Below are 144,179 nucleotides of genomic sequence, written 5' to 3'. Positions count from 1 at the left end.
TGAGCTCTGTTGGTTGAACATGATGACTAGACAGTGTTTTGTTATTGCCTTTGCCGAATATTGCAAAATAAAGGTTTAACTGTTTTTGCAGTTTGTCTATTCTTTGTTCTACTCTCTAAGGTTTAATTATTATTCAACTTTTTTTTTTTCTAGGAAAAACTATAGGCCCACTCACTTTTTCACTGGCCCGCCCAAAATACAATATCTGCCTATGCCACTGGTCAGGAATGGATGAATGAAAATATATGAGACTGTCTGTCTGTCTGTCACGTCGAGGTAGTAAGATTGTATATCTTGGATTTGCCATTAAATGTCCAAAAGGTAATTGCAAACTCCTTTGCAGATATTTGAAGTTTGAATCTTTATCCCAAATCAAACATATTTGGGAATAAATAGTGTTTACATGATCTCAAACAAGATAACCGATCTTATATTGGTTGTCTTGTAATGTAACGAATCTATGAAGGTTAGATAGTTTAAAATGGTTTCCGCCAGTAGAGGCGCTCGAGCAACCGAAGCAATGACACACATCCGAGTCTAGGAGAAGAAGAGAAGTGAGCGAGGGAAGGGAACATAAACAGGAGAAGTGTAACAGCCGTTCATTCTGCTCAAAATCTGCTATTTTTAAGACTGTAAGTACATTCATTTTATCATTTAATAGGAGAAATCGAAATTTAAACCACTAAACGAGTCTGTTATTTAGTGAATCACTCAGAAATTAATCGAAATGAACCGACTGATGTTTTTCATACACTCGTGAAACGTAAACTCATTACTGACTGTTTTTCACATTATAATTAATGAAGTTTTTGAGTTGTGTTTTCATTTTATATAGGGAAAAAAAATAAACCTGGTAAAACAGTTTTTAATGTAGGGGTGGGGAGGGATGTAGGGAACTATCGCGGGCTAAAACACATGCTAGCAAATAAACTTTGTGTATTTATTAGTTGCCATATCAACACTGTCAGTGTTTAGAGAAGAAAATGCGCCAAAATGTAAAAATCTTTGTAACATATCACTGAACATTTATTTAACCATAGCAAAAGTAAATTTCTTTCAAGTTAATTTTTCATCTATGTCTTTTGTGTTTATTTAAAATTAGACAAATCTGATATTATTTTAATCTCCAATCTGTTATTTAACAAATTAGTTATTTAATGCTGATCTCGCCGGGTTTAAGTCTCAGTTGTGCGGCTGGGAAATGTTATAACACTGCGTTACAGTGTGCCCCTATTAGAGTTATGATACTCTATTCAATATTTTTATGAATTTTATTAAGAAACCATGAGGACAAAGCCGAATAAAGACTTGAGAGCCAATGTTCAGAATTTATTATTTATTATTATGTTTTGAATTATGCTGCATAGCTATGTTTTGTGGTGTGTTGTAAAAGAAAATCAAACAATGAGAGTTTAAATGCTGGGAAATATTCCCATCTTCCCACAGGAGAAGAAGCAAGCGGGAGGAATTACTCCAGGGGAAACTACTTACATACTATTGTAAAGATGGAGATTAAGGAAGAACCCTGCAGAATAAAAGATGAAGATACAGAGGAACAAATAGGTTGGTGTTTTCCTTCATTCTCTTTAATGACTGATGAGGAACATTAAGATGAAAGCTCACAGTTCCTCCTGAGACCCAGGCATACACTTTATCCTCTGTAGAGGACATTATATTTGAGCGAATTTCTCTGAGATCATTCATGTCACAGTCCTGTAAAGAGCATATTCAGGGCTTTTCAGAGATACCAAATGTTTGGAGGTTTTACCATTACAACTTCAACTCCTTGTTTTTTAAAAAAATGACTGATATTGACTGAATGATCAAATTTAGCACTCTTATGGAAATATTATAATATTTTGTGTGTCTGAGTTCCCTTATGAGAACGGTTCTCTCGTATTGCATTGCAAACGCTATGTGAAACTCCTTTCTCGAGAATATTGAAGCCTTTATTTTAAAACGCATTGCAGCTGCACAGCAAGAGAGCATCATAGCTTGAGTGCCTCGAGCTGATTGGCTGTGCTGCAGCAACTGCACAAACCTATTGCGAGTCGCCAGAGGCGAGTGGTCCAATCGGAGCCCCTGACACCTTGCCAGCCTCGAGAGCGCCAAAATAGCCGTAGCTGAAGAGTATAAATTCAGAGAAAACTCGCCATATGACAGATTTAATCTCCTTCAGCTCAAGCTCTGTTTCTCACCTCATTTCGCTGACCTCTCCGGATAAGAAGCCTTCTCGCCGTCGAGCAGCCCTTCAGCGGAACAGCTTCAGCGCCCGGCATTTCTCACCCAAGCTGGCGCCCATCAAGCTCTGTTAAGGAAGAAGTGGCGCGAGCAGAGGATCCACGAGCACAGTGATTTGAGCACCTGCACACCGGGTCCCTCCCCACGTGCCTCTCCTACACCTTCTGACACTTCTCCTGTGTTATTCGCAAAGACTGACCAACACCCCTCTCTCGAAGTGGCTGCACTCGTCTCTTTCAGCGGATCTGCAGAGGACCTGAATGATGCAGTTTCTGTGGCGGCGTCTGAGTGTGAGGATTGGTTGGGCTCCATGGACCCTGCCCCTCCTTCTCAGACTGAAAGAATCGACACCAGAGCGAGTATTGACGCCGAGCGTCTCCGCGTTGTCACTCGCGCTGTCGACCAACTGGGACTCGACTGGCTTTCCCCAGAAGAGCCCGCTAGAAGCCGCCTTGATGAATGGTTCCTGCCGAGGTGCCAACAGGCTCCTCACCAGCGTGCCGCTCCATTTTTCCCAGAGGTCCACAACAAGCTCACTAAATCCTGGTGCACGCCCTTTTCAGTTCAGTTGGAGTAGTGTTAAATGCAGAACATGGGCCCATCATTTGTCAGGCACCCCTGCACCCAAACGCTGTTTTAACAGCGACCCACACAAGGCACAAATTGAGCAAATTTCCTCACATAAACCTCTGTCAGGTCGAGCCCCTGAGTCTGGGCGCTTCGCCTTCAGATATGATCCAACCACTGGCTTATCGGGCTCTGGCTTGGCAGGCCATTCCTGAAATGTCAGATTGGGTGATGAACATCATAATGAACGGTTACTCGCTTCAATTCGCCCGCAGACCTCCGCGCTTTCGCGCTATGACTTACAATTTGGTAGGGAGAACTATGGCTCATGTCTTCTGTTCCGAAGTATCGAATCTGCTGGCAAAAGGAGCTTTTGAGATCACAAAGCGAGTCGGGCTTCTACAGCCGTTACTTTTTCGTGCCCTCATGGTACAGCCATTGTAGATTGCTTACTTTCACATCCAAGTGAACCCCCATCACAGGCCATTCTTGAGATTCGCCTTCGAGGGGCAGACATATCAATATACAGTCCTACCATTTGGACTGGCTCTAGCGCCTCGTACATTCACGAAGTGCATGGATGAGTCTCTCTCCCCCCGAGACAGCGGGCAATGCGTATTCTGAACTACATCGACGACTGGCTCATACTGACTCAGTTAGAGGCGGAGTCGCATACTCACAGAACCTGGCTCCTTGGCCATCTTGAAAGCCTCTGGCTCAGGGTAAACTTTGCTAAGAGTGTGTTGTCCCCCAGCCAACGGATTACGTTCCTGGGAACAGTTCTCGACTCCATTCACATGAGAGCATGGCCCACGCCGGGCCGGACTCTGTCAATTCAGCGGCTCGCCGCGTCGTTCAAAGTGGGCTCCTGTGTACCCCTCAGAACGTTTCAAAGGGTTTTGGGACTTACGGCTTCAGCATCGTCAGTACTCCAGCTAGGCCTACTGCATATGCGCCCCCTTCAGCTGTGGCTAATGCCTCAAATTCCTGCCCATGCATGGCATCCGGCCCTTGTAAATATCAGGGTAAACCAGCGCGGTACCAGAGCTCTGGCCCCCTAGAAGGACACCAGCTGGTATCAGCAGGGTGTCAATATGGGTCTGGTTTCAGAGAGGAGGGTTAGCTCAACAGACGATTCCAACCTCGGTTTGGGAGCCCTGTACGAGGGCAGGCCTGCCTCTGGCCTCTGGTCGAGCTCGGAGAAATACCTACACATCAACTGCCTTGAAAATGAGAGCAGTTTTTCTTGCCCTGAAATCCTTCCTCCCATATCTGGCGGGACACCACGTCTTGGTCCGTACGGGCAACATGGTGGTGGTACCCTACATAAATCGCCAGGGCGGTCTCGGGTCTCGCAGCCTGTTCACAATAGCCAAACAGCTACTGGTCTCTCCACCCCCGGACGGTTCTTTTGTTATGGGAAGACTTCGGCAAGGCAGAGGTAGACCTCTTTGCCTCAGAAGACAACTCTCATTGCCCAACCTTCTTTTCGAAGAAAAGGGACTTGCTGGCCCACGAGTGGCCCAGCCTCCCCCTTTATGCGTTCCCTCTGGTCTCGATGCTCCCTCAGGTCATCGAACGGATCAGGAACACTGAGTGCGCAGTCCTTCTTGTAGCCCTCCTCTGGCGAACCCAGATTTGGTTCCCAGAGTTGATGCAGCTGTCCACAACAGCTCCGTGGCTGATCCCGCTGAGGAGCGACCTCCTCACGCAGGCAAACAGGACGATCTGGCACCCCCGTCCCGACTTGTGTGCCCTTCATGCATGGCCCCTCAACGGGTACCCCAGGACCTCCCAGAAGGTGTCCTGAATGGAGGCTAGAGCTCTGTCCACTAGGCGCCTCTACCACCACAAATGGTCAGTGTTCTTCAGCTGGTGTCTAGCTCTGAACCTCGACCCGCATAGTTGTGAAGTACCAATGGTGCTTACATTTCTCCAAGAGCTGTTGGACGCAGGACGCTCCCCCTCCACGCTCAAAGTGTATGTGGCAGCTATTGCAGCTTTTCACTTGCATAGTTTGTCTTATTTCCTGTTTTCGGTCGAAGTCCACAGTAGTCAATTGTCGAGTTCACGCGCGTGATCATAGGTAACTAACTAACTAACTAACTGCGTGAACTTGACAATCGACTACTGTGGACTTCGACACAGGCAGGCAAGGTACCAGGCGCTCCGATTGGACCGCTCGCCTCTGCCGACTCGCCATAGGTTCATGCAGTTGCTGCAGCACAGTCAATCAGCTCGCTAGCACTCGAGCTATGATGCTCTAGCTGTGCAGCTGCAATGCGTTTTAAAATAAAGGCTTCAATAATTATCGAGAAAGGAGTTTCCCATAGCGTTTGCAACGCAGTACTCGTTCCCTTATCTCTAAGGGAACTGAGGTTACGTAAGTAACCAAGTATGTTTATTTATACCCGAGTAATTTTCCAATTGTTTGTCATAAATAAACATCTCAACATTATGATGTTTTCAATCAGAATATGAACGAAATATTCTGAATATATTCAGAATATTATGAAACAGGGCACTGATTTCATACATGTCCTCTGTAGAGACACCAGGACATACATCATGTTTATCAGGCATTTTGGGGAGACGCAACGTGAAAAGGGAAATAAATTTTAAATCAGTATTCCTATGAAGTATGAGATATTCTTATGAAACTGTTTTTAAGTTATTACTCCCATTTTTTTTTTTTCATTACATGTTGCCACAAGAACATTCATATTCAAATTAAATAAGTTGTTTAGAATGGGACTACACATTTATGGCAATTCTACACATATTGCATAAAGTAAAATAAACTGACATAAACTAAATTTACAAAGGAATCTCTTATATTTCTGGTTCTCGGGAGTATATAACAATACATCTAGAACTAGATACTAGTAGACTCCGTAGTAAACTAGATTTGTGCTACATTAAAACTTAATATTTGATTTCTTCATTTCTCATTTTCCTTCTTTAATTGAATTTGGGGAATTTATTATTTAATATGTTGATTTTAGACCCGATGGAAGTGAATAAAGACAAATGGCATCATTTCACTAATGAAGATGGAGAACTGACATATAAAAATGAAGACAAACATCTGTTTGAAAAACCTCATCATTTCAAAAATGAAGATGGAAATGCAGTCGTTTCACAGACTGAAGTGAATTTCACACAAAAACAAGCTGAAAAATCTGGAGACAAAGAATTTTTCACCTGTTCTGAGTGTGGACTCTTTTACGTGCACAAATCAGATCTTAATAAACACATGAAATCTCACACTGGACAAAATCTGTTCATATGCTCTCAATGTGGAAAGAGTTTCACACGTAAATCAACCCTTAACAGACACACGAAAGAACACACTGGAGAAAAACCATTCACCTGCTCTCAGTGTGGAAAGAGTTTCTGTCGCAAAGGGGACGTTAAAGTGCACATGAGGATTCACACGGGAGAAAAACTGTTCAAATGCTGTCAGTGTGGAAAGAGTTTCACACGTAAATCAACCCTTAACAGACACACAAGAGAACACACTGGAGAAAAACCATTCACCTGCTCTCAGTGTGGAAAGAGTTTCACTCATAAAGGAAGCCTTAAAGTGCACATGAGAATTCACACAGGAGAGAGGCCTTATACATGCTCTCAGTGTGGAAATAGTTTCACATCCCAAAGCGTTCTCACCACTCATCTGCACCGTCACTCTGGAGTGAGATCATTAAGCTGTGATCAGTGTGATAAAACATTTGTTTTGGCATCAAACTTAAAAACACACCTTAAAACTCATGCTGCTGTGAAGCCTCACTTTTGTTCTTTTTGTGGAAAGGGTTTTTCACGACTGCAGAATTTAAAACAGCATGAGAGTGTTCATACTGGTGTGAGACCTCATTGTTGCTCTGACTGTGGGAAGACTTTCACTACATCGGGCAACTTAAAAACACACCAGAGAATTCATACTGGAGAGAAGCCGCACCAGTGCTCTTCATGTGGGTAGAGTTTCACCCAATTATCTACTCTACTGAAACATGAGAAAAACCGTTGCCCGACATTTTCTAATTAGCAAATGTTCATGTTCAGATCCATCACTTACAAGTAAATAATTTAGATGAATAAAAAGCTGGGTAATTTGCTAAAATTTGTAGTTAAGTTTGATTGTTTGACAAGGGGAACCTTTGGGCAAGGTCATAATAATGAATATATGAGGGATTTGGGTAAAACTGGCAACAATAGTCCATTAAATCATAATCTATATTTCAAATAACTTGTTTTAGACGTATAGACATGATGCGTTAAGATATGAAAGACTTTTTTGGATTGAAAAAGATTTTAATAAAATTGCAGACAAACAGCAAATGCTTAACAGCTTTAACAGTCATATTATTTCATTAGGGTCTACATTCAAAATAAATAATTTTGCCAACTTAAATTTGTAATTTCTTGATGCAGAACGGCATCTATGGACTGGAGAGTTCGCTTTTGAACATGTTCTGTTCTGATGTCTCTAAAAGTGTCACTCCTGTTAGCTGGAGTGCCGATAGCCATCAAAGGGTTGCCTGCATTCATTATGCTCGATTACTTCCAACTGTGCATCATTATCCTGTAAAGCTCTACCGATAGAGGATATGCACATGAGTCTTGTTAGTGTCACACTGCATTTCTGAGAGCCCTCCCTCTGGTTATCTGTGTTTTGGTTTTCATTTTCTGCCTGGTTTCTCGGATTTCGTTGTTTGATTGTTTTTCTGCTCTGTTGTCTCTTTGTATTATCTGTCCTGTATTTTTGACCTGTTGCCTGTTTTATGGATTATGATTTCGAATTTCTGTAATAAACGACTGCAGTTGGATCCTCAACCAGTTTCAGAGTATTTTGTGACAAAAGATCTAGATGTGAATAAATCGTTGGGTCCAGACCATATTGCTTCTCTTCTCTGTTTAATCTGTCCTTCAACCCAAAAATGAAAATTCTTCTCGTATTCCTTAACTCCAGGAATATCAATAATAGGGAAGCATCTAAACTTCAGGCTCAGGTCAGTTTAGTTCTGGGCCCGTATTCATAAAGATTCTAAGAATCCTCTCAGAAAACTCTTAATTTAGCTTAAAAACTTTTACGTAGGAGTCTTAGCTTATGAGCAATTCGGGACCGATCTGAGAGCAACTCTGAGTAAGGAAAAGACAAAAACATTTATCTTAGTAAGGAGGCGGGGTTGACCCCGTTGCTATGTATGACACTATCTTTTGACGACTGTGATTGGTTGGTTGACCAAGAAGGAAAAAAATAGTGATTTTAAGTATAGGGTCTATTCTAAGCCTTCACTTTGAAATTACATGCGTAATTTTTCCTATTTGACCGTTCACACACACACACACATTATATATGTGTATATAAATCCTTTTTTTTTTTTTTTACCATGTTAATTTCCTATAAGGTATTTGATTGGCTTAGAATGATAAAAATTGTTCCACTCTTTCCAATTACACTGATTACTGGCATGTCTATTTAAGTGGTGGTTTGAATGTTGGTTTTAATGTATCAAACATGGAATTTTCCCAGTTGTCAAATATCGTAATGTAGTGATTACTTTCATTTCTGGCACTATGGCATTTCTGCGCTGTGTCGGAGATGTTAGCGTGTCTCTAATAAGATCAGTCACAAACATGATCCCTGCACGATCTAATATATAGCTTCTTATTAACTCACTGTCATCCATTGTCTGCAACACATTTCTTCTCCTTCTTCGTCTCTCTGTCATTTTCTCCTCTGCTAAAGAAACTCTTAAGCCTCTTAAAAGTCCTCATCCGTGCTCCTAACAATTTTGAACTTAAGACCTCTTTTAAGGGTTAAGATGCTTTCTGAATTACTTTTTTCTTTACTAGGATTTTTTCTTCAATTTTAAGAGTAAACGCCCACATTTCTAAGAATTTTCTTAGAATTTTGTCACTAGGAGCTACTCTTTGCATTAAGATTCTTTATGAATACGGGCCCTGGTTATCAACAGCCCTATAAGCTTGTTTTAAAATCATCAGCATCTCATTGAATTTTCTTACTCATTGGTGGTTATTTTAAGTTTAAATATAGTCATAACCAAAAATTATCTTATTGTAAATCAACTGTCCTCAATAAATGTTATTTCTAAAATAATATTTTAATGTTTTATTATAATATATATTATCCCAAATCAAACGCATGTGGCCACTTCGCGCCCTGGCGCGTCAGAGCCCGCCAGAATGGGTGTGGCTTATAGCTATATAAGCCCCCATTTCTACCATAGAATCAGATTAATCTCCTTCAGCGAACTCTCCACTTCACTGAACTCTGGATTGAGAAACCTCCTTCGCCGCTGCCGAAAAGCCTTCAGCGGAACAAGCCATCTGCTAAGCGGTTCTGAGGATGCTGGCTTCCTGGTTTCAACTGGATGCCACCTTCAGCCCGCTGTTCTGCTGTGCCATCCGGCGCGCTATGTCCTTTTCTAAAAGAGCAATTTCAGGTGTTGTTTCAAATGCCTCTGGTCACCTGTGCTTCGTGCAGAGGCCCTCTCTTCGGCGGAGACCGTCACATCCTTTGTGCTTCCTGTTTGGGCCGTTACCACACGGAAGCTGCACTCTCTAAGGGCGGCTGCCCGGAGTGCGATGAGATGGTGCTCTCCACCCTGGCCAGCTTCTGGCCGATGATGACCAGCGGGCCTACCGCGGGACTCCCGCTCTCCCCTTTCCTTTCCTCAAGCCGTGCAAGAAAAAGCTTTGCGCTCAAAGGATGCCAGAGTGGACGAATATGAGTGAGCACATGCCAGCCCAGTCCCTGCGTACTTCGCTCTCAAACCTCCTCGCTAGTCCTGTTCTCTAGCACCCCGTACGAAGTGCATGGGTGCAGCTCTCACCCCCCTGAGACAACAGGGAGTGTGAGTGTTAAACTACCTCAAAGATTGGCTGATTATAGCCCAATCGGAGACGCAGTAAATGATTCACAGATCCTGGCTCCTCAGCCAATGCCTAGGTCTCAGGATCAATACTGTCTCCCAGTCAGAGTTTTTCCTTCCTGGGAACAGTCATAAACTATACAAATGAGAGTGCGGCTTACGTCAGTGCCAGGCATTCTGAACCAGGGTGCGAATATGCTATCAAGAGACAATGTTCCCCCAGGGGAATGGTCGCTTCACCTGCGAACGGTTCAGCTCATAGGGAGCATCTTCATCGAGGCAGAGGTCAACCTCTTCGCCTCGGAAGACAACACTTGTTGCCAGGCATTTTTCTCCATAGACAGGGATGCACTAGCCCACGATTGGCTAAGCCACCCGCTGAATGCATTCCCTCCGGTCACGATGCTACCTCAGGTCATCTAACGGATCAGGGAGAGCAAGTGTGCAATGCTTTTGGTAGCTCCTCTCTGGAAGAACCAGCTATGGTTGACTCACCTGCTGGAAACAGCCCCATGGCCGATTGAGAGATCTCCTCACACAGGGGAGCGGGACGATCTGGCACCCCCGTCCTGACTTGGGGGCCCTCCATGTATGGCCCCTCAACGGGTATCCGGGTTTCTCCCAGGAGGAGTGCTGAAAACCATCACTGAAGCAAGAGCGCCCTCGACCAGGCGTCTTTACGCTCCAAAATGGTCCGTGTTCTCTGGCTGGTGTACAGCATGGAGCCTAGACCCCTACTCATGTGAAGTGCCAATGGTGCTCTCCTTTTTACAAGAGCTTTTGGACGCGGGTCGTTCCCCCTCCACACTCAAAGTATATGTAGCGGCCATAGCAGCATCTCACGCTCATGTGGCCGGGCAATCACTGGGAAGAAATGACCTGGTTGTGCACTTCTTCAAACCCCCCTCTGTACCTATCTGGGACCTCTCTACGGTCCTGGAGGCCATGAAAGGGGCCCCATTTGAGCCGCTTCAGTCTGCTGACCTGAAGCCTCTTTCGCTCAAAACTGCTCTCTTGCTGCCACTGGCATCAGTTAAGCTTAGGCAGTTTGTAAGTGCTTTCAGTAAGTGCTTCCTGCCTTGAATATGGGCCCAACGACTCCAGAGGCGTCCTCAAGCCAAGGCATTGGTATGTTCCTAAAGTGCTCCCCGTTCAGAGTGCAGGTCATTTCGCTATCAGCCCTTCCCTTGCCAGAGGACAAAAGAGACACGAATCTACTCTGCCCTGTCAGGGCTCTCAGAGTCTATTTGGAGTGTTCTGCCCCTTTCAGGCAGTCAGAACAGCTCTTCGTATGCTTTGGCGGCCGCACCAAAGGGCACAAAGCAAAGATTATCGCACTGGACAGTGGACGCTATCGTGCTGACTTATGAGTCTAAGGGCCTTCATTGTCCCATAGGCATCAGGGCTCATTCCATAAAAATCCACTCACTCCTTTTTTTTTAATCCCCATAAATCATAAGCAGTCTCTCCAAACGATCTGTTTTCAGAATGTGGCTTTAATGACATCACTAAAGCCACAGGCCCCGCCCACGAGTGTTGACTGACACTGCCGTTATAACTTAGACCCACCCTGATCGAGTTCACTGCAAGTTGTAGCCTACACATCAGCCATTGCTGCAGCAATGCACTCACGAGAAGCGTCGAAGCATCTCCCAAGCGTTGAAGGTGTTGTAGCTGGATGTATTCATTCACATAGCTCTCTCTATTTACTCTTGAAATCTGCCAGCCACTGATGACGAGGTGGATTCATTTTGTTTTCAAAAAAAAATGCTCCCTCAACTCTACAGAAATGTATGTAAGTTACTTATGCACTTCTTATACTGTTTACTCAGCTCTAACAGTGATTTTCTGAAGAAAAACCGATGCTTCATCTTTTGTGTGACATACAGTAAACTTTATTAAACTCATCACAGTATATTTTGTGTCATCATTCAGACAATTCAGATCGTCAGACGGAGTCCTACAGCAGGCTTGCATTAATAGTGTATACAAGCAATGCCAAATAGGTTATAATCGTAATTAAACTAAACTATACCTGTTCCAACTCCATACAGCATATATTCTCTGACTCTGCAGGCATTTTTATGGTCGAAATGAACACCATTACTGTGACTGTCTGTTTTATTATTATCATCCTCCCTGTTCTGGCTCTGATCGCGGCTGCTTAGGCTCCGCCCCCTGTGCCGTGAACCAGCAGCTCATTAGCATTAAAGGAGAAGCACTAAAACAGTGCGTTTTTCACAGACCCAAAAAATTATTTAAACGTGCTGTAAATAAAATTCTGTTTGGTATTTTGAGCTAAAACTTCACATACACACTCTGGGGACATCAGAGACTTATTTTACATCTTGTGAAAAGGGGCATAATAGGTCCCCTTTAAGTTCCCCTCTGTTAAACCACAACCCTCCACCGTCCCCCATTAGATTAGCCAGCTATTATGTAAAACTAATCATGCTATTGGAATATTAAAATTCTATGCATGTGATAACTAACAAACTATAAATAACAGGAACTGACCAATCAGATCTCAATATTGTAATGGTTCAAGCACATTACTTGACGTTCTTTTAAAAGAAGTGGGCAGACGTTATGATATTTCTTTGATTAGTGTTCAAGGACATTTCCCTTACATAACATTAAAACCAATAACGAACCGCTAAAGTGTGTTGATTCAGTAAGGGATCGTTGTCTTGCTTTGAGTTTTTGAAAGTGAATGCAATCACAAAGGTGATAATGCACACATATGGTTGTAAATTTAAATAAAAGGTAACCATAGGGCCTAGGCCTGTATTTTAAATACTTTCGAAATAAAGATGTTATAATAAAATCATATATACATATACATATATATATATATATATATATATATATATATATATATATATATATATATATAAAAATTATGATAAATGTGTAGGTTATTTAAAATAGCATGAATACAATATATAAAATAATGGTAAAACTTTACAATAAGGTTTCATTTGTTAACATTAATTGATGTATTAACCTGAACTAACCATGAGAAATACATTTATTACTGAAGGACTATAGCCTGGGTGCCAGCCCGAACCCCGCCCACAACATTTTTTGGTCGGGAAGTTCGGTCTGGACTCGATCCGTTGAGGAGTAATTATGCTCAGCTCCCAGAAGGCCGAGCCAATCAAATTGCCGGCAGGGCGGACTTTAATCGATGATGAGCAACGGTAACGTAATCATCCACGTCATCAAAGAGCGCTTGGGTTGAATTCGTTTACAACAAAGATGCATAGACAGTAAAAGAAAAGATGACTACCTCTGGAGAATTTAGATTTCACACTTATAAATAAGTCAGATAGAATAAATGCATATTTTGGGTGCTGTCCGAGGAGAGGGCGGGCTCGGTATTCGGCCCGAACCCAGGGTAGCCTACTCCCCCCATATTCCAGGCTGTGGAAGAACAAGCCGAGTGTGATTGGGGGGATGCTGAAAACTGTCAAGGAATGTTGAGTAAGTTGACAGAGTGAATATAATGCTTCTTCTCATGCTGATAAGGTAGACATGGTAATCGTTTGATGACAAGTTGATTGGATTGATTATTTGAACGTGCTCCTCCCGAACTTTGTTTATGAAACATCATGTGTAGATTCCGCCATCGCGTCTGTTATAGAAGATATCGACAGCGCATTCATTTTAAAAGAGGAACAGAGAACCGCTATCAAGGCATTTGTCGATCGGAAACATAAATGAAAAACATACGTCACTTACTCCATTGCTCTGATTGGTTGTAGGTCTATCCAATTGAGTGCATTTTCTTTCCTGGTTCGGTTGAAACGCGCCCCATAATCGAAGCTCAATGGAGCAGTATCAGACTCACATTCTGACTAGAATCTGAGTATGACGACGTCAGGCTAGAAGGACTATTTATCAATCTTTGTTAAGGTTAGTTAATAAAAAATACAACTGTTTGTTGCTTGTTCATGTTAGTGTAGCAAATTAGGCAGATATATGAAGTTTGAATCTTTATTCCAATCAAACATATTTGAGGAGATAAATAGTGTTTGTATAATCCCTGGGTTGTTTTGTATCGAATCTATGAAGGTTATATAGTTTAAAATGGTTTCCGCCAGTGGAGGCGCTCGAGCAACCGAAGCAATGACACGCATCCGAGTCTAGAAGAAGAGAAGTGAGCGAGGGAAGGGAACATAAACAGGAGAAGTGGAACACAGCCGTTCATTCTGCTCAAAATCTGCTGTTTTTCATACTGTGAGTACATTCATTTAATCATTTAATAGGAGAAATCGAAATTTAAACGACTAAACGAGTCTGTTCATTTAGTGAATCACTCAGAAATTAATCGAAATGAACCGACTGATGTTGTTCATACGCTCGTGAAACGTAAATTCGTTACTGACTGTTTTTCACATTATAATTTGTGAAGATTATGAGTTGTGTTTTCATTTATGTAATGAACAAATTAAACCTGGTAAACAGTTTTTAATGTAGGGGTGGGGAGGGATGTAGGTAACTATCGCGGGGTAAAACACATGCTAGCAAATAAACTTTGTGTATTTACTAGTTGCCATATCAACACTGTCACTGTTTAGAGAAGAAAATGCGCCAAAATGTAAAAATCTTTGTAACATATTACTGAACATTTATTTAACCATAGAAAAAGTAAATTTCTTCCGAGTTAATTTTTCATCTCTGTCTTTTGTGTTTATTTAAAATTAGACAAATCTGATATTATTTTAATTTCTAATCTGTTATTTAACAAATTAGATAGTCCTTTAATGCTGATCTCTGTAAACTGGCAGTTATAAAACCACTCATTAAGAAACCACAATTTGACCCACATAATCTAGCAAATTATAGACCCATTTCAAATCTTCCATTTATGTCTAAAATATTAGAAAAAGTGGTGTCCGCTCAACTGGGCTCTTTCTTGCAAGAAAATGACATCTATGAAAAGTTTCAGTCTGGATTCAGGCCGCACCATAGCACTGAAACTGCGCTCGTTAAAATCACAAATGATTTACTTTTAGCTTCTGACCAAGGCTGTATCTCAATACTAGTTTTACTTGATCTTAGTGCTGTGTTTGATACTATAGATCACACAATACTCTTAGATCGACTACAAAATTATACCGGTGTTCAAGGACAAGCATTAAAGGGATACTTCACCTCTGGAAAGATGAATGTGTATTTAAAATAGGTCATTTATGTAGAAGAAATGTGAAGAAATTTTTGAATTTTGAGCTTTCTAGACTGAGAAAAGCCAGAAAATGTATTTTTGGCTTATGTGGATGAAAGACAACAACTCCCAGAATGCACTTGCTTCGCTGCCCTAGGAGGCCACTCCCAAGCCACGCCTACCGGTTAGAGAGCACAGTTGAAAACAACAAGGCTAGGCTACTATTGAGACTCCGTGATGAGTTTGCCAGGGATTTCGAGATCGCCCAAAATGTCCGGGATTCGGCTTTTGCGTTCTACAGTCGCCATTCATTATGTTTACTGTGGCGAGCAGGACGAGGCTGAGGGGCGCGGGAAAACGGCGCGAGGCCGGTGGCGTGATTACTGAGACGCGCCGGTCTCGCATCTCTCACAGAGGAGCGGGAATTTTCTTAGCAATGGCATCAACCGATCACTTGTTTAGCGTTCATGTAAACACTAACGTTACATTCAGATTCACCAATCGGAATGAATTCAGTTAGATTGAAACAAAAGGTGTGCATGTAAACAATGAATGGCGACCGCAGAAAGCAAAAGCCGAATCCCGGACATTTTGAACGATCTCGCCCGCCGGACAAGTCCGGGAAAAGGAGGATGGTAACTCCTACTAGTCAGCTTTCTCCTACTACTCAGCTTTCTCCACAGAACAAGAGCCTGCTAGCTTAGCTTCCAAAGAAAGACGGCTGACACTATGTGTACATTCTGTAAGTGAGATCCCACCCTCTATGGGCGGGTTGAACACATGCGGAACAGCTCCTCCTACTGGCTGTAGTCTTTAGCCTCTGGCCAGAAAATCTTCCGATGACGCAAAATGACGATTTTTGCGTCATCTGAGGATTTTTTCCAGACAAAAAATACATAAATCTCTTGTCTCAGGGGGATATGAGGGTGGAAAGCACGGTAATTCGAACATACTACAGGTTTTCTACTAATACAAAGCTTAATGCTAAATCCTGAAGTATCCCTTTAAGCTGGTTCAGATCATAGACTGTAAAAAATATGGACAAAGCGTCTGTGACGTCACCCATAGACTTTCTGAAGAACGATTTTGAAGCCGTTTATGGGGGGTATGGGCGGCGCCATCTTGGAAAATCTTGGGAAATCCTAACCCCGCCCACCTTCTGACGCAGCACGCGTCACTCAGCTCGCTCTGCTACTCCGGTTAACTCTGTGTATATTTTAGGCAACGAAATGTTATAAAACACCATACTAACTCTTTTCGTTTTCATTTAAAGAAATCTTAAACATTATAGCCACACAAATGTGGTTCAGGAAACGCGTATTGATTATATTCACTGCACATAACGTTTGCCTATTTATAAAAAAACAAATAAAACACAAACCTGCCTCTTTTCGTTTTAAATATAATATAAAAATTCATTTCATTCATTTTTCATTCATTCATTTACTTTTATTTATAAAGCACAATTAAAACAACGTGATGTTGACCAATGTGTACAGTCACACAATAAAATTACATAATAAAATGTTTCTTTTTCAGACAGAACAATAACTAACAAACATCTGAAAAGAGCCTCTTACTAGTTAACCTACTGAACCAAACGCTACAATATTAAAATATTAAACATTTTAATATGGTCCAGGCAATATGTGCATTGGTACTAAACAACAGATTTTGCAGTAAACATTACAGATCATCTTCATTGTATTAAAATTTAAAATGACAAAACTCAAACCTGTCTCTTTTTGTTAAATTTCAGTTTAATCAATATTAGCCATTATAAAAGTATAAGTAAAAGGTATAAGAAGCTATACAAATAAAGCAAACAATTCAGTCAAACATACAAAGTCAGCACTCTAGTCTAACCATACAACGGTAAAGTTAAATAGCTTATAAAGTTATGAAACTTCCCCTCAGCCAAAACGATTGCCCAGGGAACAAATTATAGATTCACGAGACCAAAAATCGCCCGTTAGATATAGACAAGACGAATTATATCTCATGTTTAACCACTACAGAGACGCCAGAGTCCGCGGCAAACGCCAGAACGACTAGCCGAGGAAAGGCTGTTCCAGGCGGGGTACATGAGCGCCAAGCGCCCGGTCATCGCTGGATCTCACAACTGGATAAAATTTTCATAAATCTTTAAATAAACCACAGATTTGAGCTTTAAACAACTACATTCTCGCCTGAAAAACTCTTAAAACTATGTTTCATGATACAGAAACAGTAGTATTATATTTCAACTGTGTAAAAAAATGGCGCTTCTTATGTTGTCATTCTCCTTGGCGCAGCCTAAGCTGTCAATCAAGCTGTCAATCAAAGTTAACCACGCCCTTATTTGTCATACATTTTATATCTAAATACGATCTAAACTAACGAGTTAGAAATAAATTCACCCCCCTCACAGTTGTCAGGCACTCGGAAGCTATCGAAAAATACAATAAAAGTCCATGGGACCAACCTGTAAAAACATGAATTTATGCTGTGAAAACGGACATTTTAACATGGGGTCTATGGACATTTGCTCCCTTTTGGGACCTCCCTCTAGCGGATTTTCGATGTATTGCAGTTTTTCGCACTTCCGGGTAGGCTTCATTTTTCAGATTAGAATGTTGCCGCTTGGTTCAGATCATATTTATCTGACCGCTACCATTTTGTCTATTTAAATGGAGAAAAATCAAAGATAACGTCAGTAAACTATGGAGTGCCGCAGGGATCTGTGTTAGGCCCTCTATTATTCTCAATATATATGATGCCACTTGGAAATATTATAAGGAAACATGGAAATAGTTTCCATTGTTATGCTGATGACACTCAAATATATATTTCATCACGGCCGGATGAAAATGCTAAATTGTCCAAATTGACAGAGTGTGTTAAAGATATAAAAGATTGGATGACGCGTAATTTTCTTTTATTAAATCCAGACAAGACAGAGGTATTACTTATCAGTTCAAAAAACCACCCACAAAACCTCTCACAATACAACTTTAACATAGTAGGATGTCCTGTTACTTTATCCTCTACAGTAAAAGACCTGGGTGTTATACTAGACTGCAACCTGTCTTTTGAAAATCATATTTCATATGTTACAAAAACAACCTTTTTCCACCTTAGAAACATTGCTAAGCTACGTAATATGCTATCAGTTTCTGATGCGGAAAAATTAGTTCATGCATTCATGACCTCGAGACTAGATTACTGTAATGCTTTATTATCTGGTTGTCCCGCATCCTCAATAAACAAGCTACAGTTAGTCCAAAATGCAGCCGCTAGAGTTCTTACTAGATCAAGAAAATATGATCATATAACACTGATTTTATCATCACTACATTGGTTACCTGTAAAGTTCTGTATTAATACAAGGTATTGCTACTGACTTATAAAGCCCTAAACGGCTTAGCTCCAGTCTATTTAACGGATCTTCTATCGCCCTATAATCCATCGCGCTCTTTAAGATCACTAAATTCTAGGCTTTTGGTCATATCTAGGATATCCAGATCCACCAAAGGAGGGAGAGCATTTTCACATTTAGCTCCAAAACTCTGGAATAGCCTTCCTGATACTGTTCGTTGCTCAGACTCGCTCTCCCAGTTTAAAACTAGATTAAAGACGCATCTCTTCAGCCAGGCATTAATATAATATTTTTAATCTTACAGTTAAATCCGGCTTCTAGTTCATAAACGCCAGAGGAGAACTGGCCCCCGACTGAGCCTGGGTTCTGCCAAGGTTTTTTTTTTCTCCATTAGGTCACTTGATGGATTTTTTTTCGGTTCCTTGCCACTGTTGCCTTTGGCTTGCTCAGTTGGGGATATTTAATTTAATTTAATCAATCATTAATACTATTGATCAGCCTTACCAAACGTGGACGTGTTTCCACTAGAAACAAACCTTGTTGTGTTATTTTGTTTTAATAATGTGAAGCTGCTTTGATACATTCTGTATTGTGAAAAGCGCTATACAAATATACTTGACTTGACTTGACTTGATCTCGCCGGGTTTAAGTCTCAGTTGTGCGGGTGGGAAATGTTATAACACTGCGTTAAAGTGTGCCCCTATTAGAGCTTTGATACTCTATTCAATATTTTTTATGAATTTTATTAAGAAACCATGAGAACAAAGCCGAATAAAGACTGAGAGCCAATGTTCAGATTTTGTTAATTATACATTATTATGTTTTGAATTATGCTGCATAGCGTTGTTTGCGGTGTGTTTGTTGTAAAAAATAAAATCAAAAATCTAAATGTTTCTAAACAATGAGAGTTTAAATATTCCCATCTTCCCACAGGAGAAGCAGCGAGCAGGAGGAATTACTCCAGGAGAAACTACTGACATACTATTGTAAAGATGGAAATTAAGGAAGAACCCTGCAGAATAAAAGATGAAGATACAGAGGAACCAATAGGTTGGTGTTTTCCTTCATTCTCTTTAATGACTGATGAGGAACATTAAGATGAAAACTCACAAATCCTCCTGAGACCCAGGCATAGACTTTATCCTCTGTAGAGACATTATATTTTAGCGAATTTCTCTGAGATCTTCATACATGTCATAGTCCTGTAAAGAGCACATTCAGGGCTTTTCAGAGATACCAAATGTTTGGAGGTTTTACCATTACAACTTCAACTCCTTGGTCTTTAAAAAGGACTGATATTGACTGAATGATCAAATTTAGCACTCTTATGGAAATATGATCATATTTTGTGTGTCTGAGTTTATTTATACCCGAGTAATTTTCCAATTGTTTGTCATAAATAAACATCTCAATGTTATGGGATTTCCAATCAGAATATGAACGAAATATTCTGAATATATTCTGAATATTATGAAACAGGGCACTGATTTCATACATGTCCTCTATAGAGACAGCAGGACTTACAGTATGTTTATCAGGCATTTTGGGGAGACACAACAAGTGAAAAGGGAAAGAAATTTTAAGTTATTACTCCCATTTTATTTATTTTTTTCATTACATGTTGCCACAAGAACACATTCATATTTAAATTAAATAAGTTGTATAGAATGGGACTACCCATTTATGGCAATTCTACACATATTGCATAAAGTAAAATAAACTGACATAAACTAAATTCACAAAGAAATCTCTTATATTTCTGGTTCTCGGGAGTATATAACAATACATCTAGAACTAGATACTAGTAGACTCAGTAGTAAACTAGATTTGTGCTACATTAAAAATGAATTCTTGATTTCTTTGTTTCTTATTTTCCTTCTCTGATTGAATTTGGGGAATTTATTATTTAATATGTTGATTATAGACCCGATGGAAGTGAAACAAGACAAATGGCATCATTTAACTAATGAAGATGGAGAACTGACGTATACAAATGAAGACAAACATCTGTTTGAAAAACATCATCTCAAAAGTGAAGATGGAAATGCAGTCGTTTCACAGAAGGAAGAGAATTTCACACAAAAACAAGCTGAAAAATCTGGAGACAAAGAATTTTTCACCTGTTCTGAGTGTGGACTGTTTTACGTGCACAAATCAGACCTTAATAAACACATGAAATCTCACACTGGAGAAAATCTGTTCACCTGCTCTCAGTGTGGAAAGAGTTTCACAAGTAAATCAAACCTTAACAGACACACGAGAAAACACACTGGAGAAAAACCATTCACCTGCTCTGAGTGTGGAAAGAGTTTCGCTCATAAAGGGGACGTTAAAGTGCACATGAGGACTCACACTAGAGAGAGGCCTTATACGTGCTCTCGGTGTGGAAATAGTTTCAAATGCCAAAGCGTTCTCACCACTCATTTGCGCCGTCACTCCGGAGTGAGATCATTCAGCTGTGATCAGTGTGATAAAACATTTGTTTTGGCATCAAGCTTAAAAACACACCTTAAAACTCATGCTGGTGTGAAGCCTCACTTTTGTTCTTTTTGTGGAAAGGGTTTTTCACAACTGCAGAATTTAAAACAGCATGAGAGTGTTCATACTGGTGTGAGACCTCATCTGTGCTCTGACTGTGGGAAGACCTTCACTACATCCTACAACTTAAAAACACACCAGAGAGTTCATACTGGAGAGAAGCCGCACCAGTGCTCTTCATGTGGGAAGAGTTATACCCAATTATCTGGTCTACAGAAACATGAGAAAAAACGTTGCCCGACCTTTTCTAATTAGCAAATGTTCATATCCATCACTTATAAGTAAATAATTTTTACATTTAGATGAATAAAAAGCTGGATAATTTGCTAAATTTTGTAGTGAAGTTTGATTGTTTGACAAGGGGAACCTTTGGGGAAGGTCATAATAATAAATATATGAGGGATTTGGGTAAAACTGGCAACAATAGTCCATTAAATCATAATCTATATTTCAAATAACTTGTTTTAGACGTATAGACATGATGCGTTAAGATATTAAAGACTTTTTTTGCATTGAAAAAGATTTGAATGAAAGTGCAGACAAACAGCAAATGCTTTAACAGCTTTAACAGTCATATTATTTCATTAGGGTCTACATTCAAAATAAATAATTTTACCAACTTAAATTTGTAATTTCTTGATGCAGAATGCCGTCTATGGACTGGAGAGTTCGCTTTTGAACATGTTCTGTTCTGATGTCTCTAAAAGTGTCACTCCTGTTAGCTGGAGTGCCGATAGCCATCAAAGGGCACTCCTGTTTCCTTGATCATGTCATGAACTATATTTCCCATAACACATTGCCTGTCAAGTCAAGTCATCTTCATTTATATAGCGCTTTTAACAATCTAGGTTGTTTCAAAGCAGCTTTACAGAGATAAACGTATACTGTATTTTCCGGACTATAAGTCACTCCGGAGTATAAGTCGCAACAGTCAAAAAATGCGTCATGAAGAGGAAAAAAACATATATAAGTCGCACTGGACTATAAGTCGCATTTATTTAGAAATTTATTTCACAAAATCCAAGACCAAGAACAGACATTTAATCTGGAAAGGCAAGTTATTTAACTACACAGTAGCACACAGAACAACAGGCTGAGTAGGTGTCCGGTGTGTTAACGCAACACATTAACAGTTCTTCAGCTACACAATAGCATAAAGAACATATACCTGGGAGGCTGATTAGGCTCAATTAACATAAGTCAGCGAGTCCAACAAGCAAGTTACCAGTAAACAAGTTTACTAAGCCCCCGCGATCTCATTCCACATCACTGAATCCATTGAATTTTCTTCATCCGTGTCACTTCTGAACAACTCACCAAACTAGAGCGCCCTCTCACGGCTGTAGACGGTAATATTTTCTCTTGGTTCATCTCAGTCTGAATTAATTTTGATATATAAGTCGCACCTGATTATAAGTCGCAGGACCAGCCAAACTATGAAAAAAAGTGTGACTTATAGTCCGGAAAATACGGTAATAGGGGTTATGCGGAACGCCCAACGTTCGAACCGGAAAACAGGTATAAACATTTCCGGTTTGCACTACCGTACGCATCTGCAGCGGTAGGTGATCTCTGAGGTAACTTATTTTGCGCTTTTTTTAGAATACAGTTCTTATTTCTGTTTTAATTAAAATGTCACGAATGCTTAAGTATCAGAATTTTTTTTTTTATAAAAAAATAAAATGCAGTCTTCATTTGATTGTTTTAATCGTCTGCAAGCAAATATAAAAGGTTAAACTACTATAGCATACAAGTCTAAACTAACTTACTAATAGTTAGCTAACTCTACATCGGGTGCCATTAGCAAAAGCTACATATACTAACTTACATACCTTCATAATCATGAATAAATGAGGAGGCGTAAAAACTTAAATCCTTTATCTAGCGGAGTACTCGGGGCTCTGGAAGTCCGTTTGGCAATACGATGTACATCTGAAATGGATAGAATGGGTAGCTCCTGTAAACACCGGCTATAAAAGGTCGCCATTCCTACGCTGTGTTTACCTCAGTAGCTGACGACCGGAAGTAGTTATATCTGTTTTGTAGAACCCGGAAGTATGTTGTGCATAACCCCTATTTAAGGTAACAGAGATTGTTTGGGCTTTATAGCGGTTCTTTAATAAAGTTATTTTCCACTTCGGGGTAGGTACGCAAAACGAATTTCCCGACAACGCTTTATCTGGAGTGGTAAAGGGATCCTCCATAGGAAGAGACTAGTTGGCACTTCAGCACTGCGTTGACATCGATCGGCCTATCTCTAGCACCCCGTACATTTACGAAGTGCATGGGTGTAGCTCTCACCAACCAGAGACAACAGGGAGTGTGAGTGTTAAACTACCTCGATGATTGGGTGGTTATAGCCCAATCGAAGGCGCAGTTTATGGTTCTCCGAGTTGACTCACCTGCTGGAAACAGCCCCATGGCCGATTGAGAGATCTCCTCACACAGGGGAGCGGGACGATCTGGCACCCCCGTCCTGACTTGTGGGCCCTCCATGTATGGCCCCTCAACAGGTATCCGGGTTTCTCCCAGAAGGAGTGCTGAAAACTATCACTGAAGCAAGAGCCCTCGACCAGGCGCCTTTACGCTCCAAAATGGTCCGTGTTCTCCGGCTGGTGTACAGCATGGAGCCTAGACCCCTACTCATGCGAAGTGCCAATGGTGCTCTCCTTTTTACAAGAGCTTTTGGACACGGGTTGTTCCCCCTCCACACTCAAAGTATATGTAGCGGCCATAGCAGCATCTCATGCCTATTGGGCGAGCAGTCACTGGGAGGAAATGACCTGGTTGTGCACTTCTTCAAGGGGGCCAGAAGGCTAAACCCGCCTCGACCCCCCTCTGTACCTATCTGGGACCTCTCTACGGTCCTGGAGGCCATGAAAGGGGCCCCATTTGAGCCGCTTCAGTCCGTTGACCTGAAGCCTCTTTTGCTCAAAATTGCTCTCTTGCTGTCACTGGCATCAGTTAAGCGAGTAGGCAATTTGTAAGCGCTTCCTGCCTTGAATACGGGCCCAACGACTCCAGAGTCGTCCTTAAGCCAAGGCATTGGTATGTTCCTAAAGTGCTCCCCGTTCAGAGTGCAGGTCATTTCGCTATCAGCCCTTCCCTTGCCAGAGGACGAAAGAGACACGAATCTACTCTGCCCTGTCAGGGCTCTCAGAGTCTATTTGGAGTGTTCTGCCCCGTTCAGGCAGTCAGAACAGCTCTTTGTATGCTTTGGCGGCCGCACCAAAGGGCACAAAGCAAAGATTATCGCACTGGACAGTGGACGCTATCGTGCTGGCTTATGAGTCTAACTGTGTGTTCACACCAAACGCGAATAGCGCGTCAAATTCGCATCTACCACATGTAGTTGGACGCTTGAACATTTTGAATCCATTCGCGTGTCCAGAGCGAAATTGACGCGCACAAAATTCAAAAGTTTGAAGGGAAATTTACGCACGTCTGAGGCAAAATAAGCTTCTTGTGGGCAGGGCAAGTGCTAGGCGGTTGTCTGTTTGTGTTGTAAATGGCTGATGTTGATCGAGCATTCCTCGAGAGAGAGTTACCGCTCTGTATTTGCTTTGGAAAGCCGAACAGCGGCATAGGGGTCATCATCATCTTACTTGGGTCCACCGAGACTTTGCTCCAGGAGCTGCTCCTGGATGACGGCCGCTATCAGCGGTGCTTCCGCCTGTCCCGCGCCCAGTTTAATGACCTGTTGTCCCGCATCGGAACAATCACCCTCGCCCTCACCCACATAATCTGTAATTCATTTTTGTATTGATGATAAATGGAGCCAGCCTCCAAAAGTAATTGACCTGTCCTGTGATTTTTTTTTTCTTCTTTCTCTCACAACACTGTCCAGACACGAACTATGTTCTTATATACTAAAATATATTGGTTGTCTTTACATTAGAATAATAATGTTTCATATAATCTGGATTTAGATATGGAATAAATAGCATTCAATACAAAATGAATATGTCTCATATATTGAAATCAAGTTTTTATGTGATAAAATATTTACTTCACCACGTGACAGCAGCAAGCAGGCTCCTCATTGGTTAACGCGGCGCGACCTGATGCCAAAGTTCAGATTTTTCAATTTGGGCGTTAGACGCGAATTCGCGTCAAACGCGTGAATGCACAAAATGCACGCGTCCGCCGCACTAAACGCCTCATTCGCACCGCAGGACCTCCAGACGTGCGTAAACGCATATTTGCATTGACTTAACATTGAAATCACTCGCACCTGACGCTCTATTCGTGTTTGGTGTGAACGCACCTTTAGGGCCTTTATTGTCCAATAGGCGTCAGGGCTCATTCCACGAGAGGCATGGCCGCGTCATAGGCATGGTCGAGTGGAATAAATGAGATGCTTTCCACCCTCATATCCCCCTGAGACGAGAGATTTATGTATTTTTTCTCTGGAAAAAATCCTTTTGTTTTCTGCGCAGTAAAAAGTCATGCTTGAAAAATCCTCTCCCTCTCACTTCTGTCATTAGAACCAACCGCCATACATTATAGTTATCCTTTTTACACACTTAGAAAAGCGCCACGTTTTATTTTGTGTCACCATACTTAGTCGTGTAACTACTCATGTAACTGTATTTAAATAGGGAAAACATGAAGGTGTTTGGTCTCTTCTAACTTCATCTCTGTCTGGTCCCTAATGAATGAACTGGGCTAAGCTAAGTGCTATAAAAGTGTTACCGCGCGCCAGAGCGATTGAGTGCACGCACTGCACATAAGTGGTGCGCAGGTGCGCATGCGCTACCCAATTAAACAATGCGTACCAGATGAATTGCCGCAACCCTCATTTGCGTACCTAAGATTTGGGGATAGATAGGTGCGCAATCTGTGGTGTTGGATAGGCCTCAGAACTAGAGATGCACGGATGGGCTATTTCATCCGCAACCGCATCGCAAAACTCATCATCCGTCCGCCATCCATCCGCACCAACGTTTTTGACCAATTTTCAAAACCGCAACCGCCCGCCATCCACTGATTGGGCAATGCAAGGCGCTGCTGATGACAGCCGCGAGACTAGAAAACTCTCTTACCTCAGAATATCAGCAGTGAACTCTGTCTCCAATCGGCGCACATGGACAAAAATAAATAAATAATTTAAATAAATAAATAGCCTAAATTAAACGAACTTCGGCAAACCTGACCGTACAATATTTTCATTGTAGCCTAATAGAAAACGCATTTTGGCACATCATTTAGGATTTTTCGTTGGTGCGCCATCAGCTAGCCTATGCCTACAAAAGACAGATGAAATTTAATATTAATAATTGATCCATGTCGGTATACACAGCCTAATATTTTACACTTAGGCTATAATAAAAAAATAGCCTAAACAATCAAGATAGCCTATTTACTTTTTTTATTTATTAAAACCAGGAATTTGGTTAATGAAACATGGATTTAAAATTAAGATACAATTAATACAAAACGAAATTCGCTTTAAAGAAAGGCTTTGTGCTTTCTGTTTGAGGTCTCTGTGAAAGTTTGAAAGTCTTTTAGTGCCGCGGCGCTTTCAGAGTCGCGTCCGTAATGGAGAACTGTCACTCACGTAAGATTGTTTTTTCCTCATAAATGACAAAATACTTTAAAAAAAAGAGACAAACCATCAATTTAAATATATATATATATATATATATATATATATATATATATATATATATATATATATATAAAGGATGGATTTATTGCGTTTTGGGGGAAAAAAATGGATGGATGACCTTCTATTGCCTTTGTTTTTAATTCTCCTTTTTTGAGTTTGTCACGTAAAGTTACCTTCTTCGCCGGCGTTGCCATCTCTGATAATAACAAGCAGTCTGCATAGACTCGACTAGGCCATATTAGCCTAGCCTGATAAAAATGTGACTATTTTAAAGTGTGCTCGAAAAAATTTTTTTTTTGGATGTAGGTATAGTCAGATAATAACAATATTTAACAATGGGCTATATTATGCATCCCTCTAATTTGTTCCTCCCGTGAGGTGGGTTAAGGAAAAAATGTGTTTGAAAATGTGAGGACCAAGCAACATCCCAGGTTCTCCCCTGAGAACAAGACCAAAAATGTTATGTGCACCCCTGGGTATGTATCAGCTCGTCTTAGTTAAGGGAATACCATAGTTTAATATGAAAAAATTGTGATGTATCCCTTTACATACACATTCATCTTTCCAGAGGTGAAGTCTCCCTTTAAGTGAATCACTCAGAAATTAATCGACTGATGTTGTTCATTACGCTCGTGAAACGTGAACTCGCTACTGACTGGTTTTACACATTACAATTTGTGAAGATTATGATTTGTGTTTTTATTTGATTTGATGAGAAAATGAAACGTTAAACATTTTTAATGCATGCAAATCATATCTAATGTAAGCAGGGTTCTAATGACAAGTTCCCCTCTGTTAAACCACAACCCCCACCGCCCCCCATTAGATTAACCAGCTATTATGTAAAACTAATAATGCAATTGGAATATTCAAATTCTATGCATATGATAATTAACGAACTATAAATAATAGGAATTGTCCAATCAGAACTCAATATTGTAATGGTTCAAGCATGTCACTTGGCGCTCTTTTAAAAGAAGAGGACAGACGTTATGATATTTCTTTGATTAGTGTTTAAGGACATTCCCCTTACATAACATTAAAACCAATAACGAACCGCTAAAGTGTGTTGATTCAGTAAGGGATCGTTGTCTTGCTTTGAGTTTTTGAAAGTGAATGCAATCAAGGTGATAATGCACACATATGGTTGTAAGTTTAAATAAAAGGTAACCATAGGGCCTAGGCCTGTATTTTAAATACTTTTGAAATAAAAATGTTATAATAAAATCATATTAATATATATATATATATATATATATATATATATATATATATATATATATATATATATATATAAAATAAATAAATGTATAAATATATATTTATTTATTTATATTTAAGTTCAGTAATTTCACATATATAAACTCAGCAAAAAAAGAAACGTCCCTTTTTCAGGACTGTGTATTTCAACAATAATGTTGTAAAAATCCAAATAACTTTACAGATCTTCATTGTAAAGGGTTTAAACAATGTTTTCCATGCATGTTCAATTAACCATAATCAATTAATTAACATGCACCTGTGGAATGGTCGTTAAGACCTTAACAGCTTACAGAGAGTAGGCATTTAAGGTCACAGTTCTAAAAACGCAGGACACTAAAGAGACTTGTCTACCGACTGTGAAAAACACCCAAAGAAAGATGCCCAGGGTCCCTGCTCATCTGCGTGAACGTGCATTAGGCATGCTGCAGGGAGGCATGAGGACTGCTGATGTGGCTAGGGCAATAAATTGCCATGTCCGCACTGTGAGACGCCTAAGACAGCGCTACAGGGAGACAGGAAGGACAGCTGATCATCCTCGCAGTGGAAGACCACGTGTAACAACACCTGCACAGGATCGGTACATCCGAATATCACACCTGCGTGACAGGTACAGGATGGCCACAACAACTGCCCGAGTCACACCAGGAACACACAATCCCTCCATCAGTGCTCAGACTGTCCGCAATAGGCTGAGAGAGGCTGGACTGAGGGTTTGTAGGCCTGATGTAAGGCAGGTCCTTACCAGACATCACCAGCAACAACGCCGCCTATGGGCACAAACCCACCTTCGCTGGACCAGACAGGAGTGGCAAAAAGTGCTCTTCACTGATGAGTCACGGTTTTGTCTCACCAGGGGTGATGGACGGATTCGTGTTTATTGTCGAAGGAATGAGCGTTACACCGAGGCCTGTACCCTGGAGCGGGATCGATCTGGAGGTGGGGGGTCCGTCATGGTCTGGGGCGGTATATCACATCACCATCGGACTGAGCTTGTTGTCATTGCAGGCAATCTCAATGCCTTGCGGTACAGGGAAGACATCCTCCTCCCTCATGTGGTACCCTTTATGCATGCTCATCCGGACATGATCCTCCAGCAGGACAATGCCGCCAGCCATACTGCTCGTTCTGTGCGTGAGTTTCTGCATGATAGCAATGTCAGTGTTCGGCCATGGCCAGCGAAGAGCCTGGATCTCAATCCCATTGAGCACGTCTGGGACCTGTTGGATCGCAGGGTGAGGGCTAGGGCCATTCCCCCCAGAAATGTCCAGGAACGTGCAAGTGCCTTGGTGGAAGAGTGGGGTAACATCTCACAGCAAGAACTGACAAATCTGGTCCAGTCCATGAGGAGGAGATGCACTGCAGTACTTCAAGCAGCTGGTGGCCACACCAGATACTGACTGGTACTTTTAATTTTGAGCCTCCCTTTATTCAGGGACACATTATTCTATTTCTGTTAGTCACATGTCTGTGAAACATTTTTAGTTTATGTCTTATGGTGTTGACTCTTTTAGTGTTCATACAAATATTTACACACATTAAGTTTACTGAAAGTAAAAACAGTTGAAAGTCAGAGGACGTTTCTTTTTTTGCTGAGTTTATATGTATACATACATGTATAAGTACATATATATATATACTCTAAATATATAAATATATATGAAGAGTTCAGATGCAAAAGCCTTTAAGTGCCATCTGAAATTTTCTTCTAGAATGATCACTTTTATCAAGCTCGTATATTATATAACTTAAATATACAAGCAAGGTTGATAATTATTCTAGAAGAAAATTTCAGATGGCACTTAGAGGCTTTTGCATCTGAACTCTTCATATATATTTATATATTTAGAGTATATATATATATGTACTTATACATGTATGTATACATATATATATGTGAAATTACTGAACTTAAATATAAATAAATAAATATATATATATATATATATATATATATATATATATATATATATATATATATATATATATATATATATATGATTTTATTTATTTTATAATTATGATAAAATTATGTGTAGGTTATTAAAATAGCATAAATACAATATATAAAATAATGGTAAAACTTTACAAAAAGGCTTCATTTGTGAACATTTATTGATGTATTAACCTGAACTAACCATGAGCAATACATTTATTACTGAAGGACTAATTATCAATCTTTGTTAAGGTTAGTTAATAAAAAATACAACTGTTTGTTGTTTGTTCATTCATGTTAGTGTAGCAAATTAGCCAGATATTTGAAGTTTGAATCTTTATTGCAATCAAACATATTTGAGGAGATAAATAGTGTTTGTATAATCCCTGGGTTGTTTTGTAGCGAATCTATGGAGGTTTCCGCCAGTGGAGGCACTCGAGCAACCGAAGCAATGACACACATCCGAGTCTAGGAGAAGAAGAGAAGTGAGCGAGGGAAGGGGACATAAACAGGAGAAGTGGAACACAGTCGTTCATTCTGCTCTAAATCTGCTGTTTTTCATACTGTGTGTACATTCATTTTCCATTTAATAGGATAAATAGAAATTTAAACGAGTCTGTTCATTTAGTGAATCACTCAGAAATGAATCGAAATGAACCGACAAATGTTGTTCATTCGCTCGTGAAACGTAAACTCGTTACTGACTGTTTTTTCACATTATAATTTGTGAAGATTATGAGTTGTTTTCATTTTATTTAATGAACCAATTAAACCTGGTAAAACAGTTTTTAATGTAGGGGTGGGGATGTAGGGAACTATCGCGGGGTAAAAACACATGCTAGCAAATAAACTTTGTGTATAGTTGCCATATCAACACTGTCACTGTTTAGAGAAGAAAATGCGCCAAAATGTAAAAATCTTCGTAACATATCACTGAACATTTATTTAACCATAGCAAAAGTAAATTTCTTCCAAGTAAAATTTTCATCTCTGTCTTTTGTGTTTATTTAAAATTAAACAAATCTGATGTTAATCTCCAATCTGTTATTTAAGAAATTGGATAGTTCTTTAATGCTGATCTCGCCTGGTTTAAGTCTCAGTTGTGCGGTTGGGAAATGTTATAACACTGTGTTACAGTGTACGTGCCCCTATTAGAGCTATTCAATATTTTTATTAATTCTATTTAGAAACCAAGAGAACAAAGCCGAATTAAGACTGAGAGCCAATGTTCAGATTTTATTATTTATTATTATGTTTTGAATTATGCTGCATAGCTGTATTTTGCGGCGTGTTTGTTGTAAAAAAAAAAAAAAAAAAAATCAAAATGTTTCTAAACAATGAGAGTTTAAATGCTGGGAAATATTCCCATCTTCCCACAGGAGAAGAAAAAGCAAGCAGGAGGAATTACTCCAGGAGAAACAAACTACTGATATACTATTGAAAAGATGGAAATTAAGGAAGAACCCTGCAGAATAAAATATGAAGATACAGAGGAACAAATAGGTTGGTGTTTTCCTTCATTCTCTTTAATAAATGATGAGGAACATTAAAGCTGCCGTCGGCAACATTTTTTTGATCAAATTCAGTGAAATTGACACTATAATCCGACAGAACAACATAAATAAGGTGGTTTTAGAAAAAAACCCGAGCTTCTAACTCCACCTGGAGCGTGTTATTTGTTTTGCAAAAATCCACCGCTCCCGTCTCATCGGGTCCAATCAGCGCAGGGGGGTGTGAGATCTGACTGTCAATCACAGTTCGTGCACACGCCACAGATCCCCCCTCCCTCGCGCAGACGCGCACATTACAATATCACATGCACACGACACGCCTGAAGTTCGCCTGAAGATTGTACGAAGCGTGATGGCGGAGAGAAAATCTACTAACAAGCTTCCAATTCCTCGGTTATTGCTATCTATGGATAGATTAGCCAGGGCAGCCTACCTCCGAGTCCATGGTGTTGATCGATGCTGAAGAGACGGACGCGTTCACAGAAAATCAGGTACACAAGCACTGACGATGGGCGGGTGCTCGTTGGTAGTGGGGGAGGGGCATGAGAGTTGTAAACATTCAAAATTTTGGCTAAGTCCACTCAATCTGCCAGACTTGCAGACTGCAGCTTTAAGATGAAAACACACAAATCCTCCTGACTGAGACCCAGGCATAGACTTTATCCTCTGTAGAGGACATATTTTAGCGAATTTCTCTGAGATCATTCATGTCACAGTCCTGTAAAGAGCACATTCAGGGTTTTTCAGAGATACGAAATGTTTGGAGGTTTTACTATTACAACTTCAACTCCTTGGTCTTTAAAAATGACTGATATTGACTGAATGATCAAATTTAGCACTCTTATGGAAATATGATAATATTTTGTGTCTGAGTTCCCTTATGAGAACCGTTCTCTCGTACTGCGTTGCAAATGCTATGGGAAACTCCTTTCTCGAGAAATATTGAAGCCTTTATTTTAAAACGCATTGCAGCTGCACTTACCGCTCCTCAAGCGCCAAGGTCCTCGTCCAAAGCTCACACTGGACCACGAGCCTAAGAAGCCGTCCTAGCCGGGGGAAAAAGGGGTTCATGTCCCGCTGCGGCCGGACCACCCCCGAAGATCGCTCGAGTGTCTCTCACAGCCCCCTCTTCAGTTCAGGCGGTTGGAGTAGTGTTAAATGCAGAACATGGGCCCGTCATTTGTCACGGGCCCGTCATTTGACACGCACCCCTGCACCCAAACGCTGTTTTAACAGCGACCCACACAAAGCACAAATCGAGCAAATTTCCTCACATAAACCTCTGTCAGGTCGAGCCCCCGAGTCTGGGCGCTTCGCCTTCAGATATGATCCAACCACTGGCTTATCGGGCTCTGGCTTGGCAGGCCATTCCTGAAGTGTCAGATTGGGTGATGAATATCATAATGAACGGTTACTCGCTTCACTTCGCTCACAGATCTCCGCACTTTCACGCTATAACTTATACTTCGGTAGGGAGCACTATGGCTCATGTCCTTCGCTACGAAGTATCGAATCTGCTGGCAAAAGCGGCTATTGAGATAGTTCCCGCATCACAAAGCGAGTCGGGCTTCTACAGCCGTTACTTTCTCGTTCTGAAGAAAGACGGCGGCCTGAGACCCATTTTAGACACCTGAACAGGGCCCTCATGGTACGGCCATTCAGGATGCTTACGACCAGACACATCCTGGCACAGATCCACCCAGGAGACTGGTTCTTCTCAGTAGATCTAAAAGACGCTTACTTTCACATCCAAGTGAACCCCCATCACAGGCCATTCTTGAGATTCGCCTTCGAGGGGCAGACATATCAATATACAGTCCTACCATTTGGACTGGCTCTAGCGCCTCGTACATTCACAAAGTGCATGGATGCGGTGCTCTCCCCCCTGAGACAGCGGGGAATGCGTATTCTGAACTACATTGACGACTGGCTCGTACTGACTCGGTCAGAGGCGGAGTCCCATACTCACAGAGCCTGGCTTCTTGGCCATCTCAAAAGCCTCAGGCTCAGGGTAAACTTTGCCTGAGTGTGCTGTTCCCCAGCCAACGGATCACGTTCCTGGGAACATTTCTCGACTCCATTCACATGAGAACATGGCCCACGACGGGCTCTGTCAATTCAGCGGCTCATCCCGTCGTTCAAACTTGGCCTTATGGCTTCAGCATCGTCAGACCTGCCAACCTGTGCATTTTGCGTAGCGGATACGCATTTTGACTTCAAAGTATGTTGGTACGGTTTGTCACTCTAAACTACGCAAAAACCTGGTGACGCCTCTGTGCATGCGCTGTCCTCAAATCAAGCTACAGCAAAAGAAGAAAGAGTTCGACCAATCAAAAGAGTTCGACCAATCATAGCGCTGGGTTCATTCCCCAAATAGCAAGCGGGGATGATTGACAGATGCATAAGGCCTATCATTAAAAATAGGCTGAAAATCGACACCAATAAATTCCGATTTCTGATGAAATAGAATGGTTAAAGCTGTAGTCTACGATGTTGAAAATCGGTCGAGAAAGCCTGAGACGGATGGGAAGTTTTAAAAAACTCATCCGGCCCCTCCACACACACACCCCTCCCCTCTGTGCTACCTGATCCCTCCCACCGGGAAACGACCTGAACAACGTCACTCAGTCAAGCTGTGATCACCGGTAGTAAACAGCGCATCTTGTTCAAATTCCGATCGGCTCGAACAGAAACCCGCTAGGCCTACTGAAATATATTCAAGCACTTCAAGAAATATAATTACTTTGACCCGTGATAGGCGAAGCTTAACGGCTAACATTCCAATGCCGACCGGCAGCATGAGCATGTTGTCAGACTGATAAAAAGCTATTTATGTAACACCTCACACCATAAAAGTATAAATAAATGCTTACCTGCTCAACAAAAAGTCAGCCGTGTCAGCGTCGGTTTTCAGTCCCAAATCTCCACTGCTGAGCTGATGCTACTTTGCTAGCTACCATAGACTGTCAGCTGCTTGCCCGCGAAATTTCATGTCGCAGGAGGGGGGCGGGGTGGGGTGCGGTGGGGTGGAGACGCGAGCGCCACGTGGAGTGCACAGAACAATCCTTCCTAAGACGCATTAAACTTTCATTTACAAAGACGTGAAACTCACCGAGTGGTCAGGGGTGTTCACTGATATGCTACCACAAAAAACGAAAATTCTCGGGCCAGCAGCATTTGTCCAAATTTCAATCTTAACCGTTCTATTTCATCAGAAACGATCTGAAAACAGGGCTTTAAGTGTAAAATACCGAACTTGTCCTTTAAGGGACCTCCCTTCGAGCCACTTCAGTCGGCTGATCTAAGATCCCTCTCTCTTAAAACCACTCTGCTGTTAGCACTAGCATCAGTTAAAAGAGTTGGGGACTTGCAAGCACTCTCCATGAGCGCTTCCTGTCTTGAGTTTGGGCCCAATGACTCCAAAGTTGTCCTTAAACCAAGACACGGATATGTACCAAAGGTGCTCTCAACTGGAGTGCCGATCGAAGACATTTGTGCGGTGGCCGGCTTGTCCGCTCCATCCACATTTGCAAGATTCTATAATCTAGAGGTAATAATCTATAATCTTGCAGGCACAAGTTCTCTCTATTTAAGTCTCTGGCTAGTCTAACCCAGACCTATGTATGAACCAGGTCCCCTCCCGCGGTGGCCTTCATACCCTTTTATGTGGTGAATATCATTCTAAGGGCCTGACATTCTGGTCCATTATGATTTAGACTACTCTGTTATTAGTCTCGGGTCTCCCCGGACACCTTCAGAGTAGTCACTGGCGAATAGAACAGCATTTTAAAATGGGTTCCCATAGCGTTTGCAACACAGTACGAGAGAACCATTCTCGTGAGGGAACGTACTTGGTTACTTGCGTAACCTCGGTTCCCTTAGAGATAAGGGAACGAATACTGCATTGCCTGCCGTGCTATTTCGCTTATATCAGGTGTTTCGCTTAAGTCGATTTAAATCTGTGGTGAGTTTTCTCTGAATTTATACTCTTCAGCCACGCCTATTTTGCCGCGCTCTAGGCTGGCAAGGTGCCCGGCGCTCCGATTGGACCGCTCTTCTCTGCCGACTCACCATAGGTTCGTGCAGTTGCGGCAGCACAGCCAATCAGCTCGAGGCACTCAAGCTATGATGCTCTAGCTGTGCAGCTGCAATGCATTTTAAAATAAAGGCTTCAATAATTCTCGAGAAAGGAGTTTCCCATAGCGTTTGCAACGCAGTACTCGTTCCCTTATCTCTAAGGGAACCAAGGTTACGCAAGAAACCAAGTACGTTTATTTATACCCGAGTAATTTTCCAATTGTTTGTCATAAATAAACATCTCAACGTTATGGGATTTCCAATCAGACTATGAACAAAATATTCTGAATATATTCAGAATATTATGAAACAGGGCACTGATTTCATACATGTCCTCTGTAGAGACACCAGGACATACAGCATGTTTATCAGGCATGTTGGGGAGACACAACAAGTGAAAAGGGACAGAAATTTTAAATCAGTATTCCTATGAAATATGAGATATTCTTATGAAACTGTTTTTAAGTTATTACTCCCATTTTTTTCTTGTTTTCATATGTTGCCACAAGATCACACTCCCGAGAACCAGAAATATAAGAGATTCCTTTGGGAATTTAGTTTATGTCAGTTTATTTTACTTTATGCAATATGTGTAGAATTGCCATAAATGTATAGTCCCATTCTATACAACTTATTTAATTTGAACATGAATGTATAACAATACATCTAGAACTAGATACTAGATACTATACTAGTAGAAACTAGATTTGTGCTACATTAAAAATTAATTTTTAATTTCTTTTCTTTGATTGAATTTGGGGAATTTATTATTTAATATGTTGATTTTAGACCCGATGGAAGTGAATAAAGACAAATGGCATCATTTCACTAATGAAGATGGAGAACTGACATGTACAAATGAAGACGAACATCTGTTTGAAAAACCTCATCATTTCAAAAGTGAAGATGGAAATGCAGTCGTTTCACAGACTGAAGAAAATTTCACACAAAAACAAGCTGAAAAATCTGGAGACAATGAATTTTTCACCTGTTTTGAGTGTGGACTGTTTTACGTGCACAAATCAGACCTTAATAAACACATGAAATCTCACACTGGAGAAAATATGTTCATGTGCTGTCAGTGTGGAAAGAGTTTCACACGTAAATCAACCCTTAACAGACACACGAGAGAACACACTGGAGAAAAACCATTCACCTGCTCTCAGTGTGGAAAGAGTTTCAGCCGCAAAGGGGATGTTAAAGTGCACATGAGGATTCACACTGGAGAAAAACTGTTCAAATGCTCTCAGTGTGGAAAGAGTTTCACACGTAAATCAACCCTTAACAGACACACGAGAGAACACGCTGGAGAAAAAACATTCACCTGCTCTCAGTGTGGAAAGAGTTTCAGTCGCAAATCAAACCTTAACAGACACACGAGAGAACACACTGGAGAGAGGCCTTATACATGCTCTCAGTGTGGAAATAGTTTCACAACCCAAAGCGTTCTCACCACTCATCTGCGCCGTCACTCTGGAGTGAGATCATTCAGCTGTGATCAGTGTGATAAAACATTTGTTTTGGCATCAAACTTAAAAACACACCTTAAAACTCATGCTGGTGTGAAGCCTCACTTTTGTTCTTTTTGTGGAAAGGGTTTTTCACGACTACAGAATTTAAAATGGCACAAGAGTGTTCATACTGGTGTGAGACCTCATTGTTGCTCTGACTGTGGGAAGACCTTCACTACATCCAACAATTTAAAAACACACCAGAGAATTCATACTGGAGAGAAGCCGCACCAGTGCTCTTCATGTGGGAAGAGTTTCACCCAATTATCTACTCTACAGAAACATGAGAAAAACCGTTGCCCGACATTTTCTAATTAGCAAATGTTCATGTTCAGATCCATCACTTATAAGTAAATAATTTGACATTTAGATTAATCAAAAGCTGGATAATTTGTAGTTTGATTGTTTGACAAGGGGAACCTTTGGGGAAGGTCAAAGTAATAGTTAGAATATATGAGGGATTTGGGTAAAACTGGCAACAATAGTCCATTAAATCAATCTATTTTTCAAATACCGTATTTTTCGGACTATAAGTCGCACTTTTTTTCATAGTTTGGCTGGTCCTGCGACTTATAGTCAGGTGCGACTTATATATCAAAATTAATTCAGACTGAGATGAAAACATTACCGTCTACAGCCGCGAGAGGGCGCTCTATGGCGGAGTTGTTCAGAAGCCACACCCAAGGATGAAGAAAATTCAATGGATTCAGTGATGTGGAATGAGATCGCGGGAGCTTGGTGAACTTGTTTACTGGTAACTTGCTTGATGGACTCGCTGGCTTATGTTAATTTAGCCTATTCAGCCTCCCAGGTATATGTTCTTTATGCTATTGTGTAGCTGAATAACTGTTAATGTGTTGCGTTAACATACCGGACACCTACTCAGCCTGTTGTTCTGTGTGCTACTGTGTAGTTGAATAACTTGCCTTTCCATATTAAATGTCTGTTCTTGGTCTTGGATTTTGTGAAATAAATTTCTAAATAAATGCGACTTATAGTCCAGTGCGACTTATATATGTTTTTTTCCTCTTCATGACGCATTTTTTGACTGATGCGACTTATACTCCGGAGCGACTTATAGTCCGAAAAATACGGTAACTTGTTTTATATGTATAGACATAAAGATATTAAATACTTTTTTTGCATTACAGCTTTAAGAGCTTAGCAGCTCTTTTGCCACTCAGTCCTGTGCATACCCTCTATGTAAGCGCTGTGTTTTCACTGACTCTTTGCAAAGTCTTGTTAGTGTCACACTGCATTTCTGAGAGCCCTCCCTCTGGTTATCCGTGTTTTGGTTTTCATTTTCTGCCTGGTTTCTCGGATTTCCTCGTTTGATTGTTTTTCTGCTCTGTTGTCTCTTTGTATTATCTGTCCTGTATTTTTTACCTGTTGCCTGTTTTATGGATTATGATTCAGAATTTCTGTAATAAACGACTGCGTTTGGATCCTCAACCAGTTTCAGAGTATTTTGTGACCAAAAAGATCTAGATGTGAATAAATCGCTGGGTCCAGACCATATTGCTTCTCTTCTCTGTTTAATCTGTCCTTCAACCCAAAAATTGAAGTATAGCTAAATCAAATGCTACGTCATACGCCGGAAGCCAGTTATTTTCTGCTATAAAGTTTTAAATATGTATATTTTTATGACAAAACCGCACGGATTACCCTCAGAAGGCCTTCGTTTATCCCCCTGGAGCCGGATGGATTACTTTTGTGAAGGATGCATGCACATTTTTGGGACTTGAAGGAGGTGGACCCCATAACTTCAAATTATAACCACTGAAAGATATAAGGCATTTTCTAAAATAACTGAAAATGTGTTCGTCTGAAAAATTATTGACATATGCATCTCGAAAGGCTTGAGGGTGAGTAAATCATGGGTTTAATATAATTTTTGGCCGAACTATCCCTTTAAACCACAACCCCCCACCGTCCCCCATTAGATTAACCAGCTATTATGTAAAACTAATCATGCAATTGGAAAATTAAAATTCTATGCATATGATAAATAACGAACTATAAATAACAGGAATTGACCAATCAGAACTCAATATTGTAATGGTTCAAGCGCATCACTTGATGCTCTTTTAAAAGAAGAGGACAGACGTTATGATATTTCTTTGATTAGTGTTTAAGGACATTCCCCTTACATAACATTAAAACCAATAACGAACCGCTAAGTGTGTTGATTCAGTAAGGGGTCGTTGTCTTGCTTTGAGTTTTTGAAAGTTTATGCATTCACAAATGTGATAATGCACACATATGGTTGTAAATTTAAATAAAAGGCAACCATAGGGCCTAGGCCTGTATTTTAAATACTTTCGAAATAAAGATGTTATAATAAAATCATATTAATATAAATGTATATATATTAAAATTATGATAAATTATGTGTAGGTTATTTAAAATAGCATAAATACAATATATAAAATAATGGTAAAACTTTACAGTAAGGTTTAATTTGTTAACATTAATTGATGTATTAACCTGAACTAACCATGAGCAATACATTTATTACTGAAGGACTATTTATCAATTTTTAAGGTTAGCTAATAAAAAATACAACTGTTCGTTGTTTGTTCATGTTAATGTAGCAAATTAGCTCTATGAAATATTAATAATCAATAATTCTAAGAAATTCTTATCAATTCTAAGAAATGTACATTTCCGGGGTGTGGGAAATTTTCTTACTGTACAGTACCATTCAGAGCCTGTAGCCAAAAATCTGCATGATTAGCGACTCCAGTATGAGCTTGAGACACAGACAACTTTACATGTGGCAGGAACAAGACTTTATTAACTAGACTAAACACTTAAACTACTCTAACATACACATATATACATGCATACAGTTTACCAAGGGAAAGAGCTGAAGCAGAATACAGGAAAGCAAGAAGTTATAGCATTGTTTGAAATTCAGCAGATCAACAGCCTTGAGCAAACCATCAGTTTAGTTCTAACACATCCTTCCTTTAAAAGGGGCAAGGATACTTAATGTATCAAATAATGAGACTAAGTTTGATACTTGCATGTCTCGCCCATTTGAATTAAACTTTCCTAAATGCAATTTGTTGAGGCTTCAGTTGATCTTTGCTGATGTTGTCTTGATGAGAGAGAACCATTGGGAGTCAGAGTATCTTTGGTAAATGGAAAGACAAGGCCGCAGCCTGGCACAAGTTGGGGGTCCTTAGAAAACTTCACATCAGGATTCCAGAAAAGGACTAAGAGAGTAAGAGACTTGATCTTGTGATCAGTGATTTTTAAAGCAGTTTTCCGTGTGGAGGGAGATTTTCCGCCCCTTTGTGTTCTAGGAGTAATTTCATTGGGTGTTTAAGAAGAAGAATCTTCAAGATTCTTATAATACTAATGCATCACAAAATGTAATGTAAATTAACAAATGGGGGACAAAGATTGGAGTTTATAGAGACTATACATGCCACGCATGATTTTGGTTGCCATAGGCCAAACCACATAAAAGGAAAATCATGAGATGGGAAAATTAGATATATGTTAATACATTTCTCACATGGATATATATAGAATACAAGAGACTATTTCTCCTTTTCAGCAAGAATTAAGTGAGAGTCACAATTTCCTGCAAATTCCTTTTGGGGTCGTAAAATTCTTATCAGTCTCAATGTGTCCTGTAACAGGACACTGGGTTCTGCCAGTGTGTTAGCTTCATTTGGGATGTTAGTTTTTGGTGAAGTTTCATAGACCTTTGTTGGGAGAGTGAGTTTGCTGGATTATTCATTACATATAATGAATAATTTGTGTCTCTGATTGGTCCAGATTGTTCACAGTCCATTAACTAATGATAACAAATACAACTTTTGATTTTAATAATCTTGCCTATTAGTAAATGTTGAAATTAACATCAACAAATATTAATGAATGCTGTAAAGTTATTAGCGTTTACTGTGTGGTTGATGTCCAGTGTTGCTTAGTAGAAATACATAATCATGTTTCGCTGGGTCCCCTCAAAGTCGCGTTGGATTTTCTCCTCAGCATAAAGCTTGAGATGCCCATCTATCACTGTTTTCCATGTTAATGGAGTTATTTTCTGGAGTAAATATATAGGCTATAATCTGTGTGTTTACACATCTTTTTTTTTTAAATGGCGGGTGCTGGTATTTTGAGTGCGTTCGGCCAATCAGCGATCACTGACGTCACGGATAGTTCCTAGTGCTGGTTTAGACCCACTGTGGAATAGGAGCTAAATTAGTTCCTAACTAAATTGTGAGTCAGTCAAAGTTCTCCTTTAATTGTCCAAAAGGTAGCCTAATTGCAAACTCCTTTGCAGATACTTAAAGTTTAAATCTTTATCCCAAAATCTGTATCCCAAATCAAACATATTTGGGGATAAATAGTGTTTACATGATCTCAAAAAAGATAACAGATCTTATATTGGTTGTCTTGTAATGTAACGAATCTATGAAGGTTAGATAGTTTAAAATGGTTTCCGCCAGTGGAGGCGCTCGAGCAACCGAAGCAATGACACACATCCGAGTCTAGGAGAAGAAGAGAAGTGAGCGAGGGAAGGGAACATAAACATGAGAAGTGGAACACAGCCGTTCATTCTGCTCTAAATCTGCTGTTTTTCAGACTGTGAGTGCATTCATTTTATCATTTAATAGGAGAAATCCAAATCTAAACGACTAAACGAGTCTGTTCATTTAGTGAATCACTCAGAAATTAATCGAAATGAACCGACTGATGTTGTTCATACGCTCGTGAAACGTAAATTCGTTACTGACTATTTTTCACAATATAATTTGTGAAGATTATGAGTTGTGTTTTCATTTTATGTAATGAACAAATTAAACCTGGTAAACAGTTTTTAATGTAGGGGTGGGGAGGGATGTAGGTAACTATCGCGGGGTAAAACACATGCTAGCAAATAAACTTTGTGTATTTATTAGTTGCCATATCAACACTGTCACTGTATAGAGAAGAAAATGCGACAAAATGTAAAAATCTTTGTAACATATCACTGAACATTTATTTAACCATAGCAAAAGTAAATTTCTTCCAAGTTAATTTTTCATCTCTGTCTATTGTGTTTATTTAAAATTAGACAAATCTGTTATTATTTTAATCTCTTATCTGTTATTTAACAAATTAGATAGTTCTTCAATGCTGATCTCGCCGGGTTTAAGTCTCAGTTGTGCGGGTGGGAAATGTTATAACACTGCGTTACAGTGTGCCCCTATTAGAGTTATGATACTCTATTCAATATTTTTATGAATTCTATTTAGAAACCAAGAGAACAAAGCCAAATAAAGACTGAGAGCCAATGTTCAGATTTGATTATTTATTATTATGTTTTGAATTATGCTGCATAGCTGTGTTTTGCGGTGTGTTTGTTGTAAAAAAAATAATAAAAAATCAAACTGTTTCTAAACAATGCGAGTTTAAATGCTGGGAAATATTCCCATCTTCCCACAGGATAAGAAGCAAGCAGGAGGAATTACTCCAGGATAAACTACTGACATACTATTGTAAAGATGGAGTTTGAGGAAGAACCCTGCAGAATAAAAGATGAAGATACAGAGGAACAAACAGGTTGGTGTTTTCCTTCATTCTCTTCTGAGATCTGAGATCATTCACGTCACAGTCCTGTAAAGAGCATATTCAGGGCTTTTCAGAGATACGAAATGTTTGGAGGTTTTACCATTACAATTTCAACTCATTGTTCTTTAACCCTCTGGGGACCAAGCTGTTTTTGGAGTCCTTGAGATGTTCTGACATGCCTTGACATTTGTGCTTTTTTCAGTTATTTATAAACATGTTAATGGCAAAGGTGTAAATTCACTCTATATAGCACAAACAGGGCTACCATAATATGCGAGCAACGTGTATGTAGATGTTTGTATTTTTAAGAGAATAATGTTTATGCGTGGTTATTGGAAAAAATTAAAATGAAAGTTGCTGAATTAAGACCACAAAACACATATTAAATATGTGTCCACAAGACTTTTGACTAATGGATGTTGTCCCTTTGAGTTCTAGCTTCAAAATGATGTAAAAATAGTCTTGCTTTATCGTTCACAAAAAAAAATACATTGATTTAAATGGTGTAAAACAGGTTTTGCTTGGAAAGCCAATATGCGAGGGGGAGGAGTAGTTTACACCTTAGATTACAATGTCCCACCCACTCTGCATAATGAGCCATTCATTCAGGTGTGACACTGACTGAGCCACAATGCAAGGACAAAAGATGTATTTAGAAGAAGACTTATATTGACCATTTAAGATTTCGCTTGCATCTCTCTTGTAAATATGTTTTGCTATTTTATTAAAAATGTTACAATTACAACAATAATTACAATTTCAACAATATTTCAAGTGTACTCTTTCTTTGTAAAAAAAACAAACAAAAAGATTATAGGCCTACATTTTATCATATGTATTCATTAGTTTGAATATAGCCAACATTGGAACATCTAACATCTTAGTCTATGAATTTATTTTTGACAAAAATAGTATTTTTTTTGCAGTTTAATACGTTGCTTATACAAATACATTTTATTTCAACATATTCCAGTCGATTTTTACTCATCTCAGTAGGCTATAGCAAAGCAGTTTATTCTTTCACACACAGACGCGCGATTCATATTTAGGCTAAACAGTCTTTACAAATATGTCCCCTTCATTCATCTCACAGAAAGGCGAGTCATATTATAGAAATGCGATTCATCTTTTTGCGGTTTACATAGGCCTACACTAACATTATTCCATAACGTTATTCCACACGTGAGAAAAGAAAACAGCCTACCTCACTCCTCAGCGGAATCTGCTCCTCATTTCAGGAGATATTGCTCCTCATCAGCACTGTTCTGAGGAATCTTTTCTCCATAAGGTAGGCTATAATGTCTCACTCGCGAGGAGTCGCGACGCGCTTTGTTTACAGCTGATGTGGGCGTTTCACAGCTCTGAAATAGTTCTCAGAATTTGCGTTTGAATAGCACGCGCTCTCCGGGGAGTGGTCACATTACTGTGAATTAGCTCGTAATGAGCTCGACAGGAGTCGCTCTCTTTTTATACAAATTACAGAAGCTGAGAATATTTGTTTTTTATATAAATGACTTCATTTAAAAGATGCGATCTCAAGCTTTATGCCCGTGGGTCTGTTTGCCTGTTTGACTGAATTTTCGCGGAGTTATAGATCATTTTCGAACGTGTTTCAAATGGGAGTTTACTGACAGAGAGAAGGCAGAAATCGCATCATGTTAATTTTTCTTTATTTGTCAAAAAGCAAAACACTTTATTTTTATTGTGAGTATACAGAAAAAAAATAGAAACTGAACAGGATCGATTGATGTATTACACGAAAATGAAAGATCAAAATTAACAGAGCATTTAGTGTTTATTTTCATTGCTAAAAAAAAAAACGAGCAAAACGCGCGGGCGCGTTTGTGGTCCCCAGAGGGTTAAAAATGACTGACATTGACTGAATGATCAAATTTAGCACTCTTATTGAAATACAGTAATATTTTGTGTGTCTGAGTTCCCTTACGAGAACGGTTATCTCGTACTGCGTTGCAAACGCTATGGGAAACTCCTTTCTCGAGAATTATTGAAGCCTTTATTTTAAAACACATTGCAGCTGCACAGCAAGAGAGCATCATAGCTCGAGTGATAGCGAGCTGATTGGCTGTTCTGCAGCAACTGCATGAACCAATGGCGAGTCGGCAGAGGCGAGCAGTCCAATCGGAGCGCCTGGCACCTTGCCAGCCTCGAGAGCGCCAAAATAGTGGCCGAAGAGTATAAATTCAGAGAAAACTCGCCATATGACAGATTTAATCTCCTTCAGCTCGAGCTCTGTTTCTCAACTCATTTCGCTGACCTCTCCGGATAAGAAGCCTTCTCGCCGTCGAGCAGCCCTTCAGCGGAACAGCTTCAGCGCCCGGCATTCCTCACCCAAGCTGATCGTTTTCCTGTGGCATCCGACGAGATATCCTTTACAAGCTTTCTATCTAAAAGAGCAGAGCACATTGTTTAAAATGCCGTTCCCCGTCTGCGAATCCTGCGGGATTCCCCTTCATGTGTCGGACCGACACACCCAGTGTGCTGTCTGCCTCGGTCCTGAGCACGCCGAGGCTGCACTCACTAAAGGCGGCTGCCTTTCATGTGACAGCATGCCCATCCAGGCTCGCTCTCGCTACTTCAGAGAGCGGGCCCGCCCATCTTCCATCTCTGGCGCCCATCGAACCCTGTAGGAAAAAGCGGCGCGAGCAGAGGTTCCACAAGCGTGATGATCTGAGCGACTGCACACCGGGTCCCTCCCCACGTGCCTCTCCTACACCTTCTGACACTTCTCCTGTGTTATTCGCAAAGACTGACCAACACCCCTCTCTTGAAGTGGCTGCACTCGTGTCTTTCGGCGGATCTGCAGAGGACCTGGATGATGCAGTTTCTGTGGCGGCGTCTGAGTGTGAGGATAGGCCTATGTCACACTTCCTGCTTCCGGAACGCGGAGTAGGGATTTAGAACTTCCGGTCAACAGTATTTCTCGATAAGGATTTAGATTATCAGCCATAATGTCTAAACCATCCGAGGTTGACTGACCACGAGCTATGGGGTTGTGAAACGAAGGTTTTTGCTCCTGTAGAAGCTATAAGTTCCTATGAAGTTCCAATATTTCCTCCATTTTCTACAACAAGCTCACTAAATCCTGGCGCGCCCTTTTCAGCGCAAATGCGCTCTTCTGCTTCTACCATGCTCTCATCTGTTGACGGCACTGAAGAGAAGGGTTATGTGAAGCTCCCACCACTTGAGGAAGCGGTCGCCGCTCATTTGTGCCCTCCCACTGCAGGCAGTTGGAGAACAAAAGCAACGCACCCGTCTAAGCCGTGTAGAATTACTTCTGCTATGCAGTAGGCAGTAGGTCAAGCCGCCTCTGCAGTACACATCATGGCGATCCTCCAGGTGTTCCAAGCCAAACTCCTCTGCGCTATGGACGAGTGGGGTCCCGATTCAGATGCCTTCAAGGACCTTTGCAGCACTACTGACCTTGCACTACGGGCCACAAAAACCACTGCACAGGATATTTGCCGCAACATGGCCAGCCTTGTTCTGGAGCGCCACTTATGGCTAAATTTAACTGAGATCAGGGATGAGGTCAGGACCGCCTTCCTCGACTCACCGGTCTCCACGACAGGTCTCTTCGGCCCTTCGGTCAGCGGCTTTGCAGAGCACTTCACCGAGGCTAAGAAAGCTTCCAGTGCAATGTAGCACTTTCTACCGAAGTGCTCCAGTTCGGCTTCACGGCGCCCCAAGAGTACGCCGCAGCCAGAGAAACCAGCGCCGCAGGTTTACCAGCCCCGCCCAGCGGTTGAGACTGGCCCACACTACAAGCCAGCAAAGCGCTACCCGCTCTCCAATGGCCAGGGTCCTCGTCCAAAGCTCACACTGGACCACGAGCCTAAGAAGCCGTCCTAGCCGGGGGAAAGAGGGTTTCATGTCCCGCTGCGGCCGGACCACCCCCGAAGATCGCTCGAGTGTCTCACAGCCCCCTCTTCAGTTCAGGCGGTTGGAGTAGTGTTAAATTCAGAACATGGGCCTATCATTTGTCATGCACCCCTGCACCCAAACGCTGTTTTAACAGCAACCCACAAAAAGCACAAATCGAGCAAATTTTCTCACATAAACGAGCCCCCGAGTCTGGGCGCTTCGCCTTCAGATATGATCCAGCCAGTGGCTTATCGGGCTCTGGCTTGGCAGGCCATTCCCGAAGTGTCAGATTGGGTAATGAATATCATAATGAACGGTTACTCGTTTCAATTCGCCCCCAGACCTCCACACTTTCACGCTATAATGTCAGTAGGGAGCACTATGGCTCATGTCCTCCGCTCCAAAGTATCGAATCTGCTGGCAAAAGGGGCTATTGAGATCAGAAAGTCGGCTGTTCAAAAAGCGAGTCGGGCTTCTACAGCCGTTATTTTCTCGTTCCGAAGAAAGACGGCGGCCTGAAACCCATTTTAGATCTCAGACACCTGAACAGGGCCCTCATGGTACGGCCATTCAGGATGCTTACGACCAGACACATCCTGGCGCAGATCCACTGGTTCTTCTCAGTAGATCTAAAAGACGCTTACTTTCACATCCAAGTGAACCCCCATCACAGGCCATTCTTGAGATTCGCCTTCGAGGGGCAGACATATCAATATACAGTCCTACCATTTGGACTGGCTCTAGCGCCTCATACATTCACAAAGTGCATGGATGCGTCTCTCTCCCCCCTGAGACAGCGGGCAATGCGTATTCTGAACTACCTTGACGATTGGCTCGTACTGACTCAAACAGAGGTGGAGTCCCATACGCACAGAGCCTGGCTCCTTGGCCATCTCGAAAGCCTCAGGCTCAGGGTAAACTTTGCCAAGACTGTGCTGTTCCCCAGCCAACGGATCACGTTCCTGGGAACAGTTCTCGACTCCGTTCACATGAGAGCATGGCCCACGCCGGGCTCTGTCAATTCAGCGGCTCGCCGCGTTGTTCAAAATGGCCTCCCGTGTACCCCTCAGAACGTTTCAAAGGTTTTTGGGCCTTATGGCTTCAGCATCGTTAGTACTCCAGCTAGGCCTACTGCATATGCGCCCCCTTCAGCTGTGGCTAATGCCTCAAATTCCTGCCCATGCATGGCATTCGGGCCTCGTAAATATCAGGGTAAACCAGCGTTGTACCAGAGCTCTGGCCCCCTAGAAGGACACTAGCTGGTATTAGCAGGGTGTAAACATGGGTCTGGTTTCAGAGAGGAGGGTTATATTAACGGATGCTTCCAACCTCGGTTGGGGAGCTCTGTACGAGGGCAGGCCTGCCTCCGGTCTCTGGTCGAGCTCAGAGAAGTGCCTACACATCAACTGCCTCGAAATGAGAGCAGTTTTTCTAGCTCTGAAATCCCATATCTGGTGGGACACCACGTCTTGGTTCATACGGACAACATGGCTGTGGTACCCTACATAAATCGCCAGAGCGGTCTCAGGTCTCGCAACCTGTTCACAACTTGCGCTCACTCAGGGCAGCTCACGCGCCAGGCACGATGAACGTGAGGGCAGACAAAGTATCTCGGGGCAGCGTTCCCCCAGAGGAATGGTTTCTCCACCCCCGGATGGTTCTTTTGTTATGGGAAGACTTCGGGAAGGCAGAGGTAGACCTCTTTGCCTTAGAAGACAACTTCTTTTCAAAGAAAAGGGATGTGCTGGCCCACAAGTGGCCCAGCCTCCCCTTTATGCATTCCTTCTGTTCTCAAAGCTCCCTCAGGTCATCAAACTGATCAGGAACACCGAGTGCGTAGTCCTTCTTGTAGCCCCCCTCTGGTGAACCCAGATTTGGTTCCCAGAGTTGATGCAGCTGTCCACGACAGCTCTGTGGCCGATCCCGCTGAGGAGCGACCTCCTCACGCAGGCAAACAGGATGATCTGGCACCCCCATCCCGACTTGTGGGCCCTTCATGCATGGCCCCTCAACGGGTACCCCAGGACCTCCCAGAAGGTGTCCTGAATACCATATTGGAGGCTAGAGCTCTGTCCACTAGGCGCCTCTACCACCACAAATGGTCAGTGTTCTCCAGCTGGTGTCTAGCTCGGAACCTCGACCCGCATAGTTGTGAAGTACCAATGGTGCTTACATTTCTTCAAGAGCTGTTGGACGCGGGGCGCTCCCCCCTCCACGCTCAAAGTGTATGTGGCAGCTATTGCAGCTTTTCACTTGCCAGTGGCTGGCTCTTCCTTGGGTAAAAAACGACCTCATCATTCGCTTCCTTAAAGGGGCCAGGAGACTTAACCCGCCTCGACCACCTTCGGTGCCGGCCTGGGACCTTTCCCTGGTTCTACTTCCCCTTAAGTGACCTCCCTTCGAGCCACTTCAGTCGGCTGATCTAAGATCCCTCTCTCTTAAAACCGCTCTGCTATTAGCACTAGCATCAGTTAAAAGAGTTGGAGATGTAAGCACTCTCCATGAGCGCTTCCTGTCTTGAGTTTGGGCCCAATGACTCCAAAGTCGTCCTTAAACCAAGACACGGATATGTACCAAAGGTGCTCTCAACGTTCAGAGGCCAGGGTATTTCCCTATCAACTCTTCCCATATCGGGAGAAGATAGTGATGCTCTCACGCTCTGCCCTGTCAGAGCCCTGAGAATCTATCTGGAGCGTTCTGCCTCTTTTAGACAGTCTGAATAGCTCTTTATCTGTTTCGGGGGCCACACCAAAGGGCTACCGGTCACAAAACTAACACTGTCAAGGTGGATAGTGGATGCCATCTCCCTAGCTTACACCTCTCTGGGTCTCTCGTGCTCCATAGGTGTTAGAGCTCACTCCACAAGAGGCATGGCTTCCTCTTAGGCTTGGTCCAATGGAGTCCCGATCGAAGACATTCACTTAGAGATTAGGGAACGAGTACTGCCTTGCCTGCCATGCTATTTCTCTTATTTCAGGTGCTTCGCTTCAGTCGATTAAACTTGTCATACTGCGAGTTTTCTCTGAATTTATACTCTTCAGCTACGCCTATTTTGCCGCGCTCGAGGCTGGCAAGGTGCCAGGCGCTCCGATTGGACCGCTCGCCTCTGCCGACTCGCCATAGGTTCATGCAGTTGCGGCAGCACAGCCAATCAGCTCGAGGCACTCAAGCTATGATGCTCTAGCTGTGCAGCTGCAATGCGTTTTAAAATAAAGGCTTCAATAATTCTCGAGAAAGGAGTTTCCCATAGCGTTTGCAACACAGTACCCGTTCCCTTATGTCTAAGGGAACCGAGGTTATGCAAGTAACCAAGTACGTTTATTTATACCCAAGTAATTTTCCAATTGTTTGTCATAAATAAACATCTCAACATTATGGGGTTTCCAATCAGAATATGAATGAAATATTCAGAATATATTCAGAATATTATGAAACAGGGCACTGATTTCATACATGTCCTCTGTAGAGACACCAGGACTTACAGTATGTTTATCAGGCATTTTGGGGAGACACAACAAGTGAAAAGGGAAAGAAATTTTAAATCCGTATTCCTATGAAATATGAGAGATTCTTATGAAACTGTTTTAAAGTTATTTCTTCCATTTTTTTTTTTTTATTACATGTTGCCACAAGAACATTCATATTCAAATTAAATAAGTTGCATAAAATGGGACTACACATTTATGGCAATTCTACACATATTGCATAAAGTAAAATAAACTGACATAAACTAAATTCACAAAGGAATCTCTTATATTTCTGGTTCTCGGGAGTATATTAACAGTATATCTAGAACTAGATACTAGAAGACTCAGTAGTAATCTAGATTTGTGCTACATGAAAAAATAATTTTTGATTTCTTCGTTTCTCATTTTCCTTCTTTTCCTTCTTTGATTGAATTTGGGGAATTTATTATTTAATATGTTGATTTTAGACCCGATGGAAGTGAATAAAGACAAATGGCATCATTTCACTAATGAAGATGGAGAACTGACATGTACAAATGAAGACGAACATCTGTTTGAAAAACCTCATCATTTCAAAAGTGAAGATGGAAATGCAGTCGTTTCACAGACTGAAGAGAATTTCACACAAAAACAAGCTGAAAATTTTGGAGACAAAGAATTTTTCACCTGTTCTGAGTGTGGACTGTTTTACATGCACAAATCAGACCTTAATAAACACATGAAATCTCACACTGGAGAAAGTCTGTTCATTTGCTCTCAGTGTGGAAAGACTTTCACAAGTAAATCAACCCTTAACAGACACACGAGAGAACACACTGGAGAAAAACCATTCACCTGCTCTCAGTGTGGAAAGAGTTTCAGTCATAAAGGAGGCCTTAATGTGCACATGAGGACTCACACTGGAGAAAAACTGTTCAAATGCTCTCATTGTCGAAAAAGTTTCACTCATAAAGGAAGCCTTAATGTGCACATGAGAATTCACACAGGAGAGAGGCCTTATACATGCTCTCAGTGTGGAAATAGTTTCACATCCCAAAGCGTTCTCACCACTCATCTGCGCCGTCACTCTGGAGTGAGATCATTCAGCTGTGATCAGTGTGATAAAACATTTGTTTTGGCATCAAGCTTAAAAACACACCTTAAAACTCATGCTGGTGTGAAGTCTCACTTTTGTTCTTTTTGTGGAAAGGGTTTTTCACGATTGCAGAATTTAAAACGGCATGAGAGTGTTCATAATGGTGTGAGACCTCATTGTTGCTCTGACTGTGGGAAGACCTTCACTACATCCAACAATTTAAAAACACACCAGAGAATTCATACTGGAGAGAAGCCGCACCAGTGCTCTTCATGTGGGAAGAGTTTCACCCAATTATCTACTCTACAGAAACATGAGAAAAACCGTTGCCCGACATTTTCTAATTAGCAAATGTTCATGTTCAGATCCATCACTTACAAGTAATTATTTGACATTCAGGTTAATCAAAAGCTGGATAATTTACTAAAATTAGTAGTATTAGTATTAGTATTAGTATTAATATTAAAGACTTTTTTGCATTGAAAAAGATTCTAATAAAATTGCAGACAAACAGCAAATGCTTAACAGCTTTAAGAGCTTAGCAGCTCTTTTGCCACTCAGTCCAGTGCATGCCCTCTATATAAGCCCTGTGTTTTTACTCACTCTTTGCAAAGTCTTGTTAGTGTCACACTGCATTTCTGAGAGCCCTCCCTCTGGTTATCCGTGTTTTGGTTTTCATTTTCTGCCTGGTTTCTCGGATTTCCTCGTTTGACTGTTTTTCTGCTCTGTTGTCTCTTTGTATTATCTGTCCTGTATTTTTGACCTGTTGCCTGTTTTATGGATTATGATTCAGAATTTCTGTAATAAACGACTGCGTTTGGATCCTCAACCAGTTTCAGAGTATTTTGTGACAAAAAGATCTAGATGTGAATAAATCGCTGGGTTCAGACCATGTTGCTTCTCTGCAGCTGATTTTATTATTGATTATATTTATTGTTTAATCTCTCCTTCAACCCAAAAATGAAAATTCTGTCATCATTTACTTTTATTTCTTTGTTCCGTTGAACACAAAAGAAGATACTTTGAAGAATGTCAATAACCAAACAGTTGATGGGCATGGACTTCCATAGCATTTTTTTTCCCATACATAGAAGTCAACGAGATCCATCAACCGTTTGGTTACCCACATTCTTCAAAATATCTTTTGTGTTTAGCAGAAGAAAGCAATTCATACAGGCTTGAAACGACTTGAGGGTGAGTAAATGATGTCAGAATTTTCATTTTTGGGTAAACTATCCCTTTAATGACACAGATGGCAGCAGGAATATTAGGCTGATGTCACTTTAAGACCGAAAGCACAGATTCAATACACTGTTAAACTCACCAAGCTGGACATTTTGACATATTTCTGTGTGTGTTTAAGTGTTTAGGCATTTACCCAAAGTTCACTTTTCTTTTCCATGTTCCACTCAGTCTCGGAGCGCGCGCACAGAAAGCCGCTTGATGAACATTATGACTTTCGCCTCTTAATGCAGTTAAGCAACTCTTTTTATTATTGAGTACGTCCTTTAGTTTAGCGACAGTAGACTGTATTTTACGACAATCACTGATCTACACATCACTTTACTACACTTTACATTCACATGGTTTGGCGTTAAGTTTGGGCTTTTAGGGAGGAGCGAAAGTTTGGAAGGTGTTCAGGCAGATTTAATCGAGGTTGTTAAAGGGTTAGTGCACCCCAAAATTAAAATTCGGTCAAATTTCCTCACCCTCATGCCGTTCTAAACCTGTAAGACCTTCGTTCATCTTTGGAACATAAATTAAGATATTTTGATATCATGAGCTTTCTGACCCTCCATAGACAGCAACACAACGACCACTTTCAAGGGCCAGAAAGGTAGTAAAGACATCATTAAACTAGTCCATGTGACTCCAGTGGTTCAACCTTAATGTTATGAAGCAACGAGAATACCTTTTTCATCTCCTTTATGCTGTTGACGTAGTAAACGCACTGCAGCACTTCCGGGTTCTACGTCAGAATGCTGGCTATGTATTTGCCACATCACGCATGTGTCGCGGTGCTCACGTGACTAGTGTCGGCCAATGAGCCGGTGTTCTGACGTAGAACCCGGAAGCGCTGCAGTGGCCACAAAGAAACAGTTAAGATTCCTTGAAAACGGCACCATATCTTGTGTTTTGGAAGCATGTTTATTACACATTTTTTATCTCACGTTCAATCGATGTCTGATTACAGCAATAAACCCTCATCAATATTCTTTCAGCTTTTCTCTGAACTGAATTGAAGTATTTATAGTGTAACAGTGCTGGGACTATAGAGCTAATTTCTGATAATAACACCACTTTTAATTCAATATTTGTTTAACATTTAGAGTCTGTTGCCAGAAAGTGTTTGAACATAAATCTCTGTCTCTCGGGTATAATATTTTGGTAACATTTAACCTAACATCATTATTTCATACATCCAATTTGTAACCATATCAATTTTAGTTAATATTATTATATTAAACTGTATTAAACTAAAATATGTTATATTACAAACAATGTGCAAACTACTTGATTAAATGTCAAGACTGATGTTCTATTGAGCTTATTTCTGTCATTGATATGCATGAATGCCGGTGGCTTTAAATATGTGTACATTTGTTATTATTAGTTTTTAATTGGTTTTATTTAATTTGGTTTTATTTCTTTTAAACTTAAAAGACGTGATTTAGTTTGTTTCATATATTGTCTTCTGCTTTCTCAAAAAAAAAAAAAATCATTTCATGGAATTGTTTCTAAAGACTGTTCGAGCAAAAAAAAAAAGAAATTGAGAGTGATTGAGATCATCTACTAAATGAGCAACAACGACCACAATTCACTCCTTCAGTCAGTGAAGCTCCCACAGCCGTTCATGAGAGTTTAAATGCTGGGAATCTTCCCATCTTCCCACAGGAGAAGAAGAAGCAAGCAGGAGGAATTACTCCAGGAGAAACTACAGACATACTATTGTAAAGATGGAGATTAAGGAAGAACCCTGCAGAATAAAAGATGAAGATACAGAGGAACAAATAGGTTGGTGTTTTCCTTCATTCTCTTTAATGACTGATGAGGAACATTAAAAGGATAGTTTGCCCAAAAATTTAAATTAGCCCATGATTTACTCACCCTGAAGCCATACTAGGTGTATATGACATTCTTCTTTCAGACGAATACAATCAGAGTTATATTATAAAATGTCCTGGCTCTTCCCAGCTTTATTATGGCAGTGAATGATTGTTTCTGTTTTGAAGTCCATAAAAGTGCATTTATCCATGATAAAAGTGCTCCACGTGGCTCCGGGGGGTTAATAAAGGCCGCCTGAAGCGAAGCGATGCGTTTGTGTAAGAAAAATATTCATTTTATGGACTTCAAAACAGAAACAATCATTCACTGCCATTATAAAGCTTGGAAGAGCCAGGACATTTTATAATCTAACACCGATTGTATTCGTATGAAAGAAGAAAGTCATATACACCTAGGATGACCTCAGGGTGAGTAAATCACATCTAAATGTGAATAACAATACATCTAAAACTAGATAGACTTGATAGTAAACTGGATTTTGCTTCCTGATTTTGTTTCTAATTTGTCCGTCTACAATTGAACCGTGGGAATTTAATGCTGATTTTAGACCCGATGGAAGTGAATGAAGACAAACAGCATTTCACAAATGAGGATGGAAACACAGTCGTTTCACAGACTGAAGAGAATTTCACACAGAAACGAGCTGGAAAAACTGGAGTCAAAGGATCTTTAACCTGCTCTGAGTGTGGAAAGAGTTTCAAATATGAAGCAAAACTTAAGAGACACATGAGATCTCACACTGGAGAAAGGCCTTATACATGCACTCAGTGTGGAAAGACTTACGTTCAGAAAGGACAACTAAATGTGCACATGAGAATTCACACTGGAGAAAAACCGTTCACATGCTCTCAGTGTGGAAACAGTTTCAGTCAGAAACATTCTCTCAGAGATCATCTGCTCCGTCACTCTGGAGTGAAGCCATTCAGCTGTGATCAGTGTGAGAAAACATTTGCTTTTGAATCAGGCTTACGACAACACCTTAAAGTTCATGCTGCTGTGAAGCCTCACTTTTGTTCTTTTTGTGGAAAGAGTTTTTCACGACTGAAGAATTTAAAAGATCATGAGCGTGTTCATACTGGTGTGAGACCTTATGTTTGCTCTGACTGTGGGAAGACCTTCACTACATCGGGCAACTTAAAAACACACCAGAGAGTTCATACTGGAGAGAAGCCGTACAAGTGCTCTTCATGTGGGAAGAGTTTCACCCAATTATCTAGTCTACAGAGACATGAGAAAAAGCATTAAGCTGAAGGTCTCTAAATGAACATTTTCAACAAGCACAAATAAAGGTGAATTATTGTATTGCTTTTATTCTCCCTCTTCTTTTGAAGCAGATTCTGTGTCTCATCAGGATAAATCAGTGTTTCTGTATAAAGTGAACATTTACATTTGACACTAGATGGCAGCATTGTTTGTCATTCTCAGTCATTTCAAGACCATGGACGAAGAAAAGGTTTGTCAACTCAACATGACATTCAAAATATGTCATTTCAGTGTCTACAGTTAAGTATGTGTATAAAAGATCTATAAAAGGTTCTCAGACATAAACACATTTGGGTCAAAATTGTAGCTCATATTAAAAACATTTCAATATCCTTAAAAAAAAAAAGAAAAAGAAATTTCTTCTTAAATTTTAAGGGCCAGTATGATTATTTTCCAGAGATATAGTGTTGTCAATGTGGCTCTATGAGTAAGTTGGTAGGCCTACACATTTTCAATAAGGCCATCCTTAAAAAATTATTGTTTGCCGTAACCCGACCGACCCTGTCAATTTAGGACTGACCCTATTTTTTTTCCTTCCTTTTAGTACGACTTAACTTGCGTTAAGACCGACCGATTTTTTTTTACTCTTCAAACAACTAATACAAATGCAATAAAATAATATTAATTATATTTTAGTAAGTATTGTATAAATATTGCCTATAAGCCTACATACTTAGGCTACATTATTTATTTTAAATAAAACCCCATGGCGTCATCTATGATTATTAGGGCTGTAACGATATGCGATATGAAACCGTAATCGCGACACTTAGATCCACGAACCTGTGTCGCGGTGCGAGAAGGCAGAATCACGACACACCCCTTCCAACCCTCAGAGTTATCCTTCCCATCCAAATCCAATGCTACCACATCTTTACATTACTATTGGCCAATTCCAGCGTTATGGACGTGACATTTGCAGTCAAAACTTGAAATATAAATTCTCAAAAAATGCATTTAATACCAATATATTGAAACGTCTGTTTACATTATCCATACTCCCATAATAAAGGAGTCCAGACATTAGAAAAATATCAGACTACACATGTGTTTTATATTTAATATGAGTGAAATACACATGCGTTACGGTTACGGACGTGACACAAAAAATCTTTAACTTTTAGGTGGCAAAATATTTTTTTGTAATTCTGTTAATTACACTGCGCAAACCAAAAGTGATACTGCTCACCGGATGAAGAAGGGTTGGCTCTCCACAGAACATAAAATATTCATTTTATTTTATTTTTCGTGTTCGCATTTATGAGGAAAAAAACAATGTTACAGACGTGACCCCTCTGAAAGCGACACTAAAAGACTGCTTAAAAACTTTCACAGAGATCTCAAACAGGCATTAAAACACCAAATAGCCTATTAAGGATTGGCATATTGAGAAAAATAATATTCGATGATAGACTGTTCGAAAATCGAACCTCTCCCCCCACATGCTCACTGTAAGACGGCGTTCGCTCAAATCCCGCTCCAACATTAAATTTCTCTGTAGGCTACTGTAGGCTATAGGCCTATGTTGTAGCCTATAGTCATTAAAGAAAACGATTTAGTTTCATATTGATGTTTAAATAAAATAATTGTTTTTTAAATTTCATCTATGTTGATTATATGAAAAGTGAAAAGCTAAAGTAGCCAATACGATCATAAGATGCGCAATATGCATATCAATAATAGGGAAGCATCTAAACTTCAGGCTCAGTTTAGGTCTGGTTCTCAACAGCCCTATAAGTTTGTTTTCAAATCATCAGCATCAGAATTTCATTACTCCTTGGAGGTCATTTTAAGTTTAAATAGCAAAAATGCTCTGTGGTAAATCAACTGTCCTCAATAAATGTTGTTTCTAAAATAATATTTTTATGTGTTATTATTATATATATTATCCCAAATCAAACACATGTGGCGGGATAAACAGTGTTTGTTTAATATAAGCCAAGATAACAGATAAATATCTTAATCTATAGGGTTAGATGTATCGAATCTATGAAGGTTAGATAATTTAATATTGATTGGTTTCCGTCAGTAGAGGCGCTCGAGCAACCGAAGCAATGACACACATTCGAGTCTAGAAGAAGAAGAGAAGTGAGCGAGGGAAGGGAACATAACAGAGAATGTCTAATAGGAACGGGCTCTGGACATAAACAGCATCATTGACTGCTCTTGCTGTTTTTCAGACTGTGAGTACATTCATTTTATCATTTATTAGGAGAAATCTAAATACAAACGACTAAACGAGTCAGTTATAAGTGAATCACTCAGAAACTAATCGACTGATATTGTTCATTACGCTCGTGAAACGTGAACGCTACTGACTGGTTTTTCACATTACAATTTGTGAAGATTATGATTTATGTTTTCATTTTATTTGATGAGCAAATGAAACATGTTAAGCATATTTTTAATGCATGCAAATCATATCTAATGTAAGCAGGGTTCTAATGACAAAAAACTTACCCTGTGTTAAACCACAACCCCCCACCGCCCCCCATTAGATTAACCAGCTATTATGTAAAACTATCATGCAAATGGTATATTACAATTATATACATATGGTAATTAACGAACTATAAGTAACAGGAATTGACCAATCAGAACTCAATATTGAAACGCATCACTTGACGTTCTTTTAAAAGAAGAGGACAGACGTTATGATATTTCTTTGATTAGTGTTCAAGGACATTTCCCTTACATAACATTAAAACCAATAACGAACCGCTAAAGTGTGTTGATTCAGTAAGGGGTCGTTGTCTTGCTTTGAGTTTTTGAAAGTGAATGCAATCAGAGAGGTAATAAGATAATGCACACATATGGTTGTAAATTTAAATAAAAGGTAACTATTGGCCTGTATTTTAAATACTTTCAAAATAAAGATGTTATAATGAAAGCATTTTATTTATATATATATATATATATATATATATATATATATATTAAAATGATGATAAAAATTATGTTTAGGCTATTAAAAATAGCATAAAAAATACAATATATTAGGGCTGGGCGATAAAACGATAATGATAATTATTGCGATATAATTTTTCACTATAAAACGATATCAAGAGTTCGATAAATGTTCAATAATGTTTATGTGCCAAGAGCGGAACGAAACTCATTTGAACCGCGCGCCACATGGTTGTGCTCAACGATACAGCTTTTGGGATGCTTTTCCGTCTACAAATTCCCATCATTTATGTTTATATCATCTGGTGTTTCGAGTGCGTCCGGCCAATCAGCGATCACTAACGTCACGGATATTTCCTGTAGTGCTGGTTTAGACCCTACTGTGAAGTAGGAGCTAAATTAGTTCCTAACTAAAATCTTTCCTAGTTCCTGCGGTGCGAACAGGCTAAAAACCGGGAACTTCCGCCAATAGTTCTAGGAACTATGAAAAGGTTCCTCCGGTGCGAAAGCCCCTAATGTCATGTGATGTTTCCCTTTCTGCCATTCCTGATCTTCCCATCCTTGCATCACTTGTTACAGCCTCTGCTATAACACTCACACTTTAAACTTGCTCACGCTTGGCTGCCCAAACATTTTTTTACCGGTTGAACTAAGGGCATTTCTGGAGTAAAAGTCTCCTGTATGGCAACTCTGTTTTGCACCACGCTGTTCACTTTTTCAATGTTAACTCAAAAAATCACCACACATCGCTATTCATACGAGAAGCTGACATTATGCTGTCTTACCGGCAACATTTCCAACCTCCAAACTGCACTCTTCCACTGAGCAGTTCATCGCAGTTGCCATTTTAATGCCATAGGCAGGCATGGCATTAAAACTGCACTTTATGAAAAGCCATTCATAACTTATGCGTTCTGAGGAGGATGCCATTGTCAATCAGCACACGCTGGAAGACCGTGCTCTTCAGTTTACCTCAACTTCCTGTTACCCTCACACGTAAATACGCAAAATAATTTATGCCAGACACCAAAGAGAAAATTATAGGGAGGAAAGAAATGGTTCATGCGTTCCATTCAGAAATTATTACCCTATTCTTTTCGTCTGTCCCATCCACTGTTAGAGGTTTGAAGCCCTGAAAAGTGTGGGGCTAAAAGATAATTGTCATATGGAACTCATTTGATGATTAGACTATAAACTTCAGTGGCCGCTTAAATCATAATTTAGGTAGTTTGGCACGCACAGATTGTTTGCGTGTGTGTGTGTGAGAGAGAGAGAAAGTCTGGGGCTCAGTCATACAAACATTGAATCATTTAGCAGATGCTTTTATCCAAAGTGACTTACAAATGAGGAGAACAATAGAAGCATAGAAGCAAACAAACCAACATTAGGGTAACAACAATATTTAAGTGCTGTGAGTAGTCCCAGTTCTTTATATATATATACATATAGGTTATATATATTAGGGATGCACCGAATCCAGATTTTTGGGTTTCGGCCGAATACCGAATCCACTGGTTAAGATTCTGCCGACACCGAATACCGAATCCTTCTCCCATCCTCAGTCCATTAACACAGTAAACACATTAATGAAGTAAACAACGTCCACAGCAGTGTATTTTTATTTTAATTTTATTTTAACTGTAAACAAGTTTTTAGTTGTGACTGTCCTTCCTTTGCCGTGCCTGAAGTTGCTGCATTTTGGCTGCTGTCTGTAGATTCCTTAATGCACAACTCGTATTCTTTCAGATGTTTCATCGCAAATGTTTTAGCGCCAATGTTGTGTATTGTTTAGGGTCCTTGCCACCACGAGACAAATCGGCATTGCAAATTGAACGTAGCTCGACTCGAATCGCCTTCATTTGACTGAAGTACTGTCAAACAACACTTTTTCTGCTCACGAGTTCGATTTTCACTTTCTCACTGCCTCCTGCATTCGAACGGTCCACCTACGTAAACACCTTCCCGTAATCAACAGCGGCATGACGTCGACCAGCAAGCATAGGGTTCGGTTTGGTGGAAAAAAATTCTAAGGTTCGGCAGGAACCGAATCCCTAAAAAAAGACCAATATTCGGCAGAATCTGAAGCCGAATCCTGGATTCGGTGCATCCCATATATATATAGAATAGTAAGTTTTAGTATTAATGGGTCATATGTTGATGAAAAAGATGAAAACGGTTTAGTTAGGCAGGTCAATCTACCAGCAGGGAACAGTCCAGGTAAAGGTCAGTGAAAGGGATTTTGTGCTGGTTGCAGAGCTGTGGTCAGCAGGTTTAAATGCTGGGGAATATTCCCATCTTCCCACAGGAGAAGCAGCAGCAAGCGGGAGGAATTACTCCAGGAGAAACTACTGACATACTATTGTAAAGATGGAGATTAAGGAAGAACCCTGCAGAATAAAAGATGAAGATACAGAGGAACAAATAGGTTGGTGTTTTCCTTCATTCTCTTTGAAGACTACTGATTATACATCTAAAACTAGATGCTAGTAGACTCAGTAGTAAACTATATTTGTGCTACATTAAAGCCTCATGCACACTGGGACAATTATCGCACGCGCTTATCGCCAGCATTTTTGGAGACATTTTTCGGCGCGTCTTTGTGCTCATACCAAGCGATTTCCCTGGAAATGCGCAGGGCCGGCCCAAGCCTTTACATGGGGCCTTAAGCAGAATCTTATGTGGGGGCCCATTGTGCCACCAATATGATTGACTATTGTCGATGCTTGATTATTCGCTGACTACAAAACACACCGATTATCAATGTTATTAGTTGTAGCGGTGTTGCTTGCATCAGTGTCTGCCTGGCATGTTTTTACCTTTCTACGGTTTTAAATTGTAACAGTAGCCAACCCACAAGTGTGGCCAGGTGTTAATTTGCACTTTAATATTCAAAGTCTTACAGTATTAAGTGGGATACTAAGGGGGTCGCACACCGGACGAGAAGTGCAGCGCCACATCTTTAAAATTCGAACACATTATTCTCTATGAGTGTACACACACCGGCGGCGTCTGTCCGCGGCGCCCAGCTACGGCTCAGGACCTTGCTCAAAATCCTGCCGCGCCATTTGCATAGTTTTAACATAGTTTTATATTAAATTTACATTATATTTGTCGCAAATCATGGTTAATGTATATACTGACTTCCCCCTGTGCTGCAATATACATTTAGTTATACATTCATTAACAAAAATCAGCTGCTTCAATGAAAATTGCTGATGTTATCGGATTTTCAGGTGAGATTCTCAATTCATTGTTTACGGACACACTGAGGTAAAGTGAATTCAGACTGCAGACTAAGCAACGATTGTATTTAATTGTACAGTACAATCATAAAATAGTGCAGACATTAACCTAAATGTCCTTAAACATAACAATATTGCTGGCCATAAACTGAGAAAATGCGCGTCCGGTGTGCGATACCTCGGCGCTGTGCTTCTCGTCCGGTGTGCGACCCCCTTTAATGTGGTGTCCTGAAAGTAGCTAAATAAACCAGCAGACAATGCATTTACTGTAAACTAGTTAAACACTTTAATTGATTTTGGTTAAAAAATAAACGTGCAAATGTGCAGTACAATCAACTAAACTTAATTAGATAAACAGTATCTTCTTATATAAAATAAATACATTTAATTGTACAAAACAGACAATATTAACTTAAATACTTAAATAAGACATCAAATTAGCATATCAGATGGACCTGTAACGATAACAATAATAAATGGGGTACATTAAATACATTAAAGGGATTGTTCACCCATGAAAATTCTGTCATTATTTATTCACTCCATGTTTTGAATTTGGCACGTGCACGCTAATCTCATTGGTCGGAAAGTTTTTTTTTTTTTACGCGCCGCGTCAAACCAAAATAACCAACCTGAGGCGTTTTTTGTTGTTGTTGTTTTTTTAACGCCTGCCGTTTTGCGCGCCGGTGTGCATGCTCACATTGGCACATTTTATTTAGTCACGAGGCGCTAAATGTCCATGAAATGTGCGCACGGTAATTGTCCCGGTGTGCACAGGGCTTAAGAATGAACTTTAAGAATGAACTTTATTTCTTTGTTTCTCGTTTTGTCTAAATTTGATTTTAATGTTAATTTTAGACCAGATGGAAGTGAATGAAGTCAAACACGATCATTTCACAACTGAAGATGGAGATCTGACAGATAAAAATGAAGACAAAAATCAGTTTCAAACACCTCATCATTTCAAAAATGAAGATGGAAATGCAGTCGTTACAGAGACTGAAGAGAATATCACAGAAAAACAAGCTGAAAAATCTGGAGACAAAGAATCTTTAACCTGCTCTGATTGTGGAAAGACTTTCACATATAAATCACAACTTACCAGCCACATGGTAATTCACACTGGAGAAAAACCGTTCCCCTGCACTGAGTGTGGAAAGAGATTCATACATGAAGCACACCTTAAGACACACATGACATCTCACTCTGGAGAGAGGCCTTATGTATGCATTCAGTGTGGAAAGAGTTACACTCAGAAAGGACACCTGAAGGTGCACTTGAGAATTCACACTGGAGAAAAGCCTTATTCATGCACTCAGTGTGGAAAGAGTTTCACTCGCAAAGAGGAGTTAAATGCGCACATGAGAATTCACACTGGAGAAAAACCGTTCACATGCACTCATTGTGGAAAGAGTTGCGGGCACAAAGCAAACCTCATGAGACACATGATATCTCACACTGGAGAGAAGCCTTTTACATGCACTGAGTGTGGAAAGAGTTTCATTCGGAAGGGACGCTTTAATGTGCATGTGAGATCTCACGCTGAAGAAAAACTGTACACATGCACTCAGTGTGGAAAAAGTGCTCTCAAAGATCTCATGCACTTTCACTCTGGAGTGAGATCTTTCAGCTGCGATCTGTGTGAGAAATCATTTGTTTTGGCATCAAGCTTAAAAGCACATCTTAAAACTCATACTGTTGTGTAAAGCCTCACATTTGTTCTTTTTGTGGAAAGGGTTTTTCACGACTGGAACATTTAAAAGCGCATGAGAGTATTCATACTGGTGTGAGACTTATATGTGCTCTGACTGTGAGAAGACCTTCAAAACACATCCAGTGTCTTAAAATCACACCAGAGAGTTCACACTGGAGAGAAACCATACTCATAAGAAAAAACATTGCCCGAAGTTGTCTTATGATCAAAGTTCATGTTCAGATCCATTACTTACAAATAATACACTAACAAGTAAATAATTTGACATTCAGATTAATCTTTTGGGTCTGTAGATTAGATAATTGGGTGAAACTCTTTCCACATCTTTTTCGGCAAAGCTTGATCCATTAATACTAACACTTTCTTTCCTTTATCATTTTATAATTTTTTTACACTGCATAAGACTAAACTGGGAAGGGTCATACCATTTACATATTTTTGTCCTATTGTGAGTTTAACTGCTTCTATTGTTTTCCTCATTTTTAAGTCGCTTGGGATAAAAGCGTCTGCTAAATAATTAAATGTAAATGTCAAAATCTGGATAATTTGCTAAAACTAGGGAATTTTGATTTGTTAAAGTGGATTTGCAGTTATTGTCAATGTTGAATTGAATCTTTCGTTTTAATTCTCCGTTTCTAAAATATTCGTTTTAATTCTCCGTTTCTAAAATAAAACGCAGTAATGTGGACGGGGCCTGAATTGCAAACGATTACGTTGTCTCTAATTTGCACACATTCCCATGTTTAATCAATGTCTGTTTATTAATAAACCCTATGAATTGTTTTCATTTTATTTTATTTAACAAATGCATGTAAAGTCTTTAATGCATGTAAATCTTATCTAATGTAAGAGCAACATAAAAATCAGCCAGAAGAGTTTAATTGTTTCTAAAGAGTTGTTTGATCAAAACACTTAAAGCTGGATAATTGAGAGTGATTAGTGATGATCATCTGCTAAATGAGCAACAACGACCACAATTCACTCCTTCAGTCAGTGAAGCTCCCACAGCCGTTCATGAGAGTTTAAATGCTGGGAATATTCCCATCTTCCCACAGGAGAAGAAGAAGCAAGCAGGAGGAATTACTCCAGGAGAAACTACTGACATACTATTGTAAAGATGGAGATTAAGGAAGAACCCTGCAGAATAAAAGATGAAGATACAGAGGAACAAATAGGTTGGTGTTTTCCTTCATTCTCTTTAATGACTGATGAGGAACATTAAGATAAAAAAAATCGACATAACAATAACATCCAAAACTAGATACTATAGACTTAGTAAACTGGATTTTTCTCATGTGTGCTTTCCTGATTTTGTTTCTAATTTGTCCGTCTTCAATTGAACCATGGGATTTTAATGTTGATTTTAGACCCGATGGAAGTGAATGAAGACAAACAGCATTTCACAAATGAAGATGGAAACATAATTTCACAGACTGAAAAGAATTTCACACAGAAACGAGCTGGAAAAACTGAAGCGAAAGGATCTTTCACCTGCTCTGAGTGTGGAAAGAGTTACATACAGAAAAAAAGCCTTAATGTGCACATGAGAGTTCACACTGGAGAAAGACCGTTCACATGCTCTCAGTGTGGAAAGAGTTTCACATCCAAACAAATTCTCAGAGAACATCTGCACACTCACTCTGGATTGAGATCATTCAGCTGTGATCAGTGTGATAAAACATATGTTATGGCATCACACTTAAGCAGACATCTTAAAGTTCATGCTGGTGTGAAGCCTCATGTTTGTTCTTTTTGTAGAAAGAGTTTTTCACTATTGCAAAGTTTAAAAGATCATGAGCGTCTTCATACTGGTGTGAGACCTTATGTTTGCTCTCACTGTGGGAAGACCTTCACTACACTGAGGGACTTAAAAAGACACCAGAGAGTTCATACTGGAGAGAAACCGTACAAGTGCTCTTCATGTGGGAAGAGTTTCAACCAAGTATCTAATCTAAAGACTCATGAGAAAAAGCATTAAGCTGAAGATCTCTAAATGAACATTTTCAACAAGCTCAAATAAAGGTGAATTGTTGTATTTATTTTACTCTCCCTCTTCTTTTGAAGCAGATTTTGTGTCTCATCATCAGGATAAATCAGTGTTTCTGTATAAAGTGAACATTTACATTTCTACAGATTTGACTCTAGATGGCGGCAGATATCATGAATCCAGATCTGGTCGCTCAGATCTCTTCATGCTGATTCAGGATCAGATTTTTTGAGAGCTGAAATCCAACCACACAACAAACAACAACTGTAGAAAAATTAGCATAAAAAAAACATTTACACACGCTGAAACTAACTCAGCAGCATTAGTGAGGTCAAAATTGATTTAAAAAAATGTTTTTTATATGCAATCCAATATGCAACACAACTGAATACTGTTAATTAATAGTAATTGAAGTGGTGTTTAAATAGATCAAGTAAACAATGAGTGAATTTGAAATTTCTTCTCGTATTCCTTATCTCCAGGCATATCAATAATAGGGAAGCATCTAAACTTCAGGCTCAGGTCAGTTTAGTTCTGGTTCTCAACAGCCCTATAAGCTTGTTTTCAAATCATCAGCATCAAAAACAACTGCATACTCTTTTGGTGGCTATTTTAAGTTTAAACAAAGTCATAATCAAAAATGCTCTTATGGTAAATCATCTGTCACCAATAAATGTTATTTCTAGAATAATGTTTTATTGTTACATATATTATCCCAAATCGAACACATGCGGCGAGATAAATAGTGTTTGTTTAATATCAGCCAAGAGAACAGATAAATATCTTAATCTATAGGGTTAGATAGTTTAATATGGTTTCCGCCAGTAGAGGCGCTCGAGCAACTGTACATTTGAAATGTATGTGGGAGGAAAATATGGAAATAATATTCAGGTATGTACAGATGCATCAAAAATAAATAAAAGAGTGGGGTTGCATATGCAATCCCTGAATTAAAACTGATTAAGGCTAATAGAATTAGTTACGATCTTGCTGTGTATACAGCTGAGTTAATTGCTATAAGGTTGGCTTTATTATGGGTGGAGGAGTATGGATCGAAAGGTGTAGTGATATGGTCTGATTCAAGTTCAGCTTTACTAAGTATAAAGAATCTGCATTCTGAATCCAGGCAAGATATTGTTAATGATATAGTGCATTTTTAGTGAATAGATTGATAAAGTCAAGAGTCAACAACGTGTTGGGTTGGGTCCCAGCCCATGTAGGAGTAATGGGGAATTATAAATATGCTAAACAGGGGCAACAAAGCAAGACCGCATTAATATTCAAGTACAATATAACAAAGCAGAAATTAAAAGCATGATTAAAGCCAAAATTAAGGGTATATGGAAATATTTATGGGACAATGAAAGCACAGGCAGACATCTATATAAAATTCAATGTTGGATGGAGCAGGAACAGTAGAAGCAAGCAGGAGGAGGATATTGTCTCAAGAATGAGGTATGGACATACAGGATTGAACAGCACATTAGTAACGAGAAAACATGCTGATGGTAACTGTGAATGTGGTAATCAAGAAACCAGAACATGTTATAGAACATTGTCCTAAATACAATCAGGAACGACAAACACTTATAGAACAGTTAGCGGAAGTAAAGATAAAATTGAATGTTACCGATATATTGCAAAGAAATTCTGGGGAACAATGTTTTAGATGTATTTTTTAGTACTTGAAAGAAACAGGATTATTCCATAGAATTTAGCGATGTGGAATTCAGACCCACACTCCTATTCAGGAGGAGGCGGTAATGCACCTAAAAGCTGTTTGCCAATCGCCAAAAAAAGAAGAAGAGGCGCTCGAGCAACCGAAGCAATGACACACATCTGAGTCTCTGGGAGAAGAGAAGAGAAGTGAGCGAGGGAAGGGAACATAAACAACATCATTCAGCTCTTAATCTGCCGTTTTTCAGACTGTGAGTACATTCATTTGATCATTTATTCGGAGAAATCTAAATCCAAACGAATCAGTTAATTTAGTGAATCACTCAGAAATGAACCGACTGATGTTGTTCATTACGCTGGCGAAACATTAAACTCGTCACTGTTTTTTCACATTGCAATTTGTGAAGATTATTATTCGTGTTTTAATTTTATTTAATGAAAAAAATGCATGTACAATTATTTACATGCATTAAAAATATTCAATGTAAGAGCAACATAAAAAAGCTGGAGCTTTAAAAAAGCAAAACACTTAAAGCTGGATAATTGAGAGTGATTAGTGTGATGATCATCTGCTAAATGAGCAACAACGACCACAATTCACTCCTTCAGTCAGTGAAGCTCCCACAGCCGTTCATGAGAGTTTAAATGCTAGGGAATATTCCCATCTTCCCACAGGAGAAGAAGAAACAAGCAGGAGGAATTACTCCAGGAGAAACTACGGACATACTATTATAAAGATGGAGATTGAGGAAGATATATCCTGCAGAATAAAAGATGAAGATACAGAGGAACAAATAGGTTGGTGTTTTCCTTCATTCTCTTTAATGGCTGATGGGGAACATTAAGATGAAAACTTGCATATAACAATAATATCTAAAACTAGATACTTGTAGACTCAGTAGTAAACTAGATTTTGCTCTTGTGGGCCTTCCTGATTTTGTTTTTAATTTGTCCGTCTTCAATTGAGCAATTCGAATTTAATGTTGATTTTAGACCCAATGGAAGTGAATGAAGACAAACATGTCAGAAATAAAGATGGAAACATAATTTCACAGACTGAAAAGAATTTCACACAGAAACCAGCTGGAAAAACTGGAGTCGAAGGATCTTTCACCTGCTCTGAGTGTGGAAAGAGTTTCATACGCAAAGGAAACCTAAATCAGCACATGAGAGTTCACACTGGAGAAAGACCGTTCACATGCACTCAGTGTGGAAAGAGTTTCACTACAAAAAGAGTTCTGAAAGATCATCTGCGCTCTCACTCTGGAGTGAGATCATTCAGCTGTGATCAGTGTGATAAAACATTTGTTTTTGGATCAGGCTTAAGAACACACATTAAAACTCATGCTGCTGTGAAGCCTCACTTTTGTTCTTTTTGTGGAAAGAGTTTTTCACTACTGCAAAGTTTAAAAGATCATGAGCGTGTTCATACTGGTGTGAGACCTTATGTGTGCTCTGACTGTGGACAGACCTGCACTACATCGAGTGACTTAAAAAAACACCAGAGAATTCACACTGGAGAGAAACCGTACAAGTGCTCGTCATGTGGAAAGGGTTTTGCTTTGTCAGGAAACCTGAAAACACATGAGAGAGTTCATACTGGAGAGAAACCTTATGAGTGTTCACACTGTGGAAAGAGTTTTGCTCTGTCAGAAACTCTGAAAGCTCATGAGAGAATTCATACCGGAGAGAAACCGTACAAGTGCTCTTCATGTGGGAAGAGTTTCACCCAATTATCTAATCTAAAGACTCATGAGAAAAAGCATTAAGCTGAAGATCTCTAAATGAACATTTTCTACAAGCACAAATAAAGGTGAATTATTGTATTGCTTTTACTCTCCCTCTTCGTTTGAAGCAGATTCTGTGTCTCTTCAGTGTTTCTGTATAAAGTGAACATTTACAATTCCACAGATTTGACTCTAGATGGCGGCATTTGTTTTCGTTTCAAGGTTTCATGGATGAAGAATCGGCACTTAATCTGTGTTTGCCAACTTCTGGAAAGGAAAACAAGGGACACTAAAAATATTTGTACTGTACCACACAGCATATGTCATTTCAGTGTCTACAGTTAAATATGTGTACAAAAGATCTATAAAAGGTTCTCAGACACAAACACATTTGGGTCATTCATGTCAAAATGGCCTGTAACTCATATTAAAAATCATCTTAATATAATTATAGATTAACTTTTCTTTCGGTTTCTTAATTTTTAAGGCCCAATAGGATTACTTTACAGAGATATAGTGATCTCAATGTGGCTCTGTGAGTAAACTGGTACACATTATCAATGGACGCACATTTTCTGAAGAACGAATAATGATGAAACTAGAAATAAATCTAGTTTTTAACTTTCATGCCTGACTGCCATAAATAGTATTTTTCTAAAGTTTGTGTGCCTGTAACTCTAAAAGTATCTATATACTCATTCTTAATAAACTTCTCTTTTCTTCATTTTAAAGCCCCTATTTGGTTCAATCCCATAGTGTTTTTCTTGAAGGATAACTGGTAAATTTAAATAAACTTTATGGAGGGAAAAGCACACACATCACTCTGTATTCTGTTGGACCGGAACATTTTTATTTAGCATATTTCCATCTATGGAAAGCGGGTCACATACACATGAGCAGTTTGAGCGCACACCTATTACTGACATTATAATAACAGAACGCATGAACACAGACTTATTTTCTGTTGTGTTGCATTTACATGCCAAACATGAAGCTCTGTCATTTCTCTAGTTTTGTCACTGGTTTAGTTATAATATCAGACACCATTTCTTCTTGTGGGGTAATACTCAATTGTCACTTGTCACATTGTACTAAAGTTTACAATAACTGATGATCCAGTTGATTTCATTGCAGAGTTTGTCCACAGCAAGAATAAAGACATTTAATACCATGTATAAGTCCACTGATGATGACACTCATTTTGATTAGCAAATAAAAGCTCTTTTCAGAGTATTTGCATTAAATTCATTGCATTATAAGAACATTTATTTTCCTACGTTTTCCTTTATTTTCCTGTTTTTAAAAAAATGTACAATCCAATATGCAACATAACTGAATATCATTAATTGAAGTAGTGTTTAAATAGATCAAGTAAACAATGAGTGAATTTGAAAGTTCTTCCCGTATTTCTTAACTCCAGGCATATCAATAATAGGGAAACATCTAAACTTCAGCTTGTTTTCAAATCATCAGCATCAAAAACATTTCCTTAGCGGCTATTTTAAGTTTAAATATAGGCCTTTCCAAAAATGCTCTATTATGATAATATCAGCTGTGTAACAAATAAATAATATTTCAAAAATAATATTTTAATGTTTTATTATTACATTTATTATCCCAAATCAAACACGTGGCGAAATAAAGTGTTTGTATAATATCAGCCAAGATAAATATCTTAATCTATGAATATTAGATGGCTTAATATGGTTTCCGCCAGTAGAGGCGCTCCAGCAACCGAAGCAATGACACACATCCGAGTCTAGGAGAAGAAGAGAAGTGAGCGAGGGAAGGGAACATAAACATGAGAAGTGGAACACAGCCGTTTATTCTGCTCTAAATCTGCTGTTTTCAGACTGTGAGTATATTCATATTATCATTTATAAGGTGAAATATAAATCCAAAAGAATAAACGAGTTCAATTAGTGAATCACAAATGAATCGACTGATGTTGTTCATTACGCTCGTGAAACGTAAACTCATTACTGGCTGTTTTTTCACATTACAATTTGTAAAGATCATGATTTGTGTTTTCATTTTATTTAATGAACAAATGAATCATGATAAACAGAGTTTTAGATGAAAGAGCAAGGTAAATCGCAAAATAGAGAAGTCGAATTGTTTCTGAACAGTTGTTTGATCAAATTCAAAACACTTTAAGATTAATATTATCAAGTGAATTTAATTTAGTGATTGTAATTGTGATGATCATCTGCTAAATGCTGGGAAATATTCCCATCTTCCCACAGGAGAAGAAGAAGCAAGCAGGAGGAATTACTCCAGGAGAAACTACGGACATGCTATTGTAAAGATGGAGATTAAGGAAGAACCCTGCAGAATAAAAGATGAAGATACAGAGGAACAAATAGGTTGGTGTTTTCCTTCATTCTTTTAAAGTTCTCCTATTATGCTATTTTAAAGGCTCCTTATTGAGTCAACAGGTTTACATGCATCAAAGGTAAAAAAACTCTTATTTTTTTCATAATATGCACTGCACATCATCACCACATTTTTCGATTTATTCCCAAACGACTCATCCGATGATTAAGTCTCTCTAAATCCCTCCTTTCCGCAATCTACTCTGCTCTGATTAGTCAGATGGCCCAGTCTGTTGTGATCGGTCTACTTCTTAGAGCGCGTATTGGAAAAGAAACGCACATTACCATAACTGAACTTCAGCTCCGGAGGCTTCCTAAATCTCAGTGATTGTACACACTGTAAAGACAGTAACAATGGTCAATCCAAGCGCAAGTCTGATGATGAAACATTGGAAGAACTTGTCATTCAACCCGAACCTTAATCACAAGGACGTTTATTTTAGAACACTTGATGATTATCTTATCAAAATAACAAAATATGTTACAGTGACGATCAAAGAACTGAAATCAAATGCGTTTCTGATTTGTTTATATGTTTCTGTCGGCTGCATGACAATACAGTTTGCTTTCTCACATCACTAGCTTTAAATATGTAACTTCGCTGCATAAAGAATGCACGAAAGCGAACTAATGGATCTAAATTAATGTAAAAAGATGGTAACAATTGTGACATTAAACATGGGTCGGACTTGAGTGTGTTTTTTTCACTTTAACCACTTTAGGTACTAATGTTAGCGTCCTCTCAGCCTCGACGGCAAACATACTGCTGTTCTCCACTAATGCAGCATCTAATCAACAAATTAATTACTTCATAATGATATGAAAACACGTACGGTAGTGTACTGTACAACACACCGTTTCATTGTCTGTTTTAAATCCACGCATGGAAGGTAATATTCAAAAAGCATAACAGCGGCTATATATATATATATATAAATATATTAGGGCTGGGAATCGATAAAAAAAAAAAAAACGAATTAATTGCACAATTTGCTGTAATTAATTGCAATTAATTGCATTTCCCCCAAGCTTGTAATCATCAATATTTAAACTTAGAATCACCTAATTAAATTAAACAACACAGGAAAAAAAAGGAACAGAACATAGCCCTATATTAAAATAATATTAAACATCAATATATCAATATATTATTGTTTTTCAATAATCAAATCAACATAATCAATTTAACAGAATTTTTTTTTTTTTTTACTAATTATCAAAATAAAATATAGTCCTACAAAGCTATTATTACCAGAGCATGTAATCAGAGCGATAATTTTACCATTGTTGCCCATTGTTCTACCAGCTCAGCAAACAGAAGTCTACTACAGAGAAATTTCACGTTATTTGAGCGGACTTTGCTTTTCCAGTGCGTGATCGGTACATGATTGGAGCGTTTGGGCCGTTAACAACAGAGCAGAACGCGCAGCGCAAACACGGAGCGGAACATTGAGCAGAGAGTGCAGCAGCGTGCCGACACAGACACACACAGAACGGAAAAGACCCGCTCATGAAAGCTGCGCGAGAACCTGATTGCCGAACACGGAGGGGCGGGAAAGCATATTTTCGGCCTTTTCAATAGCAGCCGCAACAGGAAATCATTAAAACGAAGCAAAAAAAAAAGTGCTGCGTTAAATTAAACATCTCAAATTAATCGCAAAGATTAACGTGTTAATTCCCCCAGCCCTAAAATATATATATTGTTTTATTAGGGGCCAAGCACTGAAAGTGTGTAGGCACCTATTGAAATCGTTGGCCTTCTTCTTCTGCTTCTTCTTCTTCTTCTTCTTCTTCTTCTTCTTCTTCTTCCGCTCTGGAAGTCTATGGCAGCCTATAGAACCGCTTGAGTGAAAGTTATGAAATTTGGCACACAGATAGAGGACAGTCTGAACTGTCACCATTGCAAATTTGGAGGCTCTAACTCAATCCCTCTAGCGCCACCAACTGTCCAAAGTTTCACTCATGTTTATGCTAATAACTTTTGAACCATAAGGGCTAGAAACAAAATTCTTAAACTACTTTTTCTAACTCCTCCTTGGCCGTTGCTCCGATTTTCACAAAAATGGAACCAGATCATCTTCAGACCATGCCGACAAATAAATGTGGAATTCATGTCGATTCGTCAAACCGCTCTCGAATACCGCGCAAACTAATTTTACGTAGCGCTTGCGAAAACAGGCGTAAGGCTGTATCTCAACAATGCTTTGTGTTCAGACCAAACTTGGTACATGTCATCACAAGCATGACCTGAGGCTACATGCGGCGTTTCGGCGCAGCGCCACCTACTGGTCCGGAGATACGAAAAATGGCTATTTCTGCTTATAAATTCTGAACGGTTTGTCCAAAAATCAAAAAAGTGGTCTCGTTAGATTCAAGGAATCATGCCGAGTCGATTCACATCCAATTTTTCCATATCGACCATTTTAGGCGTCGGCCATTTTTAATTTGGTACCAAAATGCTGTATTTTATGAATGTATGAACGTATCGCTACGAAACTCGGTATGGGTCATCAGTACGATGCCCTGAAGGAGCCTGAGAAGTTTCGAACCAGCGCCACCTAGTGGTAAAATTATTTTTTCAAATGCTTAACTCTGGTTGTGGTTGACTTATTTTCATGGGAGTCGTCTCATTAGGTTTCTGAATCCTTGCCAAGTCCAACGATACCAAACATGCTAGGTTTCGCCTTACGGTTTGTGTAGGGTTGTGATTTAGCACTTAAAAAACATTTATCAATATCGTCGAAACCGTTAGACCGATCGAGACGAAACTACTGTAGGAAGTTTGGAAACATAGGTCGTTGGCTATATGCTAATTGCAAATGTCAAAGTATTAATAGTAAGTGGCAAGAAAATTCAAACAAAGTCAGGTGTGGGTCTTTTTTTTTTTAAATACATATAAATGTCTATAACTCCATATAAATGAGTTATTTTCACCAAATGACCAAACTGACACATACATAGGCTCACTCTGAGGACACACAAAAAAATAGTGGGATTGTGCCTCTTGTTGGCACTATAATAGAACAAAACATGAAATTGCCATTGACTTCAATATAGTATTGTGATATAAGATGCTATACTTTATGAACGCATTAGCGCATCATTACGAAACTCTGTATGAGTCATCAGCACCATGCCTTGAAGGTACTCAAAAAGTTTCGGGGCAGCGCCACCTTGTGGTAAAAAAAGTTGTAACAAAATTTCCAAAAATGCTAATAACTTTTGATTAAATTTGACACTGGTCTTAATAGATTCCTTGGGTTATGCCGAAAACATAGATACCAATATTGCAAAAGTCAGCCAAACTTCCTGTCCGCCATCTTTATTTTTTTTTTAAACCTACTTTTTCGAACTTCTAGACCTTTTGTTCGATTTTCACCAAAATTGAATCGTATCATCTCCAGACCGTGCTGACAAAAAGTTATGGATTTTGTGTCGATAGATGAAACCATTTTCATATAGGCTACCGCAGCAGCAAAGTTGAGGCATGATGCCAAAATAACTATTCAGGCTTTATCTCTGCAGTGCCTTGACATTGTATGTTTCATTGTCACCTCACTCTGACCGCACCACATCAATTTCGTAACTGCGCCACCTATTGGTCAAAAGTGACAAACCATTATGTCATATTATTTAGGGCTGTACTGTCCTAGTCGATTAGTCGATTAATTGGTCGATACGTTCTGGTTCGACCAAAATTCTGATTGGTCGATTTTCTGCCGCGTTTATTTCATCAGTTTTGCCGCGCTGAGGCGCGCTCATTTCATCAGGTGAAAAGCACTAACTGCTAATGGGGGTGTTTTTAGAGTACCCTTGTTTCACTGTAACAGTCTATCTTCAAAACACCCCCCTTGTTTTCACCTTTTTTGGATTAGCCCAACCCAAGAGAGAGCGTCGAGCGCAGAAGGTTTGATGCTGAATATTATTTATTTAATTGTGAGAGCGTTTAATAGTCAGTCCTCTTCTAACATGTCAACAACAAAGAAATCGACAGTGTGGCAGCATTTTGTTAAAATTGATAACAGGAAAAAGGTCGAATGCAAAGTTTGCAAGCAAGTTTTCCACAGCTCGACGACAAACATGACATATCATCTAAAAGTGGTAAGCTCACTTGTCTGCGTTAGCTTGCCCTGTGTGTTTTGAGTAGGCTATATGAACATATCAGAATTTGCATATTTCAATGTTTTAGTGTGATAACCTAACTTTTTTATTTTTTATTTGGAGCCTAATGCGCAATTGCGCTGTGCTGTTGGTTGTGTTAGTATTGAGCCTAGGATGCTTTATTTTTCAGTTATGCACTTTATTTCTTTTCTGCTCTTGATCTGGTTTGTTTAATAAATATTCTTTTTTTATTAAAGTGGACGTGCCTTTTGTGTTTATTAAGAGTAAAAGCTTTAGTTAATAGTCTATTCGTGTCTCAGCTGCGAAGCTGAGCTCATGTTCAGCCTCGCTCGGTGCGAGGACATGCACGGTGAAATGATAGTGTCTGACAGTTATAACTTATTATTATAACATATGACAAAAATAATTGTCTAAATTATGTTGCATATTCCTCAACAGTTCTTGTGATGATATCACTAGTTGACAACATAGTACTATTTTCGGAAATCATAAGCTATGATATTGCGCAGGTGCACGTGATGCAGCGCTGTCAGAGCTGACAGACTCGAGTGTCAGACTCATTTCAGTGCAAAATAATTAGGTCAAAAACGATTTAATATACTGCAAATAGCCTACTAGTTGTTTGTTTATTTATAATTCATTTAGGCGGACAACAAGGCTACCAAGTACTGCGCACAGTGCGCATCTAATTAATTTAACGTTTTTTTTTTTCTAACATCATTTTTAGTCGATTTTTAGTCGAAAATTTCAGGACTTCAGTCGACCAAGATTTTCTTTGGTTGAGTACAGCCCTAATATTATTAGTGACTGTATATATGATTTTTTCACCCATTTTGCCTAAAATCATCTTAAAATGTCTGTAATTGCTCATTGTTGCAGTTGGCCTGACACTCCCAGACATGTTGGCATGGTTTGTTGTCGTCTTTGCGCTTGGCTCCGATATATTCATTTTATTATTTATATGGTGAAATCTAAATCCAAACGAATAAACGAGTCGGTTCATTTAGTGAATCACTCAGAAATTAATCGAGATGAACCGACTGATGTTGTTTATTACGCTTGTGTAATGTAAACTTGTTATTGACTTTTTTCACATTATAATTTGTGATGTGTTTTCATTTTATTTAATGAACAAATTAATCATGGTAAACAGAGTTTTGAATACATGTGAATCATATCTGATGCAAGGGCAACATAAAAATCAACTAGAGAAGTCTAATTGTTTCTAAACAGTTGTTTGATAAACATTTTAAGCTGAATATTAAATATAATTTAGTGATAAATTTAAATATAATTTAGTGATTGTAAGTGTGATGATCATCTGCTAAATGCTGGGAAATATTCCCATCTTCCCACAGGAGAAGACGACGCAAGCAGGAGGAATTACTCCAGGAGAAACTACGGACATACTATTGTAAAGATGGAGTTTGAGGAAGAACCCTGCAGAATAAAAGATGAAGATACAGAGGAACAAATAGGTTGGTGTTTTCCTTCATTCTCTTTAATGACTGATGAGGAACATTAAGATGAAAACTGACATATATTTTACTTGCATTTAAAAAATCTGTGTCTGTGAAGAGCGTAAAATGTTTCTATTTACAATTGTTTTGCAGCGTTGAGTGTTGTAGCCAATCACAGACAAGTTTGCTGAGCCTGTAAACGCAATGGCCAATCAGAGGCGTCTAAGTTAGTCAGAAATTAAGAATCCGCTCAATAGACCTCATTCACAGCAGTGCAGCGACGGGTATGAAAGCGAGGCTGTGAGGGAAAGACTTGCCGTGTTTTCAAAGGCGTCTGCTGTAAGAAGCTGAATAAAGCTCTGAGATCACTTATAATTTTTTCTACAACTCATAAAGATATTTTTGCAGTGTTTCGTCAGCAGAACAATCGAAAAACACATGAAATAACAGTACAACACACTGAAGAGATGAATGTCTGTCCCTCACAACCTCGCTTTCATTCCCATTATAAATAAATCAAAGATGGCGCTGCTGTGAATAAGGTCAATACGCCAAAGTTTGTGCAGCGTGAGCTCTGCATGCAAAATCCTTTCGTTATAACCAACAAAGTATAAACACTATGAAATTAAGAGATTCATGGTGTGATATAGACAGATGTTCTGATTATAACGGCTGTTTTCACTCAGTCAGAGAGATTGTGCTGCGGCTAAGCTGAAGTTTCAACTTCAACTGTTTATAAAAGGGAGTGTCTTTAGTTTTAGTTTTTATAATTAACCCATTTATCATTAATTAAAATTTTATTCAAAATATAAATGGGTTAATTATAACTTTACTTGCATTTAACATTTTTATGTATATAAAATGACTTTTGTCAATTTAATTTGATGCGAACACCAAAATGGTGACTTTGAAAATAATTAAATAATTTAATTTATTTACTGGTATCGGTACTGACTCCTAAAATTTTGGTATCATATTTAATTTTCTAACTAATTTCTTGTTTCTAATTTTGTCCTCCTTTATTTGAATTATGGGAATTTATTTTAGATCCTATGGATGTGAATGTTTTGAAACATGAGTTTCGAAGACCTCATTTCACAAATGAAGATGGAAACGCAGTCATTTCACGGACCGAAAATAATTTAATGCAGAAAAGTGCTGGAAAAACTGGAGTCAAAGGATCTTTAACCTGCTCTGAGTGCGGAAAGAGTTTCACAAATACATCAAACCTTAAGAAACACATGAGAATTCACACTGGAGAAAAACCGTTCACATGCTCTCAGTGTGGAAAGAGTTTCGGGTGCAAAAGTACTCTTGAAGATCATCTGCGCCGTCACTCTGGAGTGAGATCATTCAGCTGTGATCAGTGTGAGAAAACATTTGTTTTTGAACAAAACTTAAGAAGACACCTTAAAACTCATGCTGCTGTGAAGCCTCACTTTTGTTCTTTTTGTGGAAAGAGTTTTTCACGACTGGAAAATTTAAAAGAGCATGAACGTTTTCATACTGGTGTGAGACCTTATATGTGCTTTGACTGTGGGAAGAGCTTCACTACATCCAGCCACTTAAAAACACACCAGAGAGTTCATACTGGAGAGAAACCGTACAAGTGCTCACACTGTGGAAAGAGTTTCACTCTGTCAGGAAACCTGAAAGATCATGAGAGAATTCATACTGGAGAGAAGCCGCACCAGTGCTCTACATGTGGGAAGAGTTTCACCCAATTATCTAATCTACAGAATCATAAGAAAAAGCATTGCCTGATGTTGCCTAAATGAGCAAAAGTAGCCTACATGTTCAGAATTAGTTTTATTAATCTAAGGTAATTTTCTAAAATCAGTAATTAAGTTTGATCATTTGTCAAATACATTTTTTGCAGAGTCAGTAATAGTTCATGAAATTATTATGAACTATAAATGTTGCTTTAAAATACTGTGATTTATGCAGAGAGTTCAGTTATTTTCATTAAGTGGGCTTGAGCACAAATAGAAATGATGCATTGAGAACATATTGAAAAGACTTTCTTACATTTTAAGAAATGTTCTGTACATTTTGAGACAAAGAGAAATAAAAAGGAACAGAACTTGTGACTTAATGAATAAATGTACTCACAATCAAGGGGTTAAACATTGTGCAGCATTTACCAAATGTGTAGTAATAAATCATACTTTATGCAGTTATGTATTCAACAGGTGCTTTTATCCAAAGAAACTTGCATTGCATTAAAGGTTACCGTGATATCAGTTCATGCATTCGCTGGGATTCAAACCCATGACATTGGCTTTGCTAGGGTCATATTCTACTGTTTGAGCTACAAGAAAGCTAATAAAACTAAAACTGCACCATATGTATTTCAATTCATATAAGCAGACATTAACAATGGAAATTGGTTATGAAAATGAAATGCACATGCTCTGTGTTTGTGGCAAAGCAGCATCTACTGGTAAATAGATTGACTTTTATCATTGGTAAATACTAGGGGTGTGACGAGATCTCGTGTTACGAGATCTCGCGAGATTAAAACGCGACGAGATTTCGCGTCGAGGTGAAACTTTGTCTCGTGAGTAAAAAAAAAAAAAAAAAAAAAAAAAAAAAAAACCTTTGTCTTTTGAGTTGTTGTGATGTCAGCGTGATGGAGCGTGAGGGTGAAATTTGTATTGAAGATGCCCCTGCCACTTTTAAATCATTTGTGTGCCGGGCCAATCACACACACACACTCACTGTCCCTCACTCACTCACTCGCGCGCACACACACACACGCACACTCACTGTAACCGCACTCTCACTCACTCTCGCTCACACTCAACCCGTCGTGGAGGACCGTTAAAATTAAACATGCTAGTCTTTCTGTCGTGATGTCGTGAAGCATCACAGACGCGTTGTCGCCCACTATGACACACTATACGAAATGAAACGATCGAATCTTGCGTCCCGACGCCCGTTGTCCTTTATGAGTCTCCACGAAACAGATCGTGCCAAAATCGCGCTAAAATAGTGTAATCTGAACCAGGCAGGTAATAAACATTTGACCTATCACGCAAAGAACCTATTAAAGCACTAATACATGGGAACAGTATAGCTTAAATCATATCGACATCGCAATATTAAACAATGTTATCGCACATCGCAGCTTTTCCTCATATCGTGCAGCCCTGCCCAAAGGTCTCAACTGCTGCCAGAAATCGTCGACATGCTTATATTCTTGAAAAAGAACATGACCATATCTTAGGCTTATCTTAGTTAATTTATCTCTTTTTCATGCTTGAAGAAAAAAATTGTTTCTGTTTGAACTTGTAGTTTTGAGAGAGCAGTACTTTGATTATGGATACACACTTACTGTTTGCACTTAAAGTGTTATTTCAGTTATTTATATTTATTTTATTTATACTGTTTTATTTTTTTATGTTCGATTTGTGGAAAGGAGTTAGATTTCTCATGTGAAATCATACAGGGGAGAAGCCAGACGGTAGAGTTTATAGCAAAACATTTTGCAGTGTTTGCATGTCCTTTACTGCATAGAATTCATTAAAATAGAAGTAAAATAACATTCATTACAAGTTGATTTCAAAATGCACATAAATTGTTTTGCATTTTGTGATTTTCAGTTGAATAAAAGACTATTTTCCATTCATATATTTCATCATTGAGGATTTCTTAAAAATTGTGTAAAAATCTCGTCTTGTCTCGTTCTCGTGAACCCAATCTCGTGTCTCGTCTCGTCTCGTGGAGTAAGCGTCTCGTCACACCCCTAGTAAATACTACAAGTAATAGTTACATATAAGTAAACACTTATCATTTTATTGATCTTTTTGTAAGGGTGGATTTCCTACAGTGGTTCACGCTGCAGGATTGCTGAACGTCTAAAGAAACATGCAAACGAAATCAGCATGATGATGTAAAACTGGGCATTTCTTGTCTATTACCACCAACTACTACTTATACCAACAATGGAGAAAAAGCTCAGATAGAATAGCAAAATATGTGAGAGAGTTGCTAGTGTAACTATACTGTATTGCAATAGGTACTGAATCATAACTAGTTAGCACACCATTTGTAACTGGAAGGGTTTGATGATAATATCTGGTTGAAATAGATAAATAAGATGATAAAATCATATACCTTGACATGGAAATATTATTGTCATGATGAAATTATATATTGGGTTATATAATTTTGCCTTTATGACATGTTGGAGTGTGATTCTCAATTTCATTAGCACAGCATAATTTTATTTACATAATTTTACATTTACATAAATTTAAATATTTACTTTTTTATTTATTTTTTACTCATTTGAACATGTAGCCCAACCCCACACATAAATTACCCATTTGTGTATTATATGATATTGTAGCGCACAGACTCTTTATAATTGTTGTGAAATTGCTGTTTTAATTTGCACCGGCAGTTATAGGGTTAATGTGGGAGTTCAAAAGGCTGGGGAGAGAGAAACGAGCGAGTGCGTTAGGCTGGTGCATTTATTTTTGCGTTCAGATTAAAAGTTCAGAAACGGAGCCTTGCTCGTCTGTCGTTCTTTAGAGTTACATTGGCGGCAGAAGTGGGATGTCGGAGCGTGAATAGCAACGCGTCCTGCGCAATCTGAGCAGTCTCGTGGAGGAAACACACCCGTGCTGGGAGAGAGAGAAGTGGCAGGAGCCAGTGCACGAACTACCCGACCGCGATCGAATCCGTGAGGACGGTTCGCGAGAGATCCGTGCGAGTTGGAAGTGAGCCAGGATAAGGACGATGTCTTTTGCGGTTGCTTGATTTGAGGACTGCGCGTGCACAGAGGCGTCACCAAGTTTAGAGTGACAACTTTGATGTCAAAATGCATACAGGTTGGCAGGTCTGACTCTGCTATTTGAAGAACTGTAGGGGAGAGCGGGGTAAGTTGTCACACGGGTAAGTTGTCACACTGTCCATAACTCCAACACTAGAGGCTCTATCTCAAAAATCAAATAGCCACTTTATGTGACTTCTTCTTCTATAGTCAACTTCCTGTTCACATGTGGTCAAGATCACTGTAATCTGAGGTTAGCACAATTTTCTTATTTTTCTGCTTAAAAAGTAAAAAAAAATCACTTTACATTTTATGCAATACAACTTTGTTAGGTATGAATGTTTCAAATTATTATTTTGCACAAAATAGAGGAGACAGTAATGTGTCTTTTGGTACTTTAGCTAAAGTGATATGTTGAGCTAAACTTGAGATTTAGTCAATATTAGCTCACATGTCAATATGGGGCAAGTTGTCTCAATGACTTTGGGGCAAGTCGTCACATGTGACAACTTGCCCCTGTACAAATAAACACAGCCCCAGCACCAACCCTGCCCTGCCTAGCACGCCCAGTTATGCTTCTGCTATCACCAGCTCACCCTTACCCAGCAATGCTATTGCTGACAGTGGGCTACCAACTCCAGTGGACATCCGGCCATATCCAAAAGATGGTCCCCGAAAACCAGCCAGCAAAGGAAGAAAACGACGCAAATCAGCAATACTTACTGACACGCCAGTGAAGCAGCAACTAGAAATAGAAAAGAATAAGTCTCAATCTAGCAAAAAGTTGTTTCAAAAGAAAGGGAAGCAGAAATCTGGACCTATGAAAAACAAGGCAGCTACATTTACATTTAGTCATTTAGCAGACGCTTTTGTCCAAAGCGACTTACAAATTAGGACTAAATTAAGCAAGTCATTGTGAAGAGGTAAAAAAAAAAAAAACACAAGAAGTGCTCAAAATACGAAGTTCAGGCATTGTTCAGGTAGCATATGCGTAAAATGTGTAAAATGCAACAATTGGGCCCATGATGCTTGCACCTCAGGCCAGGCAATTTATGTGTCAGAATTGTGACTTTGGAGATGAGTCCGATTAGTCAGATACAGGGCATCTGTTTTGTTCAGAGGTTAAATTAAGCAGGTTATCTGCAGCATTCCATTCAGTTATCAGGATCTATGTGCAAGCCATAGAACGTTTGAGTTTAAAGTTCAAAGTAAAGTGGTCTTGCCACTTAATTGAAATGTGCATTTTTTGGTTTGAAATAATTGTTTTTCCAGATTCTCCAGGCACGGATGTTTATATTTCCAGTTCTGTTTTGAGTTTAAAAATTAAAATCAATATTCACAATTAAGTTGTTGTGTTCTTATTTTTAGATAATCTAGTGTGACAACTTACCCTCCCTAGTGTGACAACTTACCCGCCAATGGGGCAAATTGTCACAAGTGCACACTCGCTATTCAACAGTCTACAACTCCGTAATGAGATAAGATATGAAGATGTTATGAATACAACATATGTTCCCAAGACTTCCTTCTTTCATTTGGTATGAGATTTATACCATTTTGATGTATGGTGCTCAGTAAATGTTAGACAGTGTGAAAAGTGTGACAACATACCCCGCTCTCCCCTACATTCTGAGACGTGAGAAATAAAAAGGAACAAAACTAATGTGAATTAAATTGATTTAAATGTGTAATAATTTACATTAAAACAAAGGGTTTAAATGTGTGCTAATAAATCATCCTTTAAAAGTAAAACTGCACCACATTTTTCCATTAATATTTAAACAGGCATTTACAATATGAGAGATGAAGTTCCTGTAAAAAATACTTCATCACTTCAGTGCTCTAATAAAAGTTATAAAAAGGATGTTGTTCAGTTAGTGGATGCATTATTGACCTTCATGTCTCATACAGTTATCAAGAGAACAGCAGAATAAAGTTCACACTGCAGTTCTTATTCTACAAAATATAAATGGTTAATGTACTTGAGTATGAGAAAATTAATTAATTACAAAACAAGTACACATTCTCTGGAAGCCGGGATAAATGAGTAAACTCTGTTACTGCATTCCTACCATCTGGACACAAATCTCATTTGATTACTTGCAATTAATAGTGCAGACAGTACGCCTGAAAATATCTGATTGCTTGAAAGTTTGTAGGGAAACCTTCATAACTCTGATTTGCAAACTATTCCATTGTTTTCATTGTCATTCACACTTTTAATCGATGTCTGATTTACTTTAATGCAAAACAAGTGTTTGAAGGTCAGTAAAGTTGAACCATATCATTATAAATCATGTTACAGCGGTTGAGAAAAGAGAAGGGCAACACTTGATCAAACTCTCCAGATTCAAACTTCACTAAATTTGAAATTATATATTTCAGAAATGTACATATACAAACCACACAGTTAGCTAACAATGTATTTATTTAAAGCAGAAACAATGAGATCGTTGAAGTAATGTGAACATATTGTAAACAAATGAATCGAATATATAGAAAATTGTAGCATTGGTGCATGTTGATTCAGAGTTTTCTTCATCTGAAGTCTTCATAGAGACTGGATCCAAACTGGAGCTGACGTACTCTAGTTTCTTCAGGATGGGCATCCCAAGACAAAACAGAAAAGCAAATGGAAAATACTTAGCTTTGGGCAATGAGCAACTTTGGGCAGTGATTTTTCTCATGAGTCCTTAGAGTAGATAATTGGGTGAATCTCTTCCCACATGAAGAGCAATGATACGGCTTCTCTCCAGTATGAACTCTCTCATGATCTTTCAGGCTTCCTGACTGAGAGAAACTCTTCCCACAGTGTGAACACTTGTACGGTTTCTCTCCAGTGTGAATTCTCTGGTGTCTTTTTAACTCTGTGTTTGTAGTAAAGCTCTGCCCACAGTAGGAGCACATATAAGGTCTCACACCAGTATGAATACGCTCATGCACTTTTAAATACTTCAGGAGTGCAAAACTCTTTCCACAGAAAGAACAAAAGTGAGGCTTCACAGCAGTGTGAACTTTAAGGTGTGATTTTAAATATGATTCCACAACAAATGTTTTATCACACTGATCACAGCTGAAAGATCTAACTCCAGAGTGACGGCGCAGATGATCATAGAGAGGCCTTTTCTGAGTGAAACTCTTTCCACACTGAGAGCATGTGAACGGTTTTTCCCCAGTGTGAATTCTCATGTGTTTATTAAGGTCTGATTTGTGCACGTAAAACAGTCCACACTCAGAGCAGGTGAAAAATCCTTTGTCTCCAGATTTTCCAGCTTGTTTCTGTGTGAAATTTTCTTCAGTCTTTGAAACGGCTGCATTTCCATCTTCATTTTTGAAATGATGAGATTCTTGAAACAGATGCTGTTTGTCTTCATTTTTATATATCGGTTCTCCATCTTCATTTTTTAAATGATGCTGTTTGTGGTCATTTACTTCCATCGAGTCTAAAATCATCATTAAATTCCCAAAAATCAGGAGAAACATATAAAACAAAGTTCATTCTTAATTTAGCACAAATCACAAATCTACTAATATTTCGTTTTAGATGCACTGTTATATCCTCCTGAGAACCAGAAACTTTTTGAGTGAATTTTCTTTCTTTTTTTTGTCTTTTGAACTTTTGAGTTTATTTAGGCGTTTTCTTGTGATAATTTGCTGGAGGCTGTGATTTGTTCACCTCCACACCTGATCCAGATATAAGGGCCGTCCCAAACACTCAACCTTTGCCATTACTGTGCCATCGTGTGAGATTGCGAACCTCTTCGCTATTGCTTCATATTGTCGTAGTTTTGTCTAGTTTAGTTTGTCGTACCAGACAGATTGTGAGTGACTATTTGAGATTGAGAGTGTTTGAGATTTTTGATAATTCTTGTTAACTTGACCCATGCCTGATTGACTATGATTTGGATTCTGATTTTGGATGGTTTGCTACGAACCTGTGTGTGTATATACAGTATATATAAGGGATGTAGGGGTTTTGACGCCATTTTATTTTGTATATATCTTTTCACACTGTTTTTGGTTTATGGAGGAAGCTAAGTTTATTTAGTTTTCTTTATTTTTATTTTAGGAAAATAAGGTTGTTAAAAAGATTGTTTTGTTTGTTATTTTGGCCTGACGCTAAACCCTGGTTGAAAATAATAAAACTCTTTTATTATTCTGCATCTCTCTCTTTCCTTTTACAGATGATCCATAGCGGTCGTAACAATTACATTTTTTGGAGTATAAGAAACTAATTTAAAAAAAAAAATTGTATTCATATTTTATGCTGTGTCCTCATCAGGACTCAGTTAATAAGAAAATAAACTGGCATGATAAGACAGGCCTGCCCCCAACTTAAGATTTTTCTAGTCGACTAGTAGTTTAAGCCATTAGTTGACTAATCACACGTTTATAATAATTTAATTTCTTAAATATATACTGAGGAAATTACTAAACCATAATAAGCATTTAATATAGACGTAATATATGGTCTATTCCGTGCTCACGCACACATATAAAGAATATAAAGAATATAAAGATGAGAACATAAAAAATAGCAAGGAAACATCTAAATTATTTAATAAAGTAGTTTTTTCTGTGTTTTCGGCTGCAAAGATGAAGTTGTTGATGCTGACTCATCATCTTCGCCTACAGAGAGAAATGCACCTTTCATACAGATTACATAATCAAAGAGTATTTCTTTTCGGTTTGAATTGGTTTGAATTGAAAAATTTATATAGTTATATTTTTATAAAAGATATCGCAGAATGATTTGATGCACTATTTTACTTTATGATATATGTGTAAAATTGCCATAAATGTGTAGTCCCATTCTATACAATGTATTTAATTTTAATATTAATGTGTTCTTATGGCAACATGTAATGAAAAAAGAAGTGTAATAATGGGAGTAATAACTTGGCAACATTTTCATGAGAATATATGATATACAATTTCTTTCCCTATTCAGTCGTCATGTCTCCCCAAATGCCTGATAAACATGTTGTAAGTCCTGGTCAGTGTTGTGTTTAACTCATTACAAGTAACTTGAGTTACGTAATCAGATTACTTTTTCAACTAACTAGTAAAGTAACACATTACTTTTTCAATTTACAACAAAATATCCAAGTTACTTTTTTAATAACACTAGTTACTTTTTCACATTTATTGACTGACAGCTCTCCTGTCCTCGTGTTGAGAGAAATACAGTGAGGAGGTGTTGTGTCTTTATGTATTTAATCTCACTGTATTAACCAATGACTTTACTGCTGACTTTCAATGATCTAATTCAACCATACTAATAAGCAAAACTGACTTTAGATTAGATTTAGAAATAAGAGTGTTGAACTTCCTTCTCCTGTATCCTATTGATCTTTAATCCAGATTGGCAGCAGCTGAAAGGTTTGTTCGTTCACGCGTAAATATGCATTTCCTTCAGCCTGAGGCTTATTCATTTCACTTTTAGTCTGAAAGGGCCTTAACATTTGCCAAAAATAGTACTAAACTAGTAATAGTAATAAACGTTTTGGTTGTTATTAAAAAACAAACAAGTAAGCCTAGCTGAGGTGAGAAAAAGTAATGCAAAAGTAACATAACATTACTTTTCATAAAAAATAACTACTACTTTTAAAAGTAACTTTCCCTGGACATGTATGAAATCAGTGCCCTGTTTCATAACAGAGTCATATTCTGATTTAAAACCCCATAACGTTTTGCAGAGATGTTTATTTATGACAAACAATTAGAAAATTACTCCGATTTAGATAAGAGTGCTAAATTTGATTCAGTTGTAAAGGTGAAACCTCCAAACATTTGGTATCTCTAAAAAGCCCTGAATGTGCTCTTTACAGGACTGTGACATGTATGAAGATTTTAAAGAATTTTGCTAAAATATAATGTCCTCTACAGAGGATAAAGTCTATGCCTGGGTCTCAGGAGGAAAGGTGAGTTTTCATCTTAATGTTCCTCATCAGTCATTAAAGAGAATGAAGGAAAACACCAACCTATTTGTTCCTCTGTATCTTCATCTTTTATTCTGCAGGTTTCTTCCTCAAACTCCATCTTTATAATAGTTTGTCCGTAGTTTCTCCTGGAGTAATTCCTCCTGCTTGCTTCTTCTCCTGTGGGAAGATGGGAATATTCCCCAGCATTTAAACTCTCATGAACGGCTGCGGGAGCTTCACTGACTGAAGGAGTGGATTGTGGTCGTTGTTGCTCATTTAGCAGATGATCATCACACTTACAATCACTCTCAATTATCCAGGTGTAAATGTTTTGATCAAACAACTGTTTAGAAACAATTCAACTCCTCTAGCTGATTTTATCTTGCTCTAACATATGATTTACATGCATTAAAAACGGTTTACCAGGTTTCATTTGTTCATTAAATAAAATGAAAACACAACTCATAATCTTAACTAATTTTAATGTGAAAAACCAGCTAGTAATGAGTTTACGCTTCACTAGCGTAATTAACAACATCAGTCGGTTCATTTGGATTAATTTCTGAGTCATTCACTAAATTAACAGACTCGTTTAGTTGTTTGGATTTAGATTTCTCCTAATAAACAGTGATGGCAATTTCAAAACACTGCTTCGAAACCTTCACGAATCTTTTGTTCCGAATCAATGGTTCGGAGCATGTATCAAACTGAGAAACAAATGAACAAGTGTCTGTGGTTTTACCTGATCTCTGGTCAGTTTTATGCATTTGTAGACGTTTTAATTAATATAATTAAAATTAATAACGGTAGTTAATAGCATAATTAACTGAGCCATTCATAGAATTAACAAAACAAACCCTGACAATTGATAAAAGTCAACTGATAATCTTATTAGATTATTAGATAATTGCATTTGAAAGATTTTTATTTTAATTTAAAAATTGCATTCGATTTGTAAAAAGTGTTTTTTAAGCATGTTTGATCCGGGGTTTTGTTGCATTTACACTGTTCTGACCACTAGGGGTCACCGTGGAGACAGGTGTCAGATAGTTTCGAAGCCTCGACACAATACGGCACATTTGCTTTAACTTTTTCAGTGTTCTACTACGAAGCCTCGATCTGCCCACCACTACTAATAAATGATCAAATGAATGAACTCACAGTCTGGAAAACAGCAGATTTAGAGCAGAATGAACGGCTGTGTTCCACTTCTCATGTTTATGTCCCCTTCCCTCGCTCACTTCTCTTCTTCTCCTAGACTCGGATACATTGCTTCGGTTGCTCAAGCGCCTCTACTGGCGGAAACCATATAAGCCATCTAACATTCATTGCTTAGATACAATATTTAAATCACTGTGTTTATCAGACTGTGATTTTATTTTTATTGGGAGAAATCTAAATCAGAAAACTTACACTAAGCTGTTTTAAGGTGACCTAATCTTCATATAATTTAATAACTCTCTCACATGTTTTATTAATGAAACTTGTACCATCTAACTTTAAAATAAAGCCAAGATTTATATTAAAGTCAACAACATCAGTAACACACAACAGTTGAAAGAGTCCAGAAGGTAAATACAGTTGCCTTAGATATTTGAAGATTGATTTTTTATCCCAAATCAAACATATTTGGGGAGATAGATAGTGTTTGTATAATCTCAAACAAGATAACAGATGTTATTTTGATTGTCTTGTATCTTTTCTAATCTATGAATGTTATATAGTTTAATGTTGATTCTTGGTTTCCGCCAGTAGAGGCGCTTGGGCAACCGAAGCAATGACACACATCCGAGTCTAGAAGAAGAGAAGTGAGCGAGGGAAGGGAACATAAACATGAGAAGTGGAACACAGATGTTCATTCTGCTTTAAATCTGCTGTTTCAGACTGTAAGTACATTCATTTTTATCATTTATTAGGGGAGTTTTAAATCTAAACGACTAAACGAGTCAGTTCATTTAGTGAATCACTCAGAAATGAATCGACGGATGTTGTTCATTACGCTCGTGGAACGTAAACTCGTTTTTTCATTGCAATTTGTGAAGATTGTGTTGTTTTCATTTTATAATGAAACCTTGCAAACATTTTTTATTATTAATATAAATTATATCTAATGTAAGAGCAACATATAAATTAGCTAGAGGAGTTATTGTTTCTAAACAGTTGTTTGAGTAGTTAAAAGCAGGATAGACAATTTGTCCTAGAAACATTGTTAGTAATGCTGGTTGAAAGTAAAGATCGACCATTGTTCATTTTTTTTTCTTCATAAACAATACCAATTATTGGCATGTTTATGTGCCTGATAACCGATAGGCTATACAGAACCAAATATGTAATTTTTTTTTTTTTTTAACCATTCGCCTATATCTAGCCTACTACAGCAATGAACTGAAAAAAACTGAACAAAAATTTTATTTAACACTTTTTAAATAGGCTACTGTAATTTCTGCAATTTTACCCCCTCTTTACATACCAAACAAAACACTTCTACATCAATAAATAGTATGAAAGTGTGCAAAACAATATAGCCTACTGCACTCAAGTGTCTTTTTTAAACAAAATTATTGATAAGGTAAATAACCAGGTAATGAATATAGCATGCAAAATAATTAATTAATTGTATTTTTATTTTAAATTTATTTTTAAAAGAATAAAACATTCTAAACCGCCTGAATAAAAACATTTTGCTTTAGTGTATCTTAATAATCCCAGTTGCATCTTTTTAAAGCAACAGCATATTAACAGCAGGCAAAATAAATTTACAAAGACTACGCGAGTTCATCTCTATTTTTTAGCAACAAGTTGTAACTACATAACAAGCGTTTATGTTATGATATCTCATTTGAGCATTAATGGCTGTTATATTTAATAAAGTTTTTTAATAATTAATTGCCACGAGATCTCGCGAGACTTAAATATGACAATATTTCTCGTCAAGCAACGGTGCATGAGGGTGCCACTGTTACATTTACATTACGGTACCCACTGCAGCACCGCCTCCACTGTCGTTTTGCTGTTTTTATAAAAATAAAAACCATTGTAAACTATTGTAAACGTCTACTCTCCTCATCCAGCACGAGTTGAAGTCGCTCACCGTGCAGCAGGAATCACAGTCCAGTGATCACGTGACGATGGTGGATGATTCGTTGCGCAACAGAGCGTCTGATAAATGTTTTGGGGCGGTTCACACAGAACGCGTTTTTCCCTTGTTTTTCTATGTAAACGCGCTCGACTGATGTTTATAACGTTGCGCTCACGTTTTGCATCTTTTGCAGCGTCTCGCGCATGACACAGCATTCTAAAACGCGGCTCTCAAGTTAAAATCAGTTTAACTTTTAACAAACGTCTCTGGAGACCTTTTGTTTTTTCCCCATTTCATTGCCAGCGTCTTGCGTTTTACAAAGCAAAAATGCGTTTTGTGTGAACGGCCCCTTATCTTGTAGAATGTGTGCTCAGCACCGCCACTACGGAGTAGACTACGCGCAATCACGAATTTGAAAGTGAAAGTAAACGCGAGTTCCCTGATGCGCGCAAATTATGCTGCATACACTAGCCCGTCTTCCAATATCAAACCTATCTCTGGACTGTGTAGTTGTGGCTCTGGTCTCACCTGTCGCCATGTCTCAGCGCTTTAATAAAGAGGACACGCAACTGCACGCGCTCAGTGCATGCGTGCATGCATGCACATCAAGGAACCGGATTTGAACGGGCTTCGGTACCACCGGTACTTAAGAAAACTTGGTACCGTGATGTTTACATTTTTTTAGTACCGAAGTACCAGGTCTTTTGACAACACTAGTTCACATAGACATAAAAGCATTTTGTTCTATTAGAAATCCATTGCACTGTTTCTTTACCTTGACACCAGAGAAAGCGCAAGAAATCTCTGCGATCCTTTATGACTAGAAAGCAGTGGAACATATGCTGAATGTCAGCTCTAATAGCCACAGTCTCCCTACGAAATTTCAGCAACACTCCCAGGAGGTTATTATTGATGTGTGGCCCCTGCAATGGAGTTGAAGTCTGCACAGACCTTGTTTGGCTTCTTCAGATGATAAACGCCAAACAAAGGAAGATACTGACACTCTTGGTCTTTCTTGAGTGAGGGAGCAATTTCTGTGTGTCCGTTGGTGAACATGTTCTCCATAAACTCAAGAAAATTAACTTTCATCTGAGGATGTTTGTCCAAAGTATGATGAAGTGAGGAAAAAAGGATGTAAACAATATTCCTTTTTATTTGCGAGCCTACTTCTAGGGACTTGAAATGGTAAAAGAGCCACCCAGCCATTGGATTCATCTTGATAGTACTTGCATACTTGTCCATTATGCGAAGGAACCTGTCATCATCCATTGACAGAACAAGCTTGTGATCTCAGGATCATGAGGATCATCATCTCAGGATTGATTGGCCTAGCTTCTCGCTTGCACATTGCTAAAGCACTTACAGCTTCTGTTGCGAGATGTTCTTGAAACTGAAGTTTGGTTCCATACTGTTCTTTTACTACTTACTGACTTTAACAGAGCCAGAAGAAACTGGGGCGACCACTTTCAAGGAGGTCTTAAAAACATCTATAGCCCCTTTCACACAGCGCTTTGAACCCGGGAAATTGCCGGCAAATTGCCAGAGCGCCTTCTGTGTGAACGCAAACACGACCCGGGATTGATGCCGGGATCGATGCCGGGTTGGGGACCTAGTAACATTGCCGTGTTCAGTCCCGGAACGCGCGCTGTGTGAACAAAAGCCATAATAATGCCGTGTCGTAGTGATGATGCTGAAGCCGGGATCGTTCGCCAGCTGTGAAACGGTGCGTAGTGCGCAAGTTTATGATCGAATCAAAGAGAAAAAATGCACAAGCGTGGTTTCTCGAGAGAGAAATCGCAGCTCATAAGCAAACTTAAGACACTGCTGAGACATTAAAGTCACATCGATGTCACGTGTCTTTACGGGATTTTTACGGGTTGTGTGTGAACGCACTCTCTGATTCCGGAAAATCACTGGCAGTGTGAATGAACCAAAATCAAACGAACCCGGGTCACTTTATCTGTGTATTTTCCGGAATCTCTGTGTGAAAGGGGCTTATGTGAGCAGGTCGATGAGCTCTGTTGACGGACCTTGTGGACCCTACTAAGGTCCCTGGAGGATGGAGGAGGATGTTAGCATCTGGGTCAGGGGCTGGTATTTCATCAGCAATATCCCTGAGGTGACAAATGATGTGCTGATCTGGGGTAGGAATTTCAGAACGAACATTAGGAATCTGATTGCACTCTAGCAGTGTAGGAAAATGAAGGCTTGCCTTCTTATCCAATGACTCCACAATGTAGCCACTTGCTCTCCTTCCTGTTGTGTCTTTTAATCCTGCACATGTCTTGAGTGAATACAGAAAAGAAGATCCTTTGATATGAAACGCTTCAAAGTATTCTGCCCTTGCCAATGAGCGGTTGCTCTATTCATCCAGAATTGCATATATTCTTCTGGATTCTGTTTAGTTACCCACAGGATAGACATTAACCAAACAAATCTTGGAACATGCTCTAGCACTCATTCCAGCTCCACACACTTCAGTACACTTTTACCCCTTTTCCACCAAAAAAGAACTGGTTCGGAACTGGTGCTGGTTCAAAGTTGGTTCAACTTGCGAACCTTCTCAGAACCTGTTTGTTTTTCCACTGACTAGAAGGCCCAGCGAACGACGTCATTATATCACTGTGTACGTTGCCATAGGCTACGTCTTAGCTTTCCTAGAAAGGCTTGCGCCAAATTCAAACATAACAATTACAATGTTGGACTACATTGTCTTTCTGCAAATGTTTCTCCTTGCCTCGCGATCATATATTGGGGTTAGAAGAAGACGTTTAGAACACATTTGTGCTGCTCGTCTGGATTACTATAGACGGAGATTATGCTCGAGAAGAAGTTCGACAATAACCCCACCCCCCGACGTAAGCATGACGTGGTTAAAGAACGGTTCTAGTCCAGCAAAGAGTTGGTGCCGCTTTGGAACCAATTTTCCTGGCCGAGAACCGGTTCTTTGGCTGTCGAAACACAAAGAACTGGTTCGCGAGTAGGCACCGGCTCCGAACCGGCACCAGCACTGCCTTGGTGGAAAAGGACTATTTGTTACCTCTTGATTAGTTAATTCACTTTCCTCCCTGCTATTTTCTAAGACAAATTTTTCTTCCAGGGTGCTGGGCCAGGATGTAGAGCTGAAACATGATGATCACGATCACATTCTCTGCAATGGATTTCAGCTTTGTAGTTTTTTGACATATAATCTATGGAGGAGCAGCACCTAAAGCATGCTGATAGTTCTTTAAGAAGCTGTTTGCGATCTTCGAGACTTATCGCTCTAAAGCCTCTGCATGTGTTTAGTGGATGAGTGGATGATTTATCCTGTCAGATGCATCTCGTCACAGACATGTTAACTTGGGTTTTATGAGCAGCTATTGAAGCTTGCCTGCATTTATCTGATCTGTCTATCTTTTCTTGTGGTACTGAAGAAAAAATTAAGGCTAGGATCTGTTCTTGTTTTAACTTCTGAACGAATGAAGTCAGCAAGCAGAAGGCTCTTTCTTGTACTTCGATCCCTACGATATCAATTTTTTTGGATGTTATACGGTGTAAAGGTAGGACAATCCAGGAAGATAGTCATCCAGCTTGGTTGCCTCCAGCTCTGCAAGCTGATCTTTACATGAAATTTTAGGGAAGCTTTCCAATTTGGAGAAGAGTGCTCTTTCAATTGCCTCTGATGAGCCATACATTTTATCGAGCCTATCCCAAACCATTTGTAGACCTCCAAATGGGTGCCTAACATTAACTGATTTAATTCTTCATACCTATTCCGATGATTCTCTTCCAAGATATTTGATGAGCAAATCCTTCTCTTTATCTGGCTTAGAGGTCAAGGTATGCAATGGATTTTTTGAAAGATGTTCTCTAAGCCCAATTATTTATAGGTTGATCATCAATGAAATTCAGTCCAGAAGTTACCAACTAACTATGTGCAAGGTATTTGGCCAGGCTGTAAGTGTCTGACATATGCTCAGGACTGCTTTGTGATTTATAGCTAATGCTTGATGTCTTACATAGTCTGCAGTGCATTGGAGGCTGATCTCTTTAAAGGGGTCATCGGATGCAAAAATCACTTTTTTTGACATCCCCCATGGAAGAGAGGGGTGGGGTGAGCAGTTGCTCATTATCATTTAAAGAGACATGTATCGAAATGGGTCGCTGTGAACAGAGCTGTTTTTGAGGAGGTAAAAATGTTGTTGTTTTACACAACCATTGAGGAATTTTAACCAAAGTATGTTACAAACTTTACATGAAGACCCTAAAGAATCATACCAACTTGTGGAAAATGGGCATCCGATTACCCCTTTAAAAGACTCTGATGCTGATACATGGTCTACTTCTGTGAAGGATGCTGCTAGAATTTCTGCTTCTTCTATGGTCACATCCCTTTCTTTCTCACTTAATTATAACATAAAACGCTGCAATAAAAAACACTGCTCACAAAACAAAATTAAACAAATTCACTTACAGATATTGAATTTCAAAGGGCTTTGATAGGCAAGATGAAGCTGGATGTCTGTGACCACATGGAGCACCTTGCACAACTAAAGCACTGAAGAAATATGGCCTATTTCCTCTTGAAACTATAGGAAACTAGGAAAACGCAAAAATAAGTATCAAAATAAAAGTCCTTTAAACCAAAGTTTAAAGTCCAGCACATACAGAATGGTTTAACTTTAGCTTTGTGAAATTGTTGTGAAACCTGCACAAAGAAACGGACTGAATTAAAATGCAAATTCAGTCTCTGACAGCAGGTGGCGATCAAGGATAAACGTAAACGCTTAAAGTATCACTTTTTGGTACAACTGTAAACACAGCAGATGTGCTTATAAACACTATTTTATATGAAGAGAAGAGAAAAAGAAAATGCCATCGAAACTATTCTTAAGACTAATCAGAGATACATATCCTATCAGAGATGGATTCATATAAACTAACCCAAACCCAATTCAATATTTTTATTTTCCTATATTTCGAGAATCATGTACAGTGATCTTGCTGTGCCGGGTATTTTCTTTGCGTCAGTCTTCAGCTTGTCCCATCTCTGGCCTGTGTTAACGTTCTGTTTACAGACTTCGTAATATTTTCACACAAATGACATTTCAGGAAAGTATTGCAATGCAGTTTGTGTGCAAGTCCCGAATAGAGATCAGCCAAAATTGTTGCCAATCGTTTATATAAAGCGCAAACCGGCCGTTTACGATTTATGGCCTGTCGACCGATGCATTTCTACATAAAAGGGCGCACCACAGCGATTATTTGATTCAATTTCGGAAACATATGCGACCAAAATGGTCGTAATTTTGAGCCTTGATTAATTAAATGGATAGTTAACCCAAAATGAAAATTAGCCCATAATTTACTCACCCTCAAGCCATCCTAGGTGTATATTACTTTATTCTTTCAGACGAATACAATCAGAGTTATATTTAAAAATGTCCTGGCTCTTCCAAGCTTGATAATGAGAGTTAATGGCTGTTCGTCATAACGTTGTGCGACAAGTTCAAGGGTTACTCTTTTGGCGTAAATCGATGTATACGGCCATCTGCCGGAAGCTAGTTATTTTAGTTTTTTTATTTTTCTTACACAAACGCATCGCTTCACTTCAGAAGACCTTTATTAACCCCCGGAGAGCAGTGTCGAGCACTTTAATCATGAATAAATACACTTTGATGGACTTCCAAAGTCAAACAGCCATTCACTCTCATTATCAACCTTGGAAGAGCCAGGACATTTTTTTAATATAACTCCCATTGTATTCGTCTTTTGAAGGAGGCGTGGAATTGGAGATGTTCTGAAGGAAGGGTGGGATCTTATGCTTCCAAAGCTGTGGCGCAAACTCGCTATTGCTAGCCTCTCTGAAAATTATCTCCCCTACTTTTAAAGCTGGATATTTCAAAAGTGATTGTTAGTGTGATAAGCATCTGCTAAATAAGCAGCAACAACCACAATTCACTCCTTCAGTCAGTGAAGCTCCCACAGCCGTTCATGAGAGTTAAAATGCTGGGAATATTCCCATCTTCCCACAGGAGAAGAAGAAGCAAGCAGGAGGAATTACTCCAGGAGAAACTACGGACATACTATTGTAAAGATGGAGATTAAGGAAGAACCCTGCAGAATAAAAGATGAAGATACAGAGGAACAAATAGGTTGGTGTTTTCCTTCATTCTGTTTATTGACAATAAAATACATCCAAAACTAAATATTAACAGACTCACTAGTTAACTAGATTTGTACTAAATTGAGAATGAACTTTATTTCTTTGCTTCTCAACTGTCCTTTTTAATTGAATTTAATATGTTGATTTTAGACCCGATGGCAGTGAATGAAGACAAACCTCATCATTTCACATATGAATATGGAGAAATGACATGTAAAAATGAAGACGAGCAACATCTGTTTCAAAAACCTCATTTCAAAAATGAAGATGAAAATGCAGTCGTTTCACAGACTGAAGAGAATTTCACACAAAAACAAGCTGGAAAATCTCGAGTCAAAGGATCTTTCAGCTGCTCTGAGTGTGGAAAGAGTTTTATACGTAAATCAAACTTTCAGAGACACATAAGAGTTCACACTGGAGGGAAAACATTCACATGTACTCAGTGTGGAAAGAGTTTCACACATAAATCAAAACTTAATGTGCACATGAGGATTCACACTGGAGACAGGCCTTATGCATGCTCTCAGTGTGTAAAGAGTTTCATATTTAAGTCACACCTTAATAGACACTTGAGAATTCACACTGGAGAAAAACCATTCACCTGCTCTGAGTGTGGAAAGAGTTACAGACATGAAGCACACCTTAAGACACACATGATGATTCACACTGGAGAGAAGCCTTATTCATGCACTCGGTGTGGAAGGAGTTTCATTCGCAAAGAGGATTTAATTGTGCACACGAGAGCTCACAATGGAGAAAAACCATTCACATGCCCTCAGTGTGGAAAGAGTTACACGACTAAATCAGAACTTAACAGACACACGAGAATTCACACTGGAGAAAAACAGTTCACATGCCCTCAGTGTGGAAAGAGTAGCGGACAAAAATCAAACCTTATAAGACACATGAGAATTCACACTGGAGAGAAACCTTATAAATGCACTCAGTGTGGAAACAGTTTCACATCCAAAAGCACTCTCAAAGATCATTTGCACCTTCACTCTGGAGGGAAGTTGTTCAGCTGTGATCAGTGTGATAAAACATTTGTTGTGGAATCAAGCTTTAAAAGACACCTTAAAACTCATGCTGCTGTGAAGCCTCACGTTTGTTCTTTTTGTGGAAAGCGTTTTACACGACTGCAACATATGAAAGAGCATGAGAGTATTCATACTGGTGTGAGACCTTATATGTGTTCTGACTGCGGGAAGACCTTCATTACATCAGGCGCATTAAAAAAACACCAGATAATTCATACTGGAGAGAAACGATTCAGGTGCTCAAACTGTGAAAAGAGTTTCACCCAATTATCTAGTCTACAGATTCATAACAAAAAATGTTGCCCCAAGTTGTCTAAGCAAAGTTCATGTTCAGCTCAATCACTTACAAATAATAGACTTATAAGTAAATAATTTGAAATTCAGATTAATCAAAAGTTGGATAATTTGCTAAAATTAGTGGTGAATTTTGATTGTTTGTCAATGGGAACCTGTGGGGAAGGTCAAAATAGTGTAGAAAACTAGTGTTACCTTAAAACGATTTGTGAAGAGATGTGTTTTGTTTCTTTGTGGAGTTCAATTATTTTCATTAATTGCGCATATGAGGCATTTGTGTAAAAGTCTATTAAATCATAATCCATATTTCAAACAACTTGTTTTAGCTGTTTACACATATATTGAAGACGTTTTTGTATTGAAATCTCTGCACTCTTTGAAATCTCTCTGGAAATATGAGATTTAAGAATGAAACAAGATTGTAAAACTTGTATATATATATACAGTTGTGGCCATAATTATTAGCACCCCTAGAATAAATTATGAGTAAAAAAGCTTTGAAGTATATTCCCATTCTTGTTCCATAGGAGTATAAATATGAGGAAACAAAAGCCAAATTCCCTTAATCATCCAACACAATGAGTAAAACCAAAAAAATGTAGTTCTGATGTGCAGCAAAAGATTGTTGAGCATCACAAAATAGGAAGTGGCAGTAAGAAAATAGCCAAAGCATTGAAAAAAAATCCCATTTCCAGTTCAAGTTCATATCAACTAAAGATGTTACAAATGTGCCTGGAAGACGCCGAGTGTCTGTATCGTCCAACTGCATGGCGAGGAAGAAAGGTTATGGCCAAAGACTCTCCCCAAGGATCACAGCTGGAGAATTGCAGGAATTAGTTGAGTCTTAGGGTCAGAAAACCTAAAAAAAAACTAACAACCCCTGCATCATCACTTGTTAATTGGGAGGGTTTAAAGTAAAATCATTTTCTCTCATCCAAAAACAAACTCCATCATATCCAATTATCAGACAACTGACAAATGGGACCTAGTTCTATGATCAGATGCAACTTTTTTTGCAGTAAACGGCGATAACAAGTACCACATGCATATGGTTAAATATACTGCTAAATCTTTAATGTTGTGGGGCTTTTTTTTTTTTTTGCCGGAGGTCCTGGACTTCTTGTTCAGACACATGGCATCATGACTTCTAGCAATTACCAACGTGTAAAAAAAATTTTTTTTGGATTTTAACCTGACCGCTTCTGCTTGAAATCTTATAATGGGCCGTGGTTGGATCTTCCATCAGGACAATGATCCAAAACAAACATCGAAATCAACACAAAAATGTGTCTCTGATCACAAAATGAAGCTTCTGCCACAACCGTCCCAGTTCCCTGACCTGAACCCTATAGAAAATGAGTGGGCTGAACTGAAGAAGAGAAGCACCAACATGGAGCTGGGAATCTGATGGATCTGGAGAGATTCTGTATGAAGGAATGCTCTCTGATCTTTTAGGTGTTCCTCAAACTCAGTCATCTTTGATCATATTTACCAGGGGTGCCAATAATTTTGACCACAATTGTATGTATATATTTACTGTATACATTACAATCACGTTTCATATTCTTAATTTTCATAGTTTCACATTGTGCAGCAAGATATTATGAGAATACTAAATAGCAGCTGTATATACATAAGTTTCCGATTCCCTTTCATAATATGGACAGAGAGAAGATGAAATTGCTCTGGAAAAGTGAATGTGTTCTGCGTCTGTGGCAATTTAGTAGTGACTTATTTTGCAGCTGCTATCTAGTAGAAATAAGGTTTAAAATTAAGCTGATGAAAGTTCTTACACTGTGATCTTGTTCTTGTATTTTGTTCTTCTGTTTTTATTTTGACAACCAGTTTGTTTTTAAAAAGTAATAAAATGGAAACTTGTCGTGTTTTAATCAGATTTTGTGACGTCTCGATTCTCTGAATAACTTGCATGAGCTTCTCTATATGTAGTAGTTATGGCAATAGTTTGGCAGCGCCACAGTCTAGATGACGCCATTTGTTTTCATTTCAACCATGTGACCTTGTTGAATCCATTGTGATTCGCAAACGTACACTGTAGAAAACAAATTGTTCAGAATGTGCATGAGTACATTATGAATCCATCTTCCAAACCATGTTTTGTCTTATCCTGAATAACTACAGTACACCTACAATAAGTGTTTATATTCGGACTATTTAAGACGCAACCACCGCGGAGTAACTGAGTACTTGCATGACTCGTCATAGACATAAACAGAGAGAAGTAGCTTAGTAAAAACAAAAACAAATCATTAGCTGCTGAGGACCATTAAGATGAAAACAGACATACAATACATCTAAAACTAGATACTAGTAGACTCGGTAATAAACAAGATTTTTGCTAAATTGAGGCTTATATTTCATTTTCTAAATAAAATGGAATAAACTAATATGACTCATTAATTAAAAGTTATTTAGTTTGCATTAAAAAATGAAGGGGTTTATCATTGTATTCAACATTGCTAATCAACTGTATAGAAAGAATCATTCTTTAAACAGACAAACAAAAAAACGACACCAGATGTTTGTTTCTTTTTGTATACAATATGAAAGGAAAGCAAACTAGATGTATGTGGTCTTGAGTTTGACCTGAACTAAGTTTTAAGAACTTAACTTGTTTATATCTTATAACTTTGACAAACTTTTTGGTTAAATATAAAATACAAATTAACACATATTTCAAACAGATTTTGCATAGTCACAATTCCTGAATGAGTGCTTCTTAAGACTCATTTACTGAATCATATACTGAATCAAAACACTTATAAAATCGGCCGTAGCGGTTACAGAATCAACTCAGAGATTGAATCCTGAATCTCATGTGTGACTTGGGGCCCTTTAACGATCTATTGGGGCCCTATTTTAATGCATGATCTAAAGCGCACAGTGCCGAATCTATTTTCTCTATTTACATGGTGGAATTTGCAAGCGAAAAAACGTAACCCTCGAGGAAACGGATTAGTGCGTACACTTTGTCACATAGATGCTCTGCTGGCGGAGACAAACCATCTATGGGACAAAGGGAAGGTGTGTTGTGGACCCGCCTATAGGTGCACATTACTAACATGCTTTTTAAATAACCAAAACAAATATTTCGCCAATGACTTAAGGCCAGGTTTTTGGTGATCAATGAATCAGTCTATTTCAGTTGCTTCAAAATAGCAATGCGCCGACAATGTGCCTGAAGTTTAGCACCATCTTCCCCAAATTTCTAGTAATCCTGAAGACTTTAATTAACTGGTTCAGGTGTGTTTAATGTGGGTTGGAGCTACACTGACCAGCGCTGAGCTTCACAAAACCTTCATAAGCCTTAAGGTCCTTTCACACCTACCTTGTTTGGTCCAGATTTTCAGACTTTTCAGTTTGATCCGAATCAAAATTACAGGTGTGAAACCTCCCCTGGACCACGGTCCGGACCAAACAGATGGAATTTGGTCAGACAAAAAGAGGAAGTCTTGGTCCACATCAAACTTAACAAAGGTTTGGTTCGTTTCTAGTGTGAAAGCATTTTCTGTATGGTTCGGACTTTCAGAACATTTACAGGAAGTCCCGGTGGTTCTCGCAGGATTGCTTGCAGTCTTCTCCTTTCCTGCCGTTGACAATAAAATGTTTGCACAACGAGGAACGTTCATTTGGCGAATTTGAACTAGTCTTGAGTATAGCTGGTGCTGCAGGGAGGTAATGGCGTAATAATAACAGTATAATGGCAACGATATGCGTCTGTTCATTCATTCTTGTCAAAGTTACCCGCCGAATTGACAACACGCTAACGTCAGACGCACGTCCATTTACAATCCAATCAATGTAAAGGTGCAGCCCATATAGATGATGATGACAGGACGCGAGTATGTCATGTAAAGTTCTTTAGTGCGCTCGCATAATTGCAATGTGAAACCAAACCAAAACCGAATGTATAAAAACCTGAACTTGTTTCGGACCTTGGTGCGGACTTTCAGGTGTGAAAACGCCCTTTTGTTGATCATAGAGAACATGGCCATCTGTGGACTTTAAGATCAGCTTAGCTCACAATGTTTTTTAATCAGTCTATGACAAACTATAACTCATGATAGAGTAACTCAAAAATCAGCCAGGTGAGTTGGAAGTTGAAGTAAAAACTTAAATCATGAATAGTTTTTTAATGATGAGGAAACATTTGCACCTGGATAATTGAGTGATTGTAAGTCTGATGATCATCTGCCAAATGAGCAAGAACGACCACAGTTCACTCATGCTGCATCTCAATTCGCCTATTTATACTACGCCCTAAAAGTATGTACTCTTTTTGTGAAGAAAAAGTAGACAAGCTTTGGGACATACTAACACCGGAAATAGTAGACCATCTGAGGACTTCTGGCATACTCTTTTTAATACACTATGCTTTGGTACGCACTTATTTTAATCTCACATACTCTTTAAGATGGATAGTATGGACACTGAGGCGCAGGGTCAGTGAATTCAGTCAGTGAAGCTCCCACAGCCATTCATGAGAGTTTAAATGCTGGGAATATTCCCATCTTCCCACAGGAGAAGAAGCAAGCAGGAGGAATTACTCCAGGAGAAACTACGGACATACATTTGTAAAGATGGAGATTAAGGAAGGACCCTGCAGAATAAAAGATGAAGATACAGAGGAACAAATAGGTTGGTGTTTTCCTTCATTCTCTTTAATGACTGATGACGAACATTAAGATGAAAACTGGACCTAAAAAATGATTGTTCTCATTTATCCTATGTTTATTTTAGACCCAATTGAGGTGAATGAAGACAAGCAACTTCAGTTTCAAAACCCTCATTATTCCACAAATGAAGATGGAAACATCATTTCACAGACTGAAAAGTGTTTCACACAAAAACAAGCTGGAAAAACTGGAGTCAAAGGATCTTTCACCTGCTCTGAGTGTGGAAAGAGTTACACAATTAAATCAAGGCTTAATGAACACATGAGAATTCACACTGGAGAAAAAACGTTCACATGTAGTCAGTGTGGAAACAGTTTCACTTCGAAATTCGGTCTCAAGAATCACCGTCACTCTGGAGTGAGATCATTCAGCTGTGATCAGTGTGATAAAACATTTGTTGTGGCATCAAGCTTAAAAACACACCTTAAAGTTCATTCTGGTGTGAAGCCTCACTTTTGTTCTTTTTGTGGAAAGAGTTTTTTACTACTGAAGTATTTAAAACAGCATGAGAGTATTCATACTGGTGTGAGACCTTATATGTGCTTTGACTATGAGAAGACCTTCACTACATCCAGTGCCTTAAAATCACACCAGAGAGTTCACACTGGAGAGAAACACAAGTGCTCACACTGTGAAATTAGTTTCTCTCTGTCAAGAGACTTGAAATCTCATGAGAGAATTCATACTGGAGAGAAGCTGCACCATTGCTCTTCATGTGGGAAAACTTTCACTCTATCATCTGCTCTACTGTGACATATGAAAAAGTATTGCCTGAAGTTGTCTAATGAGCAAAGTTCATGCTCAGATCCATCACTTACAAAGAATAAACTTACAAGTAAATAATTTGAAATTCAGATTAAAGGGATCATGAACTGAGAGATCTAATTTTCCTTGAGCTTTTGTCATTTAAGATGTCATCATGCTATAAGAATATAAGTTTCAGAACTAAAAAAATGTCCTTGTTAGTCCAAAAACAGCTTTACTGTAACCAAGGTCAGCGAACGACTTGTGGAATATGCCTATAGTAAAACTAGTGTGTTGCCATAAAACAATTTGTGAGGATGAAAGTTTGAGTGGCCAAAGACTCTCCAAGGATCACAGATGGAGAATTGCAGAGATTACTTGAGTCTTGGGGTCAGAAAGCCTAAAAAAAATGATCAAACAACCCCTACATCCCCACATGTTGTTTGGGAGGGTTTCAAGAAAAATCCTCCTCGTTCCTCCAAAAATAAACTCCAGCATATTCAGTGGTCAGATACGATTGGATCTTCAAAAGGGACTGGATTCTGTGATCAGATGAAACTAAAAAAAAGGGCTTTTTCGCAGCAAACCCAGCAGATGTGTTTGGTGCAAACAGGGATGAAGAGTACCCCATGCCTACGGTTAAATATACTGCTGGATCTTATATGTTGTGGGCCTATTTATTTGCTGGAGGTCCTGGACATCTTGTTCAGATACATGGTATTATGGATTCTAGCAAATACAAACAGATAAAAAATCAAAACCTGACGGCCTCTGCTTGAAGTCTTATACTGGGCCGTGGTTGGATCTTCCATCAGGACAACGGTCCAAAACAAACATCAGAATCAACACAAAAATGGGTAACTAAGCACAAAATGAAGCTTCTGCCATGAGCGTCCCAGACCTGATGAGTGGAGTGAACTGAAGAGAAGAAGCACCAACATGAACTTGTGAATCTGAAGGATCTGGAGAGATTCTGTATGGAGGAATGGTCTCTGATCTCATCAGGTGTTCTCCAAACGCATCAGGCATTATAGGAGAAAACTCAGATCTGTCATCTTGGCAAAAGGAGACTGCACAAAGTATTTAATAACAGGGTGCCAACAATTATGGCCAGCGTGTTTTGGAGAAAAACATTTATTTTATAATGTGATTTACCTCCCACTTTCAATTATTTTACTTCAATCAAAGGTTAGATTTTTGTGATTTTTTTTTAATGAAAGATCAAAAGGATAAACAATGCAGATTTATTTTTTACAGCCATTTTTGATCTTATTTATCAGGGGTGCCATCAATTCTGACCACCACTGTATATTGTGAGTGACACTGGTGTCACCAGGTTTTTGCGTAGTTTAGAGTGACAACTTTGATGTCAAAATGCATACAGGTTGGCAGGTCTGCTATTTGAAGAACTGTACATTTTGAGACGTCAGAGATAAAAAAGAACAAAACTAATGTGATTTAAATATGTAATAATTTACATTAAAACAAAAGGGGTTTAAATGTGTGGTAATAAATCATCCTTTAAAACACTAATAATTTGACCTAAAACCTTGACCTTTAAACCTTAAACCCTTAGATTAAATCACTCTATTAAAACAATAGAATGTAAAATCATTTGTAAGTGCAATATTTAGAAATCATGGATATGAATGTAAACTTTGCTCAATTCAATTCACATTTATTTGTATGGCGCTTTAATACAAATCATTTCAACAGCATCCCGAGACAAAACAGAAAAGCAAATGGAAAATACTTAGCTTTGGGCAATAGGCAACTTTGGGCAACCCTTTTTCTCATGAGTCCATAGATGAGCCAATTGGGTGAATCTCTTCCCACATGAAGAGCAATGATACGGCCTCTCTCCAGTATGAACTCTCTCATGAATTTTCAGGCTTCCTGACCGAGCGAAACTCTTCCCACAGTGTGAACACTTGTACGGTTTCTCTCCAGTGTGAACTCTCTGGTGTGTTTTTAACTGTGCATTTGTAGTATAGCTCTTCCCACAGTCAGAGCACACATGAGGGCTCACACCATTATGAATACGCTCATGCACTTGTAAATACGTCAGTAGTGCAAAACTCTTTTCACAGAAAGAACAGACGTGAGGCTTCACAGTAGAATGAATTTGAAGGTGTCTTTTGAATTTTGATTCCCCAACAAATGTTTTATCACACTGATCACAGCGGAAAGATCTCTGAACAACAGAATGAGAGAGCAGATGATCATAGAGAGCCCTTTTCTGAGTGAATCTCTTTCCCCAATGAATGCATGTTAACAGATTTTCTTCAGTGTGAGTTTCTTCAGTGTGAGTTTCTTCAGTGTGAAACAGTCCACACTCAGAGCAGCTGAAAGATCCTTTGACTCCAGATTTTCCAGCTTGTTTTTGTGTGAAATCCTCTTCAGTCTTTGAAACGACTGCATTTCCATCTTCATTTTTGAAATGATGAGATTCTTGAAACAGATGTTGTTTGTCTTCATTTTTATATTTCAGTTCTTCATCTTCATTTTTGAAATGATGCTGTTTGTCATCATTCACTTCCATCGAGTCTAAAATCAACACAAAATTCACAAAATTCAAATAAAGCACAAATCCAGTTTACTGCGCAATCTATTGTATCTAGTTTTAGATGTTTTGTTATATCCTCCTGAGAACCAGAAACCTTTTTTTGTGTGAACTTTTTGTGTGATTAAATATCATATTTAGATAAGAGTGCTCAATTTGATTCAGTTGTAATCAGGGTTTGAAATTAACACCTGCCAAAAATCAGCTGTGGCGGGTAACACTTTCAAATCACTAGCAAATTTGACGCGTTATTATGTAAACTCACCTTGCTGTTGAAGTCTGTGTAAGTCAAATCTGTTCAGATTTAGTGCAAGTCGCGAGTCATTATGATATATTAAATAGACTGTATTGCGCAGAACTGTGACGTAGTTAATCTGGTTCATTTTTTTTTTTTTTTTTTGGCTAGGCGAAGTTCTGAATGTCTGGTAACTTAAATGGGGTGGTATAATGCCCTTTTCACAAGATGTAAAATAAGTCTCTGATGTCCCCAGAGTGTGTATGTGAAGTTTTAGCTCAAAATACCCCACAGATATTTTTATATAGCATGTTAAAATTGTCAATGTTTGAGGGTGAGCAAAAATGCACTCTTTTGTGTCTGTTCCTTTAAATGCAAATGAGCTGCTGCTCCCAGCACAGGGGGTGGAGCTTCAAGAGCTTGCACTCACACAGACATGCACTGAAAATTTCAAAAACTTTTAGCCTTTTATGTTCAAACCGGAGTCAGACAATGATGGAGACGAGACTCAAGAACTTTTAGAAGCAACAGTATATTTCTGAATGGTTATTTGGTGTATTTATGTAGTTTATGTGTAGTTATCTTCTAGTCATTGATTAGCATATTGTATCTTGATAATCTATAAATCGTGTTCAGGGGGCGGAGTTTATGTAAATTCTAGGGTTGGTGATGTCACTAACCCGGGAGGAAGCTTGTGTAGTCTCTACCAGCCGTTTGTTGTAGTCCTTAAAAAATGATATGTTTAAAAGCAAATATCTCCCTTTGCTTTGAACGTTGAGCATTGTAACTTTGCAGATGTTGTTATGATCAAACAGCAACATTACACACTAACTAAAGTTAGAAAAGTGAAATCATAATCAACCACCCCTTTAAAAATGTAGTAGCCAAATTGGCCGGTGTTCAATACAAGGGATTTTCATAGGAAAAAGTCTATGCCTGGGTCTTAGGAGGATATGTGAGTTTTCATCTTAATGTTCCTCATCAGTCATTAAAGAGAATGAAGGAAAACACCAACCTATTTGTTCCTCTGTATCTTCATCTTTTATTCTGCAGGGTTCTTCCTTAATCTCCATCTTTATAATAGTGTGTCCGCAGTTTCTCCTGGAGTAATTCCTCCTGCTTGCTTCTTCTTCTCCTGTGGGAAGATGGGAATATTCCCAGCATTTAAACTAATGAACGGCTGTGGGAGCTTCACTGACTGAAGGAGTGAATTGTGGTCGTTGTTGCTCATTTAGCAGATGATCATCTCATTTACAATCACTCGCAATTATCCAGGTGTAAATGTTTTGCTCAAACAACTGTTTAGAAACAATTTAACTGTTCATTAAATAAAATGAAAAAGTGTTTTGATCAAATAGTCGTTTAGAAACAATTCCTCAAATTGATTTGATTTTTTGAAAAAGCAGGGGACAATATATGAAAACAAATTAACGTCTTTTAAATGAAAAATAGATAAATGGATAAAATTTAAAAAACTATTTAAAAAAACGACTTCTAAAGTGTACACATTAAAATCCACACGCATACATAATGCATACAAATGACAGAAATAAGCTGTTAGAACAGAAAATAGATTGTGACTAAATTCATTTAGTCATAACTTAGTCAAATTCATTACGTCATAACTGTTTTAAAACAGTTTTATTGGTTATTGGTAATTATTTATTGATATATTTTGAAACTAGCATGATAAGACAGGCCTGCCCCCAACTAAAAAAAATTCTAGTCAACTAGTAGTTGTTCATTTAAGCCATTAGTCGACTAATCACACGTTTATGTTAATTAAATTTCTTAAAAATATACTGAGGAGAATACTAAACCATAAGTAACGTATAGACGTAATATATAGTCTATTCTGTACTCAAGCACACACATAAAGAATATTAAGAAGATGAGAAGATAAAAATAGCAAGGAAACATTTTAATTATTAGGTAGTATTTTCTGTGTTTTCGGCTGCAAAGATGAAGTTGTTCGGCTGAAAAAAGAAGTGTAATAATGGGAGTATAACTTTTAAATTTTTATAAGAATATATGATATACAATTTATTTCCCTATCAGTCGTTGCGTCTCCCCAAAATGTTAGATAAACATGTTGTAAGTCCTGGTCAGTGTTGTGTTTAACTCATTACAAGTAACTTGAGTTACGTAATCAGATTACTTTTTCAACTAACTAGTAAAGTAACGCATTACTTTTTCAATTTACAACAAAATATCCAAATTACTTATAGTTACTAGTTAGTTTTTCAAATTTTTTTTATTTTTTGGCTAGGTGAAGTTCAGAATGTCCGGAAACTTAAAAATGTAGTAGCCAAATTGGCCAGTGAGTGAAAAAGCTCATTTCAAACCCTGGTTGTAAAGGTGAAACCTCCAAACATTTGGTATCTCTAAAAAGTCCTTGATGTGCTCTTTACAGGACTGTGTCATGAATGAAGATATCAGAGAAATTCGCTAAAATATAATGTCCTCTACAGAGGATAAAGTGTATGCCTGGGTCTCAGGAGGATTTGTGAGTTTTCATCTTAATGTTCCTCATCAGGCATTAAAGAGAATGAAGGAAAACACCAACCTATTTGTCCCTCTGTATCTTCATCTTTTATTCTGCAGGGTTCTTCCTTAATCTCCATCTTTACAATAGTATGTCCGTAGTTTCTCCTGGAGTAATTCCTCCTGCTTGCTTTTTCTCCTGTGGGAAGATGGGAATATTCCCAGCATTTAAACTCTCATGAACGGCTGTGGGAGCTTCACTGACTGAAGGAGTGAATTGTGGTCGTTGTTGCTCATTTAGCAGATGATCATCACACTAATCACTCTCAATTATCAAGGTGTAAATGTTTTGCTCAAACAACTGTTTAGAAACAATTTAACTCCTCTAGCTGATTTTTATCTTGCTCTAACATTAGATATGATTTACATGCATTAAAAACGGTTTACCAGGTTTTATTTGTTCATTAAATAAAATGAAAAAGTGTTTTCATCAAATAGTCGTTTAGAAACAATTCCTCAAATTGATTAGATTTTTTGAGAAAGCAGGGTACAATATATGAAAACAAAGTAACGTATTTTAAATGAAAAATAGATAAATGGATAAAAATAAAAAACTATTTTAAAAAACTACTTCTAAAATGTACACATTAAAATCCACACGTATACATAATGCATACAAATGACAGAAATAAGCTGTTAGAACAGAAAATAGATTGTGACTAAATTGTATTTCAATAGAACGCCAATCTTGACATTTAATAAAAACTATTTTGCACATAGTTGTAACCAACTCTAAATAATGACAAATTATTCATTTATCTTTTCAAAAGTGGTTATTATCAGAAATGAGCTCTATATTTCCAGCACTGTTAAACTATCAATTTTTCAATTCAGTTCAGAGAGAAGCTGAAAGAATATTGATGAGGGTTTATTGCTGTAATCATACATCGATTAAACGTGTGAATGTGTGCAAATCACAGACAAAGGAATCATTTGCAATTCAGAGATTGTCTCTCTCTTGTGTGTGTGTGTGGGCGTGGTATCCAATCTCAGGTTGATTATTAGCGCCAGCTGTAATCACTTCCCTTTCCCTTTATATGTTCAGTCTCATGTTGTCAGATTGTTGTGGCTTCCCTGGTGTCGTGCCGTGTCCCATTCCAGTGTTCATCTCTCACCCTCCTCGTGTGGACCATTTGTTTGAAATGGCTTTGGCTGCTACAATGAAAGATTTAGGGCCAATCCCAATTCTACCAATCCCTTCCGCTGGTAGCTAAGCGTATGGGGCTTGTTGTGATTGGTCGTAGTGTTATCCAATTGTGTGCAGTGAGATTTTCAAACGCATGCTTGGTGCCGCCCCTCGAGCTGGCCGATTTTCATTAGTCGACGCCAGACCATTAATCTTTTAGATTTAGGTCTGGATTTCCAGGCTAGCAATTTTGTGCACATGGTAGTGAAAAAATAGCAATATTTACATTTTATTTTTTATTTTATTAAATATCAAGAATCTAAAAGGTGTGCACTGTGCATCATGCCTAACAACAACATGGACATTTTACAATTGGTTTTCACGACTAGAAGTCATTCTCTTCAAATGCTATTAAAGTTAGAAACGTGTATATCAACGTCGTATGTAATTTTAGAGACAGTCCCTAAGTACAGTTTTTTGCATTTATTTTTGGCCATATGACAGAGATCTGATATTCTATTTGTCATGTTTCTGTTTTGCATAAAACTGAAGAATATTCGGTGCATCCTATACTGTATTCTAAAATGATCTGATATTAACTTTTGCCTGGATTTTATTGAAAAGAGCTTAGGCTCATGTAACCAAAGGTTTTAAGATATATGAACATGCTTTTAAGTTTTTCTTGCCTCATAGGTTGACATTATCTTAACAAGCAAAACAATTCAACATTACAATAAATCAAATATTTGGGCAACAGATTATCACAAATGTTTTATGTTTATTGAACACAATATACAGTCATTGACTGAACATATTTGGGTTCGGTGTGAACCTGTGAAACGTTGAGGTTCCATCGTAGTAGTTTTGTGCGGGCAACGTAACACAAAGTACCTCACGGGGGAAACGCTTAACGTAACGCATAAATGCGTGTAACTAACGTAAATCAAGCAAGCTAGTATGCATAGCCCACGAAGTGTTGGCGAAATACATTAGCAGACCGAAGGGAATAATATGGATTTTTTTCCAGAAAACTTCTTGCAATAAATAAATTCAAGCACTTTCAAGGACCTTGACATTCACATGAACATTTGCTCATTAGAAAACTTCGTGCAACGTTTTTTTCTGGTGCGGTTTCTCTCCAGTATGAACTCTCTCATGAGCTTTCAAGGAATCTGACCGAGAGAAACTCTTTCCACAGTGTGAACACTGGTGCGACTTCTCGCCAGTGTGAAGTCTCTGGTGTGATTTTAAGTTGCTGGATGTAGTGAAGGTCTTTCCACAGTCAAAGCACACATAAGGTCTCACACCAGTATGAATACGTTCATGCTGTTTTAAATTCTGCAGTCGTGAAAAACTCTTTCCACAAAAAGTACAAAAGTGAGGCTTAACACCAGCATGAGTTTTAATGTGTGTTTTTAAGCTTGATTCTAAAACAAATGTCTTATCACACTGATCACAGCTGAATGATCTCACTCCAGAGTGAGTGTGCAGATGATTGTTGAGAATGCTTTTAGATGTGAAACTATTTCCACACTGAGAGCATGTATAAGGTTTTTCTCCAGAGTGAATTCTCACATGCACATTTAGGTGTCCTTTATGAATAAAACTCTTTCCACACTGAGAGCATGTGAACAGTTTTTCTCCAGTGTGAATTCTCATGTGCACATTTACATCCTCTTTGCGACGGAAACTCTTTTCACACTCAGAACAGGAGAACTTTTTCCCTCCAGTGTGAATTCTTGTGTGCTCCTTCAGGTGTCCTTTATGTCTGAAACTCTTTCCACACTGAGAGCATGTGAACGGTTTTTCTCCAGAGTGAATTCTCATGTGTCTGTTAAGTTGTGATTTATATATGAAACTCGTTCCACACTCAGAGCAGATGAAAGATCCTTCGATTCCAGATTTTCCAGCTTGTTTTTGTGTGAAATTATCTTCAGTCTTTGAAACGACTGCATTTCCATCTTCATTTGTGAAATGATGCCGTTTGTCTTCATTCACTTCCATCGAGTCTAAAAGCAACATATAAAAATCCCAAAATTAGGGATGCACCGATCTTTTTCCAGAACAAGCCAGATACCGATAATTTTTATTTTTAGTACTATATCTGTTTTTAATGCATTTTTAATTTAAATATTGGGAAGAGAAAACGAAGAATCTGAATCACATTGTTTGGCTTAGTAAATACACTCACCTAAAGGATTATTAGGAACACCTGTTCAATTTCTCATTAATGCAATTATCTAATCAACCAATCACATGGCAGTTGCTTCAATGCATTTAGGGGTGTGGTCCTGGTCAAGACAATCTCCTGAACTCCAAACTGAATGTCAGAATGGGAAAGAAAGGTGATTTAAGCAATTTGGAGCGTGGCATGGTTGTTGGTGCCAGACGAGCCAGTCTGAGTATTTCACAATCTGCTCAGTTACTGGGATTTTCACGCACAACCATTTCTAGGGTTTACAAAGAATGGTGTGAAAAGGGAAAAACATCCAGTATGCGGCAGTCCTGTGGGCGAAAATGCCTTGTTGATGCTAGAGGTCAAAGGAGAATGGGCCGACTGATTCAAGCTGATAGAAGAGCAACTTTGACTGAAATAACCACTAGCTACAACCGAGGTATGCAGCAAAGCATTTGTGAAGCCACAACACACACAACCTTGAGGCGGATGGGCTACAACAGCAGAAGACCCCACCGGGTACCACTCATCTCCACTACAAATAGGAAAAAGAGGCTACAATTTCCACGAGCTCACCAAAATTGGACAGTTGAAGACTGGAAAAATGTTGCTTGGTCTGATGAGTCTCGATTTCTGTTGAGACATTCAGATGGTAGAGTCAGAATTTGGCGTAAACAGAATGAGAACATGGATCCATCATGCCTTGTTACCACTGTGCAGGCTGGTGGTGGTGGTGTAATGGTGTGGGGGATGTTTTCTTGGCACACTTTAGGCCACTTAGTGCCAATTGGGCATCGTTTAAATGCCACAGCCTACCTGAGCATTGTTTCTGACCATGTCCATCCCTTTATGACCACAGGGATTAAAGTTCTCCGTCGCTACGACGGATTTCCGTTAACTGCAGCAAGTCTATGACGGATTTCCGTTAATATGGTTCCAGTCTGTCCTTAATGTCTTAAATTCACTTTTAATAATTTTAAGGCCGTAAATAGGCTTACATTTCTCAAATAGTGTAATGTCTTAATTTTAGTTTGAATAGGTCTTTAAGGAAAGACGAGGTGTATTCACCCTGCTGAGGGATGTGATCAAAGCCTGGAGTGGAGCAAAAGCACGTTCCTCTCTCCACTCTAAGCGTTCTGTAATCACTTCGCTCATGCTCCACTCCGGGTTTTCAATTACCGCTCACGGAAAGTGCATGTCAGGCTACAGCTGAGCGCTGAGGTAGAATGGAGACACTTATAATGCAGGTAGGGCTGGGCGATATAAAAAATATATTGATATATTTTTGAAATGCGATATGGAATTAGACCATATCGCATATATCGATATAGTTCAAATTTGCACTGTGATCCTTGCTCCCCGCGCCCCCGCTCCTCCTTTTCCACTCTGCGACTGCGTGCGTTTATTAGAGCATGTTATTATGAGAGGCGAATCATGACTACTTCAGAAAACCCAGCACAATAGGAACTACCAGGCAGTGACATAAGTGTACGCTGAAATAAAGTTTTTCACCTCAGAAAAACTGACTTTCTTGTCCTATCAGCCGTTATAGTGTTCTCGTAGCGCACACTCAATTGCACGCGCAAATGCTGCAGCGTGTGCTGTACCGCCTCACTGATCAAGCTAACGTTAATGCAAAAGAAACTACGAGCATGCAACGCCGTTACGTTGTAAATTACACGAAATAAAAGTAATGCAGGGATGATTTTCATTCTATTCACCAGGAGCAGTTTCCATGTTTCATTAACAGTTATTGTTAATATTGTGTATTCACCATGGTAACTGTCGTTTCCATATTAACCCCAAAATGCCACTATTTTTCTTTGTATTATTTTTTATATTTTTAAATGACTGTAGTGGCTCATACCAACATTGTATTAACAAAAACTAGTTTGGGACTGCTATTTAATAGCTTTAGCATAGGCCTAATGTTTATTTATTAGTACTAGTCTTTACTATTAGTCATATTCTTACAATTTATGTTAAGTATGTTAAGGGGAAAAGTACTTGTGTGGGTTAACAAATTTTGTGTAAACGTGTTATGATTTGCCTATATATAATATTTTCCCCTTTACTTAACGAAAGTTTAAGTAAAGGGGAAGGCTTAGCGAAATGGGGGGAGAATGGCAAGCCTTTTAGTTTGTGGACTAAAAAAATCAAACAGCCAGGTACGTGTCTTTGCACAGTATGTCACAAGAGACTTCAATATGGCAATAATGGTAAAAAAGTGCTAGCTCGCCATCAATCAGAAGTTAGCCACAATGCTGCCGTTCGTGCTCTACAGTAGCCTACATGCTCCCTGCCTGGTTTTCATAGATTAAAATAGCTTTTAAAATACGCCTACTGGCAATATTAAAGCGGTTTAAAACGTCTCCCCTTAAAACGCTATTGGTCCCGACTATGTAAAAAGTTAAAGGAATATGACTTGGCCTAAAAAAAAAATTTCAGTCAGAAGAATTTTTTTCACTTTAATCCCTGTGACCACCATGTACCCATCCTCTGATGGCTACTTCCAGCAGGATAATGCACCATGTCACAAAGCTCGAATCATTTCAAATTGGTTTCTTGAACATGACAATGAGTTCACTGTACTAAAATGGCCCCCACAGTCACCAGATCTCAACCCAATAGAGCATCTTTGGGATGTGGTGGAACGGGAGCTTCGTGCCCTGGATGTGCATCCCACAAATCTCCATCAACTGCAAGATGCTATCCTATCAATATGGGCCAACATTTCTAAAGAATGCTTTCAGCACCTTGTTGAATCAATGCCACGTAGAATTAAGGCAGTTCTGAAGGCGAAAGGGGGTCAAACACAGTATTAGTATGGTGTTCCTAATAATACTTTAGGTGAGTGTAGATATTTCTAGGTATGTGTATATAGTTTAGGTAAGTTATTTTCATGCCTAATTATGCCTGTTAAAATGTATTGTAGGAGCTACGGCTACATTCCCTCTTCATATTATAGCTCTATAATATTTTATCTTTAATTTAAAAGCACAGTGAATATTTAGAGCTGCTCCAGCAGGACTCAACCAGTCAAGAGCAGTGAGTGATTCTCTCTTTCTTTTGTTGTTAGATCAACATTGAGGACAAAAAAAAGGCTGCTATCACTTTAAAGGTGCAATGTGTGATATTTCTGAGGATCTATTGACAGAAATGCAATATAAGATCCATAACTATGTTTTCAGTGGTGTATAACGACCTTACTTAATGAACCGTTATGTTTGTATTACCTTAGAATGAGTCATTTATATGTACATAACCACGGCCACCCCCTTCTATGAAGGTCGACATATCGTGACGTCATGTTTCTACCGTAGCCGACAGCGAACAAACAGCGCTACAGAGCGCGTTTCGTCACTAACTTGAATGAGAAGCAGCGGAAAAAGACGAAGCAGAATACTCCGGTTGTCCCTGACTCTTCCTGACTCAAAACATGCTGTCTGAACGACGCCTCGGACATCGTAACGTTAGCTATTTCCCCTTACCCTTACCTAGCTGCTTTGATGCTCTTATCCATAGCTCTTATCTTATACTAACTAGCATGGAAACAGGCTATGGTAAAGTCAGTGAATAGAAGACTAACACAATGATGAACAAGTAAAAATAACAATCACAATAACATGTGGTTTTACTGAATAATTAAGTAAATATAATTTAATATAAAATATAATATAAAGAAACCTCATTGCTTGACTTGCTACTCTCTGCTGACTCAGACGACGACATCTTCCAATCCTACGTCGGCCACCGTAGCTTCTCTTTAGAGTTTTCAATTTGAAGGATGGGCCATGAGCGACTGTTTGTTTGCAATTCGCAAATCTCACCACTAGATGCCGCTAAAAATCACATACTGCACCTTTAAGAGTTTCAACATACTGTTAACCCTTTAAGCCTGAAGTGTACTGAAAAAAATCATAATCAAATTACTAGGCAACCACTGAATGGAATAACATAAAATATGTATCATTTTAAAGCTTAGAGATACATCTAACCATTTTAATCAACTCTTAACGAGTGCTGAGTAATCCCTCTAAACCGGAGAGTACTGCCCGCAGGCGCCAACTAGCTTTAAACAACACAAAATAGGTGTCATTTGAAAGCTTAGAGTCTGAACATTACAATGAAGCAGATTTTATTAACTCATAAGTAGTGCTGAGTTATTTGCTGAAAAAAAATAAGTTGCATAATTTACTTTTTTGTACTGTAATGTGTAAAAAACATAATAGATAGTCATGTCATGTGTCATTTGAAAGGTCTTACAGAGTAGAATACAAGAAGTCTAATAGTTTTGGGCTTTGACTAAACTTGAGTGAGTTTTTGTATGTGAAGCCCTGCAAAACCCATATGTCAATAATATATGGATGCGACTGATAGTTAGCAAATACGATTGAAAGTTAGCATACATTTGGATTGGCGGTATGGTTCTGTTCTGGGCAAGAGGCAGCCTAGCATGGATAAGAGCAGGGAGAGCTGCAATAACCCCCCTTAGGGGGTTATATACATATATACACATACATATATACAGTATATATATATATATAGTGAGGAAAATAAGTATTTGAACACCCTGCTATTTTGCAAGTTCTCCCACTTGGAAATCATGGAGGGGTCTGAAATTGTCATCGTAGGTGCATGTCCACTGTGAGAGACATAATCTAAAAAAAAAAAATCCAGAAATCACAATATATGATTTTTTAACTATTTCTTTGTATGATACAGCTGCAAATAAGTATTTGAACACCTGTCTATCAGCTAGAATTCTGACCCTCAAAGACCTGTTAGTCTGCCTTTAAAATGTCCACCTCCACTCCATTTATTATCCTAAATTAGATGCACCTGTTTGAGGTCGTTAGCTGCATAAAGACACCTGTCCACCCCATACAATCAGTAAGAATCCAACTACTAACATGGCCAAGACCAAAGAGCTGTCCAAAGACACTAGAGACAAAATTGTACACCTCCACAAGGCTGGAAAGGGCTACGGGGAAATTGCCAAGCAGCTTGGTGAAAAAAGGTCCACTGTTGGAGCAATCATTAGAAAATGGAAGAAGCTAAACATGACTGTCAATCTCCCTCGGACTGGGGCTCCATGCAAGATCTCACCTCGTGGGGTCTCAATGATCCTAAGAAAGGTGAGAAATCAGCCCAGAACTACACGGGAGGAGCTGGTCAATGACCTGAAAAGAGCTGGGACCACCGTTTCCAAGGTTACTGTTGGTAATACACTAAGACGTCATGGTTTGAAATCATGCATGGCACGGAAGGTTCCCCTGCTTAAACTAGCACGTCGAGGCCCGTCTTAAGTTTGCCAAAGACCATTTGGATGATCCAGAGGAGTCATGGGAGAAAGTCATGTGGTCAGATGAGACCAAAATAGAACTTTTTGGTCATAATTCCACTAAACGTGTTTGGAGGAAGAAGAATGATGAGTACCATCCCAAGAACACCATCCCTACTGTGAAGCATGGGGGTGGTAGCATCATGCTTTGGGGGTGTTTTTCTGCACATGGGACAGGGCGACTGCACTGTATTAAGGAGAGGATGACCGGGGCCATGTATTGCGAGATTTTGGGGAACAACCTCCTTCCCTCAGTTAGAGCATTGAAGATGGGTCGAGGCTGGGTCTTCCAACATGACAATGACCCGAAGCACACAGCCAGGATAACCAAGGAGTGGCTCTGTAAGAAGCATATCAAGGTTCTGGCGTGGCCTAGCCAGTCTCCAGACCTAAACCCAATAGAGAATCTTTGGAGGGAGCTCAAACTCCGTGTTTCTCAGCGACAGAGAAGATCTGTGTGGAGGAGTGGGCCAAAATCCCTCCTGCAGTGTGTGCAAACCTGGTGAAAAACTACAGGAAACGTTTGACCTCTGTAATTGCAAACAAAGGCTACTGTACCAAATATTAACATTGATTTTCTCAGGTGTTCAAATACTTATTTGCAGCTGTATCATACAAATAAATAGTTAAAAAAATCATACATTGTGATTTCTGGATTTTTTTTTTTAGATTATGTCTCTCACAGTGGACATGCACCTACGAAGACAATTTCAGACCTCCATGATTTCTAAGTGGGAGAACTTGCAAAATAGCAGGGTGTTCAAATACTTATTTTCCTCACTGTATATATATATATATATTAGGACTGTCAAAAGATTAATCGCGATTAATCGCATCCATAATAAAAGTTTGTGTTTACATAATATACAGTGCAATGCATAAGTGAATACACCCATGCTAAAGTTGACTAAAAAGAGGAATAAAAAATCATATTTTGGAAATTGAACTTAATGCCTTAATTTAAAAAATTAGGAAAAATCCAACCTTTAAGGACACCAATTTTCTTTGTGAATGAATAATGTATCGTAAATAAATAAATGTTCTTCCTTAAAATACATGGTGCATAAGTGAGTACACCCCTATGTTAAATTCCCATAGAGGCAGGCAGATTTTTATTTTTAAGTATTTTTTTTTTTTTTTTTTTTAGGATACTATGCATCCTGATAAAGTTCCCTTGGCCTTTGGAATTAAAATAGCCCCACATCATCACATAGCCTTCACCATACCTAGAGATTGGCATGATTTTATTTCAGTTAGCCTAAAAGCTAGTTTGATTTGCATTGAGAGATGATCTTATGGAAAGTACCCCATGCCAATCTCTAGGTATGGTGAAGGCTATGTGATGATGTGGGGCTATTTTAATTCCAAAGGCCAAGGGAACTTTATCAGGATGCATAGTATCCTAATTTTTTTTTTTTTTAAATACTTAAAAATAAAAATCTGCCTGCCTCTATGGGAATTTAACATAGGGGTGTACTCACTTATGCACCATGTATTTTAAGGAAGAACATTTATTTATTTACGATACATTATTCATTCACAAAGAAAATTGGTGTCCTTAAAGGTTGGATTTTTCCTAATTTTTTAAATTAAGGCATTAAGTTCAATTTCCAAAATATGATTTTTTTTTTCCTCTTTTTAGTCAACTTTAGCATGGGTGTATTCACTTATGCATTGCACTGTATGTGTGTGTACTGTGTATAATTAAATTTGTATATATAAATACACACACATGCATGTATATATTTAAGAAAAATGTGTTATTTATATATAAAAAAATTATATTTATATATAATATGAATTATATATAAATATATACAGTATATGTATGTAAATATTTCTTAAATATATACATGCATGTGTGTATATTTATATATACAAAATAATTATACACAGTACACACACATATATTATGTAAACACAAACTTTTATTTTGGAAGCGATTAATCGCGATTAATCTTTTGACAGCCCTAATATATATATATATATATATATATATATATATATATATATATATATATATACACACATACATATATTTAACTACACATACATATATACATACATATATATACATATATACACACATATATACATGTATATACATATGGAATTTCTTTCCATTTTCACTTGTTGTCTCCCCAAAATGCCTGATAAACATGCTGTAAGTCCTATTCTGATTTGAAACCCCATAACGGTTTCCTGATGTTCATTTATGACAATTTGAAAATTACTTAGATTCTAATGATAATTAAATATATTTCAATAAGAGTGGTAAATTTGATCATTCAGTCATTGTCATTCATTTTTAAAGTAGTGATGGTGAAACCTCTAAAAATTTGGTATCTCTGAAAAGCCCTGAATGTGCTCTTTATAGCACTATGACATGTATGAAGATCTCAGAGAAATTCGCTAAAATATAATTTCCTCTAAAGAAGAAAAAAAGTCTATGCCTGGGTCTCAGGAGGATATGTGAGTTTTCACCTTAATGTTCCTCATCAGTCATTAAAGAGAATGAAGGAAAACACCAACCTATTTGTTCCTCTGTATCTTCATCTTTTATTCGGCAGGGTTCTTCCTTAATCTCCATCTTTACAATAGCATGTCAGTAGTTTCTAATGTAATTAGAATTAGTAATTCCTCCTGCTTGCTGCTTCTTCTCCTGTGGGAAGAAGAGAATATTCCCCAGCATTTAAACTCTCTTTGTTTATAAAAAGTAGCCTACAGTACAACTCCTCTAGCTGATGTTTATGTTGCTCTTACATTAGATATGATTTTAAATACATTAAAACTCTGTTTACCAGGTTTCATTTGTTCATTACATAAAATAAAAACACAACTCATAATCTTCACAAAATGTAACGTGAAAAACCAGTCAGTAACGAGTTTACGTTTGACAAGCTTATGAACAACATCAGTCGGTTCATTTCGATTCATTTCTGAGTGATTCACTAAATGAACGGACTCTTTTCGCTGTTTGGATTTAGATTTCTCCTAATAAATGATAAAATGTATGTACTCACAGTCTGAAAACAGCAGATTTAGAGCAGAATGAACGGCTGTGTTCCACTTCTCATGTTTATGTCCCCTTCCCTCGCTCACTTCTCTTCTTCTCCTAGACTCGGATGTGTGTCATTGCGGTTGCTCAAGCGCCTCTACTGGCGGAAACCATTTTAACCCTTGTATAGTGTTCGGGTCTGTTGGACCCGTTTTATTTTTCTTTTTGTATCAAAAGAAAAATGATACAATTAATTATCTTTTCAAACTGAGACTCATTGGCCTTGGCTCATTTTCTGTGAGGAATATATCAGAACACATTTTCAATGAAAACACACTGTACACCCCCCCTATACATTTATATTACACACAGGATGTTTGGGTCCACTGGACCCGGGGCTAATAAAAGTGTGGAAATTGTAGGTCCTGTGTACCTTTACTCTGTCCTCCTCCTGTCAGGGCTTGCTGTTAGTGTGTGTATGTTCTTGTATATGGTTTATGAGGACACAAATGTGTATAATGACATGGGTATTACAACGTAAACATGGTTTATGACGACATCTGTGTCCTCATACTAAAACATACTAATATACTAAATGGTGTTTTTTGAAATTCAAAAAATGGCAAAAGTTTTCTGTGATTGGTAGGTTTAGGGGTAGGGTTAGTGTAGGGGGATAGATTATACAGTTTGTACATTAGAAAAACCATTATGCCTATGGAGAGTGACTGTACACCACATATCCAAGTGTGTGTGTGTGTGTTTTGTGTGTGTCTGTGTGTGTGTTGTGGGCGTGTGTATGTGTGTGCATGAGTGTGTGTGTGTGTGTGCGTGTGAGAGATTGTGTGCAAGAGTGAGTTTTGTGTTTCTACTCCTGCCATTCCCACACGAGGTTGCAATTCTTAAATGTGATCTAACAAAGGTAAAGAGAAAATATTAACCATATATGTTGTTTATATTGCTTGTAATTGGGATGAAGTAAACATCTGTTGAGTATTTTAACATAACATTTTTGATTGTGTTGAATTAAAAACCCCAAAATGCAGCGGGTCCACCAGACCCACGAACACTGGCTGAGTAACAAAAATATGAACACCACACAAGGGTTAAACTATCTTACCTTCATAGTTTAGATCCAAGACAACAGGATAAGATGACATGTTTGTATTTATCTCCCCAAATGTTTGATTTGGGATAAAGAATCAAACTTCAAATATCTGTCAAGGAGTTTGCAATTGTATTTACCATCTGGACTCCAACTATTACGTGTTAGTGATTTTCTTGCTTTTTTAAAATCTTGACTTCATTTTAAATTTATATGGTAAGTATTATAAATAAAATAAAAAATGTGAGAGTTATATAAAGTTTTATATTAAAACCGAGCAGCTCAATGCAAGTTGTCTGATTTAGATTTATACCAATAAAAATAAAATCAGTCTGATGAACACAGTAAATTAAATCAGATAAAGGTGTAATATGTAGCCTTTGGCACTTAATAGACAAAAATTAATGTGTGTTGCGGAAGAATATTGAAGCCGTAGCTACTTCTCTCCTTTTATGTCTAAGGCGAGTCACGCAGGTACTCGGTTTACTCCGCGACTAAAGTAGTCCCAATATAAACACTATAGACCTAACGTAGTGATTCAGGATAAGACAAAGATAATGTTTGGAAGATGGATTCACAATTTACTCTCTTTATATAAATATTTCTAAATTTTGAAAAAAAGTTACATAGTGCATGTTTATGAATCACGATGGATTCATAAGATCACGTGGTTGAAACGAACACAAATGGCGCCATCTAGAGGAACATCTGTGACGCTGCCAAACTATTGCCATAACTACATAAAGAGAAGCTCATACAAATTATTCAGAGGATCAAGACGACACAAAATCAGCTTAAAAAATGACAAGTTCCATTTCATTACTTTTTTATTATGTTCGTCAAAATACAAGGTATAATCGCAGTGTACGAAGTTAAATAATATCATTTCATCATTAGGTACTAGATAGTAGAGCTGGACGATTCTGGTGACTTTGTGAACATGACTTTGTTCATGAACAAATTTGCTCATGGCTTAAAGGAGAACTCCGGTCAATTTTAACATTGAGCTCATTTTTTTGTAAATTTGGAGTGCTGTCAATACAGAGAACAACGACAAAAATCGGCAAGTTTTAAACCTGCTTTTAGCCTCTTAACGTCCTTGATGTGATCCTGTTTTCAGTCGAAGTCCACAGTAGTCGATTGTCGAGTTCACGCGCGTGATCATGGGTACTAAACCTATGCGCGTGAACTCGACAATCGACTACTGTGGACTTCGACCAAAAACAGGATGTAAATACAGGTATGAGCGCTGGCTGAATTAACTTCATTTTTATTCATATCTTTCACATCTACTGCAGTCAGATTCACCCGTGTTCACTCTGAAGGAATCACTCACATTGGCTGTGCACTTGTAATGACACATCAAGGATGTTAAGAGGGTAAAAGCAGGTTTAAAACTGGCCCCATTGAAGTCAACAGGGTGCAAATTTTAAAAAGAGGATAACATGGTGTAGGCAACACCGATTTTTGTCATTGTTCTCTGTATTGACAGCACTCCAAATTTACAAAAAAATGAGCTCAATGTTAAAATTGACCGGAGTTCTCCTTTAAAGCCACTCTAAGTACAAGTTTTGTTTCTTTATTCTTGTAACAAATTCTACATGCAGTATATAATGGATGACATTAATAATAGTGCATCACCTCTTCACAGCCAGAATAAAATTAATTTGCACAGAATATTGATGGAGATAACTAGTTTAACTAAATTTACTCCCACACACAATATTTATAAACATAAATAAGCATTTCCATCTAAAACTGGAGCATCCCTCACCATGCCTCTTAGCCTGGCAAGCCAGACCTACATCAAGATATTAGGTCTGGCAACTCAACATTGGCACAGTCTCTCAAAATCCCTCTGCACGCAATAGCGCTACAACCAATCAGAGCAACGAAGAAGGCTAGTTGGTATATTAAATTTTTGCCGTATCCAGTCGACAAAACTCCGAACACATCTTCCTTTTTTAAAAATGACTTAAGTGCCGTTCTTTGCTCTTTTCTCAAAGAAAAGATTAACTCCAAGTCCTCCAGAGTCGTGGCCAAAGCCGATTCGAAAGACTGTTCTCCAGCAGCCGCCATTCTTTGTTTTCAAGTAGCAGGGAACCGTCGCAACTCTGTCGTCATTATGTTAAGCCCGCCCCGCCTACTCTATACACGATGTGATTGGCCTGACTAGAGTTTATTTTTTCCAGCTCGAAAGTCAACGGAGAATTGCTAGACCACGCTAGGGTGCGTCTAGATTTCTAGGCTACATGCCTCTATGTAATTTTGACAAATTTCTCTATCAGATGATGTCACTATGTTACAAGAAATTCAATCTTTTGATTTATCAGAATATCAAACTATTAACTTGAATGTGACAGATCTGAAAATGAACTTTAGTTATTTACGAAACTCAAAGCAACGCTTTTTCTTATGAGTCTGTAGCTGAGATAATCGGATGAAACCTTTCCCACATGTAGAGCACTGGTGCGGCTTCTCTCCAGTATGAACTTTCTCATGATCTTTCAGGTGTCCTGACTGAGAGAAACTCTTTTCACAGTGTGAGCACTTGTACGGTTTCTCTCCAGTATGAACTCTCTGGTGTGATTTTAAGCCGCTCGATGTAGTGAAGGTCTTCCCACAATAGCACTTGTACGGCTTCTCTCCAGTATGAATTCTCTGGTGTGATTTTAAGTGGGTGGATGTAGTGAAGGTCTTTCCACAGTCAGAGCAAATATAAGGTCTCACACCAGTGTGAATAGTCTCATGCTCTTTTAAATGCTGCAGTAGTGTAAATCTCTTTCCACATAAAGAACAAAAGTGAGGCTTCACACCAGCATGAACATTAAGATGATTTTGTAAGCTTGATGAAAAAACAAATGTTTTATCACACTGATCACAGCGGAAAGATCTCACTCCAGAGTGACGGCGCAGATGATCGTTGAGAACACCTTTGCACCTAAAACTCTTTCCACACTGAGTGCATGAGAACGGTTTTTCTCCAGTGTGAATTCTCATGTGTCTATTAAGGGTTGATTTATCTGTTAAACTCTTTCCACACTGAGAGCAAGTGAACGGTTTTTCTCCGGTGTGAGATCTCATGTGTCTGTTAAGGGTTGATTTATCTGTGAAACTCTTTCCACACTGAGAGCATGTGAACAGTTTTTTTCCAGTGTGAATCCTCTTGTGTCTCTGAAGGTGTGTTTTATGCATGTAACTCTTTCCACATTCAGAGCAGGTGAAAGATCCTTTGACGACTGTGTTTCCATCTTCATTCGTGAAATTATGAGGTTTTTGCTGTTTGTCTTCATTCACTTCCACCGGATCTAAAAATCAACATATTAAATTCCCATTAGTCAATAAAAGGACAAAAAGAAATGTGGTTCAATCTCAATTTAGCACAAATCCAGTTTACTACTGAGTCGGGTGTACTCACAATAGGCGATCTGAATCATGCCAGAGCACATTTGACCCCAAATCTGGTACGTTTGACTAGTGTGATCGTTTTCGTACCGTGTCCAGGCCCGCTTGAAGAGGTGGGCTCACGCACGGTTCGATTGGGCTGTCTCCGTAATAATCTAATACGTGCAGCACAATCAAGTTTTTTTTTTTAAAAGTGCGCCGGCCCAGAACATTAAGTGCAATGTGAGTGCAGACCAGCGGGGGAGTTTGGGACAATCACGCCAGGACACGGCACAAGACAACCATGCCTAGTGTGAGTACATTAAACTCAGGATACTGTATTTTAAAGATAATTTTGTAAAATCAAAGTAAGCTTTACAGATATTTATTAGACAATGTTTTTCATGCTCGTTCAATTAACCATTTGCAAATTATTGCACATGCACCTGTGGAACAGTCCTTAAGACACAAACCCCCGGTTTCACAGGCAAGTGAAAGTCAAGTCAGTTTAGTCTCAGACTAAAACACATGTTTGAGCTGTTTTAATTGAAAGCAACATGCACTGAGAGATCTTAAAATATTTGTCACTGCCATTGTCTTGTCTCAAGATGCACATCAATAATGTTTTTAAGGCACATTTATAAAAGCTACTTAAATGTCCTAATTGAACCAAGGCCTAATCCTGGTTTAATCTAAGCCCTGTCTGTGAAACCAGGCCAAACAATGTCACAATTAATGTCACAGTTCCAATAACTTAGGACTAGGACTGGGCGATATAACGATAACAATAATTATCGCAATATAATTTCCCAATAAACGATATCAAGCACTTGAATTCAGTGAAGAACACAAATGTCTCAGTGATTTAAACTAGTTTAAAGCCAGATGAAACAGCACTGACAAACAGGAGAAACACTGTGTGCAACGATACAGTCAGAAGACTTTTCAGTCAACAATTCTCCATCATTTACCATGTTTACTGTAGCAATACTAACTGCACTATGGTATTGTGGCAGAAATGTGACAGAATAACCAGCCCCTGACAGAACGACAGACTCATTAAAAGGGATCTAGCAGCTGTGAGAAAAATTCCAGCTCCAAGGATTACAGCATTGGTCACAATGCTTAAAGTGCCGACAGGGCCCTGGTTGATGCAAATGCCAGAGTTGAGACTGGAAGGATATGGGGGGCCAAGGAGGAGCAAGCCACTCATCCCATGGTCCAAGGCAAGCAGGAAGGAGAGGAAGGACCTTGTTGTTGCAGAGGTCACCAGGATTGAGCAGGATTGAGCAGGAGAAGATCAGAATGAGGTCTGTAGTACAGGGGCAGCAGGGGCGGTAGACAACTTGGGAGTGTGTCACGAGCCGAGCAATCAGCTGGGTAGAGTTCTGGAAACTGCCACAGGCTCGGCCCAGTTTTCTCATTAGGGCAACATACGACACCCTCCCAAGCCCTAAAAACCACCACCAATGGCTTGGAACAGAGCAATCCTGTGACCTCTGCGGGACCATCAAAGCCTCACTCCAGCATATTCTGTCGGGCTGTAAAACAGCACTGAGTGCTCAGGAAGCTGGCAGAGGTGCTGGAGAAAAGTCGGCAGGAGGCAAATGACCAGAGTCCATCAGAGAGCTGATGCAGGATCCACTTCATCAGGCAGAGGGAACCCGCAATGCATACCAGCAAGAGACCACCCGCCAAGCTATTAACATCAAGGGCGGTGTGGAAGATGGAAGTAGACCTGGGATAGTCTCGCGTAGCCAGACCTTCAGACTGACGGCTGAAGGTCTGGAATTCATAGCAGCTTTCTTTGGCCAAGGCCCGCCCATAAGGCCGTTTGACCGACATGTCAAACAACCAATTACAGTTCGTTTCGTTCAGCGTCACGTTTCGGGGCGTGGAAATGTCCCCACAACAACAGACCGGCGTGCAACAAGTCAGTCAGCATAGAAAATCAAAGAAGGAGAAGAAAACAAGATAGATAGGAGGGGGACACACAACTAGTAAAATTGGATCTGCTGGGAATCCTTCTAAATGCTGAAAAAGGGTCGGCCAGGCTTGGAAAATAATACTCTTCCCAAATCCCGTCGGCAAACAGGCTAAAATATCTCTTTTTGTCTCCACTAAGTGCCTCAAACAAAACTCCTGGACATCTCTTAAAGAGTCTATGCCGTGAACCTCGCATACTTTTGAGAATCCTACGTTTAGCTGATCTTGATAAATGCTCATTGTCACTCATGTAAACACAACAGTTTTTCTTCCGCAATCACACGTCTGCGCTTTGTTTCCCGGCGGACCGAAAATAAACTATTGAAGTCAGCAATACTGATCGAGCTGACAGTGCCATGGGAGGAGGAACTGGAAGCTGCCTACGAGAGAAAGAAGATGAAGTATGCAGACCTGGCACACCAGAGAAAGTGGAAGGAGTGTGAGGCTGTACCCGGTGGAAGTGGGAGCCAGAGGCTTTGTGGGCAGATCAATATCATGTCTGCTCAAGGACCTGGGACTATGGGGAGGCACACTGAGCAGATCCACCAAAGAGCTATCTGAGGAAGCTGAAAAAGCAAGCCACTGGCTTTGGCTGAAACGACGAGACATGGCTTGGGGAGTAACATCTAATTAGGTTTTGCTGCAGGGGGTGTCAGGGAGATGCCCCGCCACCCTCACAATAGTGAGGGAAATTCCTGAGTCTGTTCCAGTAAAGGGACATTCCAGAGCCCAACCCAGAGAGCATTGCACGGTCCATAATAACTCTAACATTTATGTTGTGTTTACCCGTTCACGGCCTTCCCAGAGCTGCCTACTCTCCCGGGAGGGGGAGGGGGAGGGGGAGGGTGCAGGAGCAGTCACGTGTTGAGTGTTTTGATTCATGTTTGTTTTTCTGTTTTAGTATTTCAGTGTGTTAATTAGTTCAGTCTTCCTCCGTCCCCTGTCTGTTTGTATCCACGTTACTGGTTGAGTTAGTTCTGTTCAGGTGTGTCTAGTTAATTTACCCTCTCTTGTTTGCTGTATATTTAAGCCCAGTGTTCAGTGCTGTTCAGTTGTTTGTCGTTGTTACTATTTACTGGTTGTTCTGTTCCTGTTTTTGAATTCCCGACAAACCTGAGTATTTCTGTTAGTTCAATAAAGTATCAATAAAGACTGCTGCACTTAGATCCAGTTTAATCTCTGCTGCAACCAGCCTGTGACAGAACGAACAAAAGACCCATTAAAAGGGATCTAGTAGCAGTGAGAAAAATTCCATCTCAAAGGATTACAGCACTGCCAGTTCCAATGGTCACAATGCTTCCAGTGAGTAATGTCCAATGAGAGAAATTCCCCAAGTCTGTTCCAGTAAGAGATATTCCAGAGCCTAACCCAGAGAGCATTGCACAATCCATAATGGCTCTAACATTTGTGTGTGTCTGGGCCACACACAGATCCACACCAGCCCATGACAAGAGTCCAGTAAAGGCTCTAGCCCCTGAGTCCACTCCAGCCCCAGAGCCCAGCCCAGAGAGAGCTACGCGGATCATAATGGCCACGACCATCTTGTGTGTGTGGTTGGCAGACACCCACAATATTCCTCCCAAGAAAATTTTGGGGGGTTGGGGTTACTCATGGAGGCAGTCCAGAGTGGAGGTGAAAACAGGCCTAACAGTTCCATTAACTTAGGACTAGGGTTGTGAAACGATAACGGCCGGTTTCGGGTCCAGCTTTCAAATAATAGACCGGTCCGGGTCGGTTCAGTGTAGCAACTTTACGGGTCTCTTCAGGGTCAGGTACAAATTTTTGGACAATAAACACTAGTGTCTGTAATGTAAGACACTAAAGACAGCGCTTTGGCATTAGTCCTTTCTAATGCCAAAACCACATGTAACTAGGGGTGTGACCGTGAAGAAACTTTGAGTTGGACATGTTCACACCAAACGTGAATAGCTCGTCAAATTTGCATCTACCGCGTCTAGTTGGACGCTTGAACATTTTGAATCCATTCGCGCGTCCAGAGCGAAATTGACGCGCATCTGAGGCGAAATCCGCTTCTTGTGGGAGGGGCAAGTGCTAAGCGTTTGTCTGTTTGCAAGATGGCTGATGTTGATCGAGCATTCATCGAGAGAGTAACCGCATCGGAGGATCACCCTTTAGGACAAAGGTGCTCTATCCCAGCTGCAGAGCGCCTGTCCATCTGTCTTCCGTTAGAAAATGTATATGAAATTTTAAATACTGTATATTAAATATTGAAAAACTATAAATGTTTTTCAAACTGTGGTACGTATACCACTGTTGGTGCTCTTTCTAGTGATACTCACTAGTATATACTCACTTTCTAGTGATACTTAGTTAACTGCTATATTGAATATTATATTCTGCTATATTGCATTGAATGAGTGACTCCGGGCGGGAGTTTATCCCATCACTTCACCACGTGACAGCAGCAAGCAGGCTCCTGATTGGTGAACGTGACGCGAACAGACACCAAAGTTCAGATTTTTCAACTCTGGCGTCAGACGCGAATTCGCGTCAAATGCGTGAATGCACAAAAAGCACCAAATAAAATAATTAATGCGTAAAGCGTGTATCGCGCCAGACGCTCAATTCGCGTCCACCACGCCGCGCTAAACGCCTCATTCGCGCCACAGGACCTCCAGACACAGGTAAACATGTCTTTACATTGACTTAACATTGAAATCACTCGCGCCAGATGCTCTATTCGCGTTTGGTGTGAACGCAGCATTACAGTGCGTGTCCACTGGTGCAGATCAGAGCGTGCGTTTAAAATGAATTGAAATTAACTGAAAAAGCTTGCTCTGCACTAGTGGACACGCACTGTTGAACATTTTACTTTCACTTTCGAAACAGCAGCAATTTTGGGGCAGCAATTGTTTGGATGGTGGGTTGATAAGAGGTCGACCGATTCATTGGTTTTGCCGATTAATCGGCACCGATAGTTGATTGGTGGAACAAATCGGTTATCTGTAAAAATTCATGCCAATAGTTGTTCTGGGTTGCGTCCATTGTTGGAGAGGCTGAGAAGGGTGCGCTGTCATCATACAGTACGAGAGCGGCCTCTAGAGGCGAAATAAAAACTATCACTGATGCCTCGTGGAGTTTGTTTTGACACAATTCCATTTGTAAAATTAACTAAGTTTAATAAATGCTGTAGAAGTATTTTTCATTGTTAGTTTGTTAATGTCAACATTTACTAATACGTTTTTTAATGGAGTTTTAATTTTTATTTTATCTGTTAACCTTAGTTAATGCACTATGAACGAACATGAATGATCAAGGTACAATTGTATTGCTCAAAAATTAATACATGCTGTAAAAATGTATGTTGCATAAAAGCAGAGTTCATGTAAGCTAGCAATACATTCTTGTGAACAAGTAGTACTTGCATGTTTCTAGGTTATAGCTAAAGAAACACACATTTGACCTGTAATATTTTAGTGTTTAAATAATTTTCTGTAGAATTTGTTCAGTAGAACTTTTCATTTTAATATATTCATATTTATTACATTTAGCACATTTTCATGGTTCAGTACTGTTTTTTTTATTTTTGTAATAAAGTTCAGCACTGTTTTACTTTGTTCAGCACTGTGTTATGTTTGTTTTTTTATCCAGTACCAATTTTAAAAACTATCGATTGATTAATTGGTTGTTGGCAAGTACGGCCCAATCTAGTTATCGGTATCAGTAAAATCCACTACTAAAAAAAGCAGTTTTAAGTGGGAGGACGTTACTTTTTTTGCATATAGTTTTAGATGTATTGTTAAATGTCTATTTTCATCTTAATGTTCCTCATAAGTCATTAAAGGAAAGCCCAAATCACATTTTTTGAGATGTGAACATATATGTACAGGTTGCACATCACTGAAAACACTAAAAGAACTCATAAATGTTACCAATAAGTGGAAATTTTTGCATTTTTCCAGGTTAAAAGGAAAGTCGAGGCAACGTCACTGAGTGTGAGGTAGAAGCGTTCCTTCGGTGTGTGTGATTGGCTGAATGTGAGGTAGAAGCGTTCCTTCGGTGTGTGTGACTGGCTGAATGTGAGGTAGAAGCGTTCCTTCGGTGTGTGTGATTGGCTGAATGTGAGGTAGAAGCGTTCCTTCGGTGTGTGTGATTGGCTGCCAGCACGATTCTACATTAGCTGGCAACCGAGCGACTCTCTGCATTTATTCATGAGAAAGATCTTGTTCAATCCTATCACTGTGCTGTGTTACGCATGAGACCGCATTACAGCGGAGAATCAAACAACAGATGCGCGCATGAGAGCAGTTTCTGACCTGAATGCCGCGATGAGTTCAACAACGCTTGCAACGTGGATCACATCGTTCATAAACGGACTCTGAAAATAAGGACACTGAAATAGCCATACGTCTGATCATGAACGCAATGACAGGAGGATTTATTCTGATAGACAGAAGACAATGATGTAGACCGATAATTCAAAGTCATGACACTTTAAAGAGAATGAAGGAAAACACCAACCTATTTGTTCCTCTGTATCTTCATCTTTTATTCTGCAGGGTTCTTCCTCAAACTCCATCTTTACAATAGTAGGCCTATGTCAGTAGTTTCTCCTGGAGTAATTCCTCCTGCTTGCTGCTGCTTCTCCTGTGGGAAGATGGGAATATTCCCCATGAACGGCTGTGGGAGCTTCACTGACTGAAGGAGTGAATTGTGGTCGTTATAGCAGATGATCATTACACTAACAATCGCTCTCCATTATTCAGCTTTAAGTGTTTTGATCAAACAACCATTTAGAAACAATTCAACTCCTCTAGCTGATTTGTATGTTGCTCTTACATAAGACATGATTTACATGCATTAAAACTGTTTACCAGGTTTAATTGCAAAAATGAAAACACAAATCAAAAGATGGAAACTCAATCTTCACAAATTGTAATGTGAAAAACCAGTCAGTAACGAGTTTACGTTTGACGAGCGTAATGAGCAACAGTCGGTTCATTCCGATTCATTTCTGAGTGATTCACTAAATGAACAGACTCGTTTTTCCGTTTAGATTTAGATTTCTCCTAATAAATGATAAAATGAATGTACTCACAGTCTGAAAAACAGCAGATTTGGAGCAGATTAAACGGCTGTGTTCTCATCTTTATGTCCCCTTCCCTCGCTCACTTCTCTTCTTCTCCTAGACTCGGATGTGTGTCATTGCTTCGGTTGCTCAAGCGCCTCTACTGGCGGAAACCGTATTAAACTATCTAACCTGTATAGATTAAAATAGGTACGGGACAACCATGATAAGATCTGTTACCTTGTTTGAGATTATACAAACACGATTTATCTCCCCAAATAGGTTTAATTTAGGAAAAAAATTCAAACTTCAAATATATGGAGTTTGCAATTGTATACCTTCTGGACTCCTTCAACTGTTGTGTGTTAGGCCTACTTATGTTGTTGATTTTAATATAGCCTACATTTCGACTTAATTTTAAAGTTTCATTTTCAATTTTAAATTCAAGTTAAATGGTACAAGTATTATTAATAAAACATGTGAGAGTTATTAAAGAAATGTAAAGATTTACATTAAAAACTCCAACTCCAGTTCTGTCTGAGCAGCTCAATGCAAGTTGCATGATTAATTAAAGTCCTCACAATCTGATAAACACAGTGAATTAATCAGTTAACTTGTTTCATTAATCACGATGGATTCGACTAGAACAGAAAATATGCTCAAAACAAGTTAATTTTCATTACTTTTTTGGACTAAATTGTTAGTCAAAATATAGCATATAACCATATAATGTAAGAGCCTAAATGACCGTAAACCTTATTTCATAACTAGCAGCTGGAAGTATTTCACTGCTGAATTATCGCAGACACAGAACACATTCAAGCAATTTCATCTTCTCTCAGTGATGTGTTTGTCAAGTTCATATTATGAGAGGAAATGCCTCTTCAAATATACATAGCAAAACATCTGGTGCCATTTTTAGCCAAAAGAATAATTGTTTACTACTACTGGTTCATTAGCAATGCTGAATACAATGTTAAATCTCTTGAGCTATTGTAAGCTAAATTAAATCTATTCATTATAGCTAAATAAATCACAAGTTTTTGGTTATTTTTATTTCTCACATTTTCACAATGTGCAGAGAGTAATTTCAATCCAATAAAGTCTTCAATATGTTCTCAATGCATCACTTGTAAACAGTGACACTAAAACTAGTCTACTTTGTGATATGAATGATATTTGATAGACTATTGTTGCAATTGTTTTACAAATTCCTCCTATATGTACAATGAAAATTATTAAACTCCACAAAGAAACAAAACACACCCCTTCATAAATAGTGTTCCCTTTCGAGACGTCTCTCTTATTGCGTATATGGGAAAACTCCTTTTCTCAAGAATATTGAAGCCAAATTTTTTAAAACGCAGTGCAGCTGCACAGCAGACACATAATAGAGCGTCTAGCAATTGTATTAGGCTATATTGTATATATACACACATTAATTTCTTATTCAAACGAAATCCTGTCATCCAGCCATCTCCAGCTTCCTCTTTCATCCTCATCACCAAAAATATGTTTTAGGTGAACAGATCAATACAGTAGAAAGAACATAAAAAAAATTAGGATGTTGTAAAACAACTCTTTTCTGTTAACCAAACGCTTTTTAATCTATGCTATTGCTTCAATGCAAATGAACAAGCGCGCCGTTATTTGCTGCGTAGTGACGTGCATGTTCAACAAAGCCAGATATGCGCAGATTCTGCACAATACGCTGTATTTAATATATCATACACTAAATTCGCGCAGATTTGGCTTACACGGACTTCCCCAGCAAAGTGACTAAACATAATAACCCGCCAAAGTGGCTAGTGATTTGACAGCGTTACCCGCCACACTTGATTTTTACCTGCATTTGGCGAGTGTTCGTTTCAAACCATGATCATGATGCATTTAAAAGTTAATGGCCAGACAATCTTTTTAAAAGTTCACATTATTGCTACAGATGAAATATAAGACGAATAACATTACATAAAAACATTTTAACAGCTTGAATGTTGATTATTAGTCACTCAAATCCTTTTATCCAATCTTCTCTACTTAAACGTCAATCGCGCTCATCCGCCATATTTTGAATTTTAGTTCTGAACCGAATCCTCCTCAAGCGAAATGGGTTGTGGGCAATATTAGCCATTATAGCGAGATCGGATCCACACTTCGAAAATCTATAGGAAATAGTAGACAATAGTAGAATAGTAAAAAATAGTAGAATCTATAGGAAACATAAAGACAGGACTTCTGGCATACTCTTTTCAACATAGCCTACTACTTTGGGACACATTTTAATCTCACATACTATTAAGGATGGATAGTATGGACATTCTGTTTCTTGATTTTCACCCATAATCTCAGTTTATCAGTTAATTTACCTGAAGTGGTTTGCTCTGATGATCGGTTCTGTGACCCGCACCGATAGAGAAGCAAGTCTATTGGCTGCAATGAAAGTTGATTTTACAACCAACCATAGAATACTGAGCTGCTTTTTAAAAATTATTATATAGGCCTATATATTTTTTGCCCTATGCTTTTGTGCTGAATTCATATAGCTTTCATAGGCTATTGAGTGAATACAATATAGAAATCCCTTTCATTCCCTTTCATTGAAAATAATAATTAACCAATTTGAACTGCAATGACGTCCCCCCTTGAACTTTAAAGCAACACTATGTAACTTTTCGACCTTCATAATATATTTCCAAAACCCTTCCCAGATAGCAAAATTGGTGTGGCCCAGTTCCGGCCCACACTTGACACTTTCATCTGGCCCACATACCGTGTGGAATGATGGCACTTGGGCGGTCCGCTCCTGTTTGCCAGATTTGGGCCACAATTAAGCCATAACAATGCCGCATGTCAGCCGTAAACAAAACAAATGAAGCAGAACTGGCCCATATCTGGCCCAGACACCAAAGTTGCTGTGGCCCAGATCCGGCCCACACTTGACACTTTCATCTGGCCCACATACCGCGTGGAATGATGGCACTTGGGCGGTCCGCTCCTGTTTGCCAGATGTGGGCCACAATTAAGCCATAGCAATGCCGCATGTCAGCCGTAAACAAAACAAATGAAGCAGAACTGGCCCACATCTGGCCCACACTTGACTGTGGCCCATATCCGGCAAACAGGAACTTTGGTGTCTGGGCCAGATATGGGCCAGTTCTGCTTCATTTGTTTTGTTTACGGCTGACATGCGGCATTGTTATGGCTTAATTGTGGCCCATATCCGGCAAACAGGAGCGGACCGCCCAAGTGCCATCATTCCACGCGGTATGTGGGCCAGATGAAAGTGTCAAGTGTGGGCCACAGCAACTTTGGTGTCTGGGCCAGATATGGGCCAGTTCTGCTTCATTTGTTTTGTTTACGGCTGACATGCGGCATTGTTATGGCTTAATTGTGGCCCAAATCTGGCAAACAGGAGCGGACCGCCCAAGTGCCATCATTCCACGCGGTATGTGGGCCAGATGAAAGTGTCAAGTGTGGGCCAGATCTGGGCCACAGCAACTTTGGTGTCTGGGCCAGATATGGGCCAGTTCTGCTTCATTTGTTTTGTTTACGGCTGACATGCGGCATTGTTATGGCTTAATTGTGGCCCATATCCGGCAAACAGGAGCGGACCGCCCAAGTGCCATCATTCCACACGGTATGTGGGCCAGATGAAAGTGTCAAGTGTGGGCCGGATCTGGGCCACAGCAACTTTGGTGTCTGGGCCAGATATGGGCCAGTTCTGCTTCATTTGTTTTGTTTACGGCTGACATGCGGCATTGTTATGGCTTAATTGTGGCCCAAATCTGGCAAACAGGAGCGGACCGCCCAAGTGCCATCATTCCACACGGTATGTGGGCCAGATGAAAGTGTCGAATCTGGGCCCGAATTAAAATGAACTGTGGCTCAGATTTGTGCCAGTTCTGCTTCATTTGTTTTGTTTATGGCTGACATGTGGCATTGCTATGGCTTAATTGTGGCCCAAATCTGGCAAACAGAAGCGGACCGCTCAAGTGCCATCATTTTCATCTGGCCCACATACCGCGTGGAATGATGGCACATGGGCGGTCCGCTCCTGTTTGCCAGATTTGGGCCACAATTAAGCCATAGCAATGCCACATGTCAGCCATAAACAAAACAAATGAAGCAGAACTGGCCCACATCTGGCCCGGAAAGCAAAATTACTGTGGCCCAGATCCGGCCCACACTTGACACTTTCATCTGGCCCACATACCACATATCTGGGCCACAAGCAGGCCATTTGTTCAGCCACATATTAGCCAAGAATTAACTAAATAAGCCTTAAATGTGTGTTTTTGTGTGTGCATGCTGTGCCATTAAAACTTTGGGAAACTCAGTGACTGAATATCACTGACACTAAGTGAACTCTGCATCAACAATATCCAACATACAGAAAAGAGAAATGTAAAAATGGCCCCTCTTTTTGTTAAGATAAGTTACAACAGATGATTCAAACACATTTCTGAAAACATTTGCATCATTTATTAATATTGCCAAAGAACAACCCACTGCAAGTTTACATTTTCAAAACTGGAAAGAAACAAAAAAACAAACCAAAAAAAACCCCAACAATAAATAAAGACAAAATATATGCATAGAAAGCATAGTAAAAACTAAATAAAAACAAAACATGTTTCCAGTAGCCTTGGTCATCCAAAAAAACAAACAGACAACACAGAAGTTAACACACTACAACACCTTGGCAAATTGAACCATCCAAAATTATAGAATTTGACCTCCTTGACTGGGCCCATCTGCATCATGGCAATCTTGCAAGCCTTTATTGGATACACAAATAAAAAAAAAACAGTTGACTCAGTAACAGAACGCTGATAATACAATAGTGTTGAAGTACAAAACAAACACACACACAACTACTTTATCAGCTAAATTAAATAAAAAAGTCCTAAACAAAATATAATTAAAAAATAAAATAAATAAATACAAAACAAAAAAAGCAGGCACTGTAGTGAGAGATGCGTTCAGGAATTACCTGCGTCTATACACCGTCTATTTACTAATAGTGAAGCTGCAAGTTAAAAACTTTAAAAACGGCTGTCTCTGTGCTTTAATCAAAGCAGCACATTAATACTGAATGGTGAATAAATGGACTGGAACTACCAGTGCATTAAACGGTTTGGTAACACTGTAAGGTCTTATTTGTTAAAGGTATAGCGGAGGATCTTTCCGAATTTTAGATAAGACCCGCCCTCTCCACTTTTTGAAAAGTTTGATTGATTCACCAGAATGATTGACAATTAGGAGGACCAATAGTATAGGTCACCCACCCGGAAGTAAAAAATCCTCTGCTATACCTTTAACATTAGTTAATGTATTAACTAGTATTAACTAACATTAACTACATTATTTATTAAGCTTTCTTAAAGTTACAGTCAATCATTGTTTGATCATGTTAGTTCACAGTGCATTAACTAATGTTAATAAATACATTAACAAATACAACTTTTGATTTTAGTAATGCATTAGTAAGCATCAAAATTAACATTAACTACGATTAATAAATACTAGAGGTGGAACGGGACACAGAAGTCATGGTTCGGTTCATACCTCGGTTCAGACATCACGGTTCGGTACGAGTTCGGTACAATGGAGGGAAAAGCAAAACAAAAATGTAGAAGGCAATTTTTTTTTTCTTGTGCATGTCTGTAGGCTGTACCACCAAAGGAAAATAAATGTCTTAAAGGAGAACTCCGGTCAATTTTAACATTGAGCTAATTTTTTTGTAAATTTGGAGTGCTGTCAGTACAGAGAACAACGGACAAAAATCGGTGTTGCCTACACCGTGTTATACTCTTTACAATTTGCACCCTGTTGACTTCAATGGGGCAAGTTTTAAACCTGCTTTTAGCCTCTTAACATCCTTGATGTGTCATTACAAGTGCCCAGCCAATGTGAGTGATTCCTTCAGAAAGAACACGGTGAATCTGACTGCAGTAGATGTGAAAGATATGAATAAAAGTGATGTTAATTCAGCCAGCGAACATACCTGTATTTACTTCCTGTTTTCGGTGGAAGTCCACAGTAGTCGATTGTCGAGTTGCTTAGTTACCTATGATCACGCGCGTGAACTCGCCGATCGACTACTGTGGACTTCAACCGAGAGAGAGAGAGAGAGAGAGAGAGAGAGAGAGAGATTTTGGTTGGGTGACAGTTGTAGGTTACAATTTGACAAGAGTTTACAGTTTGACAAAAGCACAATGTTGTGTTTTATTGCGAGTGTACACAAATATAAGTAAACACTTTGCAGTTTGAATTATGTCCTGTATGAACAAAATGACGGAGTATGTTTTTATGTTTCCACTGTTCGATCGCGCCCGCGCCTCGATCTCTCTCTCACACACACACGCACACAACATATTCCAGCATTGCAATCTTGATATCGCAGCCTGTTCATTATAGACACAGAGCTTCAGAGCTAAGGCGGAGCTACAGATTAGGTGTCCTAAAGAACCTGCGTATTTAACAGTAGTTCCGCATTACATTAATTAATTTGCATGCAAGTTTTATTTATTTTTATACCGTGTATTCTCCGTGTATATTCATGCACCTAACCGTGACGCCTGTACCGTTTTGGTTCAATACGAATACATGTACCGTTCCACCCCTAATAAATACTGTAGAAGAATTGTTCATGCCACATGTTAACTAAAGTAGTTAACTAATGTTAACTTGTAAAGTGTTACAAATGGCTACACCTTGCAGCCAATCAGAATAAAGTATTCAGACAGACCATGGTATTATACACATCTAGCAAAAACACAATGTAACTGACTTACTGGTGTCTTGGACCCTCCTCCGTTTCTCTCTTTCTCTTCTCCCTCCGTCTCGGTCACTTGCAAGTTGAAGCCATATTTTAACAAATGATTCGATCTCTTGATCGGTGGCCGCAGCTGTCAGTCTGTTGTTTCTGTCAGTTCCTAAAAAAATATAACATTGTAAATGGAAAAATGGAAATGGAAATCACATTATGAAATAAATGTTTATCTCCAACACACATTGGCCACAATTATTGGCACCTCTAGATTTTGTTTACGAGTAAAATATCTCAGAAGTATATTCCCATTAATATTTATCTTTTTTAGCACACCAGGGTGACTAGGAACATGAAATTGTCTAGCTATCACTTCTTGTTTCACAGGAGTTTAAATATGAGGAAACACAAAGGCCAAATTCCCTTAATTATCCATCACAATGAGTAAAACCAAAGAATATAGTTCTGATGTGTATTAAAAGATTGTTGAACATCACAAAATAGAAAGTGGCTGTAAGAAAATAGCTAAAGAATTGAAAATCCCCATTTTGACCATCAGGGCAATAATTAAGAAGTTATAATCAACAGTGATGTTACGAATCTGCCTGGAAGAGGACGGATTGTCTTAATGCACGGTGAGGAGGAAAGTTTGAGTGGCCAAAGACTCTCCAAGGATCACAGATGGAGAATTGCAGAGATTAGTTGAGTCTTGGGGTCAGAAAGCCTAAAAAAAAATTATCAAACAACCCTACCATCCACATGTTGTTTGGGAGGGTTTCAAGAAAAATCCTCCTCACTCCGCTAAAATTAAACTCCATTTGTCAGACATGACTGGAACTTCAAAAGGGACCGGATTCTATGGTCAGATGAAACAAAAAAGGGGCTTTTTGGCAGCAAATGCACTAGATGTTTTTTAAACTGTAGACTATTTTATTCCCACCAGTAGTTTTTTTGTAGCAAATCACATTGACACATATTAAGGTGACTCAAAACAGTAAATGACAAAAAAAAAAAAAAAAAAAAACTAACGTTAATTTTATAATTACTATGGTATAATAAAAATGTGAAATACATAGAGGAATAGCCTAACCAACTTTTAAATAGTCTACCTGAACCCAAAACATCTATTATTGTTACTTTGTAATCATCTCATAAAAGCTTTTATTGTAAGAAAAAGCATGTAGTTTTTTTTTTATTTGTGCATTATTCCTAGGGTTAATGAAACATTGCTGTCACAAAGTAATACAACTAGTGCAGTATTATGTCCAATGTATATAAACATGAATGTCAAATGACTCTATATTATATATTTATTTTTTCATTGTTGTGCCAAAATATGAAACGAGTTAAATACTTTAACCGTGCAGAACTGACTAAAGGTTGGGAGAGTGATAGGGAGCATGAGCTAATCTAAATGTAACGTTAATGGCTCGCCGAGCAATCGATAACTTATTTGTTCATTTCGCATTCGTGACAACCATAATAGATCTAGCTTAGAGTTGAACTGCCAAAATAATGTAACTTCGAATATAAATTATTCCATCGACTCTATATAACACAACATGCAGACTCCAACCTGATATAACGCAGCAATCGCTAACAAAAAGAAACATTTATCGATTATGTCTTACCTTGACTTTTTGCAGTACCGGTATCCGTCCTCCGTCCTCCTGACAATCCTCTGACGTTTTGGTTTTGAGCGCCTTTTTCGCGCTTTCCGGCGGCAACGTTTAAATTTAAAGGGCCGTGAACTGGAAAATCGTCCGTTAGATTTTTTTTTCTTCACAGACAACTACATATGCAGTTAATATTTTATTTACATATAATAGATCTTATCTCTAATCAGCAAAAAAGTGGGAACATTTTGTCATGAATGCAGGGCTTTGAAAAAGTATTCAAGAAAAAATATCAAAATAATATTTTCTCATAGCAGGTTCTGCTGATTTGTCATCTTCATTTAATTGTATTTCATCAATTATAGTGTCAATTAGTATTATAATTTTTGAATCTTTAATAAAGATTGTTTATAGCCTAAAGATGACAGTTGTATAAATGTAAATTATTTTTAGCCAGAAATGTAAGAAAAATGTAAGGTTTATTTAGAATAAAATATTTTTGATATATATATATATATATATATATATATATATATATATATATATATATATATATATATATATATATATATATGAAGAGTTTATGCAAAAGCCTCTAAGTGCCATCTGAAATTTTCTTCTAGAATGATCATTTTTATCTAGCTTGTATATTTAAGTTCAGTAATTTCACTTAAATGGCAATGAAAATGACCTATTAATTGTCATTTTGTGAGATTATTGAACTTAAATATACGAACTTGATAAAAATTATCATTATAGAAGAAAATTTCAGATGGCACTCTTCATATATATATATGAAATATTTTACATATTTAAATATTTTAAGGGAGTTTAAAATATTACCCTTTGTGGGGTCACTTTGACACAACAGTGAATCGCAACCTTTTTGACTTCAATGTCCCCTTATATTCTCCACAACAAATCCTGTACATTTGTTATAAAAATAGCCAAATAATGAGAAATATCTTAGTTTTGTCATAATTTTAAGTCATCTTGAGGCCCCAGTGGAAGTTTGTCCGGGTCTGCTCTAGAAGTTAGATGACACTGCTAGCAAGATAAGCAAGGTTACACAGAGTAGGCTACAACATGTTCCTTGCTCAACATCTTTGTTGATCCTGGAACAGCATTCGACCAATTAGATTTGAAGTTTGCAGTTATGTCAAGTTTAGGCTTACAACCATGCTTTTAGATCAATGTTTTGTAGGTTTAGGTTTAGGGTTAGGGTTAGGGTTAGGACTATTTTTATGGACAGGAATGTTGTTCCAAGATCAACAAAATATATTAATACAGGAGCATGTACTTGGCAAAATCATTGTGCCCCAACCGTTACACAAACAGCAACTAAAGTATCTTCTTGCACATCCCAAAACCATAAAAAGTCTTCTTAAGTTTGAACCTAGACACTTGAACTTTTCTAGACACTCTACCTACAAAACATATGTTAGCAATAGCATATGTCATAGATGTAAGTACATGTAGCCTCACATCCAGCCTAAGTGTCTGCTCCATCCATACCAAAAAATATTGTTAAATGTTGTTAAAAAAAATGTTTAAAAAATATTCAGGCCATTACAGTTTCAAACTTTGTCCTTTTTAAGCTAAATTAGCCATTGTCAGAAGTGTTGCATCCAATCCAGAAATGGACTTACCACGTAGGTTTTAATTTTTGGGAAACACAAAGAATATTTGCCACGTCGAATGTGAGACAAGTTAGACTTACACCCTGCAATGCTGACTGTGCCATATATTTCCCAAACGTGGCCCAAATTGTAATCAATTATTTGGGCAATATTTGCCATGTCAAATGGGGGCCACTTTTGCCTCACATCGAGATGAGATAGTGCTCACTGAGCCATATCTTTGCCAAAACTGACCCAGATATGTTTTAAAATAACTGGGCCACATTTGCAGCATTATATGTGGGCCACTTTTGGCTCACATCTAGATGAGCCAGTGCTCACTGAGCCATATCATTGCCAAAACTGGCCCAGTTGTGCTTTGAGATAACTGGGCCACATTTGCAACATTATATGTGGGCCACTTTTGGCTCACACCCAGATGAGCCAGTGCTCACTGAGCCATATCGTTGCCCAAACTGGCCCAGATATGTTTTAAAAAAACTGGGCCACATTTAGAGCATCATATGTGGGCCACTTTTGGCTCAAATCCAGATGAGCCAGTGCTCACTGAGCCATATCTTTGCCAAAACTGGCCCAGATATGTTTTAAGATAACTGGGCCACATTTGGATCATCATATGTGTGGCACTTTTGGCTTACACCCAGATGAGCCAGTGCTCACTGAGCCATATCTTTGCTAAAACTGGCCCAGATGTGTTTTAAGATAACTCGGCCACATTTGCAGCGTTATATGTGGGCCACTTTTGGCTCAAATCCAGATGAGCCAGTGCCACCGAGCCGTATCTTTGCCCAAACTGGCCCAGATGTGTTTTAAGATAACTGGGCCACATTTGCAGCATTATATGTGGGCCACTTTTGGCTCACACCCAGATGAGCCAGTGCTCACTGAGCCATATCTTTGCCCAAACTGGCCCAGATGTGTTTTAAGATAACTGGGCCACATTTGGATCATCATATGTGGGGCACTTTTGGCTCACACCCAGATGAGCCAGTGCTCACTGAGCCATATCTTTGCCCAAAATGGCCCAGATGTGTTTTAAGATAACTGGGCCACATTTGCAGCATTATATGTGGGCCACTTTTGGCTCACACCCAGATGAGCCAGTGCTCACTGAGCCATATCTTTGCCCAAACTGGCCCAGATGTGTTTTAAGATAACTGGGCCACATTTGGAGCATCAAATGTGGGCCACTTTTGGCTCACACCCAGATGAGCCAGTGCTCACTGAGCCATATCTTTGCCCAAACTGGCCCAGATGCGTTTTAAGATAACTGGGCCACATTTGGAGCATCAAATGTGGGCCACTTTTGGCTCACACCCAGATGAGCCCGTGCTCACTGAGCCATATCTTTGCCCAAACTGGCCCAGATGCGTTTTAAGATAACTGGGCCACATTTGGAGCATCAAATGTGGGCCACTTTTGGCTCACACCCAGATGAGCCAGTTCTCACTGAGCCATATCTTTGCCAAAACTGGCCCAGATGTGTTTTAAGAAAACTGGGCCACATTTGAAGCATCATATGTGGGCCACTTTTGGCTCACATCCAGATGAGACAGTGCCACTGAGCCGTATCTTTGCCCAAACTGGCCCAGATGTGTTTTAAGATAACTGGGCCACATTTGCAGCATTATATGTGGGCCACTTTTGGCTCACATCCAGATGAGACAGTGCCACTGAGCCATATCTTTGCCAAAACTGGCCCAGATGTGTTTTAAGATAACTGGGCCACATTTGCAGCATTATATGTGGGCCACTTTTGGCTCACATCCAGATGAGACAGTGCCACTGTGCCATATCTTTGCCAAAACTGGCCCAGATGTGTTTTAAGAAAACTGGGCCACATTTGCTGAAACATATGTGGGCCATTTTTGGTTTACATCCAGATTAGTCATTGTCGATTGTGCCACGTTTTTGCCATAGGTGGCCCACATTTGGTTTGTGATATTTGGGCCATATTCATAATTTATCATATGGGCCACTTTAGGCTCACATTCAGATTACACATTGCCATGAGTGCCGCATCTTTGCCTAAAAAGGCCCACATGTGATTTAAAATATTTGGGCCATATTTGCCATTTTACATGTGGGCCACTTCAGGCTCAGACACATTTGGTCCGGGCCATAAGTGGGCCTGCAGTGCCGCATCATTGCCTGAAGTGGCCCACATCCGTCTGCTATCTGGGTTGTGATGGTACATGGACTTACAATAGGTTGAATGACACGTCTGCCATAGCCTGACGGGGTCTGTATCGCTTTTACTGGCACTATGTAACTTCGGGGTTCGGGTAGTTACCCGAGCACAAAAAGAACTACAAAATTCGACTGCTTTACGGCATACGTCACTTCCCCCACCACTTCGTCAAATTTGGACGCGAGAGGCCAACCAGCGTTTGTTTTTCCGGCTTTCATGCGTATGTTTTTGGGGGTGTTTACACCTGGCCACTTCATGCGTTTTCTCAATTCGGATAGCTATCCGATCGTGAAAAGACCAGGTGTAAATGCCCTCCGAAACGCATTCGAGACGGATTTGAAACCGATTGCTCAAAACCACTTCAGGAGGAGGTCTGAGACGCATTCCAGATGAAACTCGACAAGTGTAAAAATGCATCTGGTTGTTGAAACCACATATGTAAATTGTACTCCTCCCAAAAATGCTAAAAAAATAAATAAATACACGCGTTATAGGCTATATGTAATGTGATAGCCAGATATGACGACGCTACTGGAATCACCGCAGATGAGCAGCTGAG

The 144,179-nt window shown here is 38.9% G+C and overlaps 9 protein-coding genes across 18 annotated transcripts in view; 6 read left to right on the top strand and 3 right to left on the bottom strand.

Annotated features, from left to right (window-relative positions):
- LOC311097515 (uncharacterized protein) overlaps positions 1 to 7,641 on the top strand; it is a 23,248-nt gene extending 15,607 nt beyond the window's left edge. The window contains exons 1-3 of one of the 2 annotated variants that reach the window (XM_084137251.1): positions 368 to 632; positions 1,447 to 1,563; positions 5,814 to 7,641. In XM_084137251.1, the coding sequence (XP_083993377.1) occupies positions 1,506 to 1,563; positions 5,814 to 6,787 (1,032 nt within the window). In that variant the 5' untranslated portion in view covers positions 368 to 632; positions 1,447 to 1,505 and the 3' untranslated portion in view covers positions 6,788 to 7,641. Of the gene's footprint in view, positions 1 to 367; positions 633 to 1,446; positions 1,564 to 5,813 lie in introns of those variants that run through there. The other variant, XM_084137250.1, reaches the window with a different exon arrangement.
- Positions 7,642 to 13,848: 6,207 nt separating this feature from the next.
- Positions 13,849 to 24,565, top strand: LOC311097527 (uncharacterized protein). Of its 2 annotated transcripts, none has more exons than XM_084137283.1 (3): positions 13,849 to 14,056; positions 19,166 to 19,282; positions 20,157 to 24,565. In XM_084137283.1, the coding sequence occupies exons 2-3, from the start codon at positions 19,225 to 19,227 to the stop codon at positions 21,023 to 21,025; spliced, it is 927 nt and encodes a 308-aa protein (XP_083993409.1). In that variant the 5' UTR covers positions 13,849 to 14,056; positions 19,166 to 19,224; the 3' UTR covers positions 21,026 to 24,565. The 2 variants fall into 2 exon arrangements, 1 of the variants encoding a protein (XP_083993409.1); XR_014609271.1 differs by having other exon boundaries at positions 13,856 to 13,946.
- Positions 24,566 to 41,189: 16,624 nt separating this feature from the next.
- On the top strand, positions 41,190 to 55,339 carry LOC311097521 (uncharacterized protein). 2 transcript variants are annotated; one of them, XM_084137269.1, is made up of 4 exons: positions 41,190 to 41,284; positions 42,125 to 42,241; positions 53,570 to 53,689; positions 54,288 to 55,339. In XM_084137269.1, exons 2-4 carry the CDS (start codon positions 42,184 to 42,186, stop codon positions 54,983 to 54,985), a joined length of 876 nt encoding a protein of 291 aa, XP_083993395.1. In that variant the 5' UTR covers positions 41,190 to 41,284; positions 42,125 to 42,183; the 3' UTR covers positions 54,986 to 55,339. The 2 variants fall into 2 exon arrangements, with proteins under 2 accessions (XP_083993395.1, XP_083993394.1); XM_084137268.1 differs by lacking the exons at positions 53,570 to 53,689; positions 54,288 to 55,339 and adding an exon at positions 50,067 to 51,503 and having other exon boundaries at positions 41,191 to 41,284.
- Positions 55,340 to 57,031: 1,692 nt separating this feature from the next.
- LOC311097530 (uncharacterized protein) lies at positions 57,032 to 64,905 on the top strand. 4 transcript variants are annotated; one of them, XM_084137289.1, is made up of 5 exons: positions 57,032 to 57,186; positions 60,216 to 60,335; positions 62,011 to 62,264; positions 63,922 to 64,041; positions 64,234 to 64,905. In XM_084137289.1, exons 2-4 carry the CDS (start codon positions 60,278 to 60,280, stop codon positions 63,979 to 63,981), a joined length of 372 nt encoding a protein of 123 aa, XP_083993415.1. In that variant the 5' UTR covers positions 57,032 to 57,186; positions 60,216 to 60,277; the 3' UTR covers positions 63,982 to 64,041; positions 64,234 to 64,905. The 4 variants fall into 4 exon arrangements, with proteins under 4 accessions (XP_083993415.1, XP_083993414.1, XP_083993413.1 ...); XM_084137288.1 differs by having other exon boundaries at positions 57,036 to 57,186; positions 62,011 to 62,423; XM_084137287.1 differs by having other exon boundaries at positions 57,046 to 57,186; positions 62,011 to 62,988; positions 63,027 to 64,041.
- A 1,744-nt stretch (positions 64,906 to 66,649) lies between these two features.
- On the top strand, positions 66,650 to 79,966 carry LOC311097520 (uncharacterized protein). Of its 3 annotated transcripts, XM_084137265.1 has the most exons (5): positions 66,650 to 66,781; positions 67,206 to 67,328; positions 70,504 to 70,623; positions 76,113 to 76,232; positions 77,262 to 79,966. In XM_084137265.1, the coding sequence occupies exons 2-5, from the start codon at positions 67,268 to 67,270 to the stop codon at positions 77,990 to 77,992; spliced, it is 1,032 nt and encodes a 343-aa protein (XP_083993391.1). In that variant the 5' UTR covers positions 66,650 to 66,781; positions 67,206 to 67,267; the 3' UTR covers positions 77,993 to 79,966. The 3 variants fall into 3 exon arrangements, with proteins under 3 accessions (XP_083993391.1, XP_083993393.1, XP_083993392.1); XM_084137267.1 differs by lacking the exon at positions 67,206 to 67,328 and having other exon boundaries at positions 66,667 to 66,781; XM_084137266.1 differs by lacking the exons at positions 66,650 to 66,781; positions 67,206 to 67,328 and adding an exon at positions 69,919 to 70,112.
- Positions 79,967 to 82,960: 2,994 nt separating this feature from the next.
- On the bottom strand, positions 82,961 to 120,032 carry LOC311097047 (uncharacterized protein). Its single transcript, XM_084136509.1, has 7 exons — positions 119,926 to 120,032; positions 119,435 to 119,564; positions 108,279 to 108,395; positions 106,728 to 106,847; positions 104,673 to 105,461; positions 86,979 to 87,095; positions 82,961 to 84,437 (listed from the first exon to the last, which is right to left on the bottom strand). Exons 2-7 carry the CDS (start codon positions 119,490 to 119,492, stop codon positions 83,638 to 83,640), a joined length of 2,001 nt encoding a protein of 666 aa, XP_083992635.1. The 5' UTR covers positions 119,493 to 119,564; positions 119,926 to 120,032; the 3' UTR covers positions 82,961 to 83,637.
- On the top strand, positions 88,734 to 99,368 carry LOC311097514 (uncharacterized protein). Its single transcript, XM_084137249.1, has 3 exons — positions 88,734 to 88,804; positions 96,015 to 96,134; positions 96,296 to 99,368. Exons 2-3 carry the CDS (start codon positions 96,077 to 96,079, stop codon positions 97,552 to 97,554), a joined length of 1,317 nt encoding a protein of 438 aa, XP_083993375.1. The 5' UTR covers positions 88,734 to 88,804; positions 96,015 to 96,076; the 3' UTR covers positions 97,555 to 99,368.
- LOC311097529 (uncharacterized protein) lies at positions 109,109 to 113,075 on the bottom strand. Its single transcript, XM_084137285.1, has 2 exons — positions 111,574 to 113,075; positions 109,109 to 111,391 (listed from the first exon to the last, which is right to left on the bottom strand). Exon 2 carries the CDS (start codon positions 111,384 to 111,386, stop codon positions 110,478 to 110,480), a length of 909 nt encoding a protein of 302 aa, XP_083993411.1. The 5' UTR covers positions 111,387 to 111,391; positions 111,574 to 113,075; the 3' UTR covers positions 109,109 to 110,477.
- A 1,784-nt stretch (positions 120,033 to 121,816) lies between the features above and the next one.
- Positions 121,817 to 131,530, bottom strand: LOC311097524 (uncharacterized protein). 2 transcript variants are annotated; one of them, XR_014609269.1, is made up of 4 exons: positions 131,432 to 131,530; positions 130,855 to 130,980; positions 122,560 to 124,310; positions 121,817 to 121,986 (listed from the first exon to the last, which is right to left on the bottom strand). XR_014609269.1 is itself a non-coding variant. In XM_084137279.1 (3 exons), the coding sequence occupies exons 2-3, from the start codon at positions 130,910 to 130,912 to the stop codon at positions 123,385 to 123,387; spliced, it is 984 nt and encodes a 327-aa protein (XP_083993405.1). In that variant the 5' UTR covers positions 130,913 to 130,980; positions 131,432 to 131,530; the 3' UTR covers positions 121,817 to 123,384. The 2 variants fall into 2 exon arrangements, 1 of the variants encoding a protein (XP_083993405.1); XM_084137279.1 differs by having other exon boundaries at positions 121,817 to 124,310.
- Positions 131,531 to 144,179: the final 12,649 nt, after the last annotated feature.

Source organism: Abramis brama (genome assembly GCF_963993115.1).
Source record: "Abramis brama genome assembly, chromosome: 15".
NCBI lineage: Eukaryota > Metazoa > Chordata > Actinopteri > Cypriniformes > Leuciscidae > Abramis > Abramis brama.
Note: the sequence above shows the minus strand (reverse complement) of the source record. Positions and strands in the feature narration are given on the sequence as shown.

What these genes read in the sequence shown, in the direction of transcription:
- LOC311097527 (XM_084137283.1), top strand. Translation starts at nt 19,225, where the DNA reads ATGGAAATTAAGGAAGAACCCTGCAGAATAAAAGATGAAGATACAGAG. An exon ending in AGATACAGAGGAACCAATAG is followed by an intron (nt 19,283 to 20,156) that starts GTTGGTGTTTTC and finishes TGTTGATTATAG; the next exon opens with ACCCGATGGAAGTGAAACAA.
- LOC311097521 (XM_084137268.1), top strand. Translation starts at nt 42,184, where the DNA reads ATGGAGTTTGAGGAAGAACCCTGCAGAATAAAAGATGAAGATACAGAG. An exon ending in AGATACAGAGGAACAAACAG is followed by an intron (nt 42,242 to 50,066) that starts GTTGGTGTTTTC and finishes TGTTGATTTTAG; the next exon opens with ACCCGATGGAAGTGAATAAA.
- LOC311097530 (XM_084137287.1), top strand. Translation starts at nt 60,278, where the DNA reads ATGGAGATTAAGGAAGAACCCTGCAGAATAAAAGATGAAGATACAGAG. An exon ending in AGATACAGAGGAACAAATAG is followed by an intron (nt 60,336 to 62,010) that starts GTTGGTGTTTTC and finishes TGTTAATTTTAG; the next exon opens with ACCAGATGGAAGTGAATGAA.
- LOC311097520 (XM_084137265.1), top strand. Translation starts at nt 67,268, where the DNA reads ATGGAGATTGAGGAAGATATATCCTGCAGAATAAAAGATGAAGATACA. An exon ending in AGATACAGAGGAACAAATAG is followed by an intron (nt 70,624 to 76,112) that starts GTTGGTGTTTTC and finishes ATCTTCCCACAG; the next exon opens with GAGAAGACGACGCAAGCAGG. An exon ending in AGATACAGAGGAACAAATAG is followed by an intron (nt 76,233 to 77,261) that starts GTTGGTGTTTTC and finishes AATTTATTTTAG; the next exon opens with ATCCTATGGATGTGAATGTT.
- LOC311097514 (XM_084137249.1), top strand. Translation starts at nt 96,077, where the DNA reads ATGGAGATTAAGGAAGAACCCTGCAGAATAAAAGATGAAGATACAGAG. An exon ending in AGATACAGAGGAACAAATAG is followed by an intron (nt 96,135 to 96,295) that starts GTTGGTGTTTTC and finishes TGTTGATTTTAG; the next exon opens with ACCCGATGGCAGTGAATGAA.
- LOC311097529 (XM_084137285.1), bottom strand. Translation starts at nt 111,386, where the DNA reads ATGGAAGTGAATGAAGACAAACGGCATCATTTCACAAATGAAGATGGA.
- LOC311097047 (XM_084136509.1), bottom strand. Translation starts at nt 119,492, where the DNA reads ATGGAGATTAAGGAAGAACCCTGCCGAATAAAAGATGAAGATACAGAG. An exon ending in AGATACAGAGGAACAAATAG is followed by an intron (nt 105,462 to 106,727) that starts GTTGGTGTTTTC and finishes TGTTGATTTTAG; the next exon opens with ACTCGATGGAAGTGAATGAT. An exon ending in AAAGTTGCCTATTGCCCAAA is followed by an intron (nt 87,096 to 104,672) that starts GCTAAGTATTTT and finishes ATCTTCCCACAG; the next exon opens with GAGAAGAAGCAAGCAGGAGG.
- LOC311097524 (XM_084137279.1), bottom strand. Translation starts at nt 130,912, where the DNA reads ATGGAGTTTGAGGAAGAACCCTGCAGAATAAAAGATGAAGATACAGAG. An exon ending in AGATACAGAGGAACAAATAG is followed by an intron (nt 124,311 to 130,854) that starts GTTGGTGTTTTC and finishes GTTGATTTTTAG; the next exon opens with ATCCGGTGGAAGTGAATGAA.